General features: G+C 38.7%; 3 protein-coding genes, 2 long non-coding RNA genes and 1 other non-coding gene across 9 annotated transcripts; 3 read left to right on the plus strand and 3 right to left on the minus strand.

Moving 5' to 3' along the window:
• The first annotated feature begins 2315 nt into the window (after positions 1 to 2315).
• On the plus strand, positions 2316 to 13106 carry S100Z (S100 calcium binding protein Z). 2 transcript variants are annotated; one of them, XM_039364050.1, is made up of 4 exons: positions 2316 to 2468; positions 2969 to 3110; positions 8859 to 9022; positions 11457 to 13106. In XM_039364050.1, the coding sequence occupies exons 2-3, from the start codon at positions 2970 to 2972 to the stop codon at positions 9015 to 9017; spliced, it is 300 nt and encodes a 99-aa protein (XP_039219984.1). In that variant the 5' UTR covers positions 2316 to 2468; position 2969; the 3' UTR covers positions 9018 to 9022; positions 11457 to 13106. The 2 variants fall into 2 exon arrangements, with proteins under 2 accessions (XP_039219984.1, XP_039219985.1); XM_039364051.1 differs by having other exon boundaries at positions 2318 to 2468; positions 2907 to 3110.
• Positions 13107 to 20897: 7791 nt separating this feature from the next.
• Positions 20898 to 36504, plus strand: LOC120317396 (corticotropin releasing hormone binding protein). 2 transcript variants are annotated; one of them, XM_039363981.1, is made up of 7 exons: positions 20898 to 21288; positions 21495 to 21591; positions 25993 to 26150; positions 29337 to 29547; positions 30913 to 31061; positions 33745 to 33862; positions 35758 to 36504. In XM_039363981.1, the coding sequence occupies exons 1-7, from the start codon at positions 21211 to 21213 to the stop codon at positions 35904 to 35906; spliced, it is 960 nt and encodes a 319-aa protein (XP_039219915.1). In that variant the 5' UTR covers positions 20898 to 21210; the 3' UTR covers positions 35907 to 36504. The 2 variants fall into 2 exon arrangements, with proteins under 2 accessions (XP_039219915.1, XP_039219916.1); XM_039363982.1 differs by lacking the exons at positions 20898 to 21288; positions 21495 to 21591 and adding an exon at positions 21665 to 21817.
• Positions 29493 to 64273, minus strand: LOC120317398. The gene is made up of 3 exons (XR_005559227.1): positions 64136 to 64273; positions 46000 to 46119; positions 29493 to 29615 (listed from the first exon to the last, which is right to left on the minus strand). It is a non-coding gene; the product is annotated as an uncharacterized LOC120317398 (long non-coding RNA).
• Positions 64274 to 64465: 192 nt separating this feature from the next.
• On the plus strand, positions 64466 to 92907 carry AGGF1 (angiogenic factor with G-patch and FHA domains 1). The gene is made up of 14 exons (XM_039363980.1): positions 64466 to 64787; positions 67481 to 67580; positions 73087 to 73274; positions 74268 to 74414; positions 76292 to 76480; positions 79079 to 79409; positions 81329 to 81440; positions 83219 to 83270; positions 83397 to 83498; positions 83734 to 83899; positions 85937 to 86019; positions 87334 to 87461; positions 88349 to 88448; positions 91664 to 92907. The coding sequence occupies exons 1-14, from the start codon at positions 64635 to 64637 to the stop codon at positions 91847 to 91849; spliced, it is 2037 nt and encodes a 678-aa protein (XP_039219914.1). The 5' UTR covers positions 64466 to 64634; the 3' UTR covers positions 91850 to 92907.
• LOC120317397 lies at positions 76319 to 94964 on the minus strand. 2 transcript variants are annotated; one of them, XR_005559226.1, is made up of 4 exons: positions 94778 to 94964; positions 93538 to 93604; positions 78468 to 78549; positions 76319 to 76458 (listed from the first exon to the last, which is right to left on the minus strand). It is a non-coding gene; the product is annotated as an uncharacterized LOC120317397 (long non-coding RNA). The 2 variants fall into 2 exon arrangements; XR_005559225.1 differs by lacking the exon at positions 76319 to 76458 and having other exon boundaries at positions 77676 to 78549.
• Positions 93819 to 93951, minus strand: LOC120317421. Its single transcript, XR_005559230.1, has one exon. It is a non-coding gene; the product is annotated as a small nucleolar RNA SNORA47 (small nucleolar RNA).
• Positions 94965 to 133659: the final 38695 nt, after the last annotated feature.

A 133659-nucleotide genomic window follows, 5' to 3' on the forward strand; every position in this document is an offset into this window, starting at 1 on the left:
GCTGACAACATCAAGCACACTGAAGTCAAGAAAAAGATTAGAGGTGAATACATCAAGAGAGTGAAGAAGATCTTAAAGTCCAAACTCAATGGAGGAAATACCATAAAGGCAATCAACACCTGGGCAATCCCAGTCATTAGGTACACAGCTGAATAGTGGACTGGACTCAAGCAGAACTAAAAGCAATGGATAGGCAGACCAGAAAAATAATGACAATGAATCATGCCCTTCATCCACGCAGTGACATTGATAGACTTTATCTACCAAGGCAAATAGGTGGGCGTGGAATGCTACAAGTACATCAGATGGTTGAAGAAGAAAAAATGGCTTTGGAAGAATATCTGAAGAACAATGATGAAGATGCACTGAAATTAGTATATCAGGAAGGCTTACTAACTACTGGAGAGACCAAACTGGCCTACAAGAAAGACCAAATGAAGAACAGAATAGAGGCATGGGAAGACAAAGCACTACATGGCCAATACATTAAAAAAATAGCTGGGAAAGCAGATAATAATAAAACCTGGCAATGGCTAAGAGCAGGAAAATTGAAGAAAGAGACCGAGGGACTAATTCTGGCTGCACAAGACCAAGCCTTAAGGACAAATGTATACAAAGTCAAAATTGAGAAGACAGCAACAGACAGTAAGTGCCGCCTATGCAAAGAAGCTGAAGAAACAGTGGACCACTTGGTAAGCTGTTGCAAGAAGATTGCACAGACTGATTACAAGCAGCGGCATGACAAAGTAGCAACAATGGTGCATTGGAAGATCTGCAAAAAATATCATTTGCCTGTAAGCAAAAGCTGGTGGGATCATAAAATAGAGAAAGTCATAGAAAATGATAAAATTAAACTGCTCTGGGACTTCAGAATTCAAACAGACAAGCACCTGCAACATAACACCCCAGACTTAACAATTGTCGATAAGAAAGACAAAAAAGTCTGGATAGTGGACGTGGCAGTGCCTGGAGACAGCAGAATAGACGAGAAAGAACTGGAGAAGATAACAAAATACAAAGACCTACAAATAGAAATAGAAAGACTGTGGCAAAAGCAAGCAAGGGTAGTACCAATAGTCATAGGCTCCTTGGGTGCAATCCCAAAACAACTGGAGCACCACTTGAACACCATTGGCATTGACAAATTCGCTATTAGTCAATTGCAAAAGGCGGCCTTATTAGGAACTGCTTCCATCCTGCGACGATATCTGTAATACCATCAAACATCCACATCTGCCTATCCCAGGTCCTGGGTAAGGACTCGATAGGTAGACAAAATGCCAAATCCAGTCTGAACATCTGACTGACTGTGCGATGATCCATAATAATAATAATAATAATAAAAAGTTGGAAGGGACCTTGGAGGTCATCAAGTCCAATCCCCTGCTCAGGCAGGTAACCCTATACCATTTTGGACAAATGGCTGTCCTGTCTCTTCTTAAAAACTTCTAGCGTTGGATCATTCACCGCTTCTGGAGGCAGGTTATTCCACTGGTTAATTGTTCTAACTGCCAGGAAGTTTCTCCTTAGTTCTAGGTTGCTTCTCTCCTTGATTAGTTTCCATCCATTGCTTCTTGTCCTGCCCTCAGGTGCTTTGGAAAATAGCTTGACTCCCTGTTCTTTGTGGCAGCCGCTGAGATATTGGAACACTGCTATCATGTCCCCCTCATCCTTCTCTTTATTAAACTAGACAAACCCAATTCCAGCAGCCATTCTTTATATGTTTTAGCCTCCAGTCTCCTAATAATCATCTTTGTTGCTCTTCTCTGTACTCTTTCTAGAGTCTCATATACTGCAGGACTCTTATAAACCAAATGTATCATCCAAGATGTAAATTTAGTTTGTATTAAACATATTTAGGGAGAAGAGTTTGAAGAGTATGTTTTATTTAACTTAGTGGCCATGCTTATTTCCCCCTTGCCTGTCTCTCACCTCTCCTAACACCTTTTGCAAAGCCCATATGGAACCATTGTTGTCCCAAAGTAGATGCAACTATGTGGAAAGAAATTTACAGGGATTGATTACGCATGCTGTCCTCAGGCTCTTGGGAAAGGGTGGGAAATAAATTCCATAAATAATAAGAGAATTCATTGTATCCTCTTGTTCAGTATTGCAGTTCCTGTGTTTCCCCAAGGGGCTGGCTTCCTAGCAACTTAATTGGATTTCCGACTTCTGTAGCTTAATGAACTGCTAGGCTTTCTGCTCTCAGCTCCTAACGTAGTGCTCAGGGAAGCCAATCAGCCTATGGAAGGACTCCAGGGGAAAGATACCAACACCTGTTGACAGTTAACAAGCAGTCACAAATAAAGCGAAAGTTGAGAGTTGGGGCTTTTTGTCATTGGTGATTTCCTTCTAGAAGCTCTGGGAAATAGAAGAGGTTGGGTGGGACTTTCAGGATAAAACCAAAGAGAATCTATACAGTACCTGCTGGAGATAGTACTTGTTTGGAACTGCTTTATCTGAAACAGGTAGGAAGGAAAACTCCTGAATGTTGTATTTAAACTTTTCCTTTCTTTATCCCTGGGTTTCATTTTTGGGGCTGATGCTCCAAAAATGGTTTAATCAGAACAAAAACAAGTGATGCATTGATTTAGTAATGTGGTCATTTGACAACCTGTAGACATTTGTATCCCTGTTTTCTTCCATTGAAAATGACAATTTACTCCCAGTTTTGAGAGGAGATGGGAGTCCTATTTGTTTTAGGGACTTTTGATTCTGTAGCCTGCTTTGCCCTATTTGAGGAGCCCAATGCATGAACGTATCTTCCAGGATTCATCTTTAGAAACTGTTCTCCTAACTTAGCATGGTAAAGAACAACTGTGTGCTCTTGATCAAAGCAACAGAGAGGTTGGATGCTATGCTAATGAATTTCTGATGAGCAGGGTGTTTATTTGTTTGCATAAAAGGGAATAATTGCCTTTTTGGAGCATTTGTGAAAGCTGGCCATTAGCATCTAATCCTTTTGCAGTATGCCGTCACAACTGGAGGGTGCAATGGATACCTTAATCAGAGTCTTTCATCATTACTCTGCAAAAGAAGGGGACAAATACAAACTCAATAAAGGAGAACTCAAACAACTTCTCACCAGCGAACTTACTGATTTCCTTGCGGTAAGAACAAATTCTTCTTCAGTATATTCTGTTGATTATTTACAATATTATAAATAAAAATTGGGGAGGAGGAATAGCTATTAGTTGATGCTTGAAAAACATTTGTCTTCCAGATAAGTAATCAGACATTTTCTGCAACAGTTTATACATTATAGACATGCAATCTTATGCCACTTCCAAGAGAATTAGCTCTTAAAACTATATAGCCTGGCATCTTGGTTTCATTATTATGGAAAGCACAATTATCATCTTTTTGATTTGGGAATGGGGAAATCATAGGTTAAGATCCTGCTTGTGTAATGTGCTACCAGTTTGGATAAAGCTCAGTAACAAAATGGCATTACTTAATCTTAATATTAAAACTTACCATGAATTGGAAGTATTATAGAAGAAGATTATGCTTAATACAATATTAATTAGATAACAACATAGAAGAAAATAAACTTTTAAGAAATTTCTTTAAAATGAATTAAAATTCATAATTTCAGAACAAATATGAATACCATTAAGAGGATTGGAAAAATAAAGTATTTGCTAGGACTAAATGCCAATGCAGTAGATTCTAGGAGCAATATTGTCTTAAACTTGGAGATGTATAATGCAAAAAAATCCAATCCCAAACAGCCATCAATCTGTATTTCACTGTACAAAGCTGATCAGAGTAAGATCTGTGAACATACTTTTAAAATTCAGATAGAAATAAACTGGATTTTATCAAGATCATCTACAATACTATATAGTTTTTTCATAATTTTTAACTTTATATATATATATATTTTCTATTTTATATTCTCTTTTTTTATAAATATAAAATTTTTTAACTTTTTTTTCTAATTAAGCCTATATTCTGCTCTGGGAGGCCCTGGGGGGGGGGAAGGGGGGGGTTGGGTAGGGGTGGGGGAAGGGGGGTTTTGTTGGGTAATGTTTGTTTTTTATTTGTATATGTTGTTTTTTGTTTCTGTATTGTCTTTTATTTTCTGTAAAATTTATAAAACTTTCTAATAATAAAAAAAAAAGATCATCTACAATAGTCCACCTTTTATTTCCAGGAGTACTGGCCAAACACATTTGTGAATTCATATGCTGGCCATTCTTAGATCTCAAAAGAGACAAAAAAAAAACAAGCTCCAGAGCCTTCTTATACTTCTTATTCTGGGGCGAATAGTTCAGGAATCTTATTGAGACCACTAAAGGCAATTGGTTTCTCAGTGGAATTGATGAAATAACTTTGCTATGCTGATGACATAAAAAGTTGATGTCTTTTATGTCATGTGTTTAAAAGAACTGTTACAATTAAAAAAAAAACAGAGATCAACTATAGTTACATGAGGCATTTCAAGCCTTGAAAAATATAACAGTTCTTAAAGTTCTTTATGAGTTCTTAAGACTCTTGAAATCTTATGAAATTTTAATGGTCTTCTGCAAGAATGTCAAAATTGTGCAAGAACTCAATTGAGACATCTGAAAAATTATGAGAGCTCAATAACATCTCACTGGATTTTGGTGGATTCTAATGAGATTTTTGTTGATTTGGAGGCTTCTGAGCAATCATATAAAAGAATGTGGTGGCATTGATTCTGTAATTGACATTACAACAAAGCATAGTGATATTTAATTACCACCAGTTACACTTGGTGGATCCTCAAGAGGAACAAAGCAGGTGGCTGTAACCTTCACTGTTGCTAAAGATGGGATTGAAGGCAACTGGGTTGATTTTGTAAAGTGGTCACAAGATACAATTCAGGTGATTCAAGATCAATATGGGAAAGTACAGCTCATAGACCTATGCCACATGTAGAGATTTAAGAAATTGATTGTTTAGTCTGAAGGCCATTAGTTTAATAAATATTTATTTAAATGAAAACAATCTGTTTTCCTGAATTGTTTGCAGATAAATTATTCCAAACAGAAATGAACACTAAGGTTAGTTAGTTGCAATTTTTTTTTGAAGCCCCAATGATTCAATATCTTGATACTGATAAATTGATAATGGCTTGTATACCAATGCCAAATTTATTTATTTATTTAACATGAGTCATTCAAAACTGACAATTAAATCTCTCTCTCTCTCTCTCTCTCTCTCTCTCTCTCTCTCTCTCTCTCTCTCTCTGTGTGTGTGTGTGTGTGTGTATGTATGTAGATAGATACCCATGTTTTCCAAAAATAAGACCAGGTCTTATATTTAATTTTTCCTCCAAAAGACGCATTAAGGCTTATTTTCTGGTTAGGTCTTATTCTGGGGAAAAACTGTACTAAATGCATCTATCTGGCTGATGATTTTAACTGGGGCTTATTTTTGGGGTGGGGCTTATATTACAAGAGTCCTGAAAAATCATGCTAGGGCTTATTTTCCAGTTGGGTCTTATTTTGGGGGAAACACAATAGATAGATAGATAGATAGATAGATAGACAGACAGACAGACAGACAGACAGACAGATAGATAGATAGATAGATAGAATTATTTATTAAATGAGCTGTAGCAAAAGTGGCAGGGGATTGTTACCTGTACTTTTCTTCCTATTTAACATTTCTCCATTTTAAATTCCTTTTACTCCCCCATCATGTTCTATAGGCACTGTTGTTTTCCAATGTATTTCCAGTTGCCCTTGCTGGCCTAAAAGCAATTTTTGAAGTTTCCTCCCATCCTTCCTCCTTTTCTTCCAAATCTAAATTCAATTGTGGACATCTTAAACATCATATTATTTCCCAGGTCTTTATCTTATTAGTTGCTAGGAATGCAAACATATCTCAAATGAAAGAGGTATTTGGTGTAATAATGACTACCAAGTCTCTGAGAACTTAACATCTTTCCAAAGCTTTTTTCTAAGGTAAACTACCAACAGTTTCTGATGGCTTCTCCACATGATGTCATACCTTAGCTATTGATGTGCATTTTATCTCTCCAACATACCTTTTTCTCTTCTTAAAGATAAAAATATAATTAGCCAGACATGCCTTCAAAAGAAGTACAATTTTCAAAAATATAATTCCTCAACTGTATTTTACCTAACTGTCCTCCTTTTGTACTCCTTATATCACACTGCTTGTTCCATACATTTAAAAAAAGCCCAGAGCTGTTCCATACATTTACAAAATTGCATCTGAATTTCAAAAGAAATAGATGTAAAGTATTATCAAAGATGACCCAAGAATAGGCCAATGAACAACAGCTAAAATCAATATGCCATTTCATTCACAGAATACACTAGAAACTTTATCGATTTAGTCATTTGAGCACATTAAAAATATAAAATTAATAGAAATATAGAAATACCAATATATACAAAGAAAACAATAGGACATGTTCATAGGAAGTCCTCACCCTTGCAATTAACTCCATCTGAAGTAAATATTCCGTCCTCTTCGAAATAGCCTTTGATATAAAAAGTGCGGTCTTACTAATGAAATGCAGGTTCATTCCCTGCAAAAAGTAAGTTCCCCAATATTTTTTAGTTTTTAAATAAGAATCTAAATAACTAGCCCTTTCTGCCAAATAAAGTTTGCAGCCAAAAAGAATATGCCCAATGACTTCAGTGGCTGGTGCTCCACAAATACAGTCATTCTTCAAATGGAACTCCACGAAATCTACCATGTCTTACCATGGAACTCCAATTCTTCAAAATGAGCTCTAGAAAAGCTCTTCTGAGATATTGAGACATATGATATAAGTTGTTAAATATTTTTCTAACGGGGAGGTTAACTTATGCTGAGTCATTGAACATATTTAAATGATGCAATATCATCTTGGGCATCAATGACTCTTTGTTTGAAAGCTTCCTTGGCCTTTAGATTGGATTGGCCTGGGAATTGAATGGAGAATCCATATTGTGAGATAACTTTTGAAAGTTGGGAAGCTGAAGCATAAGGTACAACTGCTCTTCAAAACACAACTTGGGTAACTTATGATCACAAATTGATTAGAAAATGTATAGGCTCTAAATATAATTTCCTATCTGTGCTAAACAAAGCGACTGCCAAGAAAAGCTCCGACTACAGCAGGGGTCCCCAACACCCAGTCTACGGTCCAGTGCTGTGTAGCAGCCCATTAGGAACCAGACCACAGAAGTGGTGGGCGAGTGCATGTGAAAGTGATGCATGCCTGTATGTGAAACCATGCCCTCTCTCCCCACCACCACTGCCTCCACCCCCTGCCACGGCCAATCCGCTGAGCTGGAAAGGTTAAGGGCCACTGCATTACAGAATACATTTCTGGGGAGAATATGGTTTTTGCTGCTCTATTTGTTCCTAAGTAGTATTTTACTAACATTGTTCTACAGAGATGAAGAAGGAGACAAATGTCATCTACAACAGGCACCTGTAGCCTATTTATTCTAAGAAAAAAATGTCATCTTAAAAATTTGCAGCCCTATAAAAGCAGAAAGAAGAATAAAAAAAAATCAATCATCACTTTTCTTGGATTGGATTTTTTTTTTGTCCTATGTAACAACTTACTAAGATATTTCCTGAGTGGGTGATTTCTCAGACTTTAAATTGGCTTTTACAGGCAAAAGTAATAAACTGTATGCTATATTTAGGTTCAGGACAAGCCCACCTGCGCTGTGAGCTTCAATTTTCCTTTCTTTGATCTTAACTAGATTATAAAGTTAAGTCATACCCTAGTGAGCAACTGCTCTTTGATATCTTTTAAAGCGTTTAAATATACAGGGTCTAATTATGACCAATATGACCAGCTTGGGAAGATCAACCTTCTTCTCTAGACATTTTTTTTTTGCACAATGCTCTCCCAGAGAAGAGAGGTTGTTTAAAAAGAGTGGGGGAAATCAACAAAATCATTTATTTTAATAACATTTGTTTTTAAACCTGGATCCTATGTGTATACCTGTGGGGATTTCATGAATCAAGAGGTGAGGGGTAGTGGGAATTTTATCCTTCCTACCTGCGCTCAGTGGCATTGATCAGAATTGCCCCTTCACATTATGTGCTAAAAACAAAATCACAATCCTGCATGTTATGACTTTAACACAGGGCGGGCAACATTTTAGACACCAGAACCCCAGTTAAAGTTTTAGAGAAGAAAGAGCGGCTGCAGTGAAAAGGCTGATGACACAAAATGTACAGGGCTGCATCATTCTAGAGGTTTAATTCATTTAACTAAATGATAGAAGTAGGAGAAACATTTTATTTGTTTGTTTGTTTATTTATTTATTTATTTATGTTGTTTATTTGTTTGTTTATTATATTCCTTAATAGAGTGGGCGATGTACAATATAATCAGTAAAATTAAATATTAAAATCAGAATAATTTAGCATTAAAAAAATTAAAATTATACAACATTATAAACATTTCAAAAGATGAAGAATTCCAAAATGGTGAATTAGAAGTTGTTAGTATGGTGGGGGAAAGGTTTCTGATGGGGCCAGTCAGCCCACCCCATAGTGTGTGCGTCCCTGTGTCCTCCACGCAAGACTACACAGCCAAGTTTTGGCCCCTTTGCAGAAGGCCAAAAGATTGGGGGGCTTTCCTCATCTCTTGATAATAAAGTGTTGGAAAGATTAAAAATAACATGTATGCATATTAAAACTGGGGACATCTACTGAGACAAACACAGGCTGCAGACGCTGTTGTGACAATGGCAAATGTCACTGTTCATATAAAAATTCCCTACGGCTTCTAGAGAAAAGCATATATAGTACATAGCCTCAAGGAACTAAAAAGAAATCTCTAATGCAAATCCCAGGCCTCGAACAATTTTGTATGCTTTTTTTTTTTTTTTTTGCTTTCATAGTGTCAAAAGGATCCCCAGCTGGTTGATAAGATCATGCATGATCTTGATATTAACAGAGATAATGAAGTGGATTTTAATGAATTTGTGGTTCTGGTTGCTGCTTTGACTGTTGCGTGCAATGATTTCTTTGAGGAGCAAATGAGGAAAAAGGGAGATTAGAAATGGTAAGTAACACCATTTAATAGTGTTTAATAACTATACTGTGTATAGTATTAATAATTAACTTAAATAGACTGTGTCTGGGATATTATGGAATTATTTAGGTATATCAAAGACCCTCTCAATTGAATATCCACTCAAACCACAAATCCCAAAGTTAGAAGAGTTAAAAAATAAAATGTTATTAAAGACATTGTATTGAGATAAATATCTTACTTTATAATCAGACCTTTACCATACATAAGATGAAAATATTTGAAGTTTCACTCCACATCTGATAATGGAGGCATCTAGAATAGGAATTTGTATTCTATCCTTAAGAGGTCAGAAATTATATAAACCAGCGCAGAAAAATGTGGCAAATGAGCTGGGGATTTACAACAAACTAGACTCTAATTTAAATAAAGATCCATGGACGTGTCTTCGTGTTTCCCTTTCTTCTTTGCAATTTACCATAGTTTAAGTTACCACTATTTAAAGTCTTTGCTTGTGGCTTCTAACTGGATTTAATTTTTTTCATGGTGGACATTCTGCTTTAGGGGTCAAAATGGCTTGGGTTAGTTTTGAGTTGAAAAATCTGCTCTGGTTGCCAATTAATTATCAAGTTAATTGATTTATGTCCATTTATGGTGTTCAGCCCAGAAAGAAGATATCTGATAATTATTTGCTTTTCTGTAGGTCTACTCAAGCCTTAAATTCTTTCCTGCCTATCATAATTAGTGACACAAATTTAATTGTGGTTAGAAACATTTTTCTCTATTATAGCATCCATGATGTGAAAGATGGCCCCCACCGCCTGCCATCCACACACCCACACCCCTCCAAATATTTGTGCAATAAATAAAAGCCTCCCTATCCAAGAAAAGGCATAACTGGTGCACAGTATGAAGTTGAGCAAAGGCTTCCTAGTTATGGCCACTATATACTCTTGAAGCAGAAACCATGAATCCAAAAGGAACCCCAGATTACACACTAGGTTTGTCTTGGGTAGTGCAACCCATCCAAGATCAAGTTGAGGGGCCCACTCACAGCCACCCTTCTTACCAGGTTCAGCTGAAGTTGATTGCTGCCCATCCAGGAGCCCGCAGTCTCTAGGCACTGAAAAAGAATGTCCATGGCATCACTCACTTCACCTACAATGGAGATATATAACTGGGTATACTTCATATACTGGGGATACGTCATATCATGGTGACAGATAATCTCACACAGCGATTTCATGTAGATGTTAAAAAGGAGTGGAGAAAGCACTGCACCCTTTAGCACTCAACAAAGCAAGTGCTATGAGCTAGACCAATCACTCACTGATTGAGACCAGCCTGGGAAGAAGGAGTTGAACTGGCAGAGAACTGTGCCACCCACCGCCAACTCCCTAAGTTAGCCCAAAAGATATCGAATAGTGCCAAATATATGTATATCTGTATATACAGTATGTATATGTGTGTGTATACACCCATACCCACACCCACACCCACACACATACACACACACACACACACACACACACACACACACACACACACATAGATATATGTGTGTACACACATATATATATCCTTGCTCTTCTTGATCTCTTGGCACTATTCGATATATATTCAATAATATATATATATATATAATTCATATAGCTGCCTATCTCACAGAACATGAGTCTGAGTGGCCTAGAACAAAAAAAACCAAAAAACCAAAATTAGTTGGGATTTCTAGTAACAGAATAGCAAAGAGAGCTATCATTAAAGGCAATGCTGCCATCTCACTAAATTACCACTTCCCATTTATTTGTGAAATGTATTAATTTCATAAAGGTAGAATGTAAGTTAATAGTACAAAAGCAAGTTTAGCATTTTGCTGTTGTTTTGGTGCTTTTTAGTCATTCTTGGTTCCTGGCAACGACTTGGACAAGTCTGGGTAGTTTCTTAAGATTTTCAGAAATGGTTTGCTATTGCCTACTTCCTAGGGCTAAGGTAATGTGACTGGCTCAAAGTCACCCAGCTAGAACTCATGGTTTTCGGGTTTGTAATGAGGCGTCTTAAATCAGCAGTCCCCAACCTTTCCAGCTCTTTGGATTGGTGGTGGCAACAGTGGCAGCGGGGGGAGGGCAGAGGGGATGGCTTTGAGCATGCCGCTTGCACAAATGCAGCTTCATGCGCTTGTGCATTTGCCCACCACTTGCATGGCCCGGTTCCCAAGGGGCTGCAGCCAAGCACCATACCATAGATCAGGGGTTGGGGACCCCTGCCTTAAATCACTACACCAAACTGATTATCATCTTCAGTTTAAAGACTTTTAAAATTCTCTTAATGATACCTGTATTTGTATCTATATATTTTTCAATGCGATCATTTTTTTGTGTCTACTTTTAAGCACATGGCAATTTTAAAATGAATAATTTTCATCTCCTAAGGTTGATTACTTCATATTTGTTTCTCTGTACTGCAGGCCAAAATTACCTTTTGGATGTGATGGGAGAGAATAACTTCAGCTGAAGTAGATTTCATCTCTTCTGTTCCCACATTTCCCTTGGTACTGATGTATGGCATTCCTTTCTCTTCTAATAGTATATGTTTTCTCAACAATATTGTCATTTTTTTCTTTTATATCAGTGCATGTAAACAGCTTAATCATAAGTGAAGTGCATTTGGTAAGTCTGTCAATTTAGCATTTGTAAACACAAGTGGGGATGTAAATACAGTTAGTATACGTATTGGATTTATTTCCATATTAGATTTGATATTGTTGCATGCCACCTTGTCACCTTGATAAACAGGACTAGATCCTAGAGAAAGATGGAATAGAAGTTCAGAGCCCCAGATAACTGTCTGAAAGGGTTGTTTTGGGAGGGTGGGAGTAGTGGTTTCTTCTTGAGCTTAAGCACACCATTTTGTGTTTAATTTGTGGAGATGGCTATGGTGGGATTACACAGCCTTTCCACAGTTGAGGCATTGCGCAGCATGTTGTAAGATGGCTAACACAGAAATTTTGCTGTTTGATGATACATCATAGCTCAAATATAGTACCAGCAAAGAGCAACCATTTCCCCAGATGCTGCCAGCAGACTTTAAAGATATGAGGAAAATTCAGCAACTGATCAGCTCTTCTCTCTGGTGAAAATTTATAGTATAAATATTGTCTACTAAAGCTTTTTTAGTTGGTGGCACTCTTGCAAAATGGCAGCCATAGAAGGTGTAATCAGTCCCAAAATATCAATGCACTGGAAAGAACTTTGGAGAAAAGCTGCCCCACCCTTTTAACTCCCAAGGATCTCCCTAGCAGCTCTCCTTTTGCTGCTGCTTGCCTGTTTGTTTGGCAAGAATGCATCCTTCTAAGCCAAACCCTGGGATGCAGCCACCTAATCTTCCTACATTCTGGAAATTTATTTTTATTTTATTTATTTACTTATTTATATCCCACCTTTATTATGCTTAAGGAATCCCATACAGGCTTTGTTGAGAATAAAGATGATGCTGGTAATTACTCTATAACATATTCCCCATTTATTTATTTCGAATTAAGGGAATCTTTTAAATAGTAAAAGTCATGAATGACAGGAATAATGGTATACACCAACCAGCACTCACTCTTTGGACACAATGATGCCCTTTAGCATCAGATAGGTTACCTGTAATTTAATCCAATGCCAACAAACGCATTCCTTACTTCATCTGACTGAGATAGAATCCGCTAACAGGCTTAGCCTTAGTGGAAGTTTGGAGAGTGAAAGGGAAATAAGTTTATAAAACTATGACGCCACTCTGGCTTCTTACAGACACTTGTGGACTAGCATTCATAGTACCCTCCCAGGGACCTCTGGCTGAAACCTCAATTTCTTTTCTTGAGAAACTTCCATACAGTAATCCCTTTGCATGCGAAGGCACGTCTGTCACTCTATTTACAGGATCCAAAAACAGACTCTCTTTCTCTATCTTTCTTCCCCCCCCCCCCCGAATTGTATTTTTTGATTAATTCAGAATTTTTGGCCTTAGAATACTGTTGTAAAAATGGCCTTAATTTTTTCCTGGTGAAACTTTATTTCATTTATCCTTTTTGATCATGTTTTTAAAATGTGCAATAAAGTACTAGACAAATTTTGGTATGGGGATTTTTGAATATACGTTCTGATATTTTATACCAAAACATGTCCATTAAGTGGAAAAACAGGCATTTCTAGTTCCACAATTCAACACCAATTCCATTACTAAAATTATACATTTAATAATGTGGAACACATGTGAAACCAGGCAGGAATCCATCCAAACCTATAAATACATGTAGCCCCAGTAAGTGATAGTAGAATGAGTATGTTCTGGGGATCCATTTAATGCTTGGAGTAGAATGTTTGTATGTACTCTCTTCAAAAGGAAAGTTGCAATCCATTACTCTTTGCTCTAGACAGTTTAATGCTGCTTTTCTATTAGATCAGTTGAAGAGACAGAGCAAGGTAGGCAATGTCAGAGAAAGGCTAAAGATTTATTTGCTTCTTTAATTAAATCACTCTATAATCATGGTTAGACTAGTCTTTGTCTTTGAACAATGAAGCAAGTATTTCATGTGTGGGCCTAGCCAGACATTTCAGCTCTGCCATTAAACACTTAAATTAAGAAAGTAGTTTATATCAGAGAACCTACTCAAAAAAATCAATAGAAGAGCAAAAGCTATTTATGGTCTAATATCCTTTCTTCGAGACCAGTAAAAGATACGGCAATGCCAAACAAGTGTGTCTTAAGTTCTTACAGAGTTTAGATTGTATTAAATGACCGTAATCGAATGAAAAAAAAACCAGCTTGTTTAGAATCCACATTTCATGACATGTATATATTTGTACATCATTAAAAATTAAACCCAAAGTAGGAAATAATCACCTTTTGTTCCTGTTTAAATAGACTTTAAGTAGCACTTGAAAAAAATTATTCATTTAATAACATTGTAGTAAGTCATTATTAATACGCCTTTGCAATCATTTACTCTTGTAGCCAAGGATTACGATAAGGTTCTTGTTGACATTATAGACCAATGGTTAACATCTAAATTTATAGTCTCTCCAAGTCACAACACCTTTTCATCCTTTGGCATTAGCAGCATTATGAGCACAAAACTGGGTGCAAAATATATAAGATAATATTTTAAAAAAACAATCTCTCAAACTTAAATGGAAAGAAGATGAAATGAACTTAAAAATAGGAAAATGTAAAATGGATAGAAAACAGAAGTAACAACTTTGCCCACATCAGTCTTCAATTAGTGCCAGCTTTAAAGATGCAAGTGAACATTTGCTGTAAATGCCAACTTCAGATTTGTAGTCGTGGAAGCAATTAAAGAACATCCTCTGGAGAGGCGCATCTGTTTGTATTCTGCTATTCATTTCTGCCCGCATCATCTCTAACCAGAAGCCCACCCAGAAGAACATTTGGATTCAACCACTACGACAAAAACAAAGTCCAGTTCACTAGTCTTGGAGAAACAAATGGAATGGTAAGAAAGAATCGATCAAGACCAACTGCATATCACATTATTTACTATATTGTATCTTCCAGTAGCAAAAACTTCTCAAAGATGATAATTTTTCCATGCTGATGTGACACCATATCTCCCAAGGATTTTTAATTGACAATCTACTAATGAACTGTTTATTTTTCAGAAACAATTTAATTGATTTACACCATGACAAGTGACATAAAAATGCACTGATGTGCAATGGCTTGTTTTAAAGCCTGTTAATGTTTTCTGCTGGTTATTACTACACAAATGACATCCTTTTTTATCCACTTTTTCATCATATGATAGAGTTTGTGTGCTAGACCCATTTAGAGACTGGGGTTTCCTGTAAGGGAAAGAAAATTTGAGCTGTTCTTTCCCATAGAAGAGGGTATTTGTAGCTCAGAGTTGAACGGTGGAGTCCTTAGTGCTCTTTGAGCTTGGTTGTTTTCTTGAGAACATTTCATTACCAAACTAGGTAACATTAACAATGCTCACTTTTAACTTTCTCATTTGAAGCTTAGTGAGTGAACACATAAGGAAACAGATTTTCACTATAAGAAAATAATTGCACATTCCCGCTTGAATCATGGAATGCTATAAGGGGAAGAATATGATGAGATTAAATAATAGAATAACAAGAGTTGGAAGGGACCTTGTAGGTCATCTAGTCCAACCCCCAGCCCAAGCAGGAGACCCTACACCATTTCTGAACAATGTCCAGGAAAATACCTATGTATTTTTTTAGTGATCAGTCTCATTTAGGAATGTGAAAATGTATCAGACTTATTTCTCTTAATTTGTCATTCTTGCAGATGTTAGTTTCAATTGGGGGGGATCCTATTTTTTTCTGTTTCTCCTATTTCTATGCCAATTTACTAACAAGAGCATCTTCAATGAGTGAATATAACCCATTTGTGGACAGCAATACAAAAGTAGAAATAAATAATATAATTAATTTTCTATAGTAGTTTTCATTGAATAACATTTCAGGAAGGTGGAATGTAAGCCACAGTATAATCAAATAAAAACTAGGTTGGCCCTAGTTAATAATTGGAGGTGGGGGTGGGGGTGGGGAGGGACAGCTCAGAAATCCCAGCTTGTCCAGTAAACTGGGAAGTAAAACAAAGAAACAAAAGAATCCCAGAAGAGGACAGTGACTAAATCTTCTCTACCTTATTGCCATGTAAATCACGTGAACATGGACATCTATTCACCAAATTGAGTTCAACAAAGGAGAGAATTACCTTTATCTGTCTGTTTCAGTTTATCTCTCCACCCAAAACTTTTGAGTATTGTGGCATATTTAACATTTAATTACATGTATATTTCTACGTACTATAAATGGCTTTATTTGAGAATAAATTAGTTTTTCTGATTTTAACAGTCTGGAATAAAATTTAATATCAGTCTCAGATGATTTTCACCTTCACTTACATTAAAAAGTAATTGGCTGGATGAAGGTCAAGTTGCATCTTGGGCAGATGGAGGCACACAGGTTAATTTACAAGATTTACTAGTTGAATATTGTTCAAACTCTTAAATCCTAGGATTTAGATTCTTTGTGAATCTCTGGCTTTCCATATATTATCACAAGCCAGCAAGAGACAAGGTAATTGGGGGACACTCAAAACTAAAATCACAAAGAGTTGGGACAATTATTGAGACTGAAGGAAATTCAAAAATTGACTTTCCTTTATAGAAACCAGCTCTCACCAACACTATTACACCTTTAGAGTCTCTTTGCATTTCAAATTAGTCAGTTTCTTAAGTACAGTAATTTCACAGGGATATAATTTTTATATTAGTATATTTAAAAATCTTACATATAATTGTATTGCAATAAGAAAGAAAAATATAGGGTAGTGTAACATTGGTATTGAAAAGATAGTGAGGTTCTTAGTTTAGCAAAATCACCCAATCTTCTTTGCAAGGCTCTCATCTTAATTTTTAAAAGCTGTTTTAATGCCAATATAGTCCAGCTGGTTGCAGCAAAGTAGAGAAATAAATAAAGAAGCCAAATTATGGTGCAAACTGGCAGAATTTTGCCAGGAGAAGTAAGAAAGTTAACATGAGGGATCTGATTCCACAGCCTGTAAGTGGAATGGGGTCTTTGAGGATGCTAAGCTACATAGTGAGAAAGAGGGGCATCTACTTGTCAGAGGGAGCAAAATCAATAAAGAAGTCAGAACTGGACACCTGTAGGGAATGAAACTTTTCAATTAGGGAGATATAAAAGGCTTTGATAAGTCTTTTTTATGTAAGGTATAAAAGACTGATATAAAAGCTTGGCATTCAGATAAATCAGCCATCAATAGAACTTAGAGATAAACCACATTTACACACCATTCAAAAGAGACAATAAAAAAGCTAAGAAGGGAACAAAAGATCAGAACACATTCTCTTCAACAACCAACACCTAGATAAGTAGAGATTAACAACAGACAAATAATCAAGCAGAAAACAGTACCCTAATTAAAGAACTATCAAGGAGAAAATACACACACACACACACACACACACACACACACACACACTAAGTGGCAGGATAAGCTAGTGTATGTAAACAGGGAGCAAATCCCACACTCAATAGCACCAAGGATCCCACAGTTCTGCCCTGAGCTATATATATTCCTTTATGTTGAAAAGACTTTGAAACTATGAGTGTAGTCTCAGGCATAGACAGGAGTCCATAGACAGAGAGACAGTCACAAACACATACACACACACACACACACACACACACACACACAGGGGGGGGAGGGAGAAGAAAAGGCTTAGCTTGGAGGTATGGTTGGAAAGAATAAGAAGTTAACTTGGAAGCCAAACAAAGAGAAAGGGAGTAAGGACGATTTTGAGCCAGTCAGAGATAAAGGAAAAAAGCACAAGAGGAGGGGGAGAGAGGCAGTTTGCTTAGATCTAGAAGTTGTACTGGCAGTTTCATCAGAGAGGGAGTGATCCTGTGGATCAGGAGGGGAAGGTTTAGAGAACTGAGAAGAAACAGATCGAATTCAGAAGGAGGATATCCAGGCTGAGAAGAAAATTAGTGAACAAAAGTAGGAACGTATATGAGATTTACAGACATTTTTGCTGTAGGCAAAGTATTACTGTCCTCTTGAAATGTACTGTATGTTTAAAGAGAGTGTTCTGAGAAAGTTTCCATCCCACTGATTTAAATAGTTTACTGACTGAAAATTATTCTTGTACCTGCCTAATACTGTCTATATATATGCATGGTTACTGTTTTTCTCATTAAAGGAATGAAGTTGCTTTTATCTGACCATAACTAGAGATCTTTTTTTTTTATTGGATGACCCAGGAGGGAGAGAGGAAAACACCTTAGATGCTCCTTGAAGGCTTGGCTGCAGGCCAATAAAAGAATGACCAATAAAAGAGTGCCAGAATTGGTCTCCAGCTGGTCCTTACTGCTCCACTGCCTGACTCTTTCGGGGGTTGTTGTGTGTGTGAAATAAAAGCCTGTAAGAACTGCCTAAAGTCTAGTGCAAGACCATGTTTGAGTCAAAGAACTGAAAGATGGGAATTTGAAGGACCTTCTCCCAATGATAAACTGGCCATCTTGGAGCTTAAACTGCTGAGTTCCAGTGTCACAAAAATGAGGTTTTGGAATTTGAGTTTGCCATTACTCAGCCAAAAGTAAATCAACTGAATTTAGCTATAGGATTTTGAGTGTAGGAATAATCTAGGAAAAACATCAAGCCCCATACAAAATTACTTTCAAGTCGAAAATCACTAAAATTGGTTCATTAAAACATCAAAAATTTATAAAGAGAAAGAAATGATAATGAATTTTTTTAGCTACTGCTGAAACGTGGGCAAAGTAGACCATAACTGTGGTGTCTGATATATAATATAAAATAACAATAGTGGTTATTTTTCTGATATTTAATCACAGAAAGTAAAACAGCTGAATTATATTCCATACAAATAAGTTGAGAAAAACAGAGCAGAATAAAACTTGAAGGCCCTTCCTCACAATACATTCTTATTTTTTTTCATCCTTTGTAAGCAATAATTAGACAACTTTTTAGATTTTACCATCCATGAGCTAATGCATATGTGTCTCAAAGTTTTATTTCTTAATGTAAATGTGGGCATCATTTTGTATCTCCTCCATTCAGCTAATCTATTAATAATTTGTTCTAATTTAAATGGTTTTTCCACTTTGATATATTCAACTTACAGTATTCTATTTCAAAATCTTTATTTGCATTCTATAAAGCAAATGTAACGTTTAGCTCATAAAGAGCCTTATAATGAAAGATAGTGTGTCATTGGCAATTTATGGAGTGTCTTACATTCTATTTCACCTTTTTCCATTTAGCTTGTGGTATCTGCTGACTTCTGCAAGGGCCCTCTGGAGCCCTGAAAGTAATTCCAGTGCATTCTACTTGTGTGGGTCAGTGTGTTATAGCTATCCAAACTCACTTTTCTACATTTTATTTATTTCTACCCAGAGTAATGGGGTCAAGAAAGAGCAAATGTCTACTTTCCCAATGAACTTGTATGGCTGAAAGCAGGCTTATATCTGAGTCTTCAACACAGACCTTGGCCAGGTCTCTGAATAAGCATTATGCTTCAAGATTTGGATGGCATTTTTGAAAGGATACAAATGCAAATCCTGAAACAAGTCTCCCAAGAATCAAAACGATGATCCCATTAAAAAGGTGAAACTAGAATTAATCAGATCATTTTAGAATAGCAGTAAGATTTAAATGATTATTCAACAGAGTACAAGTATTGCCAAGACTAGTCCATTGCTGGCTGTCTCCATTCAGCACACACCAGCATTTACGATAAGAGTAGCACTATAATAATAAAGCAATGTATAAAAGTATATTCTTCTCACAAATTGCTTTTTGCTTGTAGTGATAGAAGACCAGATGGTGCCTTAACCAATTTAGCAATTTTAGATTCAGCTGTAACTCTGCTGCTGAATGTGCACCTCTAAGAATAAATTCCAATCAAAGGCTGTGTGTGTGTGTGCACACCTGCATGCATACTTGCGTGCATGTATGTGTGATATATGTGTATTTAATAGGTTGTTAGTTATAAAGAAAGTGCTGTTGCAGTGACAAAATGACAAAAAGTCATTTCCACCTGACATCTGGATCTTAAGATGAAATTGCTTTACTTTGTATAGAATCCTATGCTTAAAATATTAAAGCAATAACATAATGTAATAAATCAGATTGAGTAATATTGCTTAAATGTTTTACTTAAATATTTTCTGTAGGTTTCAGCTTGTCAAGAAATATTCAGTTACTTAGCAAAATAGAAGTTTAATAGTTAAACAGATTAGACAAAGGGCAAGAGGTTGCTTGTAGTATACACTAAGCCACAAAATTTCATCTCTATCTTAAGTAACTACAGTGACAAATAATGCCCATATGAACTGGCATGAGACTGTGTTGAATTCAAGCATCCCTTGGCCAGATCATGCGCAAGAGAGCAATGTTTTCAGGACATTCCTTGAATTTATTAAAAGGATTTGGGATCACCTTCAGCCAGGAAGCTCTAAGCTGGCTGGGGTTTAGCTCTGGTCTAACAAGGATGCTTTCTTGACCTTCCCCTTGACCACCACTTTCTGGCTCTTTTGCTGACATTGTTCAGTTCTGCTGGCAAAGCTTTCCAGCAGATTAAGTCAGTTGTCAGGAATTGCTTGTAAATCAGCAGAACATCTCAGTTGGAAGAAATGAGGTGGGTCTACTTTTAATCTGTATTGAGTAAACAGGATGGCCTTAAAAGACAGAGGGAAGATCTTCTACTGAGAAATAAAGCTTGAGCCCAGATCAAAAAAGTGGTTTATGAAAACACTTCAGACAGCCTTCCTTCCCATATTCTCATAACAGGAGAAAGGGAAACACAGTCAGACTGGCAAGATTCTATTACTTTAGCTATTCTAATAGAAATAACTTTTAAAAAATAGAGAACGGAAAGACTTGAAGTCTTGTCTCTCTGATAGACCAGTCAGTCCACTTTTTAAAAAGCCCAATAATAAAAAATATCCCTGTCCCTGAAATGGGAGGGGGGGCACAGTCTTGTCAGGGTTGAGCCAGTCTTTCCATCCCATCCAAACACTTTCAGGCCACTGAGCCATATGAATGAATGAATGAATGAGTAAATTTCCCTTCTCACTCTAAAATCTGTACCTCTGACAATTTCCTTTAGGAAAACAGGATTTAATCTGAACAAAAGCGCTCCCCCAGATCTGATTTCTGTTTTTTTATCCTGGCTCAGAACGTGCTAGGAGTTCACTTGGAACAGAAGCACAGAACAGTTTTGAACACTGAACTCTGCCTTCCTTTCTCCCCTCCACCTCCGGGGAAAAAAAGGACCCAATATTATAATTAGCCGTTGGTTGGGGGGGAGGGGGCTTTCTTCCAAAAGGGCGAATTGCAAAAGGGGCAAAGAACTTTCGAGTGGGGATGGGGGCTTTGAGCCTTGAGTGGACCGCGCCAGCAGCGGGGCACGAGCGCAGCTGCGGATTTGGGGGCCCCGTCATCACTGCGCACTCCTCGCCTCCCTGGCAGAGATCCAGTAACCATGGGTTACCCTCTCGGGGGACCCGCTGCCTCCCCTTCGCCAAAGCTCTATAAAAGGGACCCGTCCGGGAAAGTCTGCGAAGAGGCAACTCCAGAGAAGACGCCGCTCCCGCCGCTGCTACCCGTCTCCGCACGCCGCGGCGCAAAGGCTGTCGAACATGGCTGTCGGATTCCGGCGCTGCCAGCTCGCCCTGCTCTTCTGGGCCGCCCTCGGAGGGGAGAGTAGGTTCTTGGAGGTGAGCGAAGAGCGGGCGTCCGGCTGCCCCCCCTCCCCGTTCTCCGCCCGGCCCCCTTCCACCCTCGGGGTGGCCGCTGTACTCTTGGCGCAACCGGGGAGGGGGGGAAGGTTGCGCCAAGAGCCTTTAAATGCGAGAGCCCCGCGGAGCCGCCGGCTGGCCCCTTCTGCGCCCCCTCGGAGCTCTCTTGTCTTTTGTGTCTCCAGGGGAGGGAGGGCGCCTTTGCGGACGGGCCGGCCCTGCTGTTCAACCCGGAGCTCAAAAGGCAACTCTCCGGCGAGCAGATCTACCGTCGGGTGCTGCGTGAGTTTCTTCCGGAGGCGGGCGGCGTGGCGAAGTTGCGGGCGAGCTTGGGCGGAGGGAAGGAAGTTGAGGGCTTCGCGGAAGGGGTGGAAGGGAAGAAGCCGGTCGGGATGGCGTCCCCGGTAGAGGTTCGAGGGTGGTGGGAACTGCCATTCTCTCACCGGCGGGGAAGCTGTTAGGTCAGAAGGCGCTGCTGTTACGATCTCCGCCCGCCGCGACCTAAAAGGTTAGACTTGAGCTCAAGTGACCTCGATCCCAATCCTAGAATGAAGACGGGAGCCGGTGTGTTGCCTCAGAGGTTACTGGGTGGGGTGAAACTTAGGCAGGGACGGCTTCTCGCACGTGAGAAACGACGAGAAATCGTCTCGGAGCCCCTTCTAAACGCCCGTTTTGCTAAGAGTGGACATTAAACAAGCTGTGGAGCGTGTGCGCGAAGGGCTTTCCTCCAGAGATCAGCTGGAGCGGAAAACTTTCTGAGAGCCACCAAGGGTTCGCCTTCTATGGCATTTTACCTCCTGTACTGTATCTCTGTTGCTAACGCCGCCTGGAAAGGGGGAACAGAACTTCCTTTTCGTGGGGTATCATGAATATTACCAAAATAAGTTTTGAATTAGTGATCTTAGAGCAGGGGTTCTCAACCTTGGCAACTTTAAGACTTGTGGACTTCAACTCCCAGAATTCCTCAGCCAGCAAAGCTGGCTGAGGAATTCTGGGAGTTGAAGTCCACAAGTCTTAAAGTTGCCAAGGTTGAGAACCCCTGTCTTAGAGGCAGATAATAATGTGGCATCTCTGCTCTTGAAACTGCCAGCCCCCCCAAAAAAAAAAGTTTATGGTGGGTTTATTTAGCTGGCTGGATGGGGGGAATAGCAGAGGATGCTTGTGACCGAGGGAGTAGTCGAAACTTCTCCAGTCTGATGTCTTTTGGACAATCCAGGCCACTGGTTGTACTTGGAGAACGTTGATAGCGTCTGAAGCTAGACGAGAGAAAATAACTTTATGAGGTTTTCAGCGGGGGTTTCCACCAGTGGAGGAAGATGCAACAGAAGAGATATGATAGGAGAAAACGTTGGGGTGGGATATGGATAGTGGTAGCAGTGCTGTACTGGTTGCCTAAGGGAAGGAAAAGAATAGCCCTGCATAACTTTAGGTTGTCTCACTTGTGCACTGACAATAGTTCCAACTTCCCAAGTTATCAGTTGGCTCTTTGGAGGTGAAAGGAGATAACTTTAAATATGTTTTCACGTGTGATCTCCTTCCTCATGACTAAATACATACCAGTGTTGAACCTGTATACTGGGGCAGATTCCAAAGCTTGCTCCTGACCGTGTGTTCAAATTATGCCAGAGAGACTCCCTCTTGGGAGCAAAATTCCAAGCCATCTTTGCCCAGATGCCCTCTGCAAGTATGGGATTTCAATCTCCCAAATGTCTGCACCACTAAGCTGCAAGGCTCTAAGATGCCAGGGAAGGATGCCAGAAGCCATGCTTTTCAGGGAGGATTGGGGCAAGGACCTGAGAGGATCTCCTTGTCCTATGCTAAGAAGGAAATGGCAGTGAAGCATGAAGCCTATTTCCATTCCTGGCTCAATATCTTTGTTTAGCAGTGCAACAAGAAGGGAAGCAGTTGGCACAAGGGGAAAAAATACAGAAAACATGAGATTCAGAATAAGATGAGTTGCGAGAGAAAAATACTGCAGAAATGCAGTGAAAAGTTTCACTGGCTATCAAAATTAAGACAGAGAAAGCTACCTTATGCCATGTAGCCAAACACAGTTCACTCTCATGGGTGTTGGTTATTCTCCAAAGGCTCTCATCTCTGTTGACATCCCCTGTTTCTTTACAATACTTCTGTTTCATCCTTTTAACTGGCATCTCAGAGATTGAACAGAGACACTACACATAGTACTAAATCACAATGCAGTTTGTGTGATGTTGGCTTGGTGTACTATATGAATAGTAGTTTGTATATCACATTTTATGGCTTAGCACATTGCCTAAACCCAGCCAATTGAGGAGTGTAGTAGTTATGATTAAACAAACCATGACTTACCATAATGTATGAATCCACTCTATCACTGATACATGGTACTTTTCCCATGTCTGTTTTTCATGAATAACAGAACGCAGACTTTAAAATCTTCTGGAAAGGTGGGGGGAAAAGGAAGTATACAGCTTGCCTGCTGTTGCATGAGTGTAATATTACCTATTTCAGGGCTTTCTCTACTGGCACCTTCCATGGCACAAAAAACACAGGAGCAATTTTTGCATTCTGATGTGTTTTCACAGCGTTGCCTTCATCCCATTCCCAGCCCACAAGTGAGATAAGCTTAAGTCATCTTATCTGCTTCATGTTGAAGTAATCTTTTTTTTTCCTTTTGCCTATCCTGTCCAGGGTTGGAAAATCCAATTATTCTGGATTTTCTGGCTGGATGTCAGATACTTGCAGTGATTTGAAATAGAGGTAAAGGAGATAGGAAAGGATTCAGCAGTGGAGATAGCATTGGAGCATTATATGCAGGAACTTTTCTTACATTTTTCTGGCAAAAGCAGCCTTGCACTGCAAGCTCTACCCCATTAGTATGTGGATGTGATATACTGTAATAATGCATGTACAAAAAGGGATGGAGTTTGTAGTGCATGGCTGATTTCATCCTTGTCCTCACTTGAATGCTACAAGTATGAATGGGAAGTATTTGTGTCTTCTACTTTCTATATTATTGTTTATTTTAATAAGAGCAAAATGGGAATGTAAGGAAAAGAAACTTCCTATTTTTTCCATGAAGAAGAAAAAATCTCATATGACTTTAAGCTATGTTTTCTTGCTGGCCTTCTCCATTTATACAGGGAAATAAGTGTAGAATTATTTTTGGAAAATTTATCCAGAATAGCTCACCAAGCACTCTCAAAAATGCTGTATAAATGCTATGCCAATGTGCACATTGTGTAGATACATTTATAATTGTACATCCTTTTGTGAAGAATTTGGAAGACCCAGACTTGATGGCACACAATCATTCAATCAGTCATTTCCAAGATGTAAATTCAAGATCCCCCCCCCCAGTTCTCATCTGAGCCAGGAGCCTGTGAGCTTGGGGATTTGTAGTTCCAGAATTGAGAAGAACCACTTGATCTTGAATGATAGTCAAAGGCTGACATCAGTTGCAACTTTTGGTAATCAACGCCTTTAGCCCCCAATTGTCATTTTAAGAGTCTGAGTATTTAAGCTCAGAGCTGTAGAATTTGGATTTTCTTGCTTTTCTATCCTGCTTTTTGGTAGCATCAGGCTCAAAGTAAGAAAAACCCCAAAGCTTTTGCATATTCTTTTATGTCATTTTAATTAATCCTAATAAAGGCATAATACAACTGTGGAACGTAGACTTCTGTTTCCTGATAATGGGCAGGAAATATGGATGAATGTGTCTCCTTGACTCTCTCCACATGAACTTTCAACCCCCTATGGAGAAGGAGGGAAGGGAAAGGTTTTGTCTGATGAGTTTTTAAAATGAGAGTTAAAAACTGGGAAGAAGGCTTAGGAAATTTTGAATCTGGAGTCCTAATGACTGGGGTGAAAGTAGGAGGCTGAGATTTGCAAAAGTAGTGATTGGGAGAGTACTATGGTTCTGCATATGTTCTCCATTTGTTTCTGCATTTGGAGAGTGTTTCTTTTAAGGCTTACGATGCAGTTTTGTATGTTTATTGCATCCAAATGGCAGAAGTTGATTTCACCAGTTTGGGGGCATAATTAAGCAAACTGGGAGCTACCTAACCTGAGCAAAAAGTCTGGATGTAACTTCCAAGATTTCTTTCTGGACTCTTCTATAGCTCTGTGTGCCAGGGATTGAATGTATAATCTTCTTAAAAACTAAACAGCATACTGAGAATGATGGCCTTTCCCTAAAAGGGGCATTCGCATATAATTAGCACGTTTGTGAGTTACATTTATCTTGTTTTTAGTAATGCATGTAAAAGTGCCTTGACCTAGGAATTACTTAGCTGCTGGCTTCTCTTTTATAATATGAGCCTAAAATTATTATGTTAATCATTTTTATATTGTGTGATTTTGGAAGATTACATGCAGTGGTGGGATTCAGCCGGTTCGCACCACTTTGGCAGAACCGGTAGCTAATTTTTTGTTGCCCAGGCCCCGAATGGACTTCCGGAAGTGGTATCCACACAGAGAACTGGTTGTTCACATATTTGAATCCCACCACTGATTACATGGTATTTTTTAAGATTATTAAAAGCTGGGATTCTTTCAATAATGTCAAATACGTAATTGTCTTTCATTTTGTATGCACATAGCTTCTCTCTTCAATATTCCCTGCCCTTGAATCTAACATGGGGAAAAAGAGGTTCCTCCCCTAAGAAAAAGGAATTGACTTGCATCTATTCTCATCTGCAGGATGTCTTGACATGCTAAGTATAGAAGGGCAGTTCACCTTCACCACAGACCAACCCCAGATGCATTGTGCCACATTCTTCATAGGAGAACCAGAGGAGTTCATCAGCATAGATTTTGATTTTGTCAACATTGACTGTCAAGCTGGAGACTTCTTGAAGGTATGAGGTTGTCCGCAGACTGAAAGTTGCTATATCAGACAAAGGTGAAGGAATTCACACCACAAGTTAACTTTTCTTTTATAAAAAAAAAACCAGGATATAGTTGGCACTAGTAAAGTCAAAAAATCAAAATAGAAGGTAACGATTCAGACGTTCGCTTTTGAGGTTTCCAAACATGGTGGGTGGAATGAGGTTGGCTTTGGGTCCAAAATCCCTCCTCTACAGTCTGCGTCTGGTAGCCTTGCTACTTAGTATCATAAATTTTATTTTATTTTTTTATTCATTTCAGTTACATCTTGTTTTCAAGGATACCCACACTTTCCCCTTTTTTCATTTTCTTCTAGCAGCAAGCTTGCCAGTTAGACTAGCAGTTGTGGCTGGGTAAAAAATTAGACTCATCAGTTGTAGCTCAACCCTCAACCATTATACCACAATGTCTTTCATAAGTTTGAGATTCAGAAGGGAATATTTTACTTTTAATAATTAAATTAAGTATTTAAATATTTTTAGGTTGCTAACAAAGAATAAAGAAAGAACTGGGATAGCTATTTTGAGATTCTTAACTCTCTTCAGCCAGACTTACTCTTCTGAGATTCGAACCTGGGCTATATGCATGTTAGGCAGTTGTATTAACCTCTAGGCCACAAGCTCTTTCTCACTTTGTCAGCTGTATCATACATATTTAAGTATGTAGAGATAAAATATTAACAAAACATTATTAGAATTTCTGCAGCCAATAAACATAGAAATAAAGAAGGAAGCTGATAGCCCACAGAAGATATGGTTATGGGAAAGATACCATACATTTATCATAATACTTTATACATTGGCCAGAGTTTAAAGTATTGCAAGAAACTTTGTTCTGTTGCTACAATAGATGGAGAGAACTTGCTATCCTTTGGGTGTTGTTACCTTAGCATATTATCTGGAGAAATAATTGCATTTTCTAGGATAAAATGCAGCATAGGAAACCATCACCTCTTTACCCAAAACATAACCCTGAAGTGAAGTCCAACCTGTAGATCAGTGGTTCTCAACCTGTGGGTCGGGACCCCATTTGGGGTCGAACAACCATTTCATGGGGGTCGCCAAACAATGCAGTCCGCCATTTTTTTCCCCTTTTCCTTAGCTGTGCTACTCCCTTTTATTCTATTGGCTTTTGAAAGCCAATAGAATAGACTCTCTTGAATAGAGTCTAATTCTATTGGCTTTCAAAAGCCAATAGGAATTGTCCAGGCTGTCTCTGCCCTGCTGAGCCCGCCAAAAGTCCCATTCTGCAAACGGTGCTGCACCAGTTGAGTAGTCCTCGACTTACGACCGGTTGAGTAGTCCTCGACTTACGACCGGTTGGGGGTCGCGGCATTAAAAAGGTTGAGAACCACTGCTGTAGATCATGTGAGGCCCCAAACCCAAGAATGGCACATGAGTCTTCCAAGCTGAGTTCTTTATTGGTTCCACCTATAGACAGAATCTTGCCAAACTGAGGCTCTCTACTATCTACATTTACCAAATACTCTGAAAACTACTAGGGAGGGGCTTCACCCTCTTTCTTTCACACAAAATATCTGGACTGGGTTGTCTCTTATTCCTGTGTAATGCATCCCTTCCCACCTGGGGATCCCTTCTACTATATTCCATCACAGATAACCACTATACACCATGCATTTGTGGCTTGAAAAATCAAGTGTCTGCCTTGTCTTTAAATGGAATTTATTAGCAATTCCTAAGAGAATATAATTAACACTAAGGTCAAAACATTTGTTTCTTTGACTTCATGTAATATGAACATTTTAATTTCCTTGGATCTGGAACATGAAGGATCTCACATGTTTATTTGAAGAACAAAGGAATGATTAGAACAAAAAGCAGTCATTTTTATTCACCTTTAAAAACATTAAGTATAAAATTACCACTCTGCAAAGCCAAATTATAGTTGCATAGTTTTTATCTCCAAGAATACCACTAGATTTCACATGGGCCCTGGGGAAATTGAAAGAAAACATGATAGATGGCCATAGCCCAAAGTTTTGCTTCTCTACCTGGGTGCCAGAAATCAGAATTAAATTGGTCAGTGAAAGATTGTCCGGAAGGTGTAAGGGTGATAGCTGGTATTTTCACCACATTCCTTTTTGGTAGTCATTTTGTGAGAATGCCTAAAACATGGTTTCAATATTCCAAAAGTGTTTTCTAGCTCCCAGAGTTTAGGGACCTCAACTGGAGTGTATGCATAGTTGGCTGCTCAGCTCAAGAATGCTTGAAAGGAATGCAGGGTCTCTAGAGCTGGAGTGAGCTACAACTGATGAGTCTAATTTTTTACCCAGCCACAACTGCTAGTCTAACTGGCAAGCTTGCTGCTAGAAGAAAATGAAAAAAGGGGAAAGTGTGGGTATCCTTGAAAACAAGATGTAACTGAAATGAATAAAAAAATAAAATAAAATTTATGATACTAAGTAGCAAGACTACCAGACGCAGACTGTAGAGGAGGGATTTTGGACCCAAAGCCAACCTCATTCCACTCACCATGTTTGGAAACCTCAAAACTGAACGTCTGAATCGTTACCTTCTATTTTGCATGCTGCATATTGATCACTCCACTTCAAGTTTAAACGTCAGGTTTAGAAATGTGTCTTTCATAATTAAGCCCAATTATTAAAACATCTGAAGTAGAAAATACAGAGAATGTCAGAGTAATTATTATTGGTGCATGAAGTGATGACTTATAATAGATGTTAACGCCAAGTCATGTGTGCAGCAGTTTGGTGAAATTCTTGAATTGGCATGAGATATAAGAGAGGTCCAAGCCTACAAAACATTCTTTCTAGAATAAAAAGAGTCAGTCTCTTTTTACTTCATTAGCTAGTATTATACTCACTAAAAGGAATAATCTGAGAATGAGAACATGCATGTTCTTATCCACATTTAATGAAATCCCAATAATGAGATGCCAATAATACCAGTAATATGAACAATAACAATCAGTCCAATTATGAACAATATGTTTGGATTTAAAACTTAATATGAAACATGATGAACAAAGAATTTACTTTAATAGACAAATTGTCTTGGTTTTGGAGATAGAAGAATATCTTCAGTCTGGAAATTGCAGTTTCAGTAAATATGGAAAGATCAAGATGAGGAAACCTGATATAAATCTGAATTCTCTTCTGTACTCCTACATCCCTCTAGGTTTTTGATGGCTGGATTCTGAAGGGTGAGAAGTTTCCTAGCTCTTTGGATCATCCTCTCCCCACCTCTGAAAGGTATAGAGATTTATGTGAAGCTGGAGCTAGCCTGACCACCATCAGGTCATCTCAGAATGTTGCCATGATCTTCTTCAGGATTCAGGATGCAGGGAGTGGATTCACATTAACAATAAAGAAGCAGCCTAATCTTTTCCGTAAGCTTGTTTTTGTTTTATCTTCTGAAATGGCTGTGATTTCTTAGAAGAACAATAGTGTAGTCAAGCTGTGATAAAATAAAGAGGAATAGTATAGGTACTGATGCAGCAAAGGTTCAATCAGCTTGACTATGTTTTCTTGCCCACAATAGAGGCATGCTTCTCTAAACTTTTTCTGACTTCCTAGTCTACTCTACCAGCCTTGAAATTTTCTGGCAGTCTCTCATTCAAACACTATCCAGGTTTACCCCTCTGTTTTTTTATTTTCATTTTTAAGAACAACCATAATTGGCTAAGTCAGTGGCTCTCAATCTTTGGTCTGCGGAGCCCTGGGGGAGGGTCTGTGATGTCATCACAAGGGGTCTATGAAGGTTTGAAGAAATGTTATGATTTAAATAATGAATTAAGTCTTGGGGGTCTGTGACCATGATCCATGGCCACAAAAGATATTTAAAGAGGGTCCATAGTTGAGAAAAGGTTGAGAACCACTGGGCTAGGTGCTGCAACTTAACTGGGCAAAGGTACTGATTGCTGGGCCATGATCAAATAACAATGGAGGGCCCTTATTCTGGCTCTTTAGGCATGATTTGGCATAAGCATTTAGAAATCATTGAAGTCATTAAAAAAGTAGAACTGTTCCCTGAAGGTACAATAAGAGCATGCAAAGAGAAACTAAAGAGAATTTGGTTGAGTTGGGCAGCTATAAAATTTGAATGAATGAATGAATATTAATGACCACAAATGATTTAACAAAAGCAGCAACAAAATGATTTCCCTCTGTCCTTCCTAAAATTAGACTAAAATGAGGAAAGCTTAAAGTAAGTACACTTGCAAGATTCTCTTATATAGCCACTTTCAATAAAAGTAGCTTTAGCCTTTATAGGGGGTTGATTTTTGAGTCTGGTTTTCATCATGGGGTTGAGTGTGCCTTTATAAGATGCATTTATATGGCATAAAAAGGTTGGCAAATTGACTGACTTTTTTTTTTAAAAAAACCTTTCTCCTATTCTGCCAATGTGGGAACCATTTAGGTCTGATGCTGAGAACACTTAGGTACGAACACTGGAAACTATTTGCCACTATGGATTTTTTCCCCCTACTAGATGACATAGCATCTTCAGTGTTACTTCAGTAAAACAGGCCAATAAGCAATGGTTATTTTCTGTTGCTTCCAGTATTATATTTGCAACCCTAAATTGAAAAACTCATGCCTGATTTTTGAATGGGAGACACTGTTGGAAGACCTCAGCCCAGCTGATTAGCATCTTATCTGTGTTAGTGCCAAGACCTCAGATAAAAAGTCTGCATTCCTTTTTAGTGAACAAATTGTGACTCAGTAATTCTGTATCTTCCCCTGTACTAAAGCTTGCAATATCATCTCCCAGACTCCTAGTGGAAGGTTTACAATGATTGTTCCTCATCAGCATCGGAACTGCAGTTTTTCCATTATCTATCCAACATTGATAAAAATATCTGATCTTAGCCTGGGGCATCTGAAGGGCTTTCACTTGAAGGTGAGTTGTCAGTTTCTTCCTTATACATCTGCTACATGGTTACACAATTCAGCAAATGTGCTGCTAGTCTTTGTGGCCACATCTGGTCTTTTTTTCTATTTGTTCCTTGCCTCTTTATTTTTATGCCAGAACCATTTGTCTGATACTAACTCTGGAAGGCAGTACCCATCTGTGGATTTTGAACATTCCATCCTCCTGTTCAGCACAGGTCAAAAAGAAGGACAAAATGTTTTCTGAGACACAGGCATTTTCTGAACTATATTCTTGCATATGAGGAGATCTCCTAGTTCAGGGGTAGGCAACCTTGGCTCTTTTATGACTCGTGGACTTCAACTCCCAGAATTCCTGAGCCAGCCATGGACAAACCCATAAAGTGGTTATTTGGTTTTGACTTAGCATGATGTTTAAGTAATTATTACTTATTCATGTTAGGTAAAAAATTCAATGGGACAAGGACAGCCATTGTTCATTACATCCTGGCTCCCAAAGCTTCTATCATTCGTGAACTCTACATTTAGAATAGAGTCATCCCTCTGGGAAGCAAAACCTTTTTAAAAAGAGAAATCTTAAAAAGCTTCTTGAATTTTTATGCCCTTATGTGATATTTCATTTAACACTCATTTGCATGATGTTTATCGAAACTAGCAGATTCTTTTATTTCCTTTTGTGTGAGTTGATTTTTGCTAGGATCTCTGGGAGTGCAGGGAATCTGAATGACAATCTTTGCGCTATCTCCTTGCTTGTAACAGCAATGGCAAACTTTTTGGGCTTAGTTTGTCAAAAATTCAGAAAATGCTGAACTGAACTTTGCTAGCCTGTCACCCCCACCCCAGACAAAACAGAAACAATTCATAACAAAGAGTCACTTTGGATAGTGAAATGGGAGGCATACCTGTGTTTCCCCGAAAGTAAGACCCAGTCTTATATTATTTTTGCCTCCAAAAGAGGCATTACGTCTTATTTTCGGGTGGTGTCTTATATTTTTTGTGACATCTGCCTTGCCTCGTGGCAGCGGCACCAACAGCCCCATCCAGCAGGAGCCCACATGGCTGCTGGCCCACTTCTGCTGTGACCTCCCGCAGCAGGAGGCAGTGCGGCACATTGCTCCTCTGCCACCACAATGACACAAGGCAGGTGGCGGAGGGGTGAAGCTGTCCCATTTACCCCACACCCGCTTCCTTCAGGCGCCTCCCAGCCAGGCCATTCCTTGCTCCCTTTCACTCCCCTCCTGAGCCGGACTGCCATGCTACCCTAAGGTGGATGGGCGGGGAGGCCTGGTCCCCCTCCGCCATTTTGGAGCCAGGAGGGAGTGACAGCAAAAGGCTCCACTGCTGCTGTGTGCCGCTGGAGGGGCTTTCTTCACACTCCACCCCACAGATCACCTGTATGGCGGCAGCCGCAGCTTCCTTCTCCTCCGCCAACTCTCCCATGGCTTGCACCATGACTGGGCGGCACAAGCCCCCCCTGCCACCTCTCCACATAGCAACAGTGGATCCTTTTGTCGTCACTTCCCCCTGGCTCCAAAACGGCGGAGGGGGACCAGGCCTACCCCGCCCATCCTCTGTAGGTTAGCATGGCAGTCTGGCTCGAGAGGGGAGTGAAAGGGAGCAAGGAATGGCCTAGCTGGGGGGGACCTGAAGGAAATGGGTGCGGGGCATGTGGGACAGCTCCACCTCCTCCACCTGCCTCTCCTCGTTGTGGCAGCAGCAGTACAATGTGCCATGTGGCCTCCTGCCCCATTGCGGCAACCAGGTGGGACAGAGTGGGTGGGGTCCTAATTAGGGCTTATTTTTGGAGTAGGGCTTATATTAGGCCCACAACCAAAAATTAGGGTAGGTCTTTTTGGGGGGTGGGGTTTATTTTGGGGAAAATACGGTATCAATTTAAGACACATCCTGTACATAATAATTGTTTGGGGTTTTTTTTGATTCTCAGAAAAATCTGAAGCAGCTCCAGATCACACTAAGTCTGGAAACTAAGGAGAATGCTCTTGCATGTCTTTGCAGTCTCTGAAAATAGCGGGAAAGCACACCCTGTTGTTGCTCATTTTTTGGAGGCTCCAGAGGTTGAGCCTTCTTGTGTGACTTCCAGAGGGTCCAAAGGTCACGTGAGAGCATATCACATTCTTGTGCAGCCTCTGAAAATCAAGTGAGAACTTCCTACACTTTTTGGTTGCAGAGGCTGCATAAGAAATGTAGTGTGCTCTCTCATAGCCTCCAGACCCTCTGGAAGTTGCACAAGAGGACTGTGCTCTCACACAGCCTCTGGAGCCTCTAAAAATTGTGTGAGAATGTTCTTGCATGGTTCTTGAATGCTTCAAAGGCCCCTCAAGAGCAGGGCCTTCTCATGCAACTTTCAGAGGGTCCAAAGACTACAATCTCACGTGGCTCTGTGCATGTCAGGAAAAATGACACCGCCTATTACTTGTGTCATGCGTGCCATAGATTTGCTATTGCTGGCTTATAGCAATCTTTATGAGTTCTCAGTATTTTGAAGCTGTGAAGATGAATACAATTCTACCCTGAACTACTTTGAAAGATTGAAAGAGAACTTCATTAATCAAAACTAAAACACACATTATTATTTTGCATAATCTTCTAAATCTCATTTACTAAAATAAACTTGCATTTTAAATTATCTATTTAACATGATTCCATGTCCTTCTGCTTTTCCTTGTACACAGAAAACAACTGCAGGTTGCAGAGGCACTGGAGATTTTATGGAGTTGCTGGGAGGAAATGGGTTAGACCCTTCCAAGATGCTTCCATTGGCTGATCTTTGCCATTCTTTCAGTGGCCCTGGTAATCTCTTGTGCTAATGCTTCTTGTTCAAATATTTTCTCAAAGTAATATAATAGGGCTATCATATCTGTAAAATGTCAGATAACCTTTAGAGGGCAGCAAAAAGGAAGGCTATTCTCTGTTTTCATCTAATAGACATCCAGATTTTGGCACTACAGTATAGACATTATAAATATAAAAAAGATAATTATGTAAACTAATTGCTTGGGATTTTTGAGCTTTCTAGTAAAAAAAGCATGACAAAGTGTATTGAAGAAAAACAGCTTTTCTGCTATTTATCTGCATTCTAATTTATGCCATTGTGGTCTGTTTAATCAAGCTCATGGCTTCAGATGCACTGCAGCTGCAACTGCCAAAAAGTTTTTTTTGCAACAAATCTAGACAACAGTCAGAATGTGGAAGGTCATGCATTTTTTGTGTTAAGGAATGAAGATTTTCCAATAAGGAATGATATTTTTGTACAAATTTCTTTTCATGACAGAGATTAGTACAGGGGACTAGCAATGAGTATTAAAAAAAAAGGTCTTGTAAAAAAGAGTTTTGCTTAGCTGGCGACCAAGCCCTGAGTGGGTATCAATCAGTGTCATCACTGCTATGTGCAGATGGTCTCACAAATACCATACAGCAAAGTGGGAAACTTGAAAACACACAGGCTTTATGTAGCCCCCAAACATCTCTTTTGCTATTCCATGCCTACCCTGTCTAATCACAATTGTCAAAAATTATTTGGTCCCTTCTTGAGTCAGAAAACACGAAATGATTGTAACTTATTAGAAACTAAGACCCACAGACATGCCATCTCCTGCAAACTCTGTCCATTATCCAGAAAAAAAAACAACTTATGTCCATACCCAAGTAATCTGTATAGCCTCATTCTTCTTGTATTATTGCTCCCACCTACCATGGCTCTTAGGGCCTCTTGGCCCTGAAAATCTTCCTTCTCAATCTAGATGCAATTGCACACTATGATGTATGCACCATGAAGACATGGGAAGACCTAGCTCAGCTAAACACCCATACAATAAGATATTTTCCCCTTCTATGCAACTTAGTGAGGCTTAGTCTTTTCTATCTGAGAGTTGTAAATGATGCTGAGTGTAAACTACTATCCTTCAAATGAACAAAAACCTTCACAATCTTTTCACTAACCATCCACTGTCAGTTGCTTCTGCTTTCTACTGCTATTTTTGTAGTTACAATGATTTTTATTTTTCAGGAAATCAAGTACAATATAGCTCATATGAGGAAATATTATTGTGTGCATTCAAATTTGGTTTAATGGGTGTTAATGAAGACAAATTAAACACATTTGATATAAAGATAGTGCCTCTTGAATTAATGCCTCAAGAATTATTCTTTTAATCAGGGATCCTATAAAGAACAGTATATTGTTGTCATGTTATATTATCAGTTAAATTGGTCTTACACTGATCTTCTGAGATCAGATTAGGCCATTTCAGGGTAAAGGCAATCCAGAATAGGAAAAATATTCAACCTTTTTTTTGAAGCCATCAATGAAATCAGCGTGAAGGCATTCTTTGATAGTGATTTAGTATATTAATAAGGTTTTTGCAATCCTCTTTGCAATAATGTACATTTTAATGTGGAAAGAAGATGCCTTGTTAGATATCATATGTCCAGATATTTACTGCAGCATACACACATCTAATCTTCATGCATGATAGTGCATGAAGATGGAAGTTGCTTTTATCCATAGACACAGATCATTTTTTTCTGTATAGGGGCAGTAGGGTATAAAGTAATGATATAGGCATACCTTTTGAAAATTTGTACACGAGTCCTATATATAAAAGTGCAATCCATTAAAGTTGTTTAAGATCTATATATTTTTTAAAGCAATTAAAATAAAATCTAAATTATTTCTCTTTGACTAGCTCAAATGAAGATTGATTGTGACAACACTGTACTGCGGTTAGTCTCAAGTGGAAAGCATATCAATCAAGTAACCTTTGAATACTACCAGTTGGATCAATATGAACAGGAAAAGAACAGCATCAATGAATTGTGTCTTTCAAGCATTTGAAAGATCGGACAAGTCTCTCGTCCTGGAATGTATTAATTTTGAGCAGCTAAATTGGTGAAACACTTCTGCTGTTTAAGCACTTTTCATATAAAATCATTATTTCCATGAACATGATTAGAACAGTATTACTCATAGCATTTGCAATACATTGTCTTTTTCCTGTCTTTAAGAGTATTTAATATATCCAAGACATGCAAATCTCTACAGATTCCAAAAGCTGTCTTTAGGCATACTTGCATCCATTGATTCCAAATGTGATATGTTGTTGCTGCATCAGGGTGCCTCTTTTGAAGGGCCACAAATGTTCAAATACATGCACAATTTTTTTAAAATTAGAGTGTAGGTACGTACTTATTTTAGAACATTGTTAAATTCAAATTGTAGTTTACCCTCTTTAGGTGTCAAATATAAAAAGACTCCCATAGAGAGAAACGACATTTCAATTTTATAAGAGAATACCACAGTGCACAAATTTAATTGCCAGTTAGTTTATTTAAACAAATGTATATTCAGTTTTTAATAAAAATTTATAGCATGAAAAAAAGATTTTGCTTTTTTTGATTTAAACATAATAAATACATTCATAGTATTGACCAAATTTAGTTGTACAGTTTTGTTCCTTGTGACTTTCATCAATTGGATGTCATTGTACTAGAAACAACAATTATACATTTAACTAATAAGTTAATGAGAATGTTAAGTAAATTTATATACAATAAACTTTTAATATCAATTTTAATTGGTAAAATTAGATTGGTGGATCAACATCCATGCATAGGGATTGGAATACATTTCCATTGTATTCATTCATTAAGGTAACTTTTCAGAATTGGACTTATTAATATTCTACCACAATTCGATTCCTAATATTATACCTACTAATATCTTGTAACAAGACTATGACACTTTTATAAAATGTGAGCCTCCCTAAATCTAAAGCCTGACTATTTCAAAAATCCATTCAAAAATCCACATTGAAGCTATACTCCCCGTAGTTGAGTGAAAGATTGGAATATAAATGCTAGATTTTCCAAGAATTAAAAAAAATGGGTGGAATCCAGTGGAAAACCGGGAGGGCTGAACAGAAGAATGTGGCAAATATTCAAGACATGCCTGCATTCTTAATTGGAAAATGAAACATGCAAATGTGGCCTTATTAGAATATTGATGGTGTCAAGTTGCCCCATGGGCTTTCCCAAATTTACTGGGGAAAAAGTGGTGCTATCTGTGGGGAAGACCTTTTAGAATTCTATCCTTGCCGTTCAGTGTGATTATCTCCGGTGCTTTAGCAAGAAATAGATCATGAAACCATCTGGGATGCTTCCCAACTGAACACTCTAGTGCTACCATTCATAAAGTATTGGCTGAATTGTCACACAATCCAATTTTGCTTAATCACAGCTTTGCACATTACATGATCATAACCAAACAAATAACGTGGCTTTTCATGATGTGCTGATAGAATAATTAGTTGCAGTCACATATCACCCCAAGCTCCTAAATCTCATAAATGAAAAAGTACTGTATATGAATGCATCCCGAACCATTGGAATATACCTATACCAGGGTAGGCAACCTTGGCTCTTTTATGACTCGTGGACTTCAACTCCAAGAATTCCTGAGCTGGCTGGTTCAGGAATTCTGGGAGTTGAAGTCCATGAGTCATAAAAGAGCCAAGCTTGCTTACCCCTGAATACAATATGGCAATCAATCAATTTTTATTACGGTCACAGACTAGCAAATATATACTAATAAACAGCTTCTTATGAACCTTTCTTGAGTTCAGGTTCAGAGATTTGTCCAGACTTAACTAGATCTCTCTTTACTTATTTCATTGCATCCTGGCAAAAGGTTTAGTGGTAGTTGTAGAAGTAATAGTTGTACTGTATTAGTAGTAGAAATATGGAGGAGGAGGAGAAGAAACATCTTACAAAAACTGGAAGGAAGCGTTTGGCATGTCAAACTAAAACGGAAGGATGGCAAAAGCAAAAGTGAAGAACCGAGACCAAGAAGACAGGACACAACTGAAGAAGCAAGAGGCAAGGATGGAGACTCAAGTTTTTACAGGACATTATCACAGAGATATCAGTAAGTGGTACTCAAAATTTCAGCTATTTCTATACCAAAGAATATGGGAAATAAACAGAGAACTAGGGATGATAACTCAGGAAAATGAATATAATATAACAGGCATTACTGGCACTTGATGGGATGAGAGTCAGGATTGCCACATAGCACCCAAAGGATATCATTTATTCAAAAAGGACAGACCCAGGAGAAAGTCAAAGAAGTCAAACTATATTAAGAAAAATATATTCAAACAGATATTTACAATAGAAACCTTGTTGTAAGTCTTTGGACAAGCCTAAAAACAGGGAGAAACAAAAGCAACTTGATTGTGGAAGTGTATTACAGATGTCATTGGCAGGCAGGAGAAACAAATGAGGTTTTTCTGTATCAGGTGACCAATTTTTCAAAAAGACACGCAAGAGTGATAATGGGGGATGTCAGAAATCGTGGACGCTCCATCACTGGAAATTTTCAAGAAGAGACCGGACAATCACCTGTCTGAGATGGTATCAGTTCTCCTGCTTGAGCAGGGGGCTGGACTAGAAGACTTCCAAGGTTCCTTCCAGTTCTATTCTATTCTAATTATCCTAACATTGTTGCTCTTAATTGTGAAGTCGTGTCTGACCCATCGTGACCCCATGGACAATGTTCCTCCAGGTCTTCCTGTCCTCTACCATCCTACATTACCTGGATATATAATTCTGTCTAGAGGTCCAACACATTTCTTTTCCTCTCTTGGTGACAATTTAATTTCTCAGAAAGTGGGAGAGAAGGGTGTCTGTTATCCTGGAATTTATTTTAACTAAGGAACTGATCGAAGGAGTGATGTTGACCAGCATCTTGGGGGGAAATGATCATGCTATCCTTGAATTTATAATATCCAGAGGATAGGAAGCTAACAAAAATCTGACTTGCATACTAAATTTCAGAAGAATTCATTTTCATGAATTCAAAGACAAGATGGCTCAGATCCAATGACTTAGAATTCCTAAAGAAGAAAGCTATCCAGCAAGGATGAGAAATCCTATAAAAGGGGATACTTAAAAGCTCAGTTGCAAACAATTCTCACAAGAAAGAAAAAAAAGGAAAAATTTAAACAGACCTGCCCAGATTCATGTGGAACACTCTAAAATAATGAAGAAACCAAATGACATGGATAGGAAACAGAACAAGGGAGACATAACTTATGAAGAATACAAGGAAGTCCCCACAAACTGTCAAGAAGGCTAACTTCAGAATGAGCTCAGACTAATGAAGATAGTAAAAAAAAAAGAGGTGGGGTTTTTTTTGCTACATTAGAAATAAAAGGAAAGGCAAAAGGGTTGTAGGTCCATTGTAAGGAGGAATAAATCAGTAACGAATGATAGTGAGAAGGCACAACTTAACTCCTGTTTTATGTTAATCCCAAAAGATAGGGCATGACCCTATGTAGCCCCACCTTTAAAAAGAGAAGGAAGGAAGGAAGTGCTGGAAACTATTGATCTGTCAGCTCAATACCTCTACTGGGCAAGATTAACAAATAGCACTTTTTTTGAGTGCTTGGATAGGCATGAAATTGTCTTAAATTGAACCAAACTAACTTTTTAATAGAGATACTAGCTTGAGGGATCAGGGAAATGTCCATAAAGACTTAGACAGAGTGTCTCATGATATTCTTCTTCAAAAAGTGGGAAAGCATCATCAGGATGATACCTATGAGATAAATTTATTATGAGATAAACTTACAGTTGGCTGAGTGACCAAATCCTCCAAATTTTTGTTGATAGTTCAACTTTAACCTCAGAAGCTGGGTCCTGAGTCTTGTACAGTTCACTATGTTGGCGATGACTTGGATAAGGATATTGAGGGACAGGTGATACAAAGCTGGGAGGGATGGCTAATACTTTAAGTGAAGAACAGAATATTTAAGATTAGGCTTGAATCTGAGATGAAATTAATAAGGTAGAATTTAACAGGGAGAATCTGGTTATGAGAAATGTACACATAAGGAAGAGAATGAGGGATGTATGACTTGATAAAGATCTGAATGTCCTTGTTAACCAGGAGTTAAACATGAACTAGCAATGCAATGAAGCTGCTAAAAAGGAAAATGGTATTTGGGAATGCGTTCTTGGGATGTTCAGAAATAATTATTGGACCCCAGAAGCAATTGTTTCATTCTACTCTCCCAGTCAGACTTTTTTGGGAAAGTGTTTACTATTCTGGGTACCACTATTCAAAAATGACACTGAAAAATTGGAGTAAATTCAGAGAAGGTCTACCAAAATGGCGAGGGCTTTGGAAGCCAAATTCTAGGAGGAATGGCTAAAGGATCTGGATGTATTGGCCTATGGAAAAGACGATAGAGGGTTAACATCAAATATCAGTAGGATTGCCACACAGAAGTGGCAGATTGATTCTTTATTACCCCAGAGAGCAAGAGCAGAGCCAATTGGTTAAAACTACAAGGGAGTAAGGAAGTACATCAGGAGGAACTTTCTGACTGAACAAGCTGTCACCCAGTGGAACAATGGCACCTTCACTAAAGGTTTTCAACAGGTTATGTTCTGAGATTCTGTTCATAGATCCATTTTGTAGATCCATTTTGTTCATAGATCCAAATAAGAGTATGTATGTAGTGTACTGTAAACTAACCTTCTCCTGACTTTCTGGATCTTCTAGGCTGGAGTTTCAGACAGATTTGTCCATGCTGATGAAAGTTTGTACCTTGGAAGTTTGTAAGTAATCTCTGCAATAATTTTACCACATCTTGTACTGAGCAGAAGGTTGAACTAAATAACTCTATGATTCTAGAACAGAAAATAGTATAACACTCTGGAACTGTGCTATAAAAAGAAAATCCTTTTCAAAGTCTTGCTTCACATCAACCCATATAAAGAGACTTTGGGAAAAAGTGCAGAGAAGAGCAACTAAGATGATTAAAGGCCTGGCGACTAAAACATGAAGAACGATTGTAGGAATTGGATATAGCTAGTTTAGAGAAAAGAAAGACTAGGGGTGACATGATAGCAGTGTTCCAATATTTGAGGGCCTAGAATCGAGGAGAAACTTCCTAACAGTGAGAAAAATTAATCAGTGGAATGGCTCGCCTCCAGAAGTTGTGGGTGCTTCATCACTGGAGATTTTTAAGAAGAGATTGGACAGCCATTTGTCTGAAATGGTATAGGGTTTCCTGCTTGATCAAGGGTTGGACTAGATTAGAAGACCTACAAGGTCTCTTTTAACTCTATTCGGTAAGCAATGGATGCTTACTATAAGCCCATGATCAGTCCTTCCAATTATAAATCTCATTCAAATCAACTGGTTGTATCAATCCTCAGAATTAGCCATAGATGAAATCAGCTACCATGTATTTACAGTGTCCCAGCCTGCTTAATATGCCTTTTCAGTTCCTGATATAAAGCCCCTCTATCACATGTTAAGATAAATAAAATGTACTTTTGCAAGCCCTGTGAGGATCTACTTGGCAAAGCTAAAATTCTTCTCATCAAGAACTAATGGTTAATTAGTGAAGCTGATGGAGACTATTCTCGTGCAAGACTTCAAAACTGTGAGGAAATGCTCCAAGCCCCTGTGTAGTGGCCCCTAATTTTGAGGCCTACATGGAGGAAATAATTGGAAAGATAGGAAGCCATAGTTGGAGAAGAAAAGCTTCACACAAAGTCCTAGAACCCTAGCATAGGACTGGAAGGGACCTTGGATGTCTATTCTTATCCCCTGCCCAAGGCAGGAGTCCTTATACCATTCTGGACAAATGGTTATCCAATCTTTTCTTGAAAAACTCCAGTGATGGAGCACCCACAACCCCAAGAGGCTAGCTGTTCCATACATTAATCATTCTTACTCAGGGAATTCCTCCTTATTTCCAGGCTGAATCTTCCTCTGACGAACTTCCACCCATTGCTTCTTGTCTGCCCTTAGATGCTATGGAAGTGTCAAAGGCTATCCAAGGCTGAGTGCCAGACAATCACCTCAGGGCACAGAAAGCTATTGGAAGTAGCATTTGGACCCCAGAAACAACAAGCAAGGGAATACTCTAAAATAATAACCAACAATTCCATGGAATGGTTAGATAGAAACTCAACAGGGTTCAATTGTTAGTTCATCTAAACAAGCCAAGACAAATACTTATTTTCTATGTGCTTTCTGCACTGTATTTGGCTTCCCCTGATGACCTCAACCACAATCTTTAAGGCCCTTCATGTTTTTTTCTGATAAGTTGCTGTACTTAAGAGAAATGATTCATTACAATCATTTTTATTTACAGCCTCATTACTTCTGGGAACTGGAGAAAGTTTCTCTTTCAGAAAGTGACGCATTTTCCCACTTTCCCTCTTTTAATCTTGTCAACTTATCTTTAAAGATCAGCAACTACTAATCATAGCAGCTACAGATTTTGTTCGCACATCATTTCCTATAAAGGCAGATGCAATATTTACACGTGAGTCACTTCAAAATGAACAGCACCTGCTGCTATTTTAAATTAAATTGATATTTACAATGTGACAAGGGGCATGGTAGTGATTTAATCTTCTACAAAATTCGTTCTCCCCCCTCCTATTTTAATGATATAGAATAATATATACTTTTGTTTTAATGATAATTTGGTAGTTGTACATGCAGCATCTTTGACTAACAGTGGCTAGTAGTTGTATAGATAGTATCTTTGGCTAGCTACTTCAAAAAAAAAGGAACTCTGATACGAGGTATCTAATAAGCTTGTCATTTATTTATTAAGCCATTTAAAATACATTTTTTCAAAATAAAATGTTTTTCAGAGGATGAATACAGTATGTAACAAAACAATTTTAAAAGCTGTATCAGCATAACTATGCACAACAATTTATTATTAAGCAGAGATGTAATTATTAATAAATCCAAAATCCCAACCCTACATCACTAATGAACAAGCAGAAATCTAGTTTGGTCTCTTGGTTAAAAACAAAAATAAAAAATGTTTATTCTCCACTGCTGAAACAACAGGAAAGAAGCAAATAAAAAAGCAAATAAAAAAGGCTTATAAGACTGGAGACGGCTGTAGTTTGTTAAAGTGAGGATGTTTTTGAGAAATGACATTGTGCAGAGATAGGAGAATGACTGCACAAATTCCACTCATCCCTCTATTTTTACCAATATAAATTATATGTTATCTTCTGCCCTTCATGATTACAAATCACTGTAGCTATTGTTGTCAAATACCAAGCAACTTCCTTCAGTTCTCTTTCAATGAAGCCCATTTCTAAGGCTTTTTATGAGGTTTGCTTTTTTAATTGAAAAGCATTCTGCAAGACTCAAGTGACAATGGCTCTTCCTTTGAATACTGATGCCTTTAGTTTCTCTTGAAGCCGATAATAGTATTATTGTCAAGCCTTCATTTAAAAGAAGCACAAGCAATTTGATTATTTTCTTTGCCCTTCTCTTTGATTAAATTACTTTTTGCAGCAACAAGCCAAGGTGACATAGTCTAAAACCTCATGTAGAAATATAACATTGTCTGCTGAATCAAAATTAGATTTAAAGAATATATACATAGGTAAATAATAAGCCTATATGTATTTTGAAAAAGATTAAGTTTGGCAAAATACAGGTAGTCTTCAGCTTACAATCATTCATTCAGCAACTGTTTGAAAGTATGGCTGTGCTAAAAAAAAGGGGTGAGGCTTATACCTGGTCCCCAAAGTTAAAGTTGTTGCATTGTCCTGTGGTCACTGTGGACAGGGTAATCAAAATCGGGCACTTGGTAGTTTACCTTCGCTTACAACCGCAAGGGTGCTTCAACTCCCCCTGCCCATCTATCTTCCTCATCTCTGCCATGCTGGGTGCCCTGCGTTCTGCCACAGACCCCTGCCATCTCCTGCCATGTGCCTGCTGCTTGGGGAAGTTGAAGTAAAGGCAAGCACAGCAAGGCAAGAGAAACATGAGGTCCTTACTTACCGATGTTACTGTCCTGGCTTAATGATCTCATCTAAGACTACTAGAACCATCATCGCTAACAATATGTGATATTTTGTTTTATGATCCCATTGCTTAGCATTGGAAATTCTGTTCCCAATTGTGATTGTAAGTCAAGGACTACCAATACCAACTATTTATATTTATTTATTTTTCATACTTCTGTACTGCCAACTCCCTCAAAAATGGACTCTAGGAGGTGTACAATATAAAACAGTATGTGTAAAAAATTTTAAAAAATTAAGAGAAGGCAAGAGATTAAAATTAGTTAAAAAAACAAAGGGAGGGCTTTCAGGGGACTAACCAGCCCCATGGCTGTGTGCTCCCTTGGGCTCCCCATGCAAGGCCACAGAGCTTTTCAGACCAGGAGAATGGTGGCCTCGCTCACCTCTGGGGGAAGAATATTCCATAAGATGGGAACAACAGCAGAGAAGGCTCTCTTCCTAGACTCCACAATCAGAATTCTTTAACTGACTGGGTCTGCAACATACCTTCCCTATCTGACTGAGTGGGACAGGCCGATATAATGGGACAAATATGGTTCTATAGGTACCCTGGCCCCATCTATATAGAGCTTTATAAGACACAACCAACACCCTGAATTGGACCAGGAAGCAAACTAGCACTCAGTGCAGCTCGTGAAGCAGAGGTATTACATGTGTCCTTCTTTGGGGGCCTAAAATTGCTTGCACAGTTGGACTTTGTACCAGCTGAAGCTTTCAGCTAATGGTAGCCCCATATAGAGTGTGCTGCAATAGTTCAAACAGGAGATGATCAGGGCAAGAGAAACCGAACAGAGAGCACCCCCCCATTCAGGAAAAGGCATCATTGGTGCACAACACAAAGTTAAGTAAAGGTCTTCCTAGGTTAGAAATATGAAATATAAATACAAACAAACAACAAACAAACAAACAAATAAATGTTTGCAACTCAGTGCAAATTATAAAATAGTAAATTTTGGGCTCTTTTCAGTTACAACATGGTATTCAGCAGGACTGCTAATTTTCACCCTTACTATTTAATTTGATCCTTTGGATATTCTTATAAGGCAGTGATTAAGCATTAAAGGTATTACATTGGCAGGGGTTGAGTAGAAAATATTTCTATATACTGATGATGTTTCAGCAGTTTTGAATAAGTATTCTAACTCTGTGTAATTTTATAAAGGTAGTATAAGATTTTGGAAAGTATTCTGATTATAAGATTAATTGGGATGAATCTTGTTTACTTCTTTTGGGTCCAAATATATCAATGTGGTTATCTAAATTATTGGATTTTGTGACTTCTACTGACTGTGTTAAATATTTGGTATTTCACATATTTCAACATATTTCCCAGTATGTGAAAAAAACCAAAGTTTTAGAAAACATTGAATTAAGATACAAAGTTGAGTTAAAATCCCATTAACCTGGGATAATAGTAATGTTATTAATGAGGGGTAAAAGTAATGTTATTAAAATGAATATTGCCCCTCACTTTATTTATGTATTTAAAGGTATCCCTATGTTAATACAAAGTATTTTTCCTTCAGATTGATGGATTACATAGGAAATTTATTTGGAATAATGGATCATCATTTTCTTTAGCTAAATTAAAATTACCATTTGGGGAAGGTGCCTTTTATCTATCTGATTTTCAAGTATATCTTTAGGATTATATTCATCAGCTATCAGTATATAGAATAAAAATATAGTAGAATACTATCCTTTATGTCCTGTGCTGGAAAGCTATTATTTCTCCTATTATACAACGTATAGCAGAAAAGGTGATTTATTTCCACGACTGCAAATGGTGAGAAAACCTTGGAGCATAGATTGGGTTTAATGAGACATATGAATATTTAACTCTTTGGAAACATTTGATTCTGAAAATAGGTGGCAAAATATTGCATTGGAAAGTTTGGGTGGAAGCCAGGATCATGACTTTCAACTATTTATTTTGTAAGGATTGTTTTAAGGATTTCTCTCACGTCAAATATAATTTGATCTTCACAGCTCACTACAGTGGCAGTATACGTTCTGACCACTTGTTCACTGGTCATTCAAATGGTGCTGAATGAGGGGGGACTTACAAAGTTGTGGCCAATCCAATATCCATGTGGTCATGTGATCATGATCTGGGTGCTCGATTATGATGCTGCGGTGATCTGTGGTCGTGCAATCACAATTTCCAATGTTTCCTGCCAATTCCTCTGAAACAAAATTAATGGGAAAGCCTGCATGAATTTGGAAGTTCCTCACACTCCTGCTTTTTCTCCCACCCACATTCCAGAGCACCACAGTGGCCCCTCCCACAATACCCCTTGGCTCCACACAGGATTCATGCGCCCACTGGCTACTTAATGGGATTCCTATGACTTTCTATGTCTTCAATTAATGAACCATTAACTTGGCTCAATGAACCACATGGAGTCCTGGGTCATATGCTTTGTCCTCTTCAAAGACACCTGTGATGCTCTTTTGTTCGATGGAATCCATGAAATCCATAAGCTATGTCTATTGAAAACTCAAAGAATGATTTTGAAGTGACATTCTTGGGATATTCACCTATGGACTAAAGAATGGAGTCTCTGATAATGTCCCAGTTATGGCTTTATAACCTTAAAAAAGTTTAACTGTATTAACAGATTTGAAACTGAACTTGGGTTTATCAAAAAATGTATTTAGACTCCCTAAGAAATATACTTGAAAGGATGGGCATCAGATTTACTTTAAAAATGAAGGTTCAGTAACTTAGATGATATGGTCATGTAAATATCTGGTACCTTTTTGGAATGGTATTTTAATGCACAGGTTGTTTTCACTTGCTAACTGCAATTGGGCCTGGCAAATCCACCGGTAAATGATGTGGCCATAAAAATAACATGAATGCACCAGACTCACAGCATCGTTCTGTGGCAGTCATTAAGGAAATCACCACAGGTCATTAAGTACAATATCACATGACAATGATTTCCTGCCAACTTCTCATTGACTTTGCTGGTTGAAATCCAGCTGTGAATGTCACAAATGGCAATCGTGACTACAAGATGCTATGACCATTGCACCAGTTGTGAAGTGCTGAACCACAATCACGTCTTTGCAGGGATGCTGAGACAGCTGCAAGTTCAAGGACTGGCCATAAGTCTACTTTTTCAGTACCATTATAACTTCCAACAGCCAACAAGGCAGTTGGTGAGGATTATTTGTATATAAGTATATTTATGGAAAAATCTTTAAATGTTAAAGATGTTAATGTGATATTAAATTATACACCAAAGTTTTGGAATCTGACTTCATATCAAGAATTTTTATCAAGCATGGAGAATGGCTAAATTAATTATATTGAGAAATTGGAAACATGACATTATTCCAGATGTTAACAAATGTTTTTTTTTGAAATGTGTGATTTATCCATCTTGGCATATTTTCTATTAATTTAAGAATGAAGCCAAGAATGTACTACTTTGCAGAGCTTTTGGATATTTTACAACAATACAATAATACTAACATTATAATACTACATGGTATTAGTAAACCAATGACTATTAATAAATTTCATAAATATTTTAGGGGTTTTTCTCTTTTCTTTGTTTGCTTGGAGTTTTTATCCTTTTTTTCTTTGATTTCCATTATTTTTTAAAGATTTTTTTTCTGTATAACTGTATTTGTTACTTCTTGTATTTTGAAATAAAAGATATCAGTGAAACGAACAACAGTAAAATATTGTTTAAAGCAAAGATATATTAGGTAGATATTTTTTCAATAACTACTAATAGTCAGACCAGAAACAGTTCATTTTTCCTTCTATTGCCATATCCATCCCTCCACCCACTTTTACTATTATGATTGTAGGAAATAATCTCATATGGAGTTACATTATTATGCATCTGTTTTCCAAAGCATGAAAAATAAAAATACAAACTCATTTTTCTAATACTGAATTAATCCAACAACTCAACAAGTTGCAACCTGTGGATCAGAGATAACATAATGAGAGATGCCTCCCTTGGGAACGTATTTTTAAAGCTTATTGCCATGATACTGCAACAGGTCCCAACTGGCAGAGTCTTAATTGGGACTTTGGAATACCTTCTTCTAGTATATATTTATTTTCAGGCAAATATTATATGCCTTTTTAGCAAAGTAGGATTGTTCCTATCAGACTCAATCCTTCTCTGTCATCTCACCTTAGTTAGCTGAACTTCCTGGTAATTCGTATACCATGTACAAACTCCATTAAGAATTCCAATCAATCCTGCTACAGTAGTCTGTATGGTTTATATGAAAATAAAGCAGATCACTTCTATTAAATTCTACTTCAGCATAGCCTGGAATTACTTGAATTGCATTTCCAGTTTTAAGTCTATGCAACAACTTTAGCAAGAAGATAATTTCAATAGCAAAAGTCTGTAAAACTGAGCATCTTGCACGGTTGAGAATATCTATTCTCAAAGATATTGAGAGACTTCTGCAAGGATCATCTGGGAATTCTCACTTGCTCCATTAGGAATTGCTCTTTTCTCCAAGCTATCTCCAAGAGATTTCCTACTACTGAAAGACCATAATAATTTAATGGAACTGTTTCAGGTCTATTTTTTAATATCTATAAATAACATGTTTTCAACCTTGTTTATTGCATGGTTAGGTGACAATGAATAAGCAAGTGGAAAACTGTTGTTTAGGAAAACTCTCAATCTCCACATCACAACTCTCACATAGGAATCGAAAAAGAAATGAATAAATAGTGATAGACAGTGTCAATGGGAGGGGTAAAAAAGATGGGGGCCACAATCACATGATCAAAACTCATTTTATAAACATAAAATGAGCAAAGCTTTGATTGTCCTGGCTGCCATCTTGAAACCCTCATTTTTAGATGCTTTTGCTAACAAAAAGGCTGTTTGACTACAGTATCTCTGAGAATCTGGGATACCATGTAGGATATCTCATGCTGATATTTGATATTGGCATTTTGTGTTTGTTTTAAAATAGTTCAAATAAAGTAAGCTTCTAAATCTCAAAGTGCTCTGAGATTTACTGATTTCCAGTTTGGTGGAAAAGCTCAAATACTTTTGCTCCTAGATTGGTTATTCTGTCTTATATATTCTATTCTCTGTGTTCTCAACAATCCATTTTTCTATGGAATATATTAAAATTATCTTATTTTTGCTCACCCAAGATTTTTTTTTCTAATTGTTGAACTGGATCTAAGCAATTTCAAGCTCCATAAGGTTCTGAGCAGCATAAACTGCATACAGGCACAGAGCATTGTTCATGTGGCACAGCACCCTAAGCCACAACTAGCTAAATGGCTTAGTTAATGAATGCAGTTGTCAGTGTTGCTATAGAATACTGAACCATAGGCTAACTATACTAGCTGAATTTGCATTATGCACCAGCTACAGTGTTGTATAAACTCAGACAATGTTTTTATGTTAGTCATTTTTCCTAAAGTAGCTATCCTGCATGGCTCTGAAACCTTTGAGTAGGAGAAGCCAGGACAAAACTGGTCCCATTTCCAAGATAAGAAGAAACCAATTACGGCCTTGTTTGGTTGCTAAAAAAGAAGCTATAATTCCTCTCCTATCCCATTTCCTGCCATTTTTATTATTTTCCATCATGAGGAGAATACTTGTATATTATACGATTATGAACAGGTTCAAAAATACTCAACACTCTCCCCATAAAGTCCTCCTATTTTAGTTCCCTTTCCCTCATGGTTGCAGAGGATCAAAACTACAGAACTGGAAGGTTGGGTATTCTGCATTTTTATGGGGCTTCTCCAACAACTTTTTCCCAATTATGGACAGAAAAGACACATAATGCTCCCTAAAAATAATTAGCATAACACTGGGTTGAGGAGGAGTTTCTTTACGCTAGAGCAAGACACTTTCTGAGGCTAAATGTAAACTGTTTGGATTAATTGGTTGAGTTAATTCAAAAGTCAGTTAAATATGGTATGCAAAGAGGCCAATGCCTATGCTAGAATAGACAATCTAGCATTCTCCAACTTCCATCAACCTCAATGGGCATGGTCAGACTACAGTTTGAGCTGCAAAAATCCAAAGGACCGTTAGATGAGGATACAATTAGCTGTTATTTAGTTGCTGTCCAGCTTTTTGTAGCCAATTACTGAAGATTTTCGGAGACACAGCTGCTTTGTTGTTGAAATGCTTTCATGCCCAATTCTACAAAAAACACACCATAACTCAAAAGCTAAACTGTACAAGATCTAATGTGAGACTGCCAAAAGCCCAGGTGATTTCAGAAATGACTACCAACATTTTCTAAAATTTCATTGAGATTTTGAAAGTTTTGAACATTCTTGACTAAGATCTTATAAGTTTTCAGCAATTAAAAAAAACCCCTATGGTTTGTGGGAGTCCTGAAATCTACACGCACTATCTTGCTGATTTTTAAAATAAGAGATGGATGATGGATACTGGATTCCTGATACATCATATAGAATATATTGAAGGCATTGACCAAGGTCCCATTAAAAGCAAAATAAGTATTTTAAAAGTATAAAATAAAATGAACAAATTAAACAGAAATAGCAATATGGTTGATATGATTAGGTCAGGGGTAGGCAACCTTGGCTCTTTTATGACTCGTGGACTTCAACTCCCAGAATTTCTGAGCCAGCTGGCTCAGGAATTCTGGGAGTTGAAGTCCACGAGTCATAAAAGAGCCAAGGTTGCCTACCCCTGGGTTAGGTCATTGTGAATTTTGAAAACAGTAAAATAGAACAAGCACATTGAAAGTAATTGAGTTATATTGGTCAGCTAACAGCATCTGTACACAGAACAGACCAGAATGCCTAAAGTTTACAGGGGAGTTATAAAATTTAAGCCATGCATCTTTATAAAATGGACCAGACAATTGGACACAAGCCATATTTTAGGACTGTAATTTCAGATTTTAGTCATAGTGTATCTGGAGGATACACTATGACTAACAACCTTGGCAAAGGTTGTTCTATAGAAAAGAGCAATGAGTAATTTCAGATTAAAATGTTGCATTTAAAAATGGTTTTGTAATTATTACAACTCTTTGACAAAGTATTTTCCCTGAAGTATTTTTTGAATAAATCTCTTGGTTTGTAGCCTTTTTCTTTTCTTAAGCAGGTTTTATATTAATTTCAAATATAATCAAAGCACGATTATATTTCTATTTCTATATGAAATGGATTTGAGAAACAAAACACAGTTCACCATATTTTATGGCACACAGCTGTCACTTTTATATCCACATTCTAGATGAAGCCACTTTCATCCATCTTTCTGTAGCACCATTATAACTTATCACAGTATCAGCAATCAATTTCACTTCTGCTGCAATGTTTATTTTTCTGTGGGGAATAATTCCAACATCAGTCATTAGGAAAATAGATAAAAGTGTTAAATACATTAGCATCTCATTAGCCAATAGTTTAGAAGAAGCTTTCCTATGACCAGATCCTATGAGAAACAATTTTTACATTGGAGCTCTTCCACCCCACTCCTCCAGTTCCTTGTGACTGCATCTATGCAGCTTTGTTAGTAATAAAGTAGATAGCTATTGCTTTTTTCACAATATTTATTCAATTTCCTAATCATTCCAACAGCTCTAGAATTTCTAAGTTGTCTCCCAACCAATAACTGACCAGACTGACCCTTCGTAACACGCAAGGTCAATTAGGTAGTTTCACCTCCTAACACAAAACATAACTGCTACTCAGTAAGTGCAGGAAAAACAACAAAGTGCAATAGATTAAGCATGTGAGCAACACTATCATACCTTATAGAACAAAATAAGGAGACCATATAATTTGGATGACTATTGTTACTACACTTTCTGGCTCCAATCCCTGACTTACTCAATTTTCTAGCCCCAAAATAGAAAAATACTGTCAGGAAAGCTAATAGTTAGAAATGAGATGAAATGGTGAAAGATTCTAAGAAAATGTTCATAAGCAAAAGGAAGACAAAAGAATCAATATATCAGCTGCTCAAAATGCAAAATGTTTTCAGGCAACAAAAACAACAACAAAAGGTTGAGCTACTTGATCACTATTTTGATTCAAACTTTTCTAATAAGAAAGTATGAATTATATTAGGAAATTTAAAAAGCAGAATGAAGCTTGAGACTGGCTACAAAAGTTGATGGAATTAGCAGACATGGCTAAATTGACTGTTTAGATTAAAGAAACAAATTCAATTACTTTTGTTTCTACTTGGAAACCACTTAATAAACTTTGATTTTGGGGTTTACTATTAGATAGGTTTGTTGTTATATAGTTATAGTTATTCTTTTTTCCTTTTCCTATACTTTTCCCTTTCCTTTTTCTTCCCCTATCTTCCCTACTATTTTCTTTTGCATGTTTGTATTTTATATTATTAATTAATAAAAAAGACATTGGTAAAATATGGTTCGGTAAACATGTTTATTTTAGTTTTAATCTCCAGAACCAGAATGTATTTAGTGTACTTAAGGAGCTATATTATGGTGTAGCTGAATATTTATGTATTATCTTTGAGAAATCTAGGCTGACTCAGAAAACCGTCTCTAATATTCAAGAAGGGGGAAAGGTGGATCAAGAGAACTAAATATTAATATCTAGGAAGATTCTAGATCATTAAAAGATCAACCTATCAGCACCTTAAAAACAATTTGATCACCAAAAAGCACTGATTAGTCAAGAACAAGTCATCTTTATCTCAGTAAAGCATTTTACTAAATACAATATGCTATGACACTCTTATTAGTGACTTAAGTGTGGCTGAATCACAGAATGTAAAGGATGGAAAGGACCTTGGAGAACATTAATTCAATTCCCTACACAGTGCAGGTCTCCGCTACTACAGCACCTTTGATACATGGCCATCAAATCTCTATTAAACAATTCTGACAAACACCTCCACCTCCCAGGGCTGTCTGTTCCATTGGTGAACAGTTTTTACCATTAATTTTTTCCCTATATCCCACTTCCTTGTAAATTAAATTCATTTTACCTTATTCTGCCTTCTGGAACAATTCTGAAAAAAAAAATCTATCCTGTCTTCTAAAAGATAGCTCTTAAAATATTTTAAAATAGTTATTTTGCCTTCCTGAAGTCTTTCTTGTCCATGCAAAACATATGAGAGTCCAGTAGTTAAGGCACCAGGCTAGAATCCAGGAGACTGTGAAATCTAGTTCCACCTTATACATAAAAGCCAGGTAGGTGACTTTGGGCCTGTCACTCTCGCTCTCTTAGTCCAACTCACCTCACTTCACAGGGTTGTTGCCGAGAGAAAAATAGGAGAAGAAAAGAGTATTGCCACCTTGAGTTATTTATAAAAATAGTAAAGGTAGGATAAAAACATCTAAATAAAAAATACATAAAGGTTCAAATTGTTCTTTGTTAAGTTTTCCTTTTAGTGCTCTTATCACCTTGATTGACCTCCTCTGGATGTCTTGTAATTTGTCAACGTCTTTCCTAAAATATGGAAAGACATAGTTGGACACAGTATTTGATACATCTGCAGACCTGAGATCAATAATGTCTCTTGATCTTGTCATTATATTTATATTGATATGGCCTAGGATTGTTTTACTTTTTCTGAAGCTGTATGATAGTACCATTCAGATAGTGTTTTACCAAGATATTTAGAACATTTTCATGCATATTGGTGCCTTGTATGTTATCTCCATCATGCCTCTGATTTTTCCTCTCAGATCTAGGACTTTGGATTTGTTCTTGAAATTTATATTTTATCCAATGCTCCAACTTGTAAAGATTTTCCTTTTTTAAAATTCACTTAAGCACAGTTCTCATATAGGGAAAAGACTGTAGAAAGTCTCAATGCCCTATTAGAACTTGTCCTTTCTCCTTCCAATTTCTACAGTACTGACATAATCAAAAAAAGCTATGTAAAAATATAGTGATGCATGTACATGAAACCAACTTTACAGAGTGTGCATACATCAATGGAGGAAATATCTAACGGATATAATACACAGAAGTACAGGAAAAAAAGTTCAGTCATTCTTCATCTTAGAATCACAAGTGGATGTGCCTTCTCTCAAAACAGGAAGGGTGTGGGAGAGTTTTGTAGCTGTTGCTGTAAATAACTTGCTAAGGTTTGAGAAATTGAACCTAATGTAAATGCTGAACAAAGGCTTGCTTTTCGTCGGTCCATATGAATAAAGTTGGTGTGCTGCAATGAGCTTCTATCCAATGTTAAGAATCCACAGAAAATTCCAGTCCCAGTCACTATTGCTATTAATTATGTATGCCCTCTTGAATGACCTCCTACAAGATGGAGAAAAGGGATTTTGGCCCAAAATGGAACATCATAATAAAAGACCAAATGAAATATTAAATATCTATTGAACTTATTATTTTGGGTGTCAACATTATCTGGATGAACATGACTATAGAATGATAAAGTAATTATTGTTATTATACATAGTTTATTGGCAAGCAAGTGCCCAGCTTGTACAATATTCTTTCTCTCTTATATACAGCTAGTGCAGGGGTAGGCAACCTTGGCTCTTTTATGACTTGTGGACTTCAATACCCAGAATTCCTGAACCAGCCATGCTGACTCAGGAATTCTGGGAGTTGAAGTCCACAAGTCACAAAAGAGCCAAGGTTGCCTACTCTTGAGCTAGTGTTAAAGGGAAGGAAGCAATGTCTGGTCATTCCTTCTTCCTGGAAATAGTTGGTGGGAGCAATAAACTACCAAGAAACTACAGCAAGGCAAGGTGATATGTGTAAAAGGGAGCTGAGGGTGGAGACACCTTCAGTTTTCACCTTAGCAGGCCCACCTCACATTTATATAGATGTTACAACAAACACTTGATTATCTGCTGTTTTCAACAGGGATGGTTATTTACCCACATCTTCTATGTAAAGCATAGTGGAGCCCAAAATCTCCTTAATATTTGTATTGCACTTTGTCTTAGACAAAGGAACAAAATAGCCATTGCTCAATTCAGCTGACAATGGGAAATAGCAAATGACAATTCATAGGTAGCAGCATCTGACTAACTATGGCCCTCAGAAACTCAGCAGGGTTGGATTGGTTAATAATTTTACAGGGGAATATGAGGGCTGTTAGCTAGAGTGCTGCTCAAACACCTGCACAGATGAGTCCATGAATTCATCATGTGCTGAGTTTGACTCAAGGATATCTTTGCCCTCAGGTCTTTGGGTCTCTGATAAAAAAGGTCACTTCTCATATTTATATTTCTTTACAAACAAGCAATTTAAAAATATTATTAACTCTCTCCTTCTAAAGTTAACTGATTTCTTCCCCTTTCCTGATATATGAACATGTATGTGAATCCTGGTAGTCCTCAACTTACAACAATTTGTTTAGTGACCATTCAAAGTTACAAGACACTGAAAAAAATGATTTATGACCATTTTTCATACTTTTGATGACCGCAGCATCCCCATGGTCATGTGATCAAAATCGGACACTTGGCAACTGGCAATAATAATAATAATAATAATAATAATAATAATAATAATAATAATAGTTGCAAAGGACCTTGGAGGTCATTAGTCCAACTCCGTGCTCAGGCAGGAAACCCTATACCATTTCGGACAAATGGCTGTTCAGTTTCTTCTTAAAAACTTCCAGTGTTGGAGCGTTCACCACTTCTGGAGGCAGGTTGTTTCCACTGGTTAATTGTTCTAACTGTCAGAAAGTTTCTCCTTAGTTCTAGGTTGCTTCTCTCCTTTATTAGTTTCCATCCGTTGCTTCTTGTCCTGCCTTCAGGCGCTTTGGAGAATAGCTTGACTCCCTTTTCTTTGTGGCAGCTCCTGAGATATTGGAACACGGCTATCCCCCCTTGTCCTTCTCTTCATATTTATGTGTCCAGGGTAATGTGACCTTTTGCGATCTTCTGATAAGCAAAGTCAATGGAGAAGCCAGATTCACTTAACAACCATGTTACTGCAATTTAACAACTGCAGTGATTCACTTAACAGCTGTGGCAAGAAAGGTTATAAAATGGGGCAAAATTCACTTAGCAACTGCCTCACTTAGCAACAGAAATTTCGGGCTCAATTGTGGTTGTGAGTCGAGGACTATCTTTATGTGTGGTACATATGTACAGGCATGATTTCACTTCACCATCCTGAAGAATTTTGGTAGAATCCAACATGGCTCACCAAATAAAAAAGAATGCCTCCCATCTTGCCGTAAACTAAATTAGTGAAAAGGAAAAGTTACCTTCTTGTAATCCATATTCCATTTGGCTTAAATACCTGACATTTCCCAACAATGACAATGTTTCACTCTCACTAAATTTGTATGACGCACCCCAAACTGCCCCCTCATATGCAAATTGTATCTGCATTTCTTAAACTAATGTCGCGCACCTGCAAGTGTCACATGCTAAAAGTAAACTGTATACATAACTACAAAGGCATAATTAATCCCTTTTCATAACATAAAATGACTTTTATGCAGCTAATCTAATTGTCTCTGTGTGGCATTTAAGCCCTGTCATTTCCATTAATAAACACTTCTAAAAATATTTTTCCAGTTATTTCCACTAACAATTGAAAGAACACTTTAGTACCGCAAATACCATTTTACTTGTTTGAAAAATAAACTTTCTGAAATACCCTTTATCATATACTACACATTTATCTGCCTCAGTTTTGGCAGAGAATTTCCCTTGACAGACTATCCTCATATTGGGGTAGTAGGGTTAGCCCAGTGCTTCTCAATTATTTTCTGTCATGCCCCCCTAGGAAGAAGAAAACATTTCGCGCCCCCCCGCGCGACTGTAAATAGTATCATTTCCGGGTCTAAAAGTCACACAGGTGGGTTTGGCCAATCAGGATAGAGCATCATGTCTATCCAATCGGCTGCTACTGGGGCTGCGCTGGGACAATCAATGCAGTGTGGGTCAAACGAGCCCCCCTTTACGGAGCCTCGCGCCCCCCCTGGGGGGCCCGCCCCACTATTTGAGAAGCACTGGGTTAGCCCATGGCCAGGAGAAGAGCTGTGTCAGGCTTGATTTAATTTGTCCACAACTGTGTGTAGGTGTTGGCACATATCTACACTGCAAAAAGATTGATGGGTAGCATTGGTTGTAGATGATTGCAGACAGACCAATGTGCACATCTCCCAAAACTCAACTACACATTGTGTGGAGATATGCATCCTGCATGCTCCTTGTTAGGAAATAGGTGGAAGGCAAGGCACAAACAATGTTAACATTTGCAGAAGTATAAATTCAACAGCTATGCAACCGTCTCCAAATGACAGACATATGTTCTCAGATATGCAGTGACACTAACCCAAGCTTTAAACAACACTGCAGAATACTCTGTTCTATACTGAATGAGCCACAGGAAGATGAAGGAATGGAATTTAACTATTTCCGCAGCTAAAGTTTTTTCCCCTCTGCTGTACAGGCCTATAGAGGACATCCTAAGCATAAGGGACAAGAACATTTCCAAAATAGTATTTCAAAATTCCAGATCAAAGTGATGATTTTAATCAGAGTAAGCACTCCTTCTTAACCTTTTTTTTCTTTTTAGATCAAGTAGGGGTCAGATGAATTCTACTTTGAAATAATGGTCCTGAATGTAGCAAGGGCTGAAGGCATATAGGTCTTTGTAAGTACATTCCAACACCTTGAATGATGTCCATAAATGCACCTCCACATAAATGTGTTATTCTACAGAATTAATTGGGGTTGGATAGCAAACAAGAATCTGTTTTCTGTACCAACTGCCACTTCCAAGTTGTCTTCAATGGCAACCCCACTTAAAGCAAATCTAACTAATGAGCCACTGTTTTCAGCATCTCCCAGTTTGACAAGAAAGCTGACCACCTGCTGTTGCCGTAAGAGTGTGACTCCAGGAAAACCCAGAAATTGCATTCCAGTTCATTCAAAGCACAGCCTCATTTAAAATAATAGAACCAGAGTTTCTGTAGTCATAATAAATCTATCTTGTTATGTTTCAGTCCCAGTATGTTTTATTCTATGCAGTAAAGCCTGAACATGAGTGACTCTGGTCATCTTCACTCTTTATCTTTTGCCACATCATTCTAGGCATGTACTTTGGCATTTCATCTTCTGGAATTTCTTGGTGTGCCAAGGGGAGGCTGCCCAGGAGCAACCCTATCAAGAAAGGCCTATTTGTGTGTTCCAAAGATAAAACAATAAGGTGACCAATTGTCCTCCTTTAGGGAGGACAGTCCTCCTTTTGTAAGTTCTGTCCTCCCTTGAAAAGTGTCCTCCTACATGTCCTCCTTTTCGATATTTGGAGACTAATCTGCAGGGCTTTTTTTTCCTCATAGAACGCTCAGAACGGTGTTCTGGCACCTTTTTTTGATGGTTTTTTTTTTTCAACTTTTGCATGAGCTGTGCTACTCCTACTATTGGCTTTCGAAAGCCAATAGGAATTGCTGCTGAGCACGCCAAAACACCTGGCTGGCAAACTTTGCACATGCAAGTTGTCTGTATTATTGTTGCAATGAATAAAATGTTTCTTTTATTTACAATATTTTTTTCTTCAATTTATTTGTGTCCTCCTTTTCATTGTAAAAAAGTTGGTCACCTTAAAAACAAACACTCCTCAGAGCTGTCCATTAAGTAGCTAAACAGAGTTTCCAATTTAATTTACTTGTTTTAAATATCACTTTGTCTCTGATTTTTTATAAAACAGATTTCTTAAGCCCAGAGAAAACAGAAACGATAAAAGTTCTATATTTTGAGGTTCCTTTGTTCTCTACAAGGTTTCATGGTTTGACAACCTTGGAAAAGAAGAGACATTCATTTGGTAGCTCTCCTAGATTAGAGCAGAAAGACGTGCAATACAGGTAATCCTCGGCTTACGATCCCAACTGAGCACAAAAATTATGTTGCTAAGTGAGCCATTTCTTGCCTTTTGCCCATTTTACAATTGGCCTTACCACAGTTGTAAAGTGAATCATTGCAGTTGTTAAATTAGTAACATGGTTAAGTGAACCTGACTTCTGACTTTGTCAGGTCGCAAAAGGGGATCGCATGACCCCGGGAAAGTGCAACTGTCATAAATATGAACCAGTTGCCAAGCATCTGAATTTTGACCATGACCATAGGGATGCTGCAATGGTTGTTCAATGTGAAAAACAACCATAAGTCACTTTTTTCAATGGCATTGTAACTTTGATTAGTTACTAAACAAATGTTTATAAGTCCAGGGCTATCTGTATACGAATATCCCTTTCATAATGGTGGTGCCACTTCTCTATTCAAATGGAGTGTGAGTATGGGGAGACAGATTCCAGGTGCCTGGCCTTCTAGGTATGGATTATCATGTAATTCCTTTATGTCCCCTTTTATATATTGATATGATACTACTTTTCTAAACCTGTACATTAGTTAGCAAAGAATTGATTAAGTTTCAAAATTTGCTAACTTTTTGGATGATAATAGTTATTTTTAAAGGCTATATTATTGCTAACAATATGAATTAATAATTTACTATTAATAATTGTTCTTTTTTAGGGCAGTTATATCTTCAAGACACAAATGTCTTATGACTTTTTTTTGTCTTATGACAAAACTAAAAGTACCACAAATCTTATATCTCCTGGTAAATTAGCTCTTTCACAGAAATGGGTTTAACCTGTAATTGATGATAAAAGTATTTATAGCTGTGTTCCCTTTTTCTGTTATTACCAGATATATCAAAAGATAAGTCAGCATGGTGACTTGATGATTGATTGCTTCCACAAACTAAGGAGGGATTCAGAACTACTTAGCAAGACAAACAGATAACTTTATAAAAGCTTCACTTTGACAGAACTCAGATCATAGTTAATGTAGTTTGAGAACTGAGAAATACACATATTTGGCCCAAGAGCAGCTAATAATACTTACGATCAAAAATCTTCTTTCCAGAAGAAAATAGTACTTTTGTCAGAAGTTGTATGGGGTTGAGATACTTACTACTAATAACAAGGAAATGTGTTTGCGTGTGTGCATGTAGAGAGAAACTAATTGCAAAATATACTAACTGTATACTAATAAATATACTAATAGTATACTAATTAATATATACTATGTATGTATTGAAAGCTGCTATGAAAGCTTTCTTTCTTAGCCTAGCTTACCCTACAAAATGACCAAGACCACGTTCTGCTACAAAACTAGGCCTAAAACATTAATTCAAGTATCTTATCCAGTAAACTGGCTAAATTGGTCTGTCATTTAATATTTTAGAACAGTTAGGATTTTCAGGTACACTCTGATCATAAATAAAAATACGGTAAGCTGAACTGGATAGTTTGTTTTATTTTCTGTCTATTTTTTTGAGGGCAGGTTTCTGATTTATTTTTTCATATTGGTCTTTTAATTTAAATAACCATAGAAAAATTACCTGAAACATTTAGAGCAGGGGTATTAAACTGCCGGCTCGCAGGCCTGTTGCATCATATGGAGGCTGTGCCCACCCCAGCTCCAGCAATGCAAAAAAAGTCACATGATACACCATGACACATCACATGACACCCATCATTTAGAGGAAGTATGATACAGGTGGATGAAAGGTTGTCATTCCAGGAAATGTTCCATTGCATGCTTCATATATGCAATAGGAAACAAGACAGCAAATGCATTACTTCATATATTTTCTCAGATATAATGCATTTAAGTTCAAATATAATAATAATAATAAAGTTGGAAGGGACCTTGGAGGTCATCTAGTCCAGCCCCCTGCTCAGGCAGGAACCCTATACCATTTCAGACAAATGGCTGTCCAGTCTCTTCTTAAAAACTTCCAGTGTTGGAGCATTCACCACTTCTGGAGGCAGGTTGTTCAACTGGTTAATTGTTCTAACTGTCAGGAAGTTTCTCCTTAGTTCTAGGTTGCTTCTCTCCTTGACTAGTTTCCATCCGTTGCTTCTTGTCCTGCCTTCAGGTGCCTTGGAATATAGCTTGACTCCCACTTCTTTGTGGCAACCCCTGAGATAATGGAACACTGCTATCATATCCCCCCTCGTCCTTCTCTTCATTAAACTAGACATACCCAATTCCAGCAGACTTTCCTTATATGCTTTTAGTCTCCAGATATATATTAATATCTGAATAAATTTGTGCTGTATAATCTCCAGAAAGCCAAAAATGGGCATGAAGTTTATTAATCAAGTTAAGGAAGCTTCACTGTTACTTGACCTTCTTCTGGTTCTAACAATCCTGGTGTACCATAAATTCTCTTCTATAAAGTCATACTGTCACCAATCAAACTGGTCTCCATGACAATAGTGTAAAGCCTTAGGTAGACCAGACTAAAAGATTTTTGTAATCCTTTTTCATTGTCTGGACTTCAGCTATGTTTCTTTCTTTGTTGCTTTGGTAAGGGATCTTCCCTCTCTCCATTAAGGCTCTGCTGTTTACAGAAATGAATGAACTCTGGGTATAGAACTGTTCATGGGAAGATTTTATGTGCACTTAAGAAGACCTTGCACCTGATCTTCATTAACATTACAATGTGACTTTATAGAAAAGAAGGATTGCTCACCAGTATTTTTATAAGTCGTATAGATCTTTTTAGAAGTTGAGTTGGACTTTTGTCTAACATATTCTCATTAAACAGAAGCTTCTATATGCAAATGTAAGTGATGAAAGGATTAAAGAAACATGTAGAATCCATTTCTTTCTCATTTACTAATCAAAATATGGTTTGCCAGTTTGAGACCAATTCCTCATAAAGAATAGTAGTAAATAGGAACAGAACTGTTTTGCCAACATGTGGCAAAATATACTGTTGTGGTTGACAGTACACCAACACCATCTACTGGATTCCAATGAAAATATCTAGACGGCTGAAGGTTGAAAGTGCAAGTTTCAGCACAACAAACCACAAGGACAAAAAAAAAACATTGTCAGGTTACGCAATAACCAAAAGATTTGGTTCAGATTCCAATTCTGAAAATATTTCAGATCTTCTCTGAATTAGAGAAGTCTCTGAGTCAGAAACTATCAATTTAAACACGGTCTAAATTCAAGATAAGATTCAGAAATCCAAATTTTCATGTTTCTTACTATTACTAAAAATGGCAAATTAAAATTTGTTAAAACATTTTAAATAGAATTGGATGAACATAACAGCTCTGAATAGATAGAATATGTCATGTTTACATTTTAAAGTTTGATACTTTTTAAAAAAGAAGCTTCCATAGTTTTTAGAATTTGAGGGCAAAATTGGATGGTGAAAGCTGAAGATTCTATCACAGAGGGCCTGGCTCCAATGAACACCACATCCTTATTCTCAAGCTGGTGTTGTCTTTCAGCAATTGACCCAAATTTTGTGTGAGTTTTTAGTTATTTACGTATTTATACAATGTAGGGTCACCGCCTCCAAAACAACCCTGGGTGATTTACATTAAAAAAAGTAATAAAAGTAATTAATGTGACAGAAAGCACTCTGAAAGCAGAACAGGGATTCAGCAACCTACTCCAGGGGCTGGGAAAATAGCCAAGTTTTGAAAGAGTTCTAGAATGTTATCAGTGAAACACCCATTCAGATCTCACGGAGGATATCATTCCAGAAGGCAGGAGCTGCAATAGGGAAGACATACTTATTGGGTCCTGAAAGACAGCATTTTTTAACTGAAGGAAATCAAACTTAATTGCATGTCTGACCTTACAGGACAGGTTGAAACTATGGGAAACAAGTGGTACTTTAGATAATATGGCTCTATGTCATAAAGGGATTTATGGGTGATAACCAGCACCTTGTATTGCATCCAGGCTCCAGGACAACCAGTGTACATAGGCAAATAAGGTTTGTCCAACACTGCTTGTGCTATTCCATTTTAGACCAGCTGTAGCTTCTGAATGGTCTTCTAGGGCAATCCCATGTTGAGCACATTACAATAATCCAGCCATAAGGTGACTGGGGCATGATTGACTATCTGGAAAACTTTCTGAGAGCCTTGGCTGCACAAAATCCTAAAATATAAAATTAATTCTCATTTTTTTGCTTTGAGATACATTGCTGCCTTTCTGGACAGCTGTCTTTCTGACAAAAACTCCCTCTATTTTCTGCTGCCTGGTTCATAGGCTCTTCTTAAAGGCATTAAGATTAAAAAAAAATTCCTTTCATGAGAATGGCCACGGTAGTGCTGGCGATACTACCAAAAGCTGATTTTGCACTCACTTATTGGTCAACCAGGAATGCAAATCATCTCTGGCTTTTTTTGTAACTGTGAGGGGTAATTGCAATGCAGGTAGTCCTTGTTTAACAACCGTTCAGTTACATCACTTTAAAAGTTACTTACAACCCATCCTCATGACTGTTGCCCCTCCAGAAATCACGATTGTATTTTGGTCACTTGGCAACCGGCTTGCATTTATGACTGGTGAAAGTGGGCAGGGCAGCATTTCTCAAATATTTGGTCTCAAAACTTTACTTAAAAATTACTGAGGATCCAAGGAGCTTTGTTTTATGATTATATTTATCAAATGCGTACTGCACTATAAATTAAAACTGAGAAATTTTAAAATATTTATTTGATTTTGTAGACCGACTTTCAGGGATCTGGAATCCTTGGGAACTGCTGTTCTAGAGAAAGGATCTATGAGGATTGTGAATGAAAAAAATTGGGGAAAAAAATAGAAAAAAATCCCTAATATAGATATTTCAGTAACTCAATAATTTTCTTTACCTTCTCCTCATCCTGGCCTTTCATAGAAGAATAAACCAAAGTAGCCTATTCTGTAAACCTGATTGCTTTTTGCATTATTCCAAAATTCATTCGGAATTATTAGAAACTCCAGGTTAAGTCCTTCATTGCTACTGTGGGAAAACTGCTTTGCTCCATTCATCTTGGGGATTTGATAAAACATAAGGTACACCGAAACACTGCTTTTTCAGAAAATATTCAATAATTATATTTTAACTGATATTTTAATATGAAAAGTAAATATTTTTTTTGCCCTTAAAAATGAAGCCAATTTGTTGGGGGGGGGAAAGGATCTAATAATGGCTCACTGACAGTATATAGTTCAATGTATCCGTAATTGTATTAATTTACGTGATAAAATATTGTTCTTTAATAGCATAGCTCGATAGCATAATAGCATAATCCTCGAGGCTTAGCTTTTAACAAATCAAACTATTGAAAAAAATAGCTTCCAAACGTATCGTATGGGTCGGAAAAAATCACCCACGGACTTCGGAATCAGCAGGAAGTATAAATACAAAAGGAAATTTTATAAGTGAAATAAACTACTTTCCGTTACCCTGTGTTTTATGGACACGGGTGGCGTGTCGGTTCTGCATTCTGAGCGTTTGAATCTCCAGCCCTAAGACAGCATGCAAAGAAATCCCGGGGAGGGACTGACAAAACACTTTCCGCGCCTCCTTGGCCACCAAAATGCAGGCCGCGACAGGACACAGATCCGATCGCTCTTAGCGCAGTAAGGCGTCACTTCCTCCCTTATCAGGAAGAGCGACGAGGCCGCTCTTAATCTCCGGCGAACTTTGTTAACGGGGATTGTTTTCTTGAGGGAGGAAGACCCACGAGGAGCCGGGGGGAGGGGAGGGGCGGGCGGGAACGGAAGCGGGCTGCGCTTCTTTGGCGCGGCGGGGCAGCTATCGCGGCTGCGATGGGCGCGAGGGACGTCGTGGAGGCACGAGCGGTGGCGGCAGCGCTGCTGCTGAACAGGCGCGGAGGTCGCTGCTCCACAGCCTGCCCGGATCGCTGAGCAGCCGCCGCACCTCCTCGCAGGGAGCGGCGGGATGGCCGAGGCGGCCGGCGACTCCCCGGCGGCTGCCCTGAGAGAGACAGTGGTTGCGCTGGAAGCGGAGTTGAGCGCCTGCCGGAGACGACTTGAGCGGGAGAAGAAGCGGCGCCTCCAAGTCCAGGCCTGCGCGGCCAAGTTACGGAGGCAGGTAGGCGCCTGCCCGCGGCTCTTGTGCCTTTTCACGCCAGCCGACTTCTCGGGGACAGGCAGTTTAACCTGCTGGGGCTGCGCTCCTTAGCCGCGCCGCTGGGAACCCGTGGAGTTGGTTGCTTGTCGCCTCTATTGAAGGGACGGGGTCGTCTTTCCCTTGAACCGTGTTTGATTTACTACCAGGCCTTGGAGAGGGACAAGAGGAAACCCAGCGCTTCAGATAGCTCTACTGGTTCCCTGCCAGGGAGTAGAGTCTGGAAAAGATGCTGGGCTTGAGTTGAATCGTTCTGGTCCAGCTTTCCTTCATTAGATCCTGGCTTAGCATCAGCCATTCTTCTCTCAACATGGCAGCTGCCCTGTATTTATATCAGGCTTGCAGTTGCTCTGTTGACTGATTAAATGCCATCAAATCGTTTTTGACTCTTGGTGACTACATAGATTTTTTTCACGCCATTATGATCTATCCCTAATATTTCTTGCATTCCAGAGAAAGGTAGGCTCTCTCAACAAGCTCTCTCAAATGATTTTGAAGATGGTTAAGTACGCTCAGTAATCTTTCAGAGCCATGGAACAATAAGAATCTATTAAAAAGAAAAAAAAAAGTAAGCCAGTGTGAGGGGTGAAGGTTGCATAATCATACAGGTAGTGTTTGACTTATGACCATTCGTTCAGTGACCATTTGAAATTATGCTACTGCAAAAAATGACTTACAACCAATCCTTGCACTTATGACTAGTGCAGTGTCCTCATCGTGTGATCAAAATTCAGGCATGCAACAATCCACATTTACATTTACAACAGTTATGCTGTCCTGGTTCACATGATCGCCCTGAGTGATATTCAGAGGACTTCTGAGAAGCAAAGTCAATGGGGGGGGGGGGAAGGGAAGCTGGATTTGCTTAATGATTGCAGCAAAAATGCCCACAAATTGAGGCACAACTCACTTAACTATCACATTATTAATGATGGACATTTCAGTCCCAATTGTAATTACAAGTTGAGGATTATCTATACAGCTAATAGTATGCTAGAAGATTTGGCTGGCTGGCATGACCATATCATACAAGATTTTGTTTTGGGCTCAGGTATTTTTTTTAATTCCTCCCCACCCCTTTAATTAAAGAGAATAGACACAAAAAGCAAAAGCAAAAAAGAAGCAACCAACAGTAACAATATTACATATAATATACATATACATACATACATATATAATAAAATAAAGTTGGAAGGGACCTTGGAAGTCATCTAGTCCAACCCCTGCTCAGGCAGGAAACCCTATACCATTTCGTACAAATGGCTGTCCAGTCTCTTCTTCCAGTGTTGGACCATTCACCGCTTCTGGAGGCAGGTTGTTCCACTGGTTAATTGTTCTAACTGTCAGGAAGTTTCTCCTTAGTTCTAGGTTGCTTCTCTCCTTGATTAGTTTCCATCCATTGCTTCTTGTCCTGCCTCCAGGCACTTTGGAAAATAGCTTGACTCCCTCTTCTTTGTGGCAGCCCCTGAGATATTGGAACACTGCTATCATGTCCCCTCTCGTCTTTCTCTTCGTTAAACTAGACATACCCAATTCCAGCAACCGTTCCTTATATGTTTTAGCCTCCAGTCCCCAATCACCTTTGTTGCTCTTCTCTGTACTCTTTCTAGAGTCTCAACATCTTTTTTACATCGTGGTGACCAAAACTGGATGCAGTATTCCAAGTGTGGCCTTACCAAGGCATTGTAAAGTGTATTAATACTTCACGTGATCTTGATTCTATCCCCCTGTTAATGTAGCCCAGCACTGTGTTGGCTTTTTTGGCAGCTGTAGCACACTGCTGGCTCATATTTAAGTGATTGTCCACTAGGACTCTGAGATCCCTCTCACAGTTACTACTATTGAGGAAGGTACCCCCTATACTATACCTGTACATTTGGTTTTTCTTGCCTAAATGTAGAACCTTATTTTTTTCACCATTGAATTTAATTTTGTTAGATAGTGCCCAGTATTCAAGTCTGTCCAGATCCTCCTGTATCTTAAGCCTGTCTTCTGGAGTGTTGGCTATTCCTGCCAGCTTGGTGTTGTCTGCAAATTTGATGAGTTTCCCATCTTTCCCCTCATCCAGATCGTTGATGAAGATGTTAAAGAGCACTGGGCCCAGAACAGAGCACCCCACTATACACTTCCCTCCATGTAGATGCGGTTCCATTGAGGACCACACGCTGAGTATGGCTGGTCAGCCAGCTACGAATCCATCTGATGGTGATGCTGTCTAACCCACATTTTTCTATCTTATATATGCAGAGTTTTACATAACAGTTTCAATAAAATTTGACTATAATTTTCTATACATAATCCACTTCTGTAAGCAATTCTTTCATATGTTGCAGGTAACATTAGAACCATGCACCATAAATATATCTTTCCAGTGTTGAAAGACAACCCTGTTACTGTTAAGCAGAGCATGGAAAATCCATTTAGATTATTCAGTGGTCAATTTCCAAGTGCTACTAATTCAAAAGAATGTAGTTACCTGAAAGTATTAAATTTTGTCTGACAGTCAAATTAATATCATCTCCAGCAACATGTTTTTTTTCCTTTCTATACAAAGGAGGATCTGATCAATTTGAAATAATATTTTTGTTGAAAAAAATACTAATAGATACTAATCTATGTTGTAGGATTAATTTTTAACTGCTTGTGTTATTTTGTAGGTTGAAAAACTTGGCAAAGTCAGCAGTGATGAAAGAAATGAGAAGACCACATCAACTGTAGAAGTGCAAACTGAAGACTCTGCTGCATGGTTATATGCAGGTAATAGGACATAATAGAAATCATGTGAAGATTCAGAATAAGGGGTCCTGAGCTTGATTGTTTTTTAGCATTGTTTGCTACCATTGATGATGTTACCAAATTTGGGTAATGAAATGTCTGCAAAAAAAACCAACCAAGCTCAGAGAGCTGCAAAGACCCCTCATTTCAACCCTGAATTACAAATATTGTTATGTCCCGAGCCTTTGCAAACGGCTCGGGCGTTTGCAGGCAGTCCCGGGCAGGTGCAAAGCTGCCCGGGACCAGACAGGCTGTCGCCAGCGCCGTGCGCATGCGCGGGTGCTGGCGCGGGAAAAGTAACCCATTTACCCGGGAGTTGCCTATATAAGAGGCTGCGAGGCGTTTGGGCGAGCTGAAGCCATCTTCCTGTAAGCTGAACGCTGAATAAAAGAAACTGAGAACTCCAGCTGCTTCTCGTGTCTGTTTTCCCGCCAAGGACGCAACACTGGCGACGAAGGTGGGATGCCTTGCACTACCTGGAAAGGAAGAAGTGTAAGCTTACCCGAGGAGTCCTGAGCGGCGGAAGAGGAACGGCGTCGACTCGGCAGCTACCCGCCAATCCGGTGCGCATTCGGGGGTAGGCTGGCTGATAGACCCGTCTCCTGAAGATCCGAAGATGGCGAAAATCGGAAGGCTTTCGGAATTCGACGTCTCACATCCAGAGCGGTGGGAGTCCTACGTATCCAGAATGGAGAACTACTTCAAGGCAAACCAAGTGAGGGAAGATAGCTTGAAGGCCGCCACCCTGCTTTGCGTTTGCGGCCAAGACGCCTTCGAAATCGCAGAAAATCTTGTAGCACCTGTTCCAGTAGAGTCTGTAAGCTACGCAGACCTGAAGAAGCTGCTGAAAGAGCACTTCCACCCCAAGGTGTCCGTTATCTCATGGCGCCACACCTTCGAGCAGAGGGATCAACGGTCCGGTGAAACAGCCAAGGAATACATCGCCGCGCTACGGAAGGCCGCCAAGCCCTGCGAGTTCAAGGACCTCGAGGAACGACTGAGGGACCGATTCGTGTGCGGGCTAAGGCATCGAGAGCTACAACAGAGACTTTTTGCCAAGGAAGAATTATCCTTCCAAGACGCCTTAAGGGAAGTCACCGCAGAAGAAGCAGCAGGCGGCGCCATCAAAAACATGCGGCCGATCAGAAACAGTGCAGAGGGTGCGTCCGTGCACCAGGAAGACGTCCGACGAAACTCCGAGGAGGATCCGGACGAGGAAGTCGACCGTCTACACCCCGCGAAGGAAGAGAACCAGAAGGGAAGCTCTTCGGCTCCGCTCAAGTGCATCGGCTGTGGAGGTCGCCACAGGAGAACCGACTGCAAGTTCCGCTCCGCTACCTGCCGGGCATGCGGCAAACAAGGGCATATTGCAGCTGTGTGTCTGAGCCGACGAAAGGCACAACCCCAAGAAGAACGCCTGAAAGGTACCAGATTCCCCAGCCAGAATAGGGTAGGGTTTTGCGCTTCGCGAAGAAGCATCTGTAGAACAGGCACACACAAGCCCATGAAGAAAAAGCTGTCACTCAACGTGAAGCTACAAGGGGTTCCATTATCTATGGAACTAGACACAGGGTCTGCCCTGTCCATCATTTCATTGCATACATTTAGGAAGATTTGTTCCAGTAGTGGGTCTAAGGCCAAGTTAAGGCCTTCTGATATTGTATTAACAGATTTTCAGAACTCAAGAGTGTGTGTTAAGGGGGAGGCCACCCTTAACGTGCAATACAAGAGTTTTGAAGGTCCACTAGACTTATTAGTAGTAGGGGGTGAACGAACGAGTCTCATAGGACTCGATTGGTTTGAGGCCCTGGGGATACACGTCACAGGACTCAACAGCTTACAAACACTCGACCTACAGGAAGTCTGCAAAGAATTTGCAGATGTTTTCAGCCCCCAGCTGGGCACATTCAAAGGACCACCTGTGTCCTTAAAGCTAGACCCCACTGTCACTCCCATTAGGATTAAAGCAAGAAGGGTCCCTTTTGCTTTAAAAGGTCCTCTGCCAGTAGTAGAAGCTGACCCCGCGCCAGCTGTCAACATTCTATCAATCCAAGCCTTGCCCGAGCTCCCTCTTAGTGCCAGGGATGTTACCGCTGAAACAGGTACAGATCACACACTTTCACGTGTCCGCTCCTGGGTCCTGTCCGGGTGGCCTGAGCACTGCCCTAGTCCTGAGTTTCAGAGTTTCTGGTCCAAAAGGAACGAACTGTCCCTTTCTCAGGGTTGTCTGCTTTGGGGAAACAGAGTTGTCATTCCCACCTCAATGAGGACTAGGGTCTTAGAATCCCTCCACGAGGGTCATCCTGGCATTGTTCGTATGAAGGCTCTTGCACGAAGCCACTTGTGGTGGCCTGGTTTAGATAAAGATATTGAAGCTAAGGTACACGCATGCCACCTGTGCCAACGATCTCGCCCAGAGATGCCCCAAGCTCCTGTGCATAGATGGGAGGAAACACAGTCCCCATGGTCTAGGGTGCACATTGACTACGCTGGGCCCTTTCAGGGCCAGTTCTTCTTGGTCCTTGTTGACAGCCATTCAAAATGGCTTGAGGTTGTGCCTGTCTCATCCACCACCACTGCAAAGACTATTCAGGTACTGAGGGGGATTTTTGCTGCACACGGGCTGCCAGATGTCATTGTGTCCGACAACGGCCCTCAATTCACCTCCTCCGAATTCCAAGCTTTCTTACAGGCAAACCTGATTCGTCATGCCACGTCTGCGCCTTTTCACCCGTCCACCAACGGTATGGCTGAACGCATGGTGCGCATCGCAAAGGACGCCTTGAAGAGACTCACCTACGGGGACTGGCATCACAGGTTGGCTGACTTTCTCCTTTCTTATCGCACCACACCGTCCACTTCTACAGGGAGAAGTCCAGCTGAACTTCGTTGGGGGCGCCAACTTACTACTAGACTTGACCGGTTGCATCCGGACAGACTGCCTTCATCTACCTCACATCCTAGGGCACCTAGACAACTACTTGTGGGTGCCCCGGTTTGGGCTCGCAATTACGGGCCTGGTCATACATGGGTCCCCGCTTCTGTGTCCAGGATCACAGGTCCTCTCTCCTACGAGGTTGCCCTGGACAACGGTCGTGTCCTGCGTCGGCACATCGACCAACTTCGCTCTAGGCGAGACTTTTCTGCTGAGACTCCTGGGTCTTTTCCAGGGGGGGAGGGGGACCCTTTGGAGCAAAGGGAAGGGCAAGAGCTACTGCCCACCTCCACTGAGGGAGCCACAAACGGCTCGTCCCAAGGTTCTGCAATTGCTCCGAAAAGAAAGTCATGGAGCTTACCCACACAACAGGCACTCACGCCTACTCCAGCCAGGGAGTCACCCCGGGGGCATACTCACTTTCCACACACATCACACAGCACTCCAGCAACGGAGGATACCCGGGGGCATCCCAACAAATCATTCCCCGCAAGAGAGCTGGCACACAATTCCCAAGGTTGGCCTGACCTTACCCCAAATCCTACAGGGGGTCAAACATACACAGAGTTAGTCGAGGAACCAAGTCCCGACTACAACAACCCTAGCACAAATCAGGGAACACCTGAGTTTTGGGAAAGTACAGAAACCCACACGAGCCCGAACACAGAATGGGGTTCAGGGAATGGACAGCCTCCTGACAGGTCTTGGACTGACCTAGGAGGTTCTACAGAGACGCCCAGCAGCGGCTATCACTTCAAGGGGCCTGAGGGTCTACAGCTAGGTAGGTCAACCAGGTCACAAAGTAACAGAAGCCCTGGCCTGACGAGCCCGGTGGGCAAGCAAGCAGGCCAGGCATCGGGGCACAGTCCTTGGAAGACACCAGGACACAATAGAGAGAACAGGCTCACGCCTCCCTCCAGTCAGGGGACTTATGCCAGTAATCCACAGCTAAGAAGGTCACAGAGAGCAAAGAAATCTCCCAAGTACCTAGAAGACTACATAACATTGCTGGCAAGGCAAAGGCCAGTAAACAGTGGGAGCACTGGGGAACAAAATGTCATATAAAATAAATGTTGTATGTTGGTAGTAGTTTTAGCCCGGGGGAAAGGGGTGTTATGTCCCGAGCCTTTGCAAACGGCTCGGGCGTTTGCAGGCAGTCCCGGGCAGGTGCAAAGCTGCCCGGGACCAGACAGGCTGTCGCCAGCGCCGTGCGCATGCGCGGGTGCTGGCGCGGGAAAAGTAACCCATTTACCCGGGAGTTGCCTATATAAGAGGCTGCGAGGCGTTTGGGCGAGGCTGAAGCCATCTTCCTGTAAGCTGAACGCTGAATAAAAGAAACTGAGAACTCCAGCTGCTTCTCGTGTCTGTTTTCCCGCCAAGGACGCAACAAATATTCTCTTTTATTAGATTCAAAATAATCTCGTGGCTATTTGATACATGTCTGTTGTGTTTGTATTGCTGATAAAGTACACTGTTCTAAGCAATAGAAAATGCTCCAAGTTGCATTGTTACACTCTACATTTATTATTAAAAACATTATTATGAAATTACTTAGACTATAAGCTTTCAGTGCAACTTAAAAATAGTAATAATTATATAATTCCTTCCATTATAGACTGAAATATATTATTTGAAAAGAAAAAAGTGATGGTGGGGGGAAGAGAAGATAAAAGCAAATTTAATGTTTAAAATTACAGCTCGTATCATGACCACCTATAATGACAAAAATTCAGTCAAGAAACTAGATATGATACAATTTTAGCCCATCAAAATCAACCTTGCTTTTTCCAAGTATCTATTTGGTTATATAAATTCATTATTAATCCCTGTTCTGTCTTTGGGTTTAATAATTTGTCTAATAGTAAAAATTCATAATGACAATATACTTTTTAAGTTAAAAAGTAAATATGTAACAAATCTAACATTCCTATTTGATTATCCTTAGCTTTTACATTTCGAGAAGCTATCAAAATCAGTTGCTATCGAAATCCATGTTTGGGTTAAGGCTATTCCCCCAGGCAAATCCACTCAGGAAAAATATGCTTTTATGTGTTCACAATGATTGGAATGTTTGTATAGTTTTCTTGTGTATCTTTGAATTATTCTAGAGCGTAGGGCCAATAGTCTCAATATTATACAGATCCCTAGAATAGCCTGATTAACAACAGTCTTTGTATTTTTTGCATGCTTTGATGCTATTTATTTATATTCTGTGTGTGTGTGTGTGTGTGTATTTGTATCTATCTATCTCTAGCTAGCTAGCTCAAAGGTTTACAAATACCAAATTACTTTATATTATTATTTTGTGATAAACAATGCAGCAGAAATTAAATTGAGAACTAAAAGTCACCTTCCTAGAAATCAATAGAATCTTACTTTGGTATTTAAATTGTGGTGGACTTTAATGCATGAACACTAGGAAATGAGAAATATATTATATATATATATATATATATATATATATATATATATATATATATATATATATATATATATTGAACATTGTCTAGTATGTAAAATAATTTTTCTAATATTTCACTCTAATTTTTACAGATTATTATTATCCTCACAATTATTACAACTGTTCTGAATTATCCAATGCACCAGTGCAGCCAAATAACGATAATGAAATATTGAACCCAAATTGTACAGATCATTTACAATTAGACAATCATTTAGATGTTAAAGACAGACAACAAGATGAGCTTGAGGAACAGGGCAACATAATAAATAATGTGCAGGTAAGATTGCTTATTTGTCAAATTTATATATTTTTTCATCCAAAAATTGTTTATGACATATTTCATTATTCCATTTCATTTTTCTAACAGCTTTTAAATTAGTTTATGTTTAGACATGCTGGAAGTTCACTAATAAACATCAGAATACTAAATGGGTACTAAGATTAACTATATATGTCATTATACTGGCTATTGATACTTGAGGCATTATTTTGAATTATCTACATAGAATGATGCATGAAAAAAGAAACATACTTCTTTAGATAAACTTAAAATGCTTTTAATTGTAGCTAGCTAGAGATAGATTATCATTAATGAAAAACAGATTGTGTCTGCATAGGCAATGCTTTGTAGTGAAGAGACTAAATAATATTTTTAAAAATTCTATTTTTAGTGACTACAGCAATAACATCCGAGCATTTCATAAATGGATGGAGTTAATTTTAGCAACAGTCACTACTTTCTATTCTTTTGGAAAGTAACAGAAAACTATGATGCAGATATTTGAGGATCTGCCACTGAATTTTATTTACATGATTCTGGAGACTTCTAAGAATTACAAAAAAAAGCTTGGAGGACTTTAAAAATACTTTATTCTTTATAATAAACATATCTTCTTTTTTTACAGTGTGCTTTTCTACAAAGTTTGTACAACTCCTTCGTTAGTATATTTTTAAAATATTTATATGGAACATTAATCTTTTTTTAAAAAATAAGATGCAATTCATACATTACTATGTTATGCTAGATTCACACATAAATAATTTATCATAAAAAGTGGGATTGGTTGCTCTTATAAGCTAATATATTTAGCAGATAATATTTTGGAATGAACATACAGAATGAAATTATCACATGGAATGAAATTTAAACTTAATTTGGGATTTGGTGAATTCTTCATAAAGTTACTGTAAAATAAGGCTTGCAAAATAAAGATTGCAATATTTCTACATAACATAATTTATCATATTATATTGTATTTCTTAATCGTAGAAATCAAAAGATGTTTCATTAACAGAAGGCACATTAGCAGAAAGTCTGAGAGCTGCTGCAGAAGCTGCTGTATCACAAACAGGATTTACATATGATGAAAATACTGGATTATATTATGACCATAGCACTGGATTCTATTATAATTCGGTAAAGTTTTTTTATATTGAAGTTTTTATTGTTTACCTAAAGTATATTATTGTGAATAAGTTTTAACTATTAGAATTTGATAGCAAATCATCAAATTAAACATATTTGTGAATTGTTTTGAAAGTAATCAACAGTTCTAAGTAACAAATAGTATGATTAAAAACAGAAGGCTTGTGTGTCTCAAACTGGTTTGTGAAAAGGAGGGATTGTAAAAGTAATATGAGAATACATATGGGGTGACATGCCTCTGAAATTTGTTTCAGCTAGAGAACATTTTCAAGGGCATCTACAAATGCATACTTCATGAACTGTCCCCCTTAAACTGGCATATTGGAATACTTTTTGGAAGAGGGGCATTTAATTATAGTAGGGTGATCCCATTAGTGATGCAATCAGAAGAAGCGTTTAATGTAACAGTATCAAGTAAACATTCTTAAAGTTATATTTTAGGACTAACCAAACAATGATAAAATAAGATACTGATCATTTTCACTGAATCAATTATAACAAAAATATGGAAAATACAGAAACTAAAATACTGAAATCTGGCATCCAAAAATTGGGCTACATGTGTTTAGCTGAAAAGTAATTCATCCAAAAATATTGAACAGAGGGTAATAAAAGTCAGACTTGTTTTAATAGTAAAGCTTCATTTATAAAGATTATGTACCCACTTCCAATTTGAAGGATTCTAAGAAGTGTTCAAAAATATGTACATTATATATTGACATAGCCAATATATATAATAAGAAATATATTCAAAGAAAAAATATAGTAAATGTGGGGAAAAAAAGAAAAATTAGAGATGAAGAAAAAAGACATTAGAAAAAAGTTTATTTTTTCTATCTGTTTTTACTGTTTCTTCCTTTTCCTCTTCACATTTTTTTCTTTGAATGACAGTCAACGTAAAAAGAGTACAAAAAACTGCAAGAAGGATTGTATTATACGCCAGCAATTCCATAACAATTAGGTCTCAGAGGCCTTCTAAAATTCCCTAGTTTTTACAAGCTTCCAAAAGTCGATGAGAGTAGAAACTACCCTCACCTTAGGGCAGTGTTTCTCAACCTTGACAATTTTAAGGCATGTGGACTTCAACTCCCAGAATTCCACAGCCAGCAATGCTGGCTGTGGAATTCTGGGAGTTGAAGTCCACATGCCTTAAAATTGTCAAGGTTGAGAAACATTGCCTTAGGGGGAAATCTGTTCCAGGTATTCACTCAGATTAGGCAGACAGAATCTGTCTGAGATAAAAGGTTTTGTAGATATTGGAGCTACAGAGGACTTTATTTATAAAAACTAGTACTTTGAATTCTGTTATGAAATCAGTTGATATAGGTAGTGAAATTACTATATAGTATACAGTAACTGTTTACAAACGATCTTAAAGAACAGTCTTATGTAAAGTGAATTACAGTAATTTATACAGTAGAAGATAAAGCCACCAGTGGTGTCTATTACCCAAACAAAAGGAGGAATCTTGCCGTTAACTTTACTTGCACTGCTGGAATCAAACTTAAATCAAGAACTGCATTCAACATTACATAGATGGTTTTTTGCAGATATACCAAGACTTATTTTATGCCTCCCACTGCTTCACACACATTATATACAGTATTGCAGAACTTGTTCCAGAGTGTCCACAATTGTCCAGAAAGGATTTGGAATGATGTATACAGTGAGAGGAAACAGAAGAATCATTTGAGTCAAATGACATCATTTTTTTTAATATCAAATGCTTTTATGGATTATATATCTTGCAAAGTGTTTTTATCAAATGAATTGCCAAGTGTTGTTGTAGTATATATCTGTCAAACTACATAGTAACGTGTATAAAATACCAGATGTATAGTTATGATGCGTATTTAACTTTATTAAAGGAAAATCAGCTGTATTATGATCCAACCACTGGAATATATTATTACTGTGATGTTGAAAGTGGCCGATACCAGTTCCACTCTCGAGTGGATCTACAATCTTATGGAACTGAAACTCTTCAGAGCAGCAGAGACAGAAAAGGCAAAAAGAAACGAAGAGATGGAGAATGCTGTAGGACAAATGAGCACAAGGTATTTACTTAGCAAATGATTTTTAGTTAATAAAAAGGCACCTTGTGGTGCATTTATATTTATATTAACCTCTTTTTGGTGTCTAGTAAATAAATATGAAATACTGGCAATTCAATTATAGATTATTTCAAATAGCAGTAGATTAGGCTGTAAATAAATTTAATGTGAGGCTTTTGCAAATGAGAATAAAGGTGGTGAAACAGTTTGAAACAATTACTGTAGCTATTAAACCCATAGGATTCAGAATATAAAATGTTTCTGTAAAATTGTAGTATAATTCATAAGCTGGAAGTGATTATTACAAGGATAAGTATTAGGAACAGAGATATTTACCCAAAAGAAAGCTGTCCCTGAATTTAAAGTAATCCCTTTAGATCAGGGGTGTCAACCTGCCGGCCCGCGGGCCAGATGCGTCATCCAGAAGCCGCGCCCACCCCATTGCCGGCAATGGCAAAACCGTCCCGATATATTGCACGATGTCATGTGACATTGCAAGTTTGACATGTCCGCTTTAGATTGTAAGTGAAGATAAAAAATCTATAAATTGCCTTGGGTATATTAGCAATACCAATTGGTGTTTAAACCATCCTGCAATCTTTTTTTCATCAGAAGGTATGCATAACTAATATGAATAATAAAAATAATATGTTCTGAGAGAAAAAAAGTAGTAATAATAACCAAATTATAATTAAATGCAGTAAAATAATATTCCCTGTTGGCAATGTTTATTGATCTCCTTTGTAAGTATATATACCAAGCAATTGTGTTGATCACTCACACAGGCATGCATGCTCTGACAGAAATTACAGACACTTGTGCTCAGCAGGCATAACTCTATACATGTTTAGTAAATCCTATTGAATTCTATGACTCTTTTTGCTAGGTGAGTATGCGTAAATTGCTGTTATGTTCAGACTGGACATACCCATTGGGGGAGTGAAAATTGGGATCCTTATTTAGTTGAACTGGATCAGTAGAGGCCTTCCTTCTGAACTGAAAGTATAAGAAATCCTATGCTTACTATATAATAAGATCCACTGAATTCAGTGGCTCTTACTCCAAGTTATGGAGTAAGATCCACTGAATTCAGTGGATCTTATTATATAGCTGTGGTACTGTGTACTAAATTGCGTTTGCCCTCCCACAGGTAATGATTTGAGAAAAAAAGTCTTCTCTTCAGGAAAATATGGTGATTATAATTTGAAATACAGAGCAGTTATGGCAACAGTTACTGTATATTTGATGTCATGATAATTCAGTGAAGCCTATTTTGTGATTTTCTTCTGATTATCTCAAGGCCAATTGGAACTGACAAAGATGCTTCCTTTTGGAATGCTGAGTTGGACTATGCCCCCCAATAAACCATACTACCAATAAAATTATTTTGATGATTTTTAAAATTTTATACTGATCATTGGGAGGCAATTTGATTTATTACTTGCTTTTTTGTCTTTAGGTAGATTAAGGCAGGTCATTTAGGTGTAAGTCATCAGAAATTATCTGTTCCTTCAGATAATTTGCAAAATACACTTATGGTCTCTCTATATGTTACACTTTGTCCTAAATTATGCATTGCTTCTCTTTTTTGAGGTAAGTAATTTTTGACCATAACAATAAGTAAAATGAGTAGTAGATAAAACAAGGAACTTAAATTGTTTATGGCTTCATTGTAAGAATTTGTATTCTTAAAAGTGAATATAAAATAAATTAGCAGCAGCCCAAGCAGCACTGAAACAGGCACAATTTCTTTCTTTTGGAAATGATAGGTCCTGAATTTTGGACGCTTTTTATAAGTTAGCCCATTTGAGGTACCTTGGTTGAATACTGTTGACAAAATGCAGCATGTTGTCCAGTTAAAGGTTATGGGAACAAGTGTTTTAGCAGTATATAGGTAGATAACCAGAAAGCATTAACAGAACAATGGTTGATAGTCTTTCTCCCACAAAAAAATAGCTTGACAATTCTATCCAGAATATAATTGACTCACTTCTGTAAAAGAAACAATTGGTCTTCCCTGCCCTTCTCTTTGATCAAGAAGTTGGAGCTTCAAGTAGGTAAATGTTTTTTTCCTAAGAAAAGAAATTAAAAGACAAATTATAACTGTTTTTCCTGAGATTCCTGACAGAATTTGGAAATGATGCTTATTTGGCCAGCTGTTTTTATTCTAAGAGACTACTGGGCTAAAGAAAAATATAGAAAATGGATTGGGGGCAAAAGGCTAGGAGGAAAATGACATCCCCAAGTGCAAGGTACAATTTGTTAAAAAAGAAAAAAAAAAGTGTTGAGAATAGTAATAGAATGTAAAGGCTAAAATGCTGTGAAATGTTTTGCCATAATGGTTAAAGTGATCAGTTATTTCTCTTATCAGCTATATACTGTGTGTGTATGTGTGTTAAGATTAGGATTAATTTTTATTTCAAGATTGTGTGTGGTTTAAGATTAGGATTAATTCTCTCTCTCTCTCTCTCTCTCTCTCTCTCTGTGTGTGTGTGTGTGTGTGTGTGTCTATATATAGAGAGACACACACACATACATACACACACTATTTTTAAAACTTAACTAAATTCCTCAAGTTTTCCTTTTTCTATAAATCTTCAGAATCTGAACACAGAAGAGCAAAAATCATCTAGCAATCTGAATTGCCTTTTTACCACTAATGAACCAAGTTCTCCAGAAGAAGAATTTCCAGATGTGAAAAAGGCTAAAGTGGGTATTGATACAAGAAACACTCAAAAGTCCAAGGAATCCATTACTGCCAACAGAAGTAGTATAAATGCAGAGTTTACTGCTACTGTAGAAGATAATAAAACAGATACAGAAAGTGAGCCAGAAGAAGGTGAAATCACAGACACTGAACAGGAGGAATATAGCAGTGAAAATGAAGTGACAAGTGAAGAAACTGTAAATTCAGAAGATGTGGACAGCGAAGGTGAATTAAAGGTTTTTATGAAGGATATTTAGGAATAATATTTGCAGATTGGGAATGATAAAAATAATTGTCAGAAAATTGAGTTATACGCATTTGAATGCAAAACTGTTAAAATCAGGTTCTTCAGCGAAGTATATAAAATAACCCAGTGTCTTGCTTATGAATATTGCAATTAAGTACGATCCATAATTAGAAAAATATATCAAGTAAAAACTTACTGTGCATATTGCTGTTTATATGGATATTGATAGAAAAAAGTAAATATGGATTTGAAAATGTAGCTTCAGAAAAATTATTTTTACATGTGGATATAAAATGTTTATTGATATAAATTAGTTATTAAGATGATAATACTCTTTAAAAAGTACTTAAAGTTCACAAAAAATTCAATAACATTTAGTCTACTGCCGAGAAAAAGTAAGTATCACTTCTGGTTTTTTTGCTGACTGTTCCAGAAAATGAACAATTCAGGTAGTCCTTGATTTACGACCACAATTGAGCCCAAAATTTCTCTTGCTGAGCGAGACAGTTGTGAATTTTGGCCCATTTTATGACCTTTCTTGCCACAGTTGTTAAGTGAATCACTGCAGTTAAGTTAGTAGCATGGTTGTTAAGTGAATTTGGCTTCTCCGTTGACTCTGCTTGTCAGAAGATCGCAAAAGGTGATCACATGATCCCAGGACACTACAACCATCATAAATGAGTCAGTTGCCAAGGGTCTGAATTTTGATAACATGACCACGGGGATGCTGGAATGATTGTGTGAAAAACAGTCATAAGTCACTTTTTTCAGCGCTTGATCACTTTGAACAGTCACTAAATGAACTATTGTAAGTTGAAGACTACCTATGCAGCCTTTCTTGGTTTGACTTCTAAAATATAGACCCTTAGGAATCATCCATCTTTCAGTTACTACCATTAATTGTTAACTAAATAAGAAGCAAATATACAGTAATTAGGAATTCTATTCATTCAGTGGCTAATTAAAGATACTTAAGGGAAGTCCATATGAATGTAATGGCGTTGCCTCATTCATGTTCTCCAGCAACTGCTATTGCAAGACATTGGCTGTCTGTCTGTCTTATACGCTGCCCATCTCATAGTTCTGGACAACTCTGTAGTGTTAGGAAAAATGATAGAAAATATATTGAGCATGTAGCTGAATGTTCCGATTAACAATAAGTGTAACATCTACAAATGCATTCCCCATTTTTCCTCTCAAATACAGCAGCTCTCTTCATTGCCCCTTTCACTTAATCTAGCAAAGTTTTGATTGCATCACTTTAGGATTAGCACATTGAAATGATGAAAGTTCTCTCTGTTGCTTTGGTTACTCTAAAATTATTTTAACTGCTATATTCTTTTCCCATATATCAGACATGTCAAACTCGCGACGTCACGTGATGTTGCGCGACGTATCGGGACTGTTTTGCCATTGCCGGCAATGGGGTGGGCACGGCTTCTGCATGACTTGTCCAGCCCGCGGGCCAGCAGTTTTGACACCCCTGCCATATATGCATGTAACCAAGATGTATCTCTCTAGAGCAGGGGTTCTCAACCTTGGCAACTTTAAGACTTGTGGACTTCAACTCCCAGCAAAGCTGGCTGAGGAATTCTGGGAGTTGAAGTCCACAAGTCTTAAAGTTGCCAAGGTTGAGAACCCCTGCTCTAGAGTTACATTGATTAGCACTGGTCTTTAATGGCTGCAGCTTGAGAAAATAAACTTGCCAATTTTTCCCTTGTAGATATGGTTGCATTATTCATATTTTAATTTTTACGTAGTTACACATTTTATATATTGCTTCCAGATATATAATGGCTGAAAATCAAATGTGTTTTCTAATTGTCTTTGGGAGATAAAGATTCCATAATACAGGGAAGTTTCTCTTTCTTAGCTTGATACTGATTTATTTATTTAGATGAAGACAAGATCTGGCCACCTTGTATCAGAGTGATTGTAATTAGATCACCAGTACTGCAGATGGGCTCTTTGTATATCATCACAGCTGTGAAACCTGCCACAATTGGAAGGTACCACACAATTGTTAATGAGATATCTAGATTTCTTTTTTGTTAATTCCATCCTGTTTATTCATATTTGTACTATTTTTAATGATCATCTTTAATTAAGAGTCCATTTTGAATGAACCTGGTTTCTTGTATAAGTATTAGTTATAATGAATGTACAGATTTACTATTCTTAAAACAATCATTCAGATTTTTTCTTTAAAATACAAACACAAAAACAGATGCATGTACACATAAATGTATATGTAGGAAGTGCACTCAGGAGAAACAGATGAAGAAAAACATCCTCTAGTTATGTCCACATTTCTTCTTTTTTCTTTCCTTACTGCTGCTTAGGTAGAGACTCATATCCTTGCATAAAAGGCATTTGCATCCATTTGGATGCATTGGGGTTTTTCTCTTAGTTTATCATCTCACTTTAAGGCATTTTGGTGGACTCCTGAATCTGGTTTGCCAGCTATGATAAAATGTGTGTGTGTGTGTGTAGGTGATCTATCTAAACCCTACACCCATCTAATAATAATTCCTTCTAAGTCCACTGATGGATTTATTGGATGTCTCTGGATAATATTGGCAATAACTGTGTCCTGATGGACATTTCAAACAGTGCTGCACCCAGCACCATTTGTAATGTTCATCAGGACACAGTTATTACTGTTTAATTCAATTTTACACTAGGGTTTTATAGAAAATTATGAACATAACTAGATTCTAATGCTCTGCAATGAACTGGGGGGGGGAAGAATCAATTTGTACCTAGAGATGGGCAAACTGGTTCCATTTTGATGGAACCAGGACATACTATTTATTATTTAACCAAATAAAGCACTAAAAGTTCAGCATTCAACTTTTCTAATGTGAAAGTTATTATTTTACTAAAAATAATTTTAACCTCAAAATTCAAAGTTACAGTAGTGGCCAAAATTGTGGAAACCTTTTGGGAAAAGTATATTTTTGAGGTTTGATGGCTAATAGCACCACCTTTTTTTGGAGTAGTACCATAAATTATATATCAATGGAAAAATAATTTAATCAAGAATGTAATGCAACATAGTTTGTTCAATTATCTCTACTGTATTCTATGAAAAGTTATAGCCAAATAACCAGAAAAAGGAAGCACAACTTGCTTAGTTTGATATCAGGTAGTTCCTTCATCTGATTGTAGCCAATGAGCATGAGTGTTTAGAGAGCCATTAGGTGTCATCTTGTTTTGGCAATGAGCCAATCAGATCACAGTAGGATTCAGTTATTGATGTCATGTATTGAAGCTGAGAGGAGGACATTTGTCTGTGTTATGTGATCGCTATCAAGTTGGTTGGGTTTTTTTCTTCTTTCATTTAGTGATCTTGTAAAACGTAATAAAATTAAAATAATGGTGCAAATAATGGTGCAAAGAGTTGATTGGTTGCCCAGAAAGTGATGTAAAATAGTATTATTAAGTGAACAAGGCTACAGTTATAAAGAAATTAGAAGAAAAATTGGTGGAAACTTAACCAAAGGTGGCATTTCTACTGTTCACTTTTCCGAAAAGGTTTCCACAATTTTGGCCACTACTGTATATGTCTAATGCATGTACAGCTCTCAGAAGGTAATTTTTAAAAAGTATGGCTCTGGTAATCCAAAGGCTTCCAACAGGCAATTAAAGGAATGCTGACATAATCGATAGTGAGGGATTCTGCTAATGAACTTGGGTATGCCATGAACCTCTGAGGCTAGTCTTGCTTCTGAATGAATTTGTATGGCATGTATCCCCAGACTTCAACAATTATTTCTTTTCACAGAGAAAAAGGGATGGAACATACCCTGCAGATTCCAGAGGCCTCTGTCAGCAAGGTAATCAATTCTTCAAGGATTTTTATGTAATTGAAGAGAAGATTACAGCAGAAAAATGATTTATTACATTTTAAACATTTAGAATATTTATGTACTTGCTATCAAAATATTTGATTTTTCTGTTAGTTCCATGTGGAAGTATACTTTGATCATGAGTTGCAAAGTTATGTTCTTGTGGATCAAGGCAGTCAGAATGGTACTGTGGTTAATGGAAACCAAATTCTGCAGGTGAGTATAATAATGTGATATGTTCCTGGCTGATTTTGTTGACCCCTACCTTTGCCCACCTCTTGAAATGGCCACTTCTCTATCATTTCTGCTCAGCTGTGACCCTGCTAAATGCATGTTTTTGCTGGGTCACATACCACACTCCCTATACCTTTCTCTCTGAAATAATGGTCCCTGGCTCTTTTGTTAGCACTTAATTGTCTGCTTTCTAGTTCCTGTGTTCATTTATTTACAGCCTAAAACAAAAAGTGAGCCCCATGTTCTGGAACACGGTGATGAAGTGAAGATTGGAGAAACTGTACTATCTTTTCATATACACCCTGGTAGTGAAACCTGTGATGGATGTGAACCAGGGCAAGTCAGAGCCCATCTTCGCCTTGATAAGAAAAATGAACCTTCCAGTAAGTAATGGAATATTATGGTTAATTTCTAAAGAAAAGTTAAAACAAAATATTATATTGAAAATAATATTGTATAGTTAAGCTTAACATAGCTCACCAAAAAAAATCACTAAGTACATTGATCAACCTCGGAAACTTTTAGACATATATGAGGATCATCCAATGATAGGAAACATTCAAGATCTTTTTATGAGGCAATATATTATAAAATATATTATAAAACCCATATGGGATAAAAAGAGAATAATAGAAAGTTGAAGTCATGATTAGAGTTGCATGGTATAGAGTCTTAAGATGAAAAAGAAAATGAGTTTATTTAATAAATAAATTAGATTTATAAGATGTCATACACTCTTCAGAATACTGAAAATGCTGATATTTAGTAGTTACTGAGATTTGCTGAAAGTTGTCTTAATATTTAAAAAAACAGATGGATCTTTTCAGCACTGAAGCTTTTTGTTTTTAATGCACAAAATATTCAACCCAATGATATTTGCCTAATGGTCTTAGCCGTACAAGCAGACTGAATTTAAGAACTGAAAGTTTTCAAACTTAATTTTTTCATCTCTGTTTTCAGTTAGAGTCTCAAATTGTCTGTCAGGATGTGGAATATATAGGCATATATTTATATTTTTTTAGTCAATTGACAGCTGTTATGCTGCATCTAATCTCATCCTAGATATATTAGAGGAAAACACAATTCGTTGCCTCCTTACTAGTTGGGTTCATCACTCTCAGTGGTCAGTTTAGCATAAGAGCCACCAAGCTACATTTTACAGATAGCTCAAGACAATATTTATTTCTACATTGGGGGGAGGGCTACATTTGTGTGTGGGTGACTAGGAGCCACAGCAATCTCGGTAATAATGCAGGAAGTTATGGGTAGTATTTGATTTTGGAATCTTACATGTGTGTTTTTTTGCAAGCGAGAGGTGGTTCCTTATTATTAGTCTTATTCTCAGACATATTTTATATTTTATTTGATGATAAAAATTGGTTAGAAATAATGTCTCAGTTTTTCTATCAATTTGCTGCTAAATTTTGATAGCATGATTTCTGATATTCTGGGAACTGTAAAAGAAAGTATATAGGAGTTCATCGACCAGTCTACCCACTGAAGTAGTTACCAGACAGTAATATAACAAGAAGCTGAATTTAGATCAGTGGTTCTCAACCTTTCTAATGCCGCGACCCCATAATATAGTTCCCCATGTTGTGGTGACCCCCAACCACTTATACATCACCGGGTGCCAGGGGCGTGGCCAAAGAAAAGGGGAAAAAAATGGCGGACAGTCTTGTTTGGCGACCCCCGTGAAATGGTCGTTCGACCCCAAATGGGGTCCCGACACACAGGTTGAGAACCACTGATTTAGATAATCAGTATTCTCTATAGTGAGCTTATTGCTCCTTTATTACCATCTTCAATTATAAGTGAAGCTAAAAAGTATCAAGTGTTAGATGTTGTCCTAATATGTAGATAGCTCCCTGACAATTAAAAGAATATACACTTGTATCCTTTTCATCTCAAAGCAATTGAACATAAAAGCTTAGTCCTTCATCAGTCAGAAATAAATAAATGAAGAAATAGTAAATAATTTAAGCTCCTTCACAGGTTTTATAATGGAAGGGGGAAGATTGTGTTAGTTGAATCTGGAAGTGTTTTCAAAGCTAACTAATTTCATTAGGGCTTAAGCCTTTGTGAGCAACAGTTCATCAGATGCATAGAATGGCTTGTTCTTATAGGACTTTCAATACAGTGAGTATGTTTAGCAAATAATACATTCTTATCCTTTTCATTTGCTAATTGATAAGGGAATACTCAACCTCTTCCTCTCGGTCTCTACAATTAAAATCCTGCCCATTTTAAATATCTAAAGGAGTGAGCACCTGCTCATAAATGATGATGCACTAATGTTGGTTAGTACTATGAGGTAGATTAATACATTAGTATAGGCACTAAGTCTAACATAGCTAATTTGATTCCTATCTACAGGCAGTTACTGGTTTTGTTATTTGATGAATTCCTTTGTATTTCAGTTGTCCCTGCATTGTCAAAAGAAGAAAAGGAATTAGTTAGAAGAAAAGAATTAAAACAAATACGTGTAAAATATGGCTTACAGGTAGATTTATTTTTAAATGTATTCTTAATTAATAATGCATTTTGGAACTTTTTAAAAAGCATTTGAACTCTTTTGTCTATTCCGATATGCCTCAATTATGAGTTATCGAGTCTGTAATACAGAATGAGATGTACTACAAATAAGAATCAGGATACCCATACTAGACTGAAACAGTGGAGACATGTGGTCAAGTCCTTATTCAATCATGGAGCTCATTTAATAATTTTGAGTTAGTCATTTTTGCTCACCTAAGCATGAATTATACCCCATTCATGATTATGTGAGTGTTTAACACAAATTTATAGGAGTGGTTCTTGCCTGATTAGACCACAGACAAAGGCCCTGACAGTGTCTACACCAGTGTTTCTCAACCTTGACAATTTTAAGGCATGTGGACTTCAACTCCCAGAATTCCACAGCCAGCATTGCTGGCTGTGGAATTCTGGAAGTTGAAGTCCACATGCCTTAAAATTGTCAAGGTTGAGAAACACTGGTCTACACCATCATTATAAACACAATATTGCCTTTTAAAGGGGTTCATTTTTATCATAACTTAAGAATGTAAAAGCAGACCTACTGAGTAAAATCAGAGACCTTTCTAATCCAATACCTAGCTTTCTATTGCAAATAATCAGCTCCTCAAAACCCACAAATAAGCCTTAAAGGCAAAAACTACGGTATGTGGGTATACAGGTAGTTCTTGACTTACAACAATTCATTTAGTGACTTCCAATTCATTGGAAGTTACAACAGCACTGGAAAAAAGTGACTTATGACTGGTTTTCACACTTCCGACTATAGCAGCATCACCATGGTCACATGATCAGAATTTGTGCACCTGACAATTGGCATGTATTTGTGACAGTTGCACTGTTCCAGGGTCATGTGATCATCATTTATAACCTTCCTAGATGGCTTCCGACAAGCAAAGTCAACAGGGGAAGCCAGATTCTATTAATAGCTGCAGGGATTTGCCTAACACCTGGGGCAAAAAGGTCATAAAATGGGGCACAACTCACTTAACTGTCTTGCTTAGCAACAGAAATTTAGGGATCTGTTGTTATAAGTCAAGGACTACAAAGCAAATCTGGAATAATGTGTTTCTGCTTCCTCTTTATTATGCATACTTTATGAGCCTGTGCCATTTTCTATCCCTCCTAATCATTTCTTTCTAAATTAAAAGTATATAAATAATTTACTTTTTTTTTTACGATTTTTCATGCCCTATTTTTACCGGAATTTCCTGTGACAATATATGTAACTAAGATTTTAAAAGTACACTTAATTTATGAGGTTTATTTTTGTTTTTAAAAGAATACAGAATATGAAGTTGATAAGGTTGTGAAAAATCCAAATTACAAAGACAGAGCAGGAAAGCGCCGTGAAACAGTTGGAAGTGAAGGGAACTTTCATAGAGATGATGCTCCAGCCTCTATACATGTGTAAGTTGGTTGGTTTCTTTTATTTTACATAATTAGGTGTTACACTAATATACAACACAGCCTAAGATTCAATTCTCTAAAAAAAAATATCTAAAATAAATAGGCACATTACAAATATTGATTAAAACAAATCAAACAATGTTGCAGTCATAGTGAAGATTAAAATTATTTTAAAGACAAGCACTTTAAATTGTGTCTGATAAGAATTTGATATCTGCATTAATTGGAAATCAGGATTGGTATAATATGATCAGAATAATAGGCACTGTAAAATATTATAATTGCATGAAGGATTCTTAGTGCTCTCTGAGCTTAGTTGTTTTCTTGTTTTTATTACCCAAACTAGATAACTTCATCAGTGCTGTAGGGTATGGTAGGGAATTGCTCTCATTTTATAGTCTAGTGCAGGGGTAGGCAACCTCGGTTCTTTTATGACTCATGGACTTCAACTCCCAGAATTCCTGAGTCATAGCATAGCTGACTCGGGAATTCTGGGAGTTGAAGTCCATGAGTCATAAAAGAACCGAGGTTGCCTACCCCTGGTCTAGTGGCTTGCCCTGTCAGCGTTGGTGGGAGTGGTCTTGGTGATTATTTGGTAGGGTGGTTTGCTGTTAGCTTGTTTAGCAGTTCCTTGATTGGAGTATTGCTTTTTGTTATTTTAATGTTATTTGGTGTTAATCTCTGCTCATCTGGATATTTTTTGCTGGTGACGTGTTTTGGCTGCAATTGTATGTTACTTCTGCTATTTTGAGATATTTCCTTGCATAAGAAGGTATATTTTATATATAAATATATTTTCAAAATAAGTATTAAAATATAACGAAGAATAAAAATTTAAACTATTGTTCCAACTTCGCCTTTCTGTGTTTGTTGTTTTACTTTTGAAGGGAAATTAGTGAGAGTAACAAAGGACACAAAATATTGGAGAAGATGGGATGGAAGAAAGGAGAAGGACTTGGAAAGAGTGGTGGTGGAATAAAAGATCCGGTATTTATTTATTTATTTATTTATTTATTTATTTATTTATTTATTTTTGTGAACAATCTCATATAAATAACATCTTAATTCTGTTTTATTTATAAAAGAAAGAACCCTGTTTAAATCAGTAGAATTTATTTTTAAGTATACTTGTGCTGTAGAATGCACTTGTCTTGCAAATCTCTGCCATATGGGATTTCTGAGAACACATAATAATATGAAAATGGCAATGCCAGAAAAGGTGGATATCATGATCTTGGAAAGGATCTTGGAGATCACTCCATCCAACCCTCTCCCAATTGCAAGAAACCAGTACTATCTTATCCTGAACAGCACATGGCCAACCTCCAGTAAAGTACAGTTCATCTCCTGAGGCAGGCTGTTCCATTGTTTAATTCTTACCATTAGGGCTTTTTCTTGGTATCCAATTAAATCTACTTCCTTGTCATTTAATCTGGTTTTTTTATGCTGTTTTCTGGAGGAGTCTGAATAATTCTGCCTTGTCTTCTATATGACACTCCTTTAGATACTTCAAGATAACAATCATGTATCCTTCCAGGTTTTTCTTCTTCAATCAAAACATAATCTGATCGATAAATCTATCATAATGTTTGAATTATCTAAAAAAGAAAGTCAATACAAGTAGTCTTCACTTACTGACCACTCGCTCAGTGACCATTTGAAGTTACAGCGGTGCTGAAAAAATAACTTTATGGCCAATTTTAGGCTATTTACAACGTTTACAGAGTCCCTCAGTCACATGATCACCATTATAGTCAGTATCCTGTACTGGACCTGTAGGGTTTTTTTTTTTTAGCTCCCTGCAGTGTAGAAAGATTAGACAGAAAGGGACTGCAAGAGAGTAAGCAATTTACTCTTCTATCCCGGGAAAACAAAGCAATCCCATCAGCAGCCTGAGGTTGAAAGCTACAGGTGCATTATGGAAAAAGCTGAAAGTGCGAAACTGACTAGTTTTGTTTCTTTCCAGACAGAAAACAGTTGCAGTCATGTGATTTCCCATTTAGCCATCACTTTCCTTAACTGTGGAATTATTGGTTCCCAATTAGGGTTGTTAAGTAAGGACACTTATAACCACTTAGGGCATAATGCAAACTAGATTTTAGCGCCAAAGAACCTTGGGCGTACAACCCTCTAGTTAGTTACCTAGGGTTATCAGAGGCATATATTTTCTGCCATCAAAATTCCCTTGGAGAAAAGCCTAAGATTTGCTGCTGCTTATTCAGATACTGCTAAGCCTCTATACCTGCCAAAAAGAACTTCAGAAATTCAGCTGGCCAATTCTGAGCGGGTTATGATTTATCCAGACTGAAACTCTTAATAAAAAACATTTTAAATGTTTCTGGTTTCATCTTGGAAAAATCTTCAAGGGTCTTATGAGCAAGTATAATATGATGTCTTGCCCATCTTGTTCCCTGTGCCCATGTGCTCAGCTTATCTCTTTTGCTGCTACATGTGAATTCAAGAGCAAGATACCTGGCTGCCTTCCACCCCTTTTCATGAGTTCCCAGTATCCTCCTTCACTTGTAGCTACCAGTCTCCTGCCATAGCCCATCTGCCCCTCCTCACTTGTCCAGTGCCTTTTGTTCCCTTATTTCCCTGCCATTGCTGCATTGTACGGCACATCCAATCTTTGCCCACTTGATCTCCATCCCAATCTTTTCATCAACTTATTCTCCGGTACATGCACTTTACTGCTGCTATGTGCAAATATTGATGGTTTTGCATTTTCTCCTCTGTTTCCCAACCAGATCGGCTCTGCTCAGAAGGTTGTGTGTTATGTTCAGGCCCAGACCTAGAATATGTATTCCAGTCTCTGCCTGAACATAACACACGTGCTTTGGACAACTGTTGCTTGTTCCATACATGCAACATTTTGTAATCCCTACTATTACTCAGTATTAAAAATATCTGTGATTGGGAACTGACCATCCTGACAATGTAGTGTGGATGAGCAAACCATTCCAATGAGATGCTTTTACAATGTGCAGAACAATAGCAAAGTATGTCTTCAATCATTAACACAAAAGCTGCATCTTTTGTAAGGCTGGTGCAGCTATCTCCCAACAGCCTGGGAACAATTGTAGTAAAGTAGCTGTGCACTTGTATACATGCAGAGGCATCTGTGAACCTTTTAAAATGGTGTTTCAATAATTGAAAAATGTACTTTATTCATGCATTGCTTGCTTTGCAAAATAACTCTTTGAAATGTTTTGCACAATCCTACACACAGGCTTATGAACAATGGAGTTGGAATAACTGCCATTTTTGACCAGATGCAAAGTTTTGCTTTAAAAGCAAAGCATTCTGTGCACAGATGTCATATGAAATTGTATTTGCAAGGATATAGTTTCTGCACTGTATTACATTTACTGGAACTGATAAAGCAAACAAATTCAAATTTCTCAGTGATCTTTTCATTTTTACTGCTTACTAACAAGCCTAAGAAACATGATATGCATGCATGATACGCATGGCTGTCAATGCTAACATGATATGCAACAGGGTTAAGAAATTAAGAAATCTGGTTTGAAACAGCAATAAGACACAAAGATGATTAAATTTGAAAAAGTCTTTCAAAGATCTTTTGTCTGAGGTGATAAATTTAGTTTTTCAGGTGTGATTATGAGGAAAACTGGGAATTAAACTTCAGTGTCTGAAGGGTGACTGCTAAACTCATGTTAGGTCTAAGAAAATTGAAAAGTTTTCCATGTATGATAAAATTAAATGGTGAACTAGTAGTCCACTTGATTGAAACATATGCTTGAAATTTGACATGGCATATTTACTTGTTTTGTTAGAACAAATTAGTCTTATAGACAGGAATTTTTTTGATTAATGTCTGATCTTGTGATATATTTGGTAAAATCGAAGTGTACTATGCAGTGCAACTTCCCCATCTTCCTCTCTCTCTGTAGCCTGAATATATTTTGAAGGTGTAGCCAGAAGAACAAAGTATACCAGGCTATATGTTTCTATATTTTCCCAATGGCCATTTTGGATGTCTTAGTGCCCCAAAAGACTGGTGGAGTTGTATATGCAAAGCATGAATATACATCGACAATACCTTAATAATATTTTAGCAAAGTAATAATATTATTTCTAGGTTCTGCACATAACTGTGTTTTTCCAAGTCTAAAAAAATAATTAAAATTATAGAATGCATGTTTATTGAATTTAATTTATACAAATTTAATGTTTAACAGATCAAACTTCAGTTACACAGAAAGCATGCAGGCTTAGGTGCAAGTATGCCTATTTCTGCTGAAGATATTCAGATTCTTGGTACCAAAAACAAAAGGAACTGGGAAAAAGCAAGAGAAAGATTTGCAGAAAAGTTCCAGGATTCTAAAACGCTGAAAAAATGCACCGAAGAATCTAACCCAAATTAGAAGAGCAGCAGAATTAAATTCATAATTTGTTAGTTTGTTTATGTAATTATTTTTTTCCTTAAAGGTGGAAGCTTATGTGTATATTAGACTGCTATATATGCTCACTTAATTGTAAAGCATTGCCATTTTACGTGTTGATTTGTTTCTCTGATACCAATTTTAATCATAAGATGTGCATGGCTTGAAGTGGCCCAGTTCTTTTTGAAGAGTTTTGGAAGTGAGTATGAGGATAATTCAGGATGTTTTTTTTATTCCACCACTTTGTTGAAATAATTTCTGTCACTTTGATTCCAAATGGACCTCAAAGGAGTCTGTGGCCTGACACAACAGAAAGCAAGAAAGAGCCAAAAGAAAAGCAATACTGATGCATCTCACTTCCATAAAATGAAATAAATAGATTTTCTAAAATTAGACAAGAATTCTGTTCTAAATGCAATATCACTATTTTTTGGTGAGGAAATAATATACAAAAGGCCGTATAGAAGGCCTTACTTTCTTCTGTGAAGAATTCTAAGGTTTGTACATTAAGCTTCTAGTATTCCATTCAGGTAGCATGTTTAGAAAATGATACCATAATCTGCTCTTCTGTACATTTTAGAATTCAGAATTACACAGTTCAAGGGCTGAACTATTATAAAATTCAGAATCTTCCTGGATTCAATGATTGTTTTTGATGACATACAAGGATGTTTCTCTCCAGTTTAGCTTTTTCAATATGCAGGGAATTCTGAGATAGAAAACACAATCATAGATTTGGAAGTGGCAGAGTCTGAGACTTGGTACCATAAATTAGTCTTGAAGTATAGATTAGCCCTAGTAGCCTTCTTATCTTCAGTCTGTACTGCCATACAGATTTTTAATAGACAAGCACTATTTATTAACTTTTGTCCATTGCTGGCAATGGAATTTAGGCTGGATTCTATTTTTTCCTCAATTTTTCTTCAAGGTAGAGACTGAACATTTATTTATTGAAATGTGAATAAACACGCTTTCAAAAATTGTGCTGTGAATTTTTAACTCACAAAAAAGATAAATAAGAAAAACTTGATCAAATTTCATTTGTATTTGTGTTTTGTAATTATAGATAGAATAATCTGCATTATGGGTAATTGAACAATGGCTAAAAGTGCTTAGTAGATCAATTCTGGGTTTTATTTTTGTTTTTTTTTAAGATGCTGGAATTCTTATATCAAAGTCCAATGGCCTGAAAAGATCATTCAGCCCACATTTCATCCAAATATCACAATTTAAACTTTGAACAGTTTCCTAGAAAAACAAGGCAATTCTCAAAGCCAGCCAGCATGTTTTTAAGTATTAATGGAATTAGGACCAAAGCACCATGTATTATTTGATTACAATATATTTTAAATGAAGAATGTTTAAATAGGTTCACATAAATGTGGAAAGGGGAAGTGTACTTGAATATTCTGGGCTCATATATCAAATCAAAATATAAAGGCATTTATTTGATTTTGGTTTAGAAATACACAACAGAGGCCCTAGATTCTTTGAAATTATTATTGCAATACAGCATTTTTCAATGCAATAACAAGTGAAAAATGTTAAATATGTGTGGAAGTTCATCAACTATAATATGAAAAGGTTTTATAACCTTGGTTTATAAAATATAGGTGATTCTTGACTTCGATATTTAAAACACTGCTCTGTAAAGGACATGTTGAAAGTACCTTCTTAAGTATCTTGTTTAGAAGTTACCCACTGTAGCAAGATCTGTTTTTCAGTTTTTTAATCGTCCTATTGGAAGAAAAAGAGGTTTGAATTAATATTTACTATATAATTCATCTACTTCTAAATCAGGTATGCAACATTGTGTGCTATAGAAGATTTACAAAACAAATGATAAAAATGTTATACATGTTCCAAGATCCAACATGATTTACAAAAATAATACTATTTACTCATTAATAATAGAAAAGCTACTTTAAACTGCTATGATGTTTGAGAAAAATATGTGCATGTAGCAATAGTATTCCTATATCCAGTAAGTTAAAGGAATATGACTTGCTTTTGCACAATTTGATTTTGGAGGTTGTAACCAATAAATACAGTACTTGGAACTGCCTTATTTTCTCAGACCTCCTTCATGGGCCACTTATTAATTGCACAAGAGGTAATGACATTATTTACACCTAAAGATTTCATGGACATATGTGATATCTGGGAAAGTGTCTTAGGCTATAGGCAGAGAACTTACACAACAATCAAGAGTTCGCTTTTGCCCAACCACGAAATAAATTTTATTAAGCTTATTATTTTCATTGTGATGATAACAAATGTATCTCACCCCCAAATACAAAGAATAGTTGCTGAACAAATAATACGAATTGAAAATGCAAGTAGTTTAAGAATGTCAGTTTTGTGATCTTCACATTTAGAGTACAGGCAAATAAACTACACAGTGTATGAGTTTGTCTCATTGTCTCAGTATAAAAGTGTAAGCAACACTGCTATAATAATCTACTAAATAAGGATCCCAGCAGCAAGAAAGGCTAAGCTTGAAAGGCGCAATTGTGTGTGGGTTTTGCTCCACGTGCTCTAGCAGTACAGCTTAATCTTGAAAAGAATGTAAAATCTTGTTGTCCTGAAGATATGTGCGCATTTCCTAAGACCTCCCCTAGCTTTAATTGAACTAGGAATCAATTTATGTTTGTAAGAAGCTTTCTCTTTTTCTGCTTAAAAGATGGGAGAGTAAAAATTCCCAACTTTTTTTAACAGCAAGCATCATTTAAACTAGTTACTAGGTTATCAAAAAAATCTGTAGCAGGCTTCAAGCAAGCTACGCCATGCTGCCTTCTGTCTACTTTTAGATGAAAGTATAAATCCAGCCATAACGATTTCGGAATTTAACGTTTCTATTCCCGCTCATTTTCCTTGGATTTAATTTGGATCATCTTTCCAACTACTTACCCTTCCCGGCAAGATCTTCCAAATTATAAGCAGTTTTAATCCACCCAACTCATTTTCAATCAGTCCTGACTTTTACAGAATGCTCCCGACAACAATAGCCTTACGAAAAGCAATCGCTGTTCTTTTAAAACACAAGAGAGAAAGTATCACCAATTTCCCAATTTTCTCCATCCTCTTCCGCTTTTGAGGCACGGATCATCACGTGCTTTGCCTTAAAGAACCCGTGCGCAATTTTTTCCGTGGCTGTTTTCTGCATCTCAACTGACAATTCTTTAACTGGCTGAAGGATTCTGGGGGTTGAAGTCCACATATCTTAAAGTTGTCAAGTTTGAAAAACACTGCTCACAGTCTCTTGGTTTCTAGTGCCTTAACTATTACACCAAACTGACTCTCCTATTTAATTTAATCATATAAAGGTGTCACCATATCTCTTTATATCTCATATTTTATATCTTGTAACTCCCAGCATTAAAGATATATATTGGTTGCTTAACACTCCACAGCCTCTAACCTGTAGTGCTGAACAGCCAAAGCCAAAATGCTGTTTGCACTTCTCTGCCAGAAAATTCCATTTATTCTTTAGACTCCGTCAGGATGAAGTCAAGCCTTTAGAAAAGGTTTAGCAGCAGGTTAATGTTTTGCCAGCCAGACTGGACATTAAGGGAGAGAAGACTGTTCCTTAGCCTGTAGGTCAGTGACCCAGAATGTGATCTGAGTTTCACCTAAGTTTTATTATTAAAGAGATACTGGTTAAATAAGCACACCAGAATGTGTACTACATTTGCCTTCTTTGCTGGGAGAAGTACAAATAATTCTTGCTCAATAACTACTCCTTCAGTGACTGTTAGAATGTATAATTGTGCTGAACAAGTAGAACTTATAACCAATCCTTGAAGATGTGGCTTTTGCAGTGTCTCCCTAATTGCATGACCACGATCCAGGTGCTCAGCAACCAGCTCAGAATTACATGTGGCTACCACATGATGTTGCATTTAACAACGGTGGGGATTCCCTTAATGGCATCAGCCAGAAATGCTGAAACTGCTGTCACTAAATGGTGGGATGTAGTGTTAAACTCCCTGGATTTGTAGATTTTTGTTCCAATTGTCCCTTTTGGCCACTAGAGATCGCCATAGCTATATGAAAATCAATCAGCATTCTTGGATGAGCTGTAAAGAATAAGTATGAAAGGAATAACAGTAATTAAAAATCCTGGTAGCTATTTTTTAGCAAAGGAAATTCTGGTACAATTACCATCATTAAATGACAAAAACCTATACATGAAGCTTTGGAATTGCAACTGATGGCCCTTCCTCTAGCAGCAATCACTTCAACCAAACATATCCTGTACAAGTTGATTTGTCCACAGAGAATACCTTATTTGGATCTGTCTTACAAAAACTATTGATCTTGACACCGCATTTCGTTTGGATTAAGGTCAGAGTTTTCAAATATGGAATTTCTTCCATGAATGCCTTCTAGAACATTTCCATAAGAGACCTTGGCCAAGATCACAGTGTTGCTCCTGTCTAAGATCTGAGCCTATTACTAAAATTTAAAATTTTTTCTACCCCATTAAATCCAAAATTGTAACAGAAGTGATTTACTGATGTGTTTACATGAAATTTGCAGAGCTTGTAGGTGAAAATTTGCCCCACTTCATCTCTTGTTTCCATAGGTGTTCAGTTGCCACAGTTTTATTCTCAGCAGTAGCCTGAAGTTGAGAAAAATGAACATATTTATGTAGATTTGGAAAGGCCACCCAGCTCCCAAAGGACTGTGGGCAGCTTACATAGTTCAAAGAAGTAAAAAAAAAGAAAGAAAAGGAAAAAAAACGTACGCCTAAATAACATTATCCATTGCAAAAAAACACATTGTTCAACAAACCAACAACCTCAGGCCTGGAGCAAAGGAAACTTTTCGAAAACTTAGAAAACCTTGTAGGGTCGGAGCCCCTCTGGGGAGATGCTGTGCCAGAGGGCAGACTCATTGATAGAGAAGGTATGCTTCTGGATGCTACTAGGTGGCATTGTTTAAATGAAGGTACCTGGATTGTCCCTAAGTGTCTCTTATTGGATACGCAGAAATAGGCAGAAATAACTGGAATTGAATAGGCAGAAATAATTGGAGACAAGTGGTGCCTCAACGCCCTATGCCATGGAGACTTTTTTAGGTGACAACTGGCACCTTAAATTGCACATGAATGCTAATTGTCCAGCAATACAACTAGTGATATATGGGTGCATTTAAGTACATGGCAAATACATATGTATATTTGAATTTATGTATGTCAAGATCACAGTTATTAACCGTCTCCTCCTTTTTTAGTTATGAGCACCCTTGACTAGTTCTCATACATCTGGGATTAAAGAACGGAACCTTTCAGTCAGACGTCACAGATTCTAACTAAATTGAGCTGGTATCTCATTTTCTCTCTTGACTTATTGTTTGTATGCTCTGTTTAATTATTAAAACATCAGGTAATTTCTTTTGTATGTCCAATAGAACATATTTTTCCATGTCATTCCTGTAGCCTCTTATTTATAAGTCCACTTATAAGTCTCTGCCTTGTTCCTCTTTTATTACATCTTTAGCTATAAAAAGAGATATTGATCTTGACATTGTTAACATCAATTTCTGACACCGTTTTTGGAAGTATCTTTCAATATTTCATGTTAGAATATTTTGCACCATTCAGTAACTGTTAGTCAAGTTTAGGCATTCTTCTCCTTTAATTGAAATCACTAGTTTCCTCTAATGTCCGATCTTTAAAATCTTTTCTTCTTATTATTATTATTTAAAATAGAAACAAAAATATTTTCTCAATAGAAGGGTTTTTATAATTAATTCCAAAATCTTATTTCAAATTTATCTGGTTCCTTAGTTATTTGTAGCTTTATAAAATCAAAATTTTCATCAACATTTTGCATTTATTTCAAAAACTTTTTAAAAAAGTTTTTAACTCTGTAATTAAAATTTTCTTTCACTAAAAATTGAAGGCAGATTCACCTGATGTTTTCAAACTTGTTGGATCAAAAAATGTATAATAGCTGAAAAGTAGTTAATAAGAAATTTCCAAAAATGATTAGAAAAAGAAGTACGCAAAGTTAGTGTGTTTTCAAAGGCATTGACCATGGTATGAGCCAAATGACTATTTCCTTGTCTTCTAGTGCTCAAATTCCACCAGAGATTCTGTCTTGTGTCTCCTTGCAAAGAGCAACTATCTGAAGACCTTGTGGCTGATCTCTGGTCCTCTCCTTGATTTGGAGAAATTCAAAGAGATGTCTTCAGTCCATCATTTCTTCCTCCAGGCATCAGGCTTGTCCTTTATTTTTTCCAAGTAAATACGGTCATGGAATCATGACTCACATTCAGTACGGTTTTGAATCTTCCTGAACATATTGGCTGTAAGTTATATTTATCTGGAATTAAGGAATGTCAATGGAATATACAGGCCTTAAATTTTTTTAGCAGATTTATTATTGGATATATGCATCTTTCACATATTTAAGTAGCTATACAGAATTAATGAATTAGGCTATGATGGCAAAATAAACTTGACAAATTAAATGGAGACTGCACCCCTGCTACTGTTTTTTAGATATAACCAAGGTCAAATGCAGTTCCGCTTGAAATGAACAGAAGGTTTTGGTACCTCTTGCTTTCTATACCTCTTTGTACATGACCTAAAACAAAATTGGTAGCTTGTTATATACTGAAAGAGAGCTACAGCAAATGCCTGGAATGTGATATGTTCAGATCAACTCAGAGATATTATCCCTGTTTTCTGTTGTTTTAATGTTCGAAGTAGAAAGTCTCTGAAATTGACCCTGAAATGATTTAACTATATTGTCCCTTTGTGGTTATATTGAACGGAAATCAAGTGAGAATATTTATTTACTTCAGTGTGTTTGGAGACTAAAATATTTATTTTCTGTTATTGATCAAAGCCTACCTTTTCACAGCTCAGTGCACAACAATGTGGCAGAATCTCTGAAGTTGCTTGGCATAGCTGCCATCTTTCCTTGCTCATTAACTGTATTTACTATCAGGAGAGAGATTGTTTTCTGGTGAAGGCCTCAGATCATTGTGCGAGTGGGAGGAATAGGAGTGAGTGAGTGTGTTTGTGCATACACACTCCCTCTCCCTCTGACACATGCACATGTGCACACTTCTATTATACAGTACATATACACAAACAGAATTTTTCGTCATGGTTTCCTGATTTTTAAGGTGATCAACTTTTTTACAACAAAAAGAAGGACACGAATAAATTGAAGAAAAAAATATCGTAAATAAAAGAAACATTGTATTTATTGCAACAATAATACAGAATACACTATAATATGATCAATGCATAATAAAAAACATTTGTAACAATAACATTTTATATTGTAATTATGCTTACATGCCTATTAATTATTTAAATGAGTACTTTTCCATTGAATGAATATTTTTTGTCAATGTATCATCTTCTAACAATATATTGGAAATATCTGAACAAGAAATATCCTTCATATTGAATTTTACAGCAAGTGCTGCAGCTAGAATATCAACATTCAATCTCGATTTCTCACTTCTCCAAAAATCTACATGGCTGGACTGTGCGGGGGTGGGTGGCGGAGGCAGGTGTTGTGAGCCAGGCGCTCCAGGATGGCCACGTAGATGCGCAGAGTGAGGTGGTGGCAGCGCAGGTCAGCACTGCGTAGACCACCAGCTGGCGCGGCCCATGGAAGGTCAACTGCCGCCGCGCCCCCGCCCACAGCCGCCCCGTCAGCACTGCTGTGGAGAGCCAGCCCCGCGGCTCGCAAAGCACCAGCTGAGCCAGCTCTGGCCCTGAGCCGCCCCCCAGCACCACCACCCACCCTGCGCATCCCCGTAGAGCCGGCCCCACGGCTTGCAAAGGCAAAGCACCAGCTGCTCCAGCTCCGGCCCTGCAGCTGTCCCCCCAGCCACCCCCCAGCATCACTGCCCACCCTGCGCATCCCCATAGAGCCGGCCCCGCGGCTCGCAAAGCACCAGCCGCGCTGGCTCCGGCCCTGCAGCCACCCCCCAGCACCACCGCCTACCCTGTGCATCCCCGTGTAGAACCGAACAGGGAAGATCAAGAGAAACTTACCGCTCCAGTCTTCTCCAGCTATCTGCGGAACTAAGTAAGAGATGGTGTAGTTGGGTAGCAGTGAGGGGTGCAAAGTTCCTGCAACTTGCACGTGCAAAGTTTGCCACCTGGGTGTTTTGGCGCGCTCAGCAGCAATTCTTATTGGCTTTCGAAAGCCAATAGGGGGAGTAGCACAGCTCAGGCAAAAGTTGAAAAAAAAAACATCAAAAAAAGGTCCCGGAACGCCTTCTGGGCGTTCTATGAGGGAAAAAAAGCCCTGCAGATAAGTCTTCAAATATAAAAAAAGAGGGCATTTAGGAGGACATTTTCAAGGGAGGACAGAACTCACAAAAGGAGGACTGTCCTCCCAAAAGGAGGACGGTATATGGAAAAGGAGGACATTTAGGAGGACACTTTTTGAGGGAGGACAGAACTCAAAAAAGGAGGACTGTCCTTCCAAAAGGAGGACGGTTGGTCACCTTATGATTTTTTAACTGCTGCTACTTTGCTAGAATTTCATTATATTTTATGAATATATTCATCTTTTATTGTATCTCAATGCTTTGAATTTAGCTCTTTTAATGTAAAAATGACACATTGATGTCTCAAATAAATATAAGTAAAACAAATAGATACACTTATATTGTGGTTAAAGAAATTAAGAATGAGAATGAAATTATTTAACATAAGATCTGTCCTCTTTTAAAGACACTGCCTAATTTAAAAAAAAACCATTATATCTAATACAAGGAAGCATAATTTGTATGACTGTATGTTCTACATCTACCTAAAAGGCTATCACAAGGATGAACCACTGAAAAAAATTGACACAAATTCCTCAGTACTTTGCAATTAAATACATTCACTCCAACTTCAGCATCTTGCATATTGTTTTGTACTTTTGTCCAAATCAATCCAATTTCTTTATTTTCTAGCATACTTAGGTGCAAAGCAAAAGATAACTTGACATGAAATTATTTTTTTTAAAAAAAGCAGTTAATAATTTAAGTACTCTGATAATATTCCAATTCCTTTCTACTTTCACTGTCCAGGAGTGCCATGTTAATCTATGGCAGCCAAAATCAGAAAATATCTGATAGCACTTTTTCATACTAACAAATTTTATTTCGGCCATTTAATAACATTTGTTAGTCTGAAAAGGTGCTACCAGACACTTTCTGATCCTTCTGCTTTTATGTCTCTTCGTGTTCCTGGTTTTTACTTTTTCCCACTGCTGCAGCCTATTAAATGCTTTAGGTCAATATGCTTGTTTTGAAATATGTTTCAGTTCTTGAAAACAGCAAGAATTATGAACACACCTATTGTAGCCTTGTAGCTGCATGGTTTCCTAAAGAAAATTAACCCTGGCTGTTCTTTGGAAGGATAGATATTGAAACTGAAGCTGAAATATTTTGGCCACCAAATGAGAAGAGAGGACTCATTGGAAAAGACCCTGATATTTGGAAAGACTGAAGGCAAAAAGAGGAGGATAGGTTAAGAGGATAAGATAGCTTTATATAGTGTCATTGATACAATGAATGTGAATTTGGGCAAATTGGAAGAGAAGGGGGCCTGGCGTGCTGTGAAAAAACAGGTCTTCGTAAAATACAGAAGCCTTAATTTCAGAGATCTGAAAGCACTCAAAAAAGTGTGAAGGCAAAGCTAAGTAGGGTTGACCTACAATAATTTGCTGTCCAGAGGGTCCAAAAGATGAAATTAAAAAACAATCAAGATGGCAACTGTGATGGTGTGATCAAACTATACCTGTTTTTCCTCCATTCTTTATACAAAAACTGGTAAGAATGAAAGCCGACTATATTCACTGCATGTATGGATACACACAGCTGTGTCCTCTGAAACACCATTATTACTTCCTGTAGGTCTTAAGGAAGCCATATGCTGATAAGTCAAGCTGACTCCAACTTTATCCTGCAATATTTGGACAGGGACTTGTGAACAGTCGAATTGTGCTATTGTGGGGGTTTTTTTTTCATTCCATCAGGCAACAATCTTTTATTGTTATAATATACTGTATGGGAAAAATAGATTTTGCAATGTTCTGCAGTTTCCAATTATAGGGTTTGTTATTTGCAAAACCCTTAGCACTTGCCCTTTGAGCATCTGGAAGTCACAGGGCGGTGCTTGGACATTAGCTTCTGTTTTTGCTCTTCATTGTTGTTCATTAATGTTTACATCAATTGTCATGTTATCCTGTCACCAGCTGGCACTTCTCAAATGATCTCAGCTTGCTGAGCACCTGTATTGCTTTAAGGGCCAAGTATTGTTCTTCATGAGCTTCCTTTGTTTTATTTTCTGGCCATTCATTCTTGTTTCGCTTTGTGTTCATGGGGATAATTCCAACAGCATTAAAGAATATATGGCGAAGTTTCCCAATAAATTTTATTTTGAGAATGCCTTGCACATAGTTATGTTCAGGTGCTGATGGATCAAGCATATTTAAAATGGAGAAAGGATTGAGTTTGCTATTACTTTTAAGATTCAATAGCTGAATAAAGGTAGCCAAGTTACAGGAATTCATGCTGTACTCTACTAACCTCCAAGTTGAGGAGGCATTTGGGATTTATAATACAGAATAATTGCCCTTGACAACCATTTCAAAGCTCTGTTACATGCTAAAATTGCATAGCATCTGTAGGTCACCTTACAGACTCAAGTTTCTTGGCTGAAATTTGGCAGAAAACCAACAGAATTTGCTTGCACAATTTTCCTTTTAAAAGGAAAGGTAAAGTAAGTATGTTAAATCTTCATCAAGTTTTACTTTATGTAATTTGTTAAAAAGATCTCCTCAACTCATAAAAGGAAAAAAAAATGGAGTTGAAAATTTGACTCTATCTGAAAAAATCACTGTCATGCCTCTAAAAAGATTCAAAGGAAAAAATGGAGAAAAATATGTCTCCGTCTGAAAAATAATTGTTCACTTGTATTCTAGGGCGGGGGTCCCCAACCTGTGGGTGGTGGCCCACTATTAGGCTGTGGCCTATTTGCAACCAGGTCACATGACTGGTGGGCCAGTGTGCATGTGACAGGCACTGGCACTCACAGCCCTATTCACGCAAGCACAAATGAAGCTATGTGCACACTTGCATGCACATGCTTGCCTCTGACACAAAACTATCCCCTACCCTGCTACACTGGGCTGCCAACCCGGAAAGGTTGGAGAATGCTGTTCTAAGGCAACTCTTTTACATCAGTTCTAACAGTTCTATTTTGGCTGCTAATTTTCAAAATCTAATATAAGTACAGTACTAAACAATCTGTAAGAGAATTCTTTTTCCAACAAAGATGAATGGAATTTAGGCCAAGTTAAAGCAGAGAAGCTCTACTATTCTACCACCTCTTACAATGTTAAACAGCACAGTATCAATAATGCAGTAAAAACCCCACAGAGGAAACTCAGATACCTAGTCAATGACTCAACCCACTCAATAAACTCCCCAGAACAATTTCTCCAATGCCTCAAGCATACCAAGATCAACAAGGAAGAAATCATGGTCTCCTTCAATGTCACCATACTCTTCACCTTGATTGACATAGCACCTGGCTAAACAAACCATGCACTACCTACTCACTAAACACCATATCCACAAAACTAAAACCACCACAGAACACTCCATATCCACAGAACCACATCTGACACAGTTCTACAGAGGAATTATTATCATGTGTACCTCTATAACTGTCAGATTTGGCACAGCAAGCGAACAGGACAAGTACAGACTCCAATGGATAGTTAGGACTGCAGAAAAACAATTGCAACCATTCTGCCTTCCATTGAGGACTTGTACACTGCACGAACCAGAAAGAGGGCTGAGAAAATGTCTACAGACCCTTCACATCCTGGACATAAACTGTTTCAACTTCTCCCCTCAAGATGCTTCTATAGACATTGCATGCCAAAACAATTAAACACAAAGTTAGTTTCTTCCCCCATGCCATCACTCTGCTAAACACCTAATTTCCACAGCAATGTCTTATGCCTAAAGATATTTACCCATGTAGTAGGCTGTATTGCTATTATCCTTGCCATTTTCTTATCTTTCCCATCTTCTCATCTTTCTCACCTCTCATCTTTCCTACTGCCTTCTCCTATTGGTATATTATGATTTATCAATTGTTGCCCGTATCTTATGATTTATGGTTGTATCTTATGATTTATGATCTATGACTTATCACTTTGTTGTTGTTTGTATGTACACTGAGAGCTTATGCACCAAAGACAAATTCCTTATGTATCCAATCACACTTGGCCAATAAAGAATCTATTCTATTCTATTCTATTCTATTCTATTCTATTCTATTCTATTCTATTCTATTCTATTCTATTCTATTCTATTCTATTCTTATTTTCCCAATTCTAAAGTCAAGAGCAGGACAAATGTATGAAATCACATGAAAGGTTACAAGACAAAACAAAACAAGAATAGTTTTTACCTCCTTCAAACCAAGTTTAGATTTTTCTTGGTAAAAATATACCAGTAGTTTGCCTTTGCCTTTTTCCAAGTTTAGTCTACAGCCCTGGGGACTTAATGGGACTTCCAAGTAGTCTTCCATTAAAATATTGAGTAGTCCAGCCCTGTTTAGCTCTTTTGGAATAAGCCATGGTTGGTAAGTAGTGATGTAACATCAGTAACAGTGATAAGATACAATACCCTTCTCCAACCTGGTGTCCTCTAGATACTGCTAGAAATTTTATTGGCTTGGGAAGTGATATTGCCTGATGGCACAAAATAAAGTTTCTGGAATGTTTTTTAAAACCATCCAAAAAAGGCACACATTGAAATACTAAACCAATGTTTTTAAATGTTTTGGAATATCTAACGGTGTTTTCCAGACCAAGAACTTCAGAGTTGAATTATTTTCAACATACAAAAAGGTACCTAGATTGATTTACAGGTAGTCTTCAACTTATGACCATTCAAAGTTACAACAGCATTGAAAATAGTGACTTATGACTGGTTTCCTCACTTATGACCATTGTAGCATCCCCAGGGTCACGTGATTAATATTAAGGCACTTGTATTTATAACAGTTGTACTATCCGGGGTCATGTGATCATTATTTGTGACCTTCCCAGTTGGTTTCCAACAAGCAAAGTCAATGGGTGAAGCTGGATTCACTTAAAAACTGCAGTGATTTCTTTAACAACTATAATAAAAAGATCATAAAATGGGATGCAATTTACTTAAAAATGTCTTGCTTAGCAATGGAAATGTTGGTCTCAATTATGGTTATAAATTGAGGACTACCTGTATTGACTTTTAATACCAACATACAGTATTTCAGTTGCTCGGTACTCCCTCCCTTCCCCTCCCTTCAGATCTCTAGGTTTTATTCTGGATTCAGTTCTTGTAGCAGAAATGTTAAAGCAAAGCAAAGAAAATCATGTTAAAAACTAGCCTTGTAGTCTTTAAAAGCATGTTAAAGACTACAAGATTGTATGAAAGACTTGGGAGAATGAAAAAGACTTTGCTACTGAAAAAACACAGAAGTGGGTTCCAGAGGAGTCAATTTTCCTAAGAATATTCTATAACCACCAGTACTTCTTCACTTGTACTGACCAGCCATTTCTTAGCTGAGGACACCTAAAAGAAAGATCTCTGTTAAAGATCCCAAGAGGGAATGAATTAGAAGATGAGTTTCCCCAAATATCAAAGTATCAAAATGTAATTGTGGAGGACTTTCAGAGTCAAAGTGGAATGTGCATTTTATTTCACTGTATGCTCAGTAAATATTAATCTGCACCATACACACAGACACAATGTGATAGATCTATCCATTATAATTAGCTATCACATTAAATAAAACCTCTAGTAAGATATGTTACTTTTTAGGGGTAAACAACTTCTTCCCTAGTAGCATTTAAATAATCAATTCTGGCTTAGAAAAGCAAACCATACTTTCACTGAGGATCTTACATTAATGCAAGACTCTTTGCAGAATATAATTGATTTCAGATGTGAAATAAATGCCCAGAGGAGACTTGGGGGAAAAAAAATCAAAATCAGAATATTGGCAGCTTGCAATGTATTTTCTTTTTGTTAGATTTTGAAATCAGGGATCTGTGATATTGAATCACTTACTTTTATTTTCAAAGATCTTCAGTTTTAAGAATAATGATCCAGTTGGTGACTATTGGATAGGTCAAATTACAAACCAATAATTATTTTGCATTATCTCCTCTTCCTGTGCTATCTCATGATTGCAAAAAGGGTTTTGTAGGGGCATATGCACCTTCATTCATTTGTTGAAGGAAAAGTCTTCATCGTGGTTCAATCCAAGCCAGGAATAAACAACATGGTGACTGCTTTAGAAAGAAGGTTGCAGTTTATTGAAGAGGAGAGCCAGACAGAAAGATGGCTCTGGAAGAAAAGAGAGTGAGCACATGTAGGGAGTGGGTTTTTATACCTTCTTGAGCCTTTTGTTTGGAGTTGTTCCTGTGGCATGAACTTTGACCTCAGTGTGCCTTTCTGGTATTCTGATGGTGGTGAGTTAATCCTATTATGTCCCAAGGGTCATATCCTGCTTCCCTGGGGCTGTGGCTGATGACTCTTAGATTTTTAGTGTGCGGAGTTGTTGATCCTAGAGATCTTTCTTCCTAATCCCAGTTTCCTGACTCAAGTCTGACAAGATTATCACATCTGCATAGACTTTCTGTTTGGGGCAGAGAGACTTGAGAGGAGGAAGGGTTGGTTTCTGCTTTTAAAATCCTTTAGGGAAATATATTCTGCCTTTTAAATATTTCCAAAAATATTTCTTTATCGGGGGGGCTGACTTCCCACACATTCATTTAACATCCTGGCATCTTTTTGAAACACACGCGGCACAATGCATTTTCATGGTTCTAAATAGGGTGTTCTCCATCTGAAAACATCTCACATTAGTACAAAAACTTGAGAGGCACTCATACCAAACGCAGCAACCATGACTTGACAGAAACTGCCTCAGCTATAAATGCATGTTCTTGTAAGTTTCTTATTTGGGGAAGCTGAGTTGAGAGTCATAGCATGATCAAGATGGATTGCTTTTGCTGCTCCATCTTTCTGATGCAGATAACAATCTGGAACTGCCCTATACATGTTGTGTGACAGAAGATTGCTGGGTGCTGCTGGGAATCTGCAGTCATAGCTTCTTATAACAATATCAGCAGAAGCAAGAGCAGTGATGGCGAACCTCTTATAGACCGAGTGCCCAAACTGCAACCCAAAAGCCAGTTATGTATCGTCAGGTGCTGGGTGGTAATGGCCCATTGGGTGGGTGTGGCCCATTGGGTGGGCGTAACTGCAGTGGTAACGGCAATTCAATCAATCAATTCCAACTTTGCGAGATCATTTTTTTTCCTGCAAGAAATTGAAATTGATTGATTCATTGAACATTTTTTTTTTGCACACAGAGGCGGAGGGCTAAGTGAAAAGGTTTTATAAAACCGACCTGAAGGCCTAGAACTGGGGCGATGACACTCATGCCGACACAGAGGGCTCTGTGTGCCACCTGTGGCACGCATGCCATAGATTCGCCACCACGGTCATAGAGCAAAATGGACACCACTAACAAATTCGGGGTGCTTGGGTATGATTAGGAAGCCACTGACTTTTCTACCCTACCCTATCTATGTTTCCTGGTAAAATAAATGGGAAAATCCCATTGCAGGAATATTCCACTTAAGGTTAGGGTTACATCACCATGAAATTGGAGAGCAAAATGGACATCACCAACAAATTAAGAGTGCTTGGATATGGTGGGCAGGGCACTGATTTTCAAGGCTGCCCTATCTATAATTCCTGGTAAAATACATGGGAAAATCCCATTGGAGGAAAATTCCACACAGGGTTAGGATTAGGTCACCAAGAAATCAAAGAGCAAAATGGAAATTGCAAAGAAATTCGGAGTGCATGGGTATGGTTAGGAGGGCACTAACTTTTCTAACCTGCCCTACCTATGTTTCTTGGTAAAATACATTGGAAAATCCCATTTGAGGAAAATTCCACTTAGGGTTAGGTCACCGTAAACTCAGTGAGCAAAATGGACATCGCCAACAAATTTGGAGTGCTTGGGTATTGTTAAGAGGGCACTGACTTTTCTAGTCTACTCTATCTATGTTTCCTGGTAAAATATATGGGAAACTCCCATCGGAGGAAAATTCCACATAGAGTTAGTGTTAGTTCACCATGAACTTGAAGAGCAATATTTACATCACCAACAAACCCGGAGGGTTTTGGGTATAGCTAGGAGGCTGATGCCTTTTCTAGTCTCCAATCCCATTGGAGGAAAATTCCATTTATGGTTACGGTTAGTTCACCTTGACGTTGGAGAACAAAATGGACACTGACATAAACTCTGAGTGCTTGGGTATGGTTAGGAGGGCGCTGACTTTTCTAGTCTGTACTGTTTCCTGGTAAAATACATGAGAAAATCACATTGAAGGAAAATTCCACTTAGTGTTAGGGTTAGGTCACCATGAACTCAGAAAGCAATATTGATATCGCCAAAAAACTGGGAGTGCATGGGTATGGTTAGGCAGACAATGACTTTTCTATTCTACCCTATCTATGTTTCCTGGTAAAATATATGGGAAAATCGCATTGGAGGAAAATTCCACTTAGAATTAGGGTTAGATCAACATAAACTAAGAGAGCAAAATGGACACTGAAAACAAATGCAGAGTGCTTGTGTATGTCTAGGAGAACTCTGACATTTCTAGTCTACCCTATTTATGTTTCCTGGTAAAATACATGGGAAAATCCCATTGGAGGAAAATTCCACTTAAGGTTAGGGTTAGGTCAGCATGAACACAGAGAGCAAAAGGGATATCACCACCAAACTCAGAGTCTTGGGTATGGTTAGGAGGGCACTGACTTTTATAGTCTATCCTATCTTTCCTGGTAAAATACATGGGAAAATCCCATTGGAGGAAAATTCCACTTAGGGTTAGGGTTTGTTCACTATGAACTCGGAGAGCAAAATGGACACTGCCAACCAAATTGGAGTGCTTGGGTATGGTTAGGAGGGTGCTGCTTTTTCTATTCTGCCCTAACTATGTTTCCTGGTAAAATACATGGGGAAATCCCATTGGACGAAAATTCCACTTAGGGTTAGGGTTAGTTCACCATGAACTCAGAGAGCAAAATGGACACTGTCAACACACTCGGAGTGCTTGGGTATGGTTAGGAGGGTGCTGCTTTTTCTAGTCTACCCTATCTATGTTTCCTGGTAAAATGCATGGGAAAACCACATTGGAGGAAAATTCCACTTAGGGTTAGGATTAGGTCAGCATGAACACAGAGAGCAAAATGGATATCACCACCAAACTCAGAGTGCTTGGGTATGGTTAGGAGGGTACTACTTTTTCTAGTCTGCACTATCTGATAAAATACATGATAAAATCCCATTGGATGAAAATTCCACTTGGGGTGAGGGTTAGTTCACTATGAACTCGGAGAGCAAAATGGACACTGCCAACAAACTCGGAGTGCTTGGGTAAGGTTAGGAGGGTGCTGACTTTTATAGTCTATCCTATCTATCTTTCCTGGTAAAATACATGGGAAAATCCCATTGGAGGAAAATTCCACTTAGGGTTAGGGTTTGGTCAGCATGAACACAGAGAACAAAATGGATATCACCACCAAAGTTGGACTGCTTGGGTATGGTTAGGAGAGTGCTGCTTTTTCTAGTCTACCCTATCTATGTTTCCTGGTAAAATACATGGGAAAATCTCATTGGAGGAAAATTCCACTTAGGGTTAGGGTTAGGTCAGCATGAACTCGGAGAGCAAAATGGACACTGTCAACCCACTCGGAGTGCTTGGGTATGGCTAGGAGGGTTCTGACATTTCTAGTCTACCCTATCTATGTTTCCTATTAAAATACATGTGAAAATCCTATTGGAGCAAAATTCCATTTAGGCTTAGGATTAGGTCAGCATGAACACAGAGAGCAAAATGGATATCACCACCAAACTCAGAGTGCTTGGGTATGGTTAGGAGGGTGCTGCTTTTTCTAGTCTGCACTATGTATGTTCCCTGGTAAAATACATGGGAAAATCCTATTGGACGAACATTCCACTTAGGGTTAGGGTTAGTTCACTATGAACTCAGAGAGAAAAATGGACACTGCCACCAAACTCGGAGTACTTGGGTATGGTTAGGAGGGCACTGACTTTTATAGTTTATCCTATCTTTCCTGGTAAAATACATGGGAAAATCCCATTGGAGGAAAATTCCACTTAGGGTTAGGGTTTGTTCACTATGAACTCAGAGAGCAAAATGGACACTGCCAACCAAATTGGAGTGCTTGGGTATGGTTAGGAGAGTGCTGCTTTTTCTAGTCTACCCTATCTATGTTTCCTGGTAAAATACATGGGAAAATCTCATTGGAGGAAAATTCCACTTAGGGTTAGGGTTAGTTCACTATGAACTCAGAGAGAAAAATGGACACTGCCACCAAACTCGGAGTACTTGGGTATGGTTAGGAGGGCACTGACTTTTATAGTCTATCCTATCTTTCCTGGTAAAATACATGGGAAAATCCCATTGGAGGAAAATTCCACTTAGGGTTAGTTTTTGTTCACTATGAACTCGGAGAGCAAAATGGACACTGCCAACGAAATTGGAGTGCTTGGGTATGGTTAGGAGAGTGCTGCTTTTTCTAGTCTACCCTATCTATGTTTCCTGGTAAAATACATGGGAAAATCCTATTGGAAGAACATTCCACTTAGGGTTAGGGTTAGTTCACTATGAACTCAGAGAGAAAAATGGACACTGCCACCAAACTCGGAGTACTTGGGTATGGTTAGGAGGGCACTGACTTTTATAGTTTATCCTATCTTTCCTGGTAAAATACATGGGAAAATCCCATTGGAGGAAAATTCCACTTAGGGTTAGGGTTTGTTCACTATGAACTCGGAGAGCAAAATGGACACTGCCAACCAAATTGGAGTGCTTGGGTATGGTTAGGAGGGTGCTGCTTTTTCTATTCTGCCCTAACTATGTTTCCTGGTAAAATACATGGGGAAATCCCATTGGACGAAAATTCCACTTAGGGTTAGGGTTAGTTCGCCATGAACTCAGAGAGCAAAATGGACACTGTCAACACACTCGGAGTGCTTGGGTATGGTTAGGAGGGTGCTGACTTTTCTAGTCTACCCTATCTTTCCTGGTAAAATGCATGGGAAAACCACATTGCAGGAAAATTCCACTTAGGGTTAGGGTTAGGTCAGCATGAACACAGAGAGCAAAATGGATATCACCACCAAACTCAGAGTGCTTGGGTATGGTTAAGAGGGTGCTGCTTTTTCTAGTCTGCACTATGTATGTTCCCTGGTAAAATACATGGGAAAATCCTATTGGACGAACATTCCACTTAGGGTTAGGGTTAGTTCACTATGAACTCAGAGAGAAAAATGGACACTGCCACCAAATTCGGAGTACTTGGGTATGGTTAGAAGGGCACTGACTTTTATAGTCTATCCTATCTTTCCTGGTAAAATACATGGGAAAATCCCATTGGAGGAAAATTCCACTTAGGGTTAGGGTTTGTTCACTATGAACTCAGAGAGCAAAATGGACACTGCCAACCAAATTGGAGTGCTTGGGTATGGTTAGGAGAGTGCTGCTTTTTCTAGTCTACCCTATCTATGTTTCCTGGTAAAATACATGGGAAAATCTCATTGGAGGAAAATTCCACTTAGGGTTAGGGTTAGTTCACTATGAACTCAGAGAGAAAAATGGACACTGCCACCAAACTCGGAGTACTTGGGTATGGTTAGGAGGGCACTGACTTTTATAGTCTATCCTATCTTTCCTGGTAAAATACATGGGAAAATCCCATTGGAGGAAAATTCCACTTAGGGTTAGTTTTTGTTCACTATGAACTCGGAGAGCAAAATGGACACTGCCAACCAAATTGGAGTGCTTGGGTATGGTTAGGAGAGTGCTGCTTTTTCTAGTCTACCCTATCTATGTTTCCTGGTAAAATACATGGGAAAATCCTATTGGAAGAACATTCCACTTAGGGTTAGGGTTAGTTCACTATGAACTCAGAGAGAAAAATGGACACTGCCACCAAACGCGGAGTACTTGGGTATGGTTAGGAGGGCACTGACTTTTATAGTTTATCCTATCTTTCCTGGTAAAATACATGGGAAAATCCCATTGGAGGAAAATTCCACTTAGGGTTAGGGTTTGTTCACTATGAACTCGGAGAGCAACATGGACACTGCCAACCAAATTGGAGTGCTTGGGTATGGTTAGGAGGGTGCTGCTTTTTCTATTCTGCCCTAACTATGTTTCCTGGTAAAATACATGGGGAAATCCCATTGGACGAAAATTCCACTTAGGGTTAGGGTTAGTTCGCCATGAACTCAGAGAGCAAAATGGACACTGTCAACACACTCGGAGTGCTTGGGTATGGTTAGGAGGGTGCTGACTTTTCTAGTCTACCCTATCTTTCCTATAAAATGCATGGGAAAACCACATGAAGGAAATTCCACTTAGGTGTTAGGGTTAGGTCAGCATGAAGAGAGAGCAAATGGATATCACCACCAAACTCAGAGTGCTTGGGTATGGTTAAGAGGGTGCTGCTTTTTCTAGTCTGCACTATGTATGTTCCCTGGTAAAATACATGGGAAAATCCTATTGGACGAACATTCCACTTAGGGTTAGGGTTAGTTCACTATGAACTCAGAGAGAAAAATGGACACTGCCACCAAACTCGGAGTACTTGGGTATGGTTAGGAGGGCACTGACTTTTATAGTTTATCCTATCTTTCCTGGTAAAATACATGGGAAAATCCCATTGGAGGAAAATTCCACTTAGGGTTAGGGTTTGTTCACTATGAACTCGGAGAGCAAAATGGACACTGCCAACCAAATTGGAGTGCTTGGGTATGGTTAGGAGGGTGCTGCTTTTTCTATTCTGCCCTAACTATGTTCCTGGTAAAATACATGGGGAAATCCCATTGGACGAAAATTCCACTTAGGGTTAGGGTTAGTTCACCATGAACTCAGAGAGCAAAATGGACACTGTCAACACACTCGGAGTGCTTGGGTATGGTTAGGAGGGTGCTGACTTTTCTAGTCTACCCTATCTTTCCTGGTAAAATGCATGGGAAAACCACATTGAAGGAAAATTCCACTTAGGGTTAGGGTTAGGTGAGCATGAACACAGAGAGCAAAATGGATATCACCACCAAACTCAGAATGCTTGGGTATGGTTAGGAGGGTACTACTTTTTCTAGTCTGCACTATCTGATAAAATACATGATAAAATCCCATTAGATGAAAATTCCACTTGGAGTGAGGGTTAGTTCACTATGAACTCGGAGAGCAAAATGAATACTGCCAACAAACTCGGAGTGCTTGGGTAAGGTTAGGAGGGCGCTGACTTTTATAGTCTATCCTATCTATTTTTCCTGGTAAAATACATGGGAAAATCGCATTGGAGGAAAATTCCACTTAGGGTTAGGGTTAGGTCAGCATGAACACAGAGAACAAAATGGATATCACCACCAAAGTTGGACTGCTTGGGTATGGTTAGGAGAGTGCTGCTTTTTCTAGTCTACCCTATCTATGTTTCCTGATAAAATACATGGGAAAATCTCATTGGAGGAAAATTCCACTTAGGGTTAGGGTTAGGTCAGCATGAACTCGGAGAGCAAAATGGACACTGTCAACCCACTCGGAGTGCTTGGGTATGGCTAGGAGGGTGCTGCTTTTTCTAGTCTGCACTATGTATGTTCCCTGGTAAAATACATGGGAAAATCCTATTGGACGAACATTCCACTTAGGGTTAGGGTTAGTTCACAATGAACTCAGAGAGAAAAAGGGACACTGCCACCAAACTCGGAGTACTTGGTAATGGTTAGGAGGGCACTGACTTTTATAGTCTATCCTATCTTTCCTGGTAAAATACATGGGAAAATCCCATTGGAGGAAAATTCCACTTAGGGTTAGGGTTAGTTAACCATGAACTCAGAGAGCAAAATGGACACTGTCAACCCACTTGGAGTGCTTGGGTATGGCTAGGAGGGTTCTGACATTTCTAGTCTACCCTATCTATGTTTCCTATTAAAATCCATGTGAAAATCCTATTGGAGCAAAATTCCATTTAGGCTTTGGATTAGGTCAGCATGAACACAGAGAGCAAAATGGATATCACCACCAAACTCAGAGTGCTTGGGTATGGTTAGGAGGGTGCTGCTTTTTCTAGTCTGCACTATGTATGTTTCCTGGTAAAATACATGGGAAAATCCTATTGGACGAACATTCCACTTAGGGTTAGGTTTAGTTCACTATGAACTCAGAGAGAAAAATGGACACTGCCACCAAACTCGGAATACTTGGGTATGGTTAGGAGGGCACTGACTTTTATAGTCTATCCTATCTTTCCTGGTAAAATACATGGGAAAATCCCATTGGAGGAAAATTCCACTTAGGGTTAGTTTTTGTTCACTATGAACTCGGAGAGCACAATGGACACTGCCAACGAAATTGGAGTGCTTGGGTATGGTTAGGAGAGTGCTGCTTTTCTAGTCTACCCTTCTATGTTTCGGGTAAAATACATGGGAAATCCTATTGGATGGACGAACATTCCCACTTAAGGTTAGGTTTTTTCACTATGAAACTCAGAGAGCAAATGACACTTGTCACACACGCGAGGTGCTTGGTATTGGTTAGGGAGGGTGCACTTCTCTAGTCTACCCTATCTTATCCTGTAAAAATGCATGGAAAACCACATTTGATAAATTCACTTAGGGTTAGGTGTTAGGTTCAGCATGACACAGAGAGCAAAAGGATATCACCACCAAACTCAGAGTGCTTGGGTATGGTTAAGAGGGTGCTGCTTTTTCTAGTCTGCACTATGTATGTTCCCTGGTAAAATACATGGGAAAATCCTATTGGACGAACATTCCACTTAGGGGTAGGGTTAGTTCACTATGAACTCAGAGAGAAAAATGGACACTGCCACCAAATTCGGAGTACTTGGGTATGGTTAGAAGGGCACTGACTTTTATAGTCTATCCTATCTTTCCTGGTAAAATACATGGGAAAATCCCATTGGAGGAAAATTCCACTTAGGGTTAGGGTTTGTTCACTATGAACTCAGAGAGCAAAATGGACACTGCCAACCAAATTGGAGTGCTTGGGTATGGTTAAGAGAGTGCTGCTTTTTCTAGTCTACCCTATCTATGTTTCCTGGTAAAATACATGGGAAAATCCTATTGGAGAACATTCCACTTAGGGTTAGGGTTAGTTCACTATGAACTCAGAGAGAAAAATGGACACTGCCACCAAACTCGGAGTACTTGGGTATGGTTAGGAGGGCACTGACTTTTATAGTTTATCCTATCTTTCCTGGTAAAATACATGGGAAAATCCCATTGGAGGAAAATTCCACTTAGGGTTAGTTTTTGTTCACTATGAACTCGGAGAGCAAAATGGACACTGCCAACCAAATTGGAGTGCTTGGGTATGGTTAGGAGAGTGCTGCTTTTTCTAGTCTACCCTATCTATGTTTCCTGGTAAAATACATGGGAAAATCCTATTGGAAGAACATTCCACTTAGGGTTAGGGTTAGTTCACATGAACTCAGAGAGAAAAATGGACACTGCCACCAAACTCGGAGTACTTGGGTATGGTTAGGAGGGCACTGACTTTTATAGTTTATCCTATCTTTCCTGGTAAAATACATGGGAAAATCCCATTGGAGGAAAATTCCACTTAGGGTTAGGGTTTGTTCACTATGAACTCGGAGAGCAAAATGGACATGCCAACCAAATTGGAGTGCTTGGGTATGGTTAGGAGGGTGCTGCTTTTTCTATTCTGCCCTAACTATGTTTCCTGGTAAAATACATGGGGAAATCCCATTGGACGAAAATTCCACTTAGGGTTAGGGTTAGTTCGCCATGAACTCAGAGAGCAAAATGGACACTGTCAACACACTCGGAGTGCTTGGGTATGGTTAGGAGGGTGCTGACTTTTCTAGTCTACCCTATCTTTCCTGGTAAAATGCATGGGAAAACCACATTGCAGGAAAATTCCACTTAGGGTTAGGGTTAGGTCAGCATGAACACAGAGAGCAAAATGGATATCACCACCAAACTCAGAGTGCTTGGGTATGGTTAAGAGGGTGCTGCTTTTTCTAGTCTGCACTATGTATGTTCCCTGGTAAAATACATGGGAAAATCCTATTGGACGAACATTCCACTTAGGGGTAGGGTTAGTTCACTATGAACTCAGAGAGAAAAATGGACACTGCCACCAAATTCGGAGTACTTGGGTATGGTTAGAAGGGCACTGACTTTTATAGTCTATCCTATCTTTCCTGGTGAAATACATGGGAAAATCCCATTGGAGGAAAATTCCACTTAGGGTTAGGGTTTGTTCACTATGAACTCGGAGAGCAAAATGGACACTGCCAACCAAATTGGAGTGCTTGGGTATGGTTAGGAGAGTGCTGCTTTTTCTAGTCTACCCTATCTATCTTTCCTGGTAAAATACATGGGAAAATCTCATTGGAGGAAAATTCCACTTAGGGTTAGGGTTAGTTCACTATGAACTCAGAGAGAAAAATGGACACTGCCACCAAACTCGGAGTACTTGGGTATGGTTAGGAGGGCACTGACTTTTATAGTCTATCCTATCTTTCCTGGTAAAATACATGGGAAAATCCCATTGGAGGAAAATTCCACTTAGGGTTAGTTTTTGTTCACTATGAACTCGGAGAGCAAAATGGACACTGCCAACGAAATTGGAGTGCTTGGGTATGGTTAGGAGAGTGCTGCTTTTTCTAGTCTACCCTATCTATGTTTCCTGGTAAAATACATGGGAAAATCCTATTGGAAGAACATTCCACTTAGGGTTGGTTAGTTTCACTATGAACTCAGGAGAAAAATGGACACTGCCACCAAACGCGGAGTACCTTGGGTTGGTTAGGAGGCACTGACCTCTTTATAGTTTTATCCATCTTTCCTGGTAAATACATGGAAAAAATCCATGAGGAAAATTCCACTTAAGTGTTAGGGTTTGTTTCCTATAACTCGGAGAGCAAAATGGACACTGCCAACCAAATTGGAGTGCTTGGGTATGGTTAGGAGGGTGCTGCTTTTTCTATTCTGCCCTAACTATGTTTCCTGGTAAAATACATGGGGAAATCCCATTGGACGAAAATTCCACTTAGGGGTAGGGTTAGTTCACCATGAACTCAGAGAGCAAAATGGACACTGTCAACACACTCGGAGTGCTTGGGTATGGTTAGGAGGGTGCTGACTTTTCTAGTCTACCCTATCTTTCCTAATAAAATGCATGGGAAAACCACATTGAAGGAAAATTCCACTTAGGGTTAGGGTTAGGTCAGCATGAACACAGAGAGCAAAATGGATATCACCACCAAACTCAGAGTGCGTGGGTATGGTTAAGAGGGTGCTGCTTTTTCTAGTCTGCACTATGTATGTTCCCTGGTAAAATACATGGGAAAAATCCTATTGGCGAAGATTCCACTTAGGGTTAAGGGTTATTCACTATGAACTCCGAGAGAAAAATGGACCATGCCCGACCAAATTCGAGTACTTGGTAATGGGTAAAGGGCACTTACTTTTATAGTTTCCTATCTTTCCGTGGTAAAATACATGGAAAGTCCCATTGAGGAAAATTCCAACTTAGGTTTGGTTTTCACTTATAAACTCGGCGAGCACAATGGACACTGCCAACCAAATTGAGTGCTTGGGATGGTTATGAAGTGGTGCTAGCTTTTTCTATTCTGCCCTGAACTATGTTTCCTGGTAAATACATGGGAAATCCCATTGGACCGAAAATTCCACTTAGTGTTAGGGTTAAGTTCACCATGAACTCAGAGATGCAAATGACACTGTCAACACACTCGGAGTGCTTGGGGTATGGTTAGGAGGGTGCTGACTTTTCTAGTCTACCCTATCTTTCCTGGTAAAATGCATGGGAAAACCACATTGAAGGAAAATTCCACTTAGGGTTAGGGTTAGGTGAGCATGAACACAGAGAGCAAAATGGATATCACCACCAAACTCAGAATGCTTGGGTATGGTTAGGAGGGTACTACTTTTTCTAGTCTGCACTATCTGATAAAATACATGATAAAATCCCATTAGATGAAAATTCCACTTGGAGTGAGGGTTAGTTCACTATGAACTCGGAGAGCAAAATGAATACTGCCAACAAACTCGGAGTGCTTGGGTAAGGTTAGGAGGGCGCTGACTTTTATAGTCTATCCTATCTATTTTTCCTGGTAAAATACATGGGAAAATCGCATTGGAGGAAAATTCCACTTAGGGTTAGGGTTAGGTCAGCATGAACACAGAGAACAAAATGGATATCACCACCAAAGTTGGACTGCTTGGGTATGGTTAGGAGAGTGCTGCTTTTTCTAGTCTACCCTATCTATGTTTCCTGGTAAAATACATGAGAAAATCTCATTGGAGGAAAATTCCACTTAGGGTTAGGGTTAGGTCAGCATGAACTCGGAGAGCAAAATAGACACTGTCAACCCACTCGGAGTTCTTGGGTATGGCTAGGAGGGTGCTGCTTTTTCTAGTCTGCACTATGTATGTTCCCTGGTAAAATACATGGGAAAATCCTATTGGACGAACATTCCACTTAGGGTTAGGGTTAGTTCACAATGAACTCAGAGAGAAAAAGGGACACTGCCACCAAACTCGGAGTACTTGGTAATGGTTAGGAGGGCACTGACTTTTATAGTCTATCCTATCTTTCCTGGTAAAATACATGGGAAAATCCCATTGGAGGAAAATTCCACTTAGGGTTAGGGTTAGTTAACCATGAACTCAGAGAGCAAAATGGACACTGTCAACCCACTTGGAGTGCTTGGGTATGGCTAGGAGGGTTCTGACATTTCTAGTCTACCCTATCTATGTTTCCTATTAAAATCCATGTGAAAATCCTATTGGAGCAAAATTCCATTTAGGCTTTGGATTAGGTCAGCATGAACACAGAGAGCAAAATGGATATCACCACCAAACTCAGAGTGCTTGGGTATGGTTAGGAGGGTGCTGCTTTTTCTAGTCTGCACTATGTATGTTTCCTGGTAAAATACATGGGAAAATCCTATTGGACGAACATTCCACTTAGGGTTAGGTTTAGTTCACTATGAACTCAGAGAGAAAAATGGACACTGCCACCAAACTCGGAATACTTGGGTATGGTTAGGAGGGCACTGACTTTTATAGTCTATCCTATCTTTCCTGGTAAAATACATGGGAAAATCCCATTGGAGGAAAATTCCACTTAGGGTTAGTTTTTGTTCACTATGAACTCGGAGAGCAAAATGGACACTGCCAACCAAATTGGAGTGCTTGGGTATGGTTAGGAGAGTGCTGCTTTTTCTAGTCTACCCTATCTATGTTTCCTGGTAAAATACATGGGAAAATCCTATTGGACGAACATTCCACTTAGGGTTAGGGTTAGTTCACTATGAACTCAGAGAGCAAAATGGACACTGTCAACACACTCGGAGTGCTTGGGTATGGTTAGGAGGGTGCTGACTTCTCTAGTCTACCCTATCTTTCCTGGTAAAATGCATGGGAAAACCACATTGGAGGAAAATTCCACTTAGGGTTAGGGTTAGGTCAGCATGAACACAGAGAGCAAAATGGATATCACCACCAAACTCAGAGTGCTTGGGTATGGTTAAGAGGGTGCTGCTTTTTCTAGTCTGCACTATGTATGTTCCCTGGTAAAATACATGGGAAAATCCTATTGGACGAACATTCCACTTAGGGTTAGGGTTAGTTCACTATGAACTCAGAGAGAAAAATGGACACTGCCACCAAACTCGGAGTACTTGGGTATGGTTAGGAGGGCACTGACTTTTATAGTTTATCCTATCTTTCCTGGTAAAATACATGGGAAAATCCCACTGGAGGAAAATTCCACTTAGGGTTAGGGTTTGTTCACTATGAACTCAGAGAGCAAAATGGACACTGCCAACCAAATTGGAGTGCTTGGGTATGGTTAAGAGAGTGCTGCTTTTTCTAGTCTACCCTATCTATGTTTCCTGGTAAAATACATGGGAAAATCCTATTGGACGAACATTCCACTTAGGGTTAGGGTTAGTTCACTATGAACTCAGAGAGAAAAATGGACACTGCCACCAAACTCGAAGTACTTGGGTATGGTTAGGAGGGCACTGACTTTTATAGTTTATCCTATCTTTCCTGGTAAAATACATGGGAAAATCCCATTGGAGGAAAATTCCACTTAGGGTTAGGGTTTGTTCACTATGAACTCGGAGAGCAAAATGGACACTGCCAACCAAATTGGAGTGCTTGGGTATGGTTAGGAGGGTGCTGCTTTTTCTATTCTGCCCTAACTATGTTTACTGGTAAAATACATGGGGAAATCCCATTGGACGAAAATTCCACTTAGGGTTAGGGTTAGTTCACCATGAACTCAGAGAGCAAAATGGACACTGTCAACACACTCGGAGTGCTTGGGTATGGTTAGGAGGGTGCTGACTTTTCTAGTCTACCCTATCTTTCCTGGTAAAATGCATGGGAAAACCACATTGAAGGAAAATTCCACTTAGGGTTAGGGTTAGGTCAGCATGAACACAGAGAGCAAAATGGATATCACCACCAAACTCAGAGTGCTTGGGTATGGTTAAGAGGGTGCTGCTTTTTCTAGTCTGCACTATGTATGTTCCCTGGTAAAATACATGGGAAAATCCTATTGGACGAACATTCCACTTAGGGTTAGGGTTAGTTCACTATGAACTCAGAGAGAAAAATGGACACTGCCACCAAATTCGGAGTACTTGGGTATGGGTAGAAGGGCACTGACTTTTATAGTCTATCCTATCTTTCCTGGTAAAATACATGGGAAAATCCCATTGGAGGAAAAGTCCACTTAGGGTTAGGGTTTGTTCACTATGAACTCAGAGAGCAAAATGGACACTGCCAACCAAATTGGAGTGCTTGGGTATGGTTAGGAGAGTGCTGCTTTTTCTAGTCTACCCTATCTATGTTTCCTGGTAAAATACATGGGAAAATCTCATTGGAGGAAAATTCCACTTAGGGTTAGGGTTAGTTCACTATGAACTCAGAGAGAAAAATGGACACTGCCACCAAACTCGGAGTACTTGGGTATGGTTAGGAGGGCACTGACTTTTATAGTCTATCCTATCTTCCCTGGTAAAATACATGGGAAAATCCCATTGGAGGAAAATTCCACTTAGGGTTAGTTTTTGTTCACTATGAACTCGCAGAGCAAAATGGACACTGCCAACCAAATTGGAGTGCTTTGGTATGGTTAGGAGAGTGCTGCTTTTTTTAGTCTACCCTATCTATGTTTCCTGGTAAAATACATGGGAAAATCTTATTGGACGAACATTCCACTTAGGGTTAGGGTTAGTTCACTATGAACTCAGAGAGAAAAATGGACACTGCCACCAAACTCGGAGTACTTGGGTATGGTTAGGAGGGCACTGACTTTTATAGTTTATCCTATCTTTCCTGGGAAAATACATGGGAAAATCCCATTGGAGGAAAATTCCACTTAGGGTTAGGGTTTGTTCACTATGAACTCGGAGAGAAAAATGGACACTGCCAACCAAATTGGAGTGCTTGGGTATGGTTAGGAGGGTGCTGCTTTTTCTATTCTGCCCTAACTATGTTTCCTGGTAAAATACATGGGGAAATCCCATTGGACGAAAATTCCACTTAGGGTTAGGGTTAGGTCAGCATGAACACAGAGAACAAAATGGATATCACCACCAAAGTTGGACTGCTTGGGTATGGTTAGGAGAGTGCTGCTTTTTCTAGTCTACCCTATCTATGTTTCCTGATAAAATACATGGGAAAATCTCATTGGAGGAAAATTCCACTTAGGGTTAGGGTTAGGTCAGCATGAACTCGGAGAGCAAAATGGACACTGTCAACCCACTCGGAGTGCTTGGGTATGGCTAGGAGGGTGCTGCTTTTTCTAGTCTGCACTATGTATGTTCCCTGGTAAAATACATGGGAAAATCCTATTGGACGAACATTCCACTTAGGGTTAGGGTTAGTTCACAATGAACTCAGAGAGAAAAAGGGACACTGCCACCAAACTCGGAGTACTTGGTAATGGTTAGGAGGGCACTGACTTTTATAGTCTATCCTATCTTTCCTGGTAAAATACATGGGAAAATCCCATTGGAGGAAAATTCCACTTAGGGTTAGGGTTAGTTAACCATGAACTCAGAGAGCAAAATGGACACTGTCAACACACTCGGAGTGCTTGGGTATGGTTAGGAGGGTGCTGACTTTTCTAGTCTACCCTATCTTTCCTGGTAAAATGCATGGGAAAACCACATTGGAGGAAAATTCCACTTAGGTTTAGGATTAGGTCAGCATGAACACAGAGAGCAAAATGGATATCACCACCAAATTCAGAGTGCTTGGGTATGGTTAGGAGGGTACTACTTTTTCTAGTCTGCACTATCTGATAAAATACATGATAAAATCCCATTGGATGAAAATTCCACTTGGGGTGAGGGTTAGTTCACTATGAACTCGGAGAGCAAAATGGACACTGCCAACAAACTCGGAGTGCTTGGGTAAGGTTAGGAGGGCGCTGACTTTTATAGTCTATCCTATCTATCTTTCCTGGTAAAATACATGGGAAAATCCCATTGGAGGAAAATTCCACTTAGGGTTAGGGTTACGTCAGCATGAACACAGAGAATAAGATGGATATCACCACCAAAGTTGGAGTGCTTGGGTATGGTTAGGAGAGTGCTGCTTTTTCTAGTCTACCCTATCTATGTTTCCTGGTAAAATACATGGGAAAATCTCATTGGAGGAAAATTCCACTTAGGGTTAGGGTTAGGTCAGCATGAACTCGGAGAGCAAAATGGACACTGTCAACCCACTTGGAGTGCTTGGGTATGGCTAGGAGGGTTCTGACATTTCTAGTCTACCCTATCTATGTTTCCTATTAAAATCCATGTGAAAATCCTATTGGAGCAAAATTCCATTTAGACTTTGGATTAGGTCAGCATGAACACAGAGAGCAAAAGGGATATCACCACCAAACTCAGAGTGCTTGGGTATGGTTAGGAGGGTGCTGCTTTTTCTAGTCTGCACTATGTATGTTTCCTGGTAAAATACATGGGAAAATCCTATTGGACGAACATTTCACTTAGGGTTAGGTTTAGTTCACTATGAACTCAGAGAGAAAAATGGACACTGCCACCAAACTCGGAATACTTGGGTATGGTTAGGAGGGCACTGACTTTTATAGTCTATCCTATCTTTCCTGGTAAAATACATGGGAAAATCCCATTGGACGAAAATTCCACTTAGGGTTAGGGTTAGTTCACCATGAACTCAGAGAGCAAAATGAACACTGTCAACACACTCGGAGTGCTTGGGTATTGTTAGGAGGGTGCTGAGTTTTCTAGTATACCCTATCTATGTTTCCTATTAAAATACATGTGAAAATCCTATTGGAGCAAAATTCCATTTAGGCTTAGGATTAGGTCAGCATGAACACAGAGAGCAAAAGGGATATCACCACGAAAATCAGAGTGCTTGGGTATGGTTAGGAGGGTGCTGCTTTTGTCTAGTCTGCACTATGTATGTTCCCTGGTAAAATACATGGGAAAATCCTATTGGACGAACATTCCACTTAGGGTTAGGGTTAGTTCACTATGAACTCAGAGAGAAAAATGGACACTGCCACCAAACTCGGAGTACTTGGGTAGGTTAGGAGGGCACTGCTTTTTCTATTCTAACTATGTTTCCTGGTAAAATACATGGGGAAATCCCATTGGACGAAAATTCCACTTAGGGTTAGGGTTAGTTCACCATGAACTCAGAGAGCAAAATGAACACTGTCAACACACTCGGAGTGCTTGGGTATTGTTAGGAGGGTGCTGAGTTTTCTAGTATACCCTATCTATGTTTCCTATTAAAATACATGTGAAAATCCTATTGGAGCAAAATTCCATTTAGGCTTAGGATTAGGTCAGCATGAACACAGAGAGCAAAAGGGATATCACCACGAAAATCAGAGTGCTTGGGTATGGTTAGGAGGGTGCTGCTTTTGTCTAGTCTGCACTATGTATGTTCCCTGGTAAAATACATGGGAAAATCCTATTGGACGAACATTCCACTTAGGGTTAGGGTTAGTTCACTATGAACTCAGAGAGAAAAATGGACACTGCCACCAAACTCGGAGTACTTGGGTATGGTTAGGAGGGCACTGACTTTTATAGTCTATCCTATCTTTCCTGGTAAAATACATGGGAAAATCCCATTGGAGGAAAATTCCACTTAGGGTTAGGGTTAGTTCACTATGAACTCGGAGAGCAAAATGGACACTGCCAACAAACTCGGAGTGCTTGGGTAAGGTTAGGAGGGCGCTGACTTTTATAGTCTATCCTATCTATCTTTCCTGGTAAAATACATGGGAAAATCCCATTGGAGGAAAATTCCACTTAGGGTTAGGGTTTGGTCAGCATGAACACAGAGAACAAAATGGATATCACCACCAAAGTTGGACTGCTTGGGTATGGTTAGTAGAGTGCTGCTTTTTCTAGTCTCCCCTATCTATGTTTCCTGGTAAAATACATGGGAAAATCTCATTGGAGGAAAATTCCACTTAGGGTTAAGGTTAGGTCAGCATGAACTCGGAGAGCAAAATGGACACTGTCAACCCACTCGGAGTGCTTGGGTATGGCTAGGAGGGTTCTGACATTTCTAGTCTACCCTATCTATGTTTCCTATTAATATACATGTGAAAATCCTATTGGAGCAAAATTCCATTTAGGCTTAGGATTAGGTCAGCATGAACACAGAGAGCAAAAGGGATATCACCACCAAACTCAGAGTGCTTGGGTATGGTTAGGAGGGTGCTGCTTTTTCTAGTCTGCACTATGTATGTTCCCTGGTAAAATACATGGGAAAATCCTATTGGACGAACATTCCACTTAGGGTTAGGGTTAGTTCACTATGAACTCAGAGAGAAAAATGGACACTGCCACCAAACTCGGAGTACTTGGGTATGGTTAGGAGGGCACTGACTTTTATAGTCTATCCTATCTTTCCTGGTAAAATACATGGGAAAATACCATTGGAGGAAAATTCCACTTAGAGTTAGTTTTTGTTCACTATGAACTCGGAGAGCAAAATGGACACTGCCAACCAAATTGGAGTGCTTGGGTAAGGTTAGGAGGGTGCTGCTTTTTCTATTCTGCCCTAACTATGTTTCCTGGTAAAATACATGGGAAAATCCCATTGGAGGAAAATTCCACTTAGGGTTAGGGTTTGGTCAGCATGAACACAGAGAACAAAATGGATATCACCACCAAAGTTGGACTGCTTGGGTATGGTTAGGAGAGTGCTGCTTTTTCTAGTCTCCCCTATCTATGTTTCCTGGTAAAATACATGGGGAAATCCCATTGGACGAAAATTCCACTTAGGGTTAGGGTTAGTTCACCATCAACTCAGAGAGCAAAATGGACACTGTCAACACACTCGGAGTGCTTGGGTATGGTTAGCAGGGTGCTGACTTTTCTAGTCTACCCTATCTATGTTTCCTATTAAAATACATGTGAAAATCCTATTGGAGCAAAATTCCATTTAGGCTTAGGATTAGGTCAGCATGAACACAGAGAGCAAAAGGGATATCACCAACAAACTCAGAGTGTTTGGGTATGGTTAGGAGGGTGCTGCTTTTGTCTAGTCTGCACTATGTATGTTCCCTGGTAAAATACATGGGAAAATCCTATTGGACGAACATTCCACTTAGGGTTAGGGTTAGTTCACTATGAACTCAGAGAGAAAAATGGACACTGCCACCAAACTCGGAGTACTTGGGTATGGTTAGGAGGGCACTGACCTTTATAGTCTATCCTATCTTTCCTGGTAAAATACATGGGAAAATCCCATTGGAGGAAAATTCCACTTAGGGTTAGGGTTAGTTCACTATGAACTCGGAGAGCAAAATGGACACTGCCAACAAACTCGGAGTGCTTGGGTAAGGTTAGGAGGGCGCTGACTTTTATAGTCTATCCTATCTATTTTTCCTGGTAAAATACAAGGGAAAATCCCATTGGAGGAAAATTCCACTTAGGGTTAGGGTTAGGTCAGCATGAACACAGAGAACAAAATGGATATCACCACCAAAGTTGGACTGCTTGGGTATGGTTAGGAGAGTGCTGCTTTTTCTAGTCTACCCTATCTATGTTTCCTGGTAAAATACATGGGAAAATCTCATTGGAGGAAAATTCCACTTAGGGTTAGGGTTAGGTCAGCATGAACTCGGAGAGCAAAATGGACACTGTCAACCCACTCGGAGTGCTTGGGTTTGGCTAGGAGGGTGCTGCTTTTTCTAGTCTGCACTATGTATGTTCCCTGGTAAAATACATGGGAAAATCCTATTGGACGAACATTCCACTTAGGGTTAGGGTTAGGTCAGCATGAACTCGGAGAGCAAAATGGACACTGCCACCAAACTCGGAGTACTTGGGTATGGTTAGGAGGGCACTGACTTTTATAGTCTATCCTATCTTTCCTGGTAAAATACATGGGAAAATCCCATTGGAGGAAAATTCCACTTAGGGTTAGGGTTTGTTCACTATGAACTCGGAGAGCAAAATGGACACTGCCAACCAAATTGGAGTGCTTGGGTATGGTTAGGAGGGTGCTGCTTTTTCTATTCTGCCCTAACTATGTTCCTGGTAAAATACATGGGGAAATCCCATTGGACGAAAATTCCACTTAGGGTTAGGGTTAGTTCACCATGAACTCAGAGAGCAAAATGGACACTGTCAACACACTCGGAGTGCTTGGGTATGGTTAGGAGGGTGCTGACTTTTCTAGTCTACCCTATCTTTCCTGGTAAAATGCATGGGAAAACCACATTGGAGGAAAATTCCACTTAGGGTTAGGGTTAGTTCACTATGAACTCGGAGAGCAAAATGGACACTGCCAACAAACTCGGAGTGCTTGGGTAAGGTTAGGAGGGCGCTGACTTTTATAGTCTATCCTATCTATTTTTCCTGGTAAAATACATGGGAAAATCCCATTGGAGGAAAATTCCACTTAGGGTTAGGGTTAGGTCAGCATGAACACAGAGAACAAAATGGATATCACCACCAAAGTTGGACTGCTTGGGTATGGTTAGGAGAGTGCTGCTTTTTCTAGTCTACCCTATCTATGTTTCCTGGTAAAATACATGAGAAAATCTCATTGGAGGAAAATTCCACTTAGGGTTAGGGTTAGGTCAGCATGAACTCGGAGAGCAAAATGGACACTGTCAACCCACTCGGAGTGCTTGGGTTTGGCTAGGAGGGTGCTGCTTTTTCTAGTCTGCACTATGTATGTTCCCTGGTAAAATACATGGGAAAATCCTATTGGACGAACATTCCACTTAGGGTTAGGGTTAGTTCACTATGAACTCAGAGAGGAAAAGGGACACTGCCACCAAACTCGGAGTACTTGGTAATGGTTAGGAGGGCACTGACTTTTATAGTCTATCCTATCTTTCCTGGTAAAATACATGGGAAAATCCCATTGGAGGAAAATTCCACTTAGGGTTAGGGTTAGTTCACCATGAACTCAGAGAGCAAAATGGACACTGTCAACACACTCGGAGTGCTTGGGTATGGTTAGGAGGGTGCTGACTTTTCTAGTCTACCCTATCTTTCCTGGAAAAATGCATGGGAAAACCACATTGGAGGAAAATTCCACTTAGGAATTAGGGTTAGGATTAGGTCAGCATGAACACAGAGAGCAAAATGGATATCACCACCAAACTCAGAGTGCTTGGGTATGGTTAGGAGGGTACTACTTTTTCTAGTCTGCACTATCTGATAAAATACATGATAAAATCCCATTGGATGAAAATTCCACTTGGGGTGAGGGTTAGTTCACTATGAACTCGGAGAGCAAAATGGATACTGCCAACAAACTCGGAGTGCTTGGGTAAGGTTAGGAGAGCGCTGACTTTTATAGTCTATCCTATCTATCTTTCCTGGTAAAATACATGGGAAAATCCCATTGGAGGAAAATTCCACTTAGGGTTAGGGTTTGGTCAGCATGAACACAGAGAACAAAATGGATATCACCACCAAAGTTGGACTCCTTGGGTATGGTTAGGAGAGTGCTGCTTTTTCTAGTCTACCCTATCTATGTTTCCTGGTAAAATACATGGGAAAATCTCATTGGAGGAAAATTCCACTTAGGGTTAGGGTTAGGTCAGCATGAACTCGGAGAGCAAAATGGACACTGTCAACCCACTCGGAGTGCTTTGGTATGGTTAAGAGGGTGCTGACATTTCTAGTCTACCCTATCTATGTTTCCTATTAAAATACATGTGAAAATCCTATTGGAGCAAAATTCCATTTAGGCTTAGGATTAGGTCAGCATGAACACAGAGAGCAAAAGGGATATCACCACCAAACTCAGAGTGCTTGGGTATGGTTAAGAGGGTGCTGCTTTTTCTAGTCTGCACTATGTATGTACCCTGGTAAAATACATGGGAAAATCCTATTGGACGAACATTCCACTTAGGGTTAGGGTTAGTTCACTATGAACTCAGAGAGAAAAATGGACACTGCCACCAAACTCGGAGTACTTGGGTATGGTTAGGAGGGCACTGACTTTATAGTCTATCCTATCTTTCCTGGTAAAATACATGGGAAAATCCCATTGGAGGAAAATTCCACTTAGGGTTAGGGTTAGTTCACTATGAACTCGGAGAGCAAAATGGACACTGCCAACAAACTCGGAGTACTTGGGTATGGTTAGGAGGGCACTGACCTTTATAGTCTATCCTATCTTTCCTGGTAAAATACATGGGAAAATCCCATTGGAGGAAAATTCCACTTAGGGTTAGGGTTAGTTCACTATGAACTCGGAGAGCAAAATGGACACTGCCAACAAACTCGGAGTGCTTGGGTAAGGTTAGGAGGGCGCTGACTTTTATAGTCTATCCTATCTATTTTTCCTGGTAAAATACATGGGAAAATCCCATTGGAGGAAAATTCCACTTAGGGTTAGGGTTAGGTCAGCATGAACACAGAGAACAAAATGGATATCACCACCAAAGTTGGACTGCTTGGGTATGGTTAGGAGAGTGCTGCTTTTTCTAGTCTACCCTATCTATGTTTCCTGGTAAAATACATGGAAAATCTCATTGGAGGAAAATTCCACTTAGGGTTAGGGTTAGGTCAGCATGAACTCGGAGAGCAAAATGGACACTGTCAACCCACTCGGAGTGCTTGGGTTTGGCTAGGAGGGTGCTGCTTTTTCTAGTCTGCACTATGTATGTTCCCTGGTAAAATACATGGGAAAATCCTATTGGACGAACATTCCACTTAGGGTTAGGGTTAGTTCACTATGAACTCAGAGAGGAAAAGGACACTGCCACCAAACTCGGAGTACTTGGGTATGGTTAGGAGGGCACTGACTTTTATAGTCTATCCTATCTTTCCTGGTAAAATACATGGGAAAATCCCATTGGAGGAAAATTCCACTTAGGGTTAGGGTTTGTTCACTATGAACTCGGAGAGCAAAATGGACACTGCCAACAAATTGGAGTGCTTGGGTATGGTTAGGAGGGTGCTGCTTTTTCTATTCTGCCCTAACTATGTTCCTGGTAAAATACATGGGGAAATCCCATTGGACGAAAATTCCACTTAGGGTTAGGGTTAGTTCACCATGAACTCAGAGAGCAAAATGGACACTGTCAACACACTCGGAGTGCTTGGGTATGGTTAGGAGGGTGCTGACTTTTCTAGTCTACCCTATCTTTCCTGGTAAAATGCATGGGAAAACCACATTGGAGGAAAATTCCACTTAGGGTTAGGGTTAGTTCACTATGAACTCGGAGAGCAAAATGGACACTGCCAACAAACTCGGAGTGCTTGGGTAAGGTTAGGAGGGCGCTGACTTTTATAGTCTATCCTATCTATTTTTCCTGGTAAAATACATGGGAAAATCCCATTGGAGGAAAATACACTTAGGGTTGGGTTAGGTAGCATGAAACAGAGAAAAAAATGATATCACACCAAGTTGGACTGCTGGTGTATGGGTTAGGAGAGTGCTGCTTTTTCCAGTCTACCCTGATGTGCCTGGTAAAATACATGGGAAAATCCCATTGGAGGAAAATTCCACTTAGGGTTAACATGAACTCGGAGAGCAAAATGGACACTGCCAACCAAATTGGAGTGCTTGGGTATGGTTAGGAGAGTGCTGCTTTTTCTAGTCTACCCTATCTATGTTTCCTGGTAAAATACATGGGAAAATAATCTCATTGGAGAAAATTCCACTTAGGGTTAGGGTTAGTTCACTATGAACTCAGAGAGAAAAATGGACACTGCCACCAAATTCGGAGTACTTGGGTATGGTTAGGAGGGCACTGACTTTTATAGTCTATCCTATCTTTCCTGGTAAAATACATGGGAAAATCCCATTGGAGGAAAATTCCACTTAGGGTTAGGGTTTGTTCACTATGAACTCGGAGAGCAAAATGGACACTGCCAACCAAATTGGAGTGCTTGGGTATGGTTAGGAGAGTGCTGCTTTTTCTAGTCTACCCTATCTATGTTTCCTGGTAAAATACATGGGAAAATCCATTGGAGGAACATTCCACTTAGGGTTAGGGTTAGTTCACTATGAACTCAGAGAGAAAAATGGACACTGCCACCAAACTCGGAGTACTTGGGTATGGTTAGGAGGGCACTGACTTTTATAGTCTATCCTATCTTTCCTGGTAAAATACATGGGAAAATCCCATTGGAGGAAAATTCCACTTAGGGTTAGTTTTTGTTCACTATGAACTCGGAGAGCAAAATGGACACTGCCAACGAAATTGGAGTGCTTGGGTATGGTTAGGAGAGTGCTGCTTTTTCTAGTCTACCCTATCTATGTTTCCTGGTAAAATACATGGGAAAATCCTATTGGAAGAACATTCCACTTAGGGTTAGGGTTAGTTCACTATGAACTCAGAGAGAAAAATGGACACTGCCACCAAACTCGGAGTACTTGGGTATGGTTAGGAGGGCACTGACTTTTATAGTTTATCCTATCTTTCCTGGTAAAATACATGGGAAAATCCCATTGGTGGAAAATTCCACTTAGGGTTAGGGTTTGTTCACTATGAACTCGGAGAGAAAAATGGACATTGCCAACCAAATTGGAGTGCTTGGGTATGGTTAGGAGGGTGCTGCTTTTTCTATTCTGCCCTAACTATGTTTCCTGGTAAAATACATGGGGAAATCCCATTGGACGAAAATTCCACTTAGGGTTAGGGTTAGTTCGCCATGAACTCAGAGAGCAAAATGGACACTGTCAACACACTCGGAGTGCTTGGGTATGGTTAGGAGGGTGCTGACTTTTCTAGTCTACCCTATCTTTCCTGGTAAAATGCATGGGAAAACCACATTGCAGGAAAATTCCACTTAGGGTTAGGGTTAGGTCAGCATGAACACAGAGAGCAAAATGGATATCACCACCAAACTCAGAGTGCTTGAGTATGGTTAAGAGGGTGCTGCTTTTTCTAGTCTGCACTATGTATGTTCCCTGGTAAAATACATGGGAAAATCCTATTGGACGAACATTCCACTTAGGGTTAGGGTTAGTTCACTATGAACTCAGAGAGAAAAATGGACACTGCCACCAAACTCGGAGTACTTGGGTATGGTTAGGAGGGCACTGACTTTTATAGTCTATCCTATCTTTCCTGGTAAAATACATGGGAAAATCCCATTGGAGGAAAATTCCACTTAGGGTTAGGGTTAGTTCACTATGAACTCGGAGAGCAAAATGGACACTGCCAACAAACTCGGAGTGCTTGGGTAAGGTTAGGAGGGCACTGACTTTTATAGTCTATCCTATCTATCTTTCCTGGTAAAATACATGGGAAAATCCCATTGGAGGAAAATTCCACTGAGGGTTAGGGTTTGTTCACTATGAACTCGGAGAGCAAAATGGACACTGCCAACCAAATTGGAGTGCTTGGGTATGGTTAGGAGGGTGCTGCTTTTTCTATTCTGCCCTAACTATGTTCCTGGTAAAATACATGGGGAAATCCCATTGGACGAAAATTCCACTTAGGGTTAGGGTTAGTTCACCATGAACTCAGAGAGCAAAATGGACACTGTCAACACACTCGGAGTGCTTGGGTATGGTTAGGAGGGTGCTGACTTTTCTAGTCTACCCTATCTTTCCTGGTAAAATGCATGGGAAAACCACATTGGAGGAAAAGTCCACTTAGGGTTAGGGTTAGGTCAGCATGAACACAGAGAACAAAATGGATATCACCACCAACGTTGTACTGCTTGGGTATGGTTAGGAGAGTGCTGCTTTTTCTAGTCTACCCTATCTATGTTTCCTGGTAAAATACATTGGAAAATCTCATTGGAGGAAAATTCCACTTAGGGTTAGGGTTAGGTCAGCATGAACTCGGAGAGCAAAATGGACACTGTCAACCCACTCGGAGTGCTTGGGTATGGCTAGGAGGGTTCTGACATTTCTAGTCTACCCTATCTATGTTTCCTATTAAAATACATGTGAAAATCCTATTGGAGCAAAATTCCATTTAGGCTTAGGATTAGGTCAGCATGAACACAGAGAGCAAAATGGATATCACCACCAAACTCAGAGTGCTTGGGTATGGTTAGGAGGGTGCTGCTTTTTCTAGTCTGCACTATGTATGTTCCCTGGTAAAATACATGGGAAAATCTCATTGGACGAACATTCCACTTAGGGTTAGGGTTAGTTCACTATGAACTCAGAGAGAAAAATGGACACTGCCACCAAACTCGGAGTACTTGGGTATGGTTAGGAGGGCACTGACTTTTATAGTTTATCCTATCTTTCCTGGTAAAATACATGGGAAAATCCCATTGGAGGAAAATTCCACTTAGGGTTAGGGTTTGTTCACTATGAACTCAGAGAGCAAAATGGACACTGCCAACCAAATTGGAGTGCTTGGGTATGGTTAAGAGAGTGCTGCTTTTTCTAGTCTACCCTATCTATGTTTCCTGGTAAAATACATGGGAAAATCCTATTGGACGAACATTCCACTTAGGGTTAGGGTTAGTTCACTATGAACTCAGAGAGAAAAATGGACACTGCCACCAAACTCGGAGTACTTGGGGAGGGTTAGGAGGGCACTGACTTTATAGTCTATCCTATCTTTCCTGGTAAAATACATGGGAAAATCCCATTGGAGGAAAATTCCACTTAGGGTTAGTTTTTGTTCACTATGAACTCGGAGAGCACAATGGACACTGCCAACGAAATTGGAGTGCTTGGGTATGGTTAGGAGAGTGCTGCTTTTTCTAGTCTACCCTATCTATGTTTCCTGGTAAAATACATGGGAAAATCCTATTGGAAGAACATTCCACTTAGGGTTAGGGTTAGTTCACTATGAACTCAGAGAGAAAAATGGACACTGCCACCAAACGCGGAGTACTTGGGTATGGTTAGGAGGGCACTGACTTTTATAGTTTATCCTATCTTTCCTGGTAAAATACATGGGAAAATCCCATTGGAGGAAAATTCCACTTAGGGTTAGGGTTTGTTCACTATGAACTCGGAGAGCAAAATGGACACTGCCAACCCAATTGGAGTGCTTGGGTATGGTTAGGAGGGTGCTGCTTTTTCTATTCTGCCCTAACTATGTTTCCTGGTAAAATACATGGGGAAATCCCATTGGACGAAAATTCCACTTAGGGTTAGGGTTAGTTCGCCATGAACTCAGAGAGCAAAATGGACACTGACAACACACTCG

The sequence above is a fragment of the Crotalus tigris genome, unplaced genomic scaffold, assembly GCF_016545835.1.
Source record: "Crotalus tigris isolate CLP2741 ecotype Arizona unplaced genomic scaffold, ASM1654583v1 scf7180000019642.961951, whole genome shotgun sequence".
Lineage (NCBI taxonomy): Eukaryota > Metazoa > Chordata > Lepidosauria > Squamata > Viperidae > Crotalus > Crotalus tigris.

Excerpts from the sequence above, each read along its gene's own strand:
- S100Z (XM_039364050.1), top strand. The coding sequence starts at position 2,970 with ATGCCGTCACAACTGGAGGGTGCAATGGATACCTTAATCAGAGTCTTT. Across the intron at positions 3,111-8,858 it reads AACTTACTGATTTCCTTGCG|TGTCAAAAGGATCCCCAGCT; the intron begins GTAAGAACAAAT and ends TTGCTTTCATAG.
- LOC120317396 (XM_039363981.1), top strand. The coding sequence starts at position 21,211 with ATGGCTGTCGGATTCCGGCGCTGCCAGCTCGCCCTGCTCTTCTGGGCC. Across the intron at positions 21,289-21,494 it reads GGGAGAGTAGGTTCTTGGAG|GGGAGGGAGGGCGCCTTTGC; the intron begins GTGAGCGAAGAG and ends TTGTGTCTCCAG. Across the intron at positions 29,548-30,912 it reads GAAGCAGCCTAATCTTTTCC|CTTGCAATATCATCTCCCAG; the intron begins GTAAGCTTGTTT and ends CCTGTACTAAAG.
- AGGF1 (XM_039363980.1), top strand. The coding sequence starts at position 64,635 with ATGGCCGAGGCGGCCGGCGACTCCCCGGCGGCTGCCCTGAGAGAGACA. Across the intron at positions 83,271-83,396 it reads CAGAGGCCTCTGTCAGCAAG|TTCCATGTGGAAGTATACTT; the intron begins GTAATCAATTCT and ends TTTTTCTGTTAG. Across the intron at positions 83,900-85,936 it reads TAAGAAAAATGAACCTTCCA|TTGTCCCTGCATTGTCAAAA; the intron begins GTAAGTAATGGA and ends TTTGTATTTCAG.